Below are 144,179 nucleotides of genomic sequence, written 5' to 3'. Positions count from 1 at the left end.
TTGCAATCTGTCTGCTCAAGCAGATGATGTCTTCATTCATTTAGCACCATGCAAGGACACACTGCTGCTGTTGCCGCTGGCATTTTCAAGATTTTATCTACATTGCTTTTAGTTCATTAAGACAGGTGATCTCTTTCATATGGCAGGCAAAATCAGCTTAAGCTTGTTGGTAGTAAATCATAACCTTCTGCTTTATTGAGAAAAAAATGAAGCAATCTAATGTTTTATTGTTCTGAAGTAGCAATAGAAACATTTCTGTGTCTATTTATGCAAGTCAATACATTTTCAGTGTAATGCAGTGTTATTTCAAGTGATGGAGTTAAACTTCAAATTCTCTGTGTAAGTAACTCTCCTGTTTACACTGGTTCTTCCTCATTACTTTTTCTTTCTCTAAATCCACATGCTTTTGCCTGTTTGACATTCTTTCACTCTCTGTGATGACACGTGGAAGATCACTGGAAGATCACTGGACACTTATAAAACCTCTTTTATGAGCACAAGCCTGCTGAGGAGTGGCTTAGGGAGCTGGGGGTATTTAGTCTGGAGAAAAGGAAGCTCAGGGGAGGCCTCATCACTCTCTACAACTACCTGAAACAAGGCTGTAGCCAGGTAGAGGTTGGTCTCCCAGGCAACAAGAGAGAGAACAAGAAACAGCCTCAAGGTGAACCAAGAGAGATATCAGATCTTTGGAAAAATTTCTTTACTGAAAGGGTGGGCAAGCATTAGGAGAGGCTTTCCAGGTAAGTGGTGGAATCACCATCCCTGGAAATGTTTGGAGGGCATGTGGATGTGGCACTTGGGGACATGGTTTAGTGGTCAACACAGAGGAGCTGGGTTAAGAGTTGGATTCAGTGATCTCAGAGGTCTTTCCCAAAATTAATTATTCTATGATTATGAGACAGTGGTTATGACAGCTGCTGAGGAGCTTTGGAGGAACATCTTGCAGAGAGACTTGGAACACACTGCTCTTCTCTCTTATCCTTTTGTTTTCTAAAATCTCTGGTTTGTAAAAGTCAGTTTGATTCCCTGACTGCTATTGTCACAGCACCTAAACCCACAGATGCTGAAGGCAAGTCAGGCTGCTGAGACAGTCACACGAAGTGAGAAAGGGGTACAAGCTGCGCCTTACACCGCCTCAAGGAAGCAGCTGCAGGTTAAGCTCTGAGCAGATGCAGCTGGAAGGACAAGAGCTGCAGCTAGCCCAGGAGCTACCACCAAGGCTTTCTTAATCATAGCCTCAAGTTACTGGCTGAACGGCTCCTGGTAGGAGCTGCTGTGCCTCGTGTGAGGAAATGGTTTTGTTAAAAATGGTGGGTTTGAAGGGTAGCCAGAAACTCCATAACACAATTTCCAAAAGAGCTGATCCAAGAGCAAGAGAGAGAAGGGTTCATTATCAAGATTGTTGTGTGTGGTTTCCATTCCTCTTTTTTCAGTATCTGTCATCATTTATTGGTTAAGACTTAATAACTAAAAGAGAGTATAACTTGGCAGTCATTGCCAGAACTCCAAAAGCAAACATTACTGCTGTTTTTTTAACCACAGGCAGCAAATCTTTTCAAACAGCAGCCTGACCCCAACTCTCCTCTCCCCAGCATCTCTTCTGCAGTGGGGCAACTGAAGTAGCCCATGACTAGCCAGGCCAGGGGCAACAATGCTTTAGCCCATGAACCCTTAAAACAGAAGGTATGACTGACTTTAAAAATATGCCTTTAAAGATTGGTGTTTGTGTCCTTCACAGAGGTTTTAATGTATTTTAATCAGACAGTTACACAGACACTTTAGCTAGCCCAATAAAATTTTGAATGGCAGGGTAGGGCTGTAGGCAATCAGAACTTTATTTCTAGGTCTGTGCAACCAATGGCAAGGAACTTACTGCAGCTTGATTTTAAACAGACCCCAGTCCTCTCTGACTGCAAAATGAGCTAAACACAAGTCCACTCAGTTTCTGCTATCCTGCAAGTTCAAACCATGTGGTCAGGAGCTCTGGAGTCTCATTTGGGTTTTAGTACTCTTGTGAGTTCCCTCCAGAAACTAATACAGAAATTCTTAGAACCCAAAACTGCTAATATGAGGCCAAAAAAGCATCAAACCACCCCAGAGGCAACCTGAATCAATGGCTGCTTTCCCAACTATAGCCCTTTTTTTCTCAGCAGCATAAGTTCCTCATAGCAATATGGAAAAAAATTGTCACTCTGCCTTCTGGGTTGTTGAATGGCAAGTCATTTGTTGCAAGACTCTGTAGTGACAAATGCAATAATTGCCAAAGCTTCTTAATGTTACTATTGTGCTGCATCTCATTTTGGTTCCAGAAATTCTGACTCTTTATCTTAATTTGGACTGGTCTTTGTTTGCCAATTCACTACTCTTATTTACACCACGGGGATGCTATGCTGTATCCCTGCAATTTTGTCAATTAGTACAGTGGTATATATTTTGCATTTAATTGAATTTCATATACCTCTAACAAGGCTGCTGATCTCATCCCAATGCAGTAACTGCCTTGATATGAAATTTCATTGGAAGAATGTTTTCTGCCTGAGAGCCGTTCATATATAAATGAGCTTCTGCAACCAATTAAAACATTAAGGAACCTACAGTTGAATAAATATCAGTGAAAATTTAAGAACGGAGTGGTAGTTTTCAGCCAGTTTTATGGAAAGTCAATAGGTATCCGGAGGTCCAATTACAGGAAATGTTTTTGCAGTATGAAATAAAATTATAAGAAATAGAGAGGTAAATGAGAATGTTACAGGCACCTAGCATGCTTCTGGTCTTGGCATAATGAATTAATTAAGAAGAATCAGTACTAAATCGTAAAGATGAAATTCCTGCTGTGCATTGCACCTCTTTAATTCTGGCATAATTTTGTAGACTTCAGAGAAATCACATTGGATATAAAAGTGAGAAACACGGAAAACTCACACCCTGTCAAGCCAAAATGTACTGTCCCTTTTTGGCTAAATGTCCTCTTTCTCCTGCCTATTTAGTGCAGTTCAGAGGCTGGTTTGGAAGCCGATGCCCCTGTTAATAAGGAGCAGCAAGATAAAGGGACACATTTTATTCCCACTAAGCTACTTTGGGGTGTCTGAGCAATGAGGCACCTTCTTTATTTGGCTGTGTGTTTCAAATCAACCAAGGAGATCAGTTCAGTTGGTAAGAGCATGGCAAGGTCATGGGTTCAATGCCAGTATGGAATATTTACTAAAAAATTGGACTAGATGACCCTTGTGGGTCCCTTCCAACTCAGAATATTCTGTGGTTCTGTGAGGAAGTCCGCTGTTCCTCTTCTAGATTCATTTTGGGCCATTTAGTCTCTCTGACTTTCTGCTTCTGTGATTTCCCCTGTTTCCTTGCAGACAACCTGCCAGCCAGCCCTGCCTGCAGCACACATGGGACAGCATTGTCACTCTCCCCCATCTACCTGCTGTTTGCCTCAACAGCACCTGCAAGCCCTGTTTGCTGTTTAGACACCAAGCAGTGCACCTCTAGGTCTGCCAAGTGTGCTTGGTAAAACCTACTCAGCCGTTCATTTAAATACTTGTTAAACAGGAAGCTGCTGCTGGAAAGTTGAGTGCTGGTTTATATTTAAACAAATAGTGGGAACAGGCATGAGTGTCATTTTGTGATGTAGTGGAAAATTTGAATGACTTGCATTATCCCACAAGTAACCCCTTGAAAACAAACCTGAGAGGCTGCTAAGAACCCTGCTCAAACCTGCAAGCTTTTGCATTGGCAGCAGCAGTGAAAGGGTTAACTTGCACAGTTCTTTCACTGCACACGTAGGCGTTAAAGGAAAAGTGATGCACACGGTGTAGCATTGGTGTTTCCCTTGTGATTGAAGGAAAGTAGTTATTAAGGTCAGCCATGCTTATTTTTGGCAGATGTGGAGCCCCTTTCAGCCTGAACACTCCTAAGGAGTGTAGATAAGGTCAAGAAAGTTGCATATTTTGTGAGTGAAGTAAACAGGGGCAGCAAATGTTGGTGCGTTGAGCACCTCCTTTTAGTATCTGTGGACTATCAAGACTTATGATTTTGATCTAGCCTCTGTCTCCTGCAGTTTGACATCAGTATTGTCAGGGATGGCAGATGAGGTCAGATGCAGCTTTGGGGGTCTCCTGAAAGTTTGTGCCATCCAGGTTGATGCCAGGATGCACAGGTGTGGGAAGCCCAGAGAATCCAAAGTGCAAAAAGGGTCAGAGCGCCTGGGTCTTTTAATGTTCTGTGAAGGCATAGCTTTGTATTTGTGGGGTTTTGCCATCTCCTTCTGTTCTGCAGGAGATTTTTGGCTCCTCTGGTCTCCCTGCATACATTCAATAGGGCATCCATCAACAGAAAGTGCATGAACTCTCAAAAGGCAGACCTCTCCATGGCTGTCACCCAGTGACGAGAGGTGTGATACTCCTTGACAGTGACAGCCACAGTTGTTTATACAGCTGATGGCTCCTGCCAAACTTCACAGCACAGCCAGGAGAGTTTTCCTGAGAGTGCATTTGAAGACGTGCATGGGGCTGTCACAGAGACACGTGGTAAGGAGAAAGCGGTAGAGAGCCTTACAGTTTTCCTGGGTGACCAAAATGGTTAGCAGCTCTAGTCAGCTTCCCAGATGTATCATCATGTTTTTCTAGTCATCATCAGACTTCATTCTTCAAGCTTTCCTATTTGCCTCTCTCACTTCATGGTGACAAGTGCCACATAAACAATCCTATTACTAATAGACATAATGTATTATATTTATATATCTTTATGATTCATATGTTGTATAATTTAAATAATTACCATTTGAATTCCTTTTTCTAGTTCACGCTCCACAAATGAAGGTGGTTATTGATGATCCAATGCCAAGAAAATACTTTCAGTTCTAATCATTTTCTCATGACTTTTTCTAATAATGTTTCTTATGCTTGGACATGCACAAGTATTACAATATTTTAAAAGGATGCACGTTTTCTTCAGTGTTAAAAGTCCTCTCCATTTAACATTTAATATGTTCTTGTCTGCTGGCATGTTAGAGCACAAAAATGCATTGCAAACTACAGACCAAGTCATTTCTCCTGTGAATACTTTAAAGCACCAAAATAATTTTCTGGTCTTAGAAATGTGTCCTGAAGAGAATGCAAAGTGACTCTCCATACAAGGGGTAAGATGCTACTGAAACTCCTCCACAGCCAGCCAGCATCTGTGCCTGCACATGATGTGCTTCCTCCCAGCATCCTGAGCAAGCACTGATCCCTTTTCTCTCCAGAGCCCACCCTGATCCCAAGATAGGTGAGTGAGGTAATGCAGCTGCCTTTCATGACTGTGACCCAAGAGGGTGGTGGTGGGTTTGGGCTTTTTTGTAAGATTTTGCCAAAACAGAAAGTCAGAATTAGCGTGTGCAAAACACATCTAAACAATGGAACAAATACAAATTAGAGTACCCACCCACAGCGCCTAATACATAACCTGTGAGTCATGCCCAGGGCCCAGTGTGAGAAATCTGTGTAGGTGGGTTTTATTTGGCTTTCTTTTTGATTGCAGTTGTGCTTCTCTCTAGCTAATAATTATTGCACTCTGAACTAATAAACATAAGGATCTGAGCTTTCCAAGATGTTCTAGTAGTACAACATGTCATTTGCTAGACTTAAAAGTTTGACCCCTGTGGAAATGCAAAAGAGTTGTATCTCAGGACCCTAAATTCTTTGGTGCTCATTTGAGTCCAGAAATTAAAACTGAGATACTAAAGCAGTGGGATGAACCGAGTTCAAGGTGTAGTGACCAAAACAGTCACCATTAGGAAGTTACGCAATCACCTAAGGAAAACGTGAGAAGAAATGGACTGTGACAGTCTCCTGGGGATACAAGGACACATCACAGACATCACCAACAGTAATGGCTGCTTTCTCATGAGGCTCAGCACAGATGCCAAAGGTTTCAAAGGTGTGGAGCCTGAGCCGCCTTCTCACGCCCAGTGATGGTCCCTCCAGGTCAGGGCTGGGGCTTGCTGGCAGGGCAGCGCCGGGAAGCGCACAGCGCCGCTCCCTCCTCTCTGATCAACCCCTGATAAACAGGGAGAAGCCCAGTCCACAGAGACATAAACTTGGCACTTTTCCTAAGCGCTACACTTCAGAAACATGAATAATGAAAAGGCGCATAGAAGCCTAAGCAGTTTGTAAATGCAATACGACTTTCAGGGGTTTCATTTTAATTACCCTGAGAAACAGATTTTTCTGCGCTCCACAATAAGGAATATTTTTACATTATTTAAAGTGAGTTTTCCAACCAGCCTCTGAGGGCCTCAAGAAGTTCCTGTGTGTTAATTGCTGCTGGGTGTCTCAATGCCACAGACATCTGAGATTTCCCAGAATATCTAAGAGGACATTAGCTGTAATTTAGTAGCCATGAGTATTGCTTGATGCCATTGTTGCAGGCAGACGTTGTAAGAAGGCAATGAAGTTCTAAGCTGAGGTTTTTTTAAAGTGCTCATTGCTAGCCTGACATTGCCACCATTATTCATTTTTCTTGCAAGCATCAGTGGGAAAATAATTACAACTTTTTAGGGACAGTGAGGCACTTTTGAAAATCCTTAGTTTACTGCTTCTGCAGTGCTTCCATTTAATTTTCCCCCTTTCTTCTTTATTTCTAATGTTTCCACACTCCTCCATCTCCATTTTGCTATCATGCCAGCCTTTGATTTTAATGTCCTCTCTTTTTTTCTTACTGTCTCTTGGGGTATTCTCCTAGGGTTGTTTTCCTATTACACTCATAATTGTCCATAGATGAGGCGACTATGAGCCATCCTCACATTGTGACAAGCCACAAAAATCAATAGTTCCCCCACCTCAGCTGGAGCCTCCTTTTCACATCCTCACTTAACCGTACTTTATTTTAATCTTATTTAATTGTTCATCTGACCATTAACTCATCTGTAAACAGCAATGCATAACAAAGAAGATTTATTTCTAAAGTAATTCTAAAAAGGCAGTTGTGTTCTCAACCAGCATTTATTCCAGGAAACTTCAGTGAATGGATAGACTTGCTCACATCTACTGTTGCACCAATTCAGTATTCAATGAGATCAGGCTAAGTTTGGTGGTTTCTGACCTATGGAAATGCTATGCAAGACACACAAACACATTTAGGACTCCTGCAGTTCATGTTTAAGATTATGGTGAGAACAGCCCAGCTTTTCTAGTGGCATGGCAAATGCTAAATGGTATGAGTCACTCAGACCCCTGACACACTGCAAAAATGCACATTAGAGGGAAGCCGCTATTCAATCTCTTGGGCTTGTGCAGCTTTCCTTTCTTCCATCCTGAATAGGAACAGAGCCAGCAGTGACTAGTGTTTCCACAAAGTCTCAAGTCATGGTCTAGACTCAGCAGTTTTGGAATGGACTGTAAATTATCCTCTGCTACCCAACCCAGCAGATACCACAACAAGGAACTTGCTGGGTCTTCTAGTTCCTAATGAGATTTTGGTGTTCCAGATGAATTAAAATTCTTCTGAAGCCATAGCTCTGTACATCCTCAAACATTTATTCACAGCCTGTAAGTTCAATGAAAATCTGATAATTTATTACAAGCTATGGAAGCTCCTTTTCCTTTGAACATGTTTCACACCCATGCATTTTCTTTCCGCATTCCACTCAAAGTGTTGTATGCTTATTAGTTTTTTCTTGGAAAGAAGAGTCACTTGAAGGAAGATAAGTACTTGGCAGTTTTCTCTCAGGCCATGATAGACAGCTCTTCTGTGCACATGCAGCTTGTTTACTCATGACCTCCTATACTTCACATATTCAGAGCTCTGTCTATTGTAAAAACAGAAAACTGAGATCTCTGTTGAACTGAAAACTTTAATTTTTTTTTTCTTTTTAACTACTATTTGCTTGGAAAGGAGAAAACTCTAGTGCTGCCTGAAAATCAGAAAGGCATAGGAAAAAAGGTCACATGTGTAGTCACCTCTGCCAGATGCAGTCCACAAGTAGCTCCATTATTCTTAGCTCCATTATTCTTAGCTCCATTATTCTTAGTTGTCCTCTCAGTAACCTCTACCTCTTGTGCATAGAAGCACCTGCTTCTCTGACAATTTAGCCTCCAGGGGAGTTATAAGAACCTCCTCAGCCACTGTGTGGGGACTGCAAGTCCCAAGAGCCATTTTCATTTGGAGCACAGTTCTCCTTATTTTAATAAGGTGATAAGTTTAATGCAATGGTGTATTAGACAGAAGAAAAGGAAAAACTACCTTTTTCTCTACATTTGAGGTGTTCCAACTGACCACAGGAGCAAATGCAGGGAATAGGGCTCAATGGAATTATGGAGTGCTACCAAACTATTCCAGTGAAGTGTTTTCCAGATGTGCTGAGTAAGACTTTCATTGCCATGAACTGATTACTCAGAGTTCAGCAGATTGTAGAGGTTCAGATACTACAAATACAAAAGTTTAGGGCAGTTTTGACAGTGATGTACAAGGAAAGTGAGCAGGTCTCATATTTGCAAATCGCATTCTGCTTTTACTCTAGACAGCAACATTATCAGGGTTTGGAAGTGGTGTGTCACCTGAAAAATGTTTGGTCTGAGTTTAATTTCACACATGTGAACTCCAGCAAGGCCCAGAGCACCCAGCCTAGCAGGGTGGGTCTCTCTGATGTGGCATAGCTCCCCAAAACAGCAGCCAGCTAAAAGGATTTAAGCAGCGCCACATGCCTGTCTGGGCTGTGGTGTCTGAAAACGAGGTGTGCAGAAAAGGGCCTGTGGTTTTAGTAATGTCACTGGGGATGTGTGATTGAACGCCTCACTGTGGACAAATACATCTGGACCATCCATTTACAGCTGCAGACTATCTTCTCCCAAACCACCTCCAAACTTCTTGGCCTTTCTTGTACCCTGCTATTCATTCCTGTTGTTACCTGCTTTTTCACCTTCCCTGAGCCTACTTGGAGCCAGTTGTTACCACTTTGATGACTGCTGGAAGGGATCAGCACAGCTTTCTTGACATCTGTTTACTGATGCCCATTTTAGTCCCTCCCAGCTGGCAGGCTTGGCAACATGCATTGCTGAAGTGTGGAACCAAATATTTTCCACTGGTTCACTGGCAGCAGAATAGATGTCACTCAGGTGTTTCAGCCACTTTACATTGGAAATCCTGTATTCTGCCACTGTAGTCTGTCACTATCTGAAACAGCTGGATATCCCTTGTATTTTGATTGTTCTTTAAATCTCATGAGCTTTCCCAACCAAAAAATTATTATTCAACTGAAGTAGATTTGAAAAAGGCAGGGACAGAAAGTCTGAAGTCAAGTAATGTTACTTTGAGTCCATCACAGTTTAGACATCATGGCTTCTTGGTAGTACACTAAGTACAACCTAGTCCAGTAGGGTTATTCAGTTTGTGTTTCTCTGGGTTTTTTTTCAGAAGGAGCAGAGCCAAAGCCCTGATCATAGGATCAGGGCAGCAATATGTCGCTCCTGACGTTCAAGGTCAACATCTGAGCTGGATAACTGGCATCATCAGCTACAAGAATACTTCTGTAAACCAAGATGATGCTGTTACTCTGGTAAGGAGAGAATGTGTTTTGCCACTTCCCGTCATCCTACAGAAGCCTTTCACCCTACCAGTGCCAAGCCACTGTCTCAGCTCCAAAACACTAGCAAAGGTTAGTGAACAGAGGTTCACCACAATGCTAAGCACACTATTTCAGGAAGGTCACACCTTTGGAACCTCCAAACCTTTTGCATCTCCTGAAGAGAAAACCTGACAGAAATTCTGAGATAAATGTCTTTGATTTTTCAGTCTGCTACTCCTGCCTGAGAGCAACGGCTCTCTCTTACCTACCTTGATGGAAGAAAACTGGAGTTAGGCCTCAGGGCTTAGTATGCCACCTGTGAAAGTCTACCAAAAAACTGAGTGCCTCTTAAAATGTTTCTCCAGCTGTAGACCCTCAGGCTCAGATTTGGCTAGTCCTGCACAGAGGAACCTCCTACTTCCCTGATTTTCTTCCTTCCTGGGTCCAGACAGAAGATATTTATTAGGAGATATTTACTATGATTCTCTTGTTTCACATCTATATGAAGAGTTAGACAGCTAATCTCATAGAAGGGAAGGATTTACAGTTCCCATCTTCAGGACAAAAATAGAACTAAATAAGGAAAAGGCTCAAACTGAAGTAGGACTGTTCAGTAAAAGGGTTTCTTCTCCATTGTCAGTCAAGTGCAGACTAAGATAATACCCCTGTCATCTGCATGCTCACAAATCAACATTGAGCTGCCTCAGTCAGCTACAATTACCCCTATCACCATGGCATGAGGTATCTACCCTTGGTTTGTTTCTTATCTCTTATGACACATCAGAATTTTCAGAAATATAGTATCTTTTGGGTTCTTTACTTTTCTCTTGTTGCAAATTAATTAAACTTCCTGCTACCTCTCCTGCAACCCAAGTTAAAATATGAAACAAATCTTAGACACTTCCTGGAAATTCTTAGCTCATCATTTCTTCTGAGTTGCACTTTGCTTTCCACTGGCTACTTCAAAGTTATTTCTTACAGACCATGGCTCTCAGGTGGTAGTGAAACATCTTGGATAAAGCACCATGACAGTTGTATTCTTCTCTATTTTAATTGTTTGTTTGTTTGTTTGCTTCTTTTCATGGCTGCTGCTTTCCAAAATGAATATTCTTCTAAAATGATGGGGAGAAATTACACTTTGGGTAACCACTGAGGACAGGAAGCTTCCTATTTGGACAGAGCTCCCATTCAGTGAAATTTTATTTAATAATGAAATACAGTCTCAGATGAGCAAAGAAGTGTAAATACCAGCATGATTCTTCAATTAGGGCATAACTCACATTGACCTGAGATTAATTTTTTACTTTCAAAGAAGCTGTAGGGTTTTAGATTGTCTGTAAAACACATATGGCAGGCCTTTCTTCTTCCCATTTAATTAAAGCTAACACAGTGGTCTGAATTCCTTTTATCTGCCTGTTTCTTCACTTGAATCCCGAATTTTATACATTTTTCAATGGAAATGCTTTAGACTACCCTACACAGACCTCTAATATTTTACCATTCCTATAAAAAATATCTATCTCAGAGATGTTTTGGTTTTTAGAACTATGATCAGATAAAGCAGCATTGTTCAGAAACTGTTGCTAAATAAAAAAGAATGGGCGGTGCCCTGTTTGGCATCTATGCAGCAAGTGATGTGTGATTTATTATTAGCGAGCCAAGTATAAGAGAAGATTATCATATAAAGCAGTACCAGACTACGGGCTCTGTCATGAGTTTTATTTGCTGCTGCTCCCACATTCTGGAGGGATGTGCAATCCAAGTCCTGGAGGAATTTTTCATACGCTATGATGAAGTAATTAGAGTGCCCCAGGAATGTGGAGCAGAGAACTGCTTCCTGACACAGCCCTGCTCAGGCTGTTTTTCTCTCAGAAATGGGTAACCAGCCCTCCATGTTGTGCAAGTGCATGCCACAAGGAGCGTGGAAGTGACCTCAGCTTATTTCCGTCTGTGCACCATACAGCAGAACTCAGTCGATCCCCATATTAGCTAAAGTGAGCTTATTAAAATTCCTGTTGACAGTTATGGTAAACTTCCTACTGACTTTAATGGGATGTGGATCAAGCACAGAGGCCACCAGGATCCAGAACCAGCAGTAATGCAATGATCCATTTTTCCTTGGAGTTTGAGTGCATGCGGGTTAACACGAGCCAGCAGAGAGGGCTGCAAGCACCACAAGATTAACGCAAGCTTTACCGACGGATGAAATATGGAAGTAGTGTCCCGTGGTGATGAGTGTTATGGAAAACTCTAAGACAGGCAGAATGAAAGAAAACACAAATGTAGAAAAACAAAGTCTCGGTCTGTGCGATTACTGAATACGTGTTAAGAACAACCACAGAGTGCTGGAGACCGGGGCTGACCCAAAGCCAAGGAGGAAAACACAGAGGCATGGATAAGTGCCATAAATCACTCTGACAGGCCTATCATTAGATCTGAGGGAAAGACCACCTAGAAGGCCAGAGAGAGGGACTCACCACGGCTGTCTTCTGCTGGAAAGCATTACTGCTGGAGATACGCTCCTTGCTGTAGAACTGCAGCTTTTGTGAACAGTTAATAATAGTGCTTCTTTCCAGTTAGTATAAAGCAGGAATTGTTTCCCATGTGATAGTAGAACTATTTAACTTTGTTGACTGGCCTGTCATAACCCAAGAGTGAAGAGTTATGAGATCATTTAATTATCACTTCAGTATTTAACTATCCTGATGAGCTACTAAAAAATTACTAGATGTGTTTTCTCACAGCTTGGAAACATAGTGCCTATTTTCCTTTCAAGGAGTGGTTATGACCTCCAGAACAGATAAGTTTTCCCTGATGGGGATAAAACAACTTTTTTGTATCGTGTATCTCAACAGCATTTAAACAAGGCATTTTGTGAGGGAGTGAGTGAAAGACAGAGATTCTGCCTTTTGTCCCTGTGGCAAAAAGTGTATCTGACAAAAATATAATTCTCTTTTACTGTCTGTGTTTCTAAAAGACATCTATTGTAACCTCAGTTTGTTTATTTACTTTTTCATTGGGAGGAAGAAACATTTATTAAAGAGTTCACTTGGGAAAATTGAAACTATAGTAACTTGTTTACAGATGGTCCATTGACAACTGACCAGGCTTAAATTTCATGATTCATCCTAATATGCCATAAATGACACACTAGAGTGTGCAAAGAGATTATCAAACCTTGGCTACTCTTGGTCTTTCTTCTTGAGGTGGTTGAAAAACCTGGTGTTGGTTTCTCATGATTCTTGAAGGTGAACTATGCTCACTTATGAGCATCTTTCCTCCTCTCAAGAAGAAAACAAACTGCAAAATGCAGCCAAGAAGTATCAAAATGCATGTTAGCCTGATGTTTGAAAAGTTTAATCATATTCCTTGTGCGTGGGCCATTCCTGATGCCAGGCAATAAAGTGCTCCAGGCTAGGCTCTATGTGGTTAAGCTGAGTGACACTTAACTTGCATGCACAGCAAATGGTGAGGCAGAGCTGAATATTTCCAACTTCCTCATGTGCACATTACCCAGCAATGGTTTGTTCTGGATCTCTTGTACTAATTATGACCTGAAAGGAATGGTAAGGTGGTGTTTGCTGACTTTCTGAAGCATCAGACCCCTACTTCCTTGGCCAGTTTTTCACTGTACTAAATTCTCCATTTCCAGACTCAAAAAAGAAGTGCACGTGACATGCATCCAGTTTTATCTAGCCGTACTAAGTATAACAAGATCTTAAGGACTGTGTTTTATAAAACAGAGATATTAATTGCATGTTCCTTTCACTCCAAGTATTGAGGGCTCCACTCTTTACCAAACATAAGCTTCCCAGCCAGTGCTGAGCTCTGTGCTGCTGCAGTGCATGTGCTAATGCTGTCACACTCAGCTAATTTAAAGCTAGTTCAGGTGTTGCTGTGCTACACCAGACACCCACAGAGAGATTAAGTATCTGGCAGTTTTTCATACAGGAGTAGAACTGCACCCTGTAGTCTGTAACACTCCATTTAACACTGGTATTGCTTTTGCCACTGGTTTCTGCTAAAACTGAGACACTGGATTAGTTGAAAAATCCTGCCAATAGGCAAAAAAAGACCCAAACAATAGACACTCTTCAGAGTTGACTCAACAACTTCCAGCTTAAAGAGACAAATCAGCATGTGAAGTAACTTCAGGTTTTGTCCCTCAACGCTTAGTATAATGTTGGAGAAAATGAGCAAAATGCACTAACTAGGGGGCTATAAGATCACAAAAAATTGAATAGGAAAGGTGGTTTAGGCCGCCTAAGCGAACTGGGATGTTGTTTCTACTGTCTATCTTTGCCAGTAATCTGTTGTGTGACCTTAAAAGAGTCACACCTCTGAGTTACCAGGTTGAAAAAAAATTGATAAAGCCTCCTTTCAGAGATACAGAAAGACATTTAAAGGACCTCTGTAGCCAACAAGGATAATGTGCTTGAAGTATTTTAAAACTGTGTCCAGTTTTCTGCTGTGCAAGCCTAGTTGTGTCTGTCTCAAGCACTGAAAAGCACCATTTCTATTTGATCAAAGGTGAAAATATTTCCTCATTATGACAGTCCTTGAATTTCATCAGGAGTTACTTTCCCCATTTCATATTAGTATTCCTTTAAAGTAGATGGCAGGGCTTGTTCAAATTGTTTGTTCCAACAATTTGAGCTAAAGATGGACTGCTCTGTCTTGGACAAGCTATAATGCTTTTCCATAGCACGTGATGCCTTGAATCAGATGAAATCCTCCTGCTGTTCCATGAAAGTTGTACCTTAAATCTGTGCATGACAAATCTCCTGTCATATGGATGATTGTTCTGTTTTCCGTATGAGTTCCCAGATGCTGGGAAAATAGGATTTATCTATTTGGAGTGTTTGAGGGCAACAGGATCTCCATGTCTGCCTGACCATCTGCAGTGGTCCTCACAGCTGAGCACACCTGATCTGTTCAGCAATAGTATCACTCCACTGACAGTGGGTCTGTATCTGTCTGGAAAGGAGATCTTTGGACACCAAGTCAAACCACTCCTCAATGTAATAGCTACTTCCCTTAATCCCTTTAGTACATTAATAATTCCAAAATTATCTTTGTCAGTTACAAAATGGTAGTGTCTGGGCTGTAACTCTGGAGCAAAGTGATGGAGGGTGCTGAGTGCCCATCAGTTTTAACAGCAGGGAAGCAGTTAAAACAGCAGACTTTTACTTCAGGTGGCAGTTGTTGTAGGGGTTTTATACCCCAGAGAATATCTGTTGCCAGTCACCACTTCTCATATGTAGAAAGTTAAGCTGAAACTGTCCACAGTTGTGAAATTGTGTGTTAGTGTCAACAGGTAAAACAACATTAAAAGAAACAAACTAAAAACATCAAAGACCAAAAAAAGAAATGAAAACCAGCTGGCCCAGAAATTCTGGTTCTGGCTGCAGGGCCCATCTGAGCTGCCAGCTCTGGGCACACTGAATTCGGCATGTGCTCCTCAACATGTCACATGCACTAAGCCCATCACATTCCTCTTCTGCTGAACCATCCAGACTTCAAAACAGCAGCAAACAGCAACCTCTTTTTTCCTCCAATCAATCTGCTGCAAGACATGTTGTTCTTTTAATCGGATTCAAAATCTTCCTTTTCAAAATAATAGCAACTTGAGATTTGGGCGGAACAGTATTGACACTGGGAGAAGAATGACAAAGCTAAGACCTGCCATCTAGAAGTGGATAGTAAACAATGAAAAATATCTTTAGCAAGTACAAAGCAAAGCTCCTCCTTCCCTATAAACATGAAGTGTTTCATTCTATTTGTAGATTACAATATCATAGAGAGAAGAAAAAAATCTTTTTTTCCTCTTTTGCCCTCAGAGGGTCAGTTTTATGGCATTTGTGCCACTTTTCCTTCCTAGACGTTTGACACACCACATTAATCCTAAAGCTTGATTTTCAACTCCAAGAAGGCAAAGGGACTGACAGTGATGTGGCGTTTGGGCACAGTCAGCTCTTGTGCATAGGCTGTTTGTGGTTCCAGCATTCTTGAACCACGTGGGCTTTCCCAAGCTTCTGCCAGGAGCCTTTGCACCATCCCTTCCAGGGTCTGCACACGCCACTTTTGTTCCCTTCCCTCACACATGCCCCTCTGTCATTTATATATGTTGTAGGGCTGGCAGCTGCAAGTGTTTATTGCTGATGTTTATCTTTGTGTACTGATTGTTGCTCTCTCCTCATGTAATTTTATTGTTTTTCTATCCTTAATGCCTGTTATTTGTTGGCAAAGGAAAGCTACTGAAAGAACAACAAAAAGCGCTCCAGAGCAGAGAAGCGTGCAGTGAAAAGAGAGATTGGATGGAGCCTCTTGTTTCCACTCCACGGACAACGGCTTGCAGTCATTTGAAGTGGGGCATTTTTCCCATAGCTCTTTTTCAAAAGCACATCTTGTCAAGGAGCCAGGCATGGTGCAGTAGCCACTCCAGGCTGGGGGGTGAGTGGGGACCCTGGTGGCAGTGACACTTGGTGGGAGAGAGTGGCTGGTGGCAGCAACATCCCCCCCAGCACACCAAATGCATGTTATTTTCTTATTGCTTGAACATGTGGGCTTGCTCTCTGAATGACCTGGATTTAAAAATCAACTCACAACAATTTTTTGTGATGTCTCACCTCTAGAAAGTCATCAACGCCAAAAAGGAGAGCAATTGAGAGCAAAGAATAGTGCATCACTGACAGAATGGGAAAATGTACTGCCACACAGCTGAGACTGGTGCTTCTGATAAGGAGTGACAGACACAACACCTCACTGCAGGTTTTGTTTTGAACAGCCCTAGGTTACAATGCTTGACCTCAAACCTGGTCTTTTCTGACATTTAGAGGCAATGTGCTCAAGACCATCTTTGACATCTAAAGCCTCATTGATATATTCATCAATGATGTGTTCAAAACCTTTGATTTAATCTCATCACTGCTGATCACCCCAGCCATAACCAGTAAATCCTGTCCTTGCATGTGTGTCTAAGTGCAAATTAATACACCAACCCACATCTTGCAGAAAGAGCATCTGATCACATTGCAGGTTTGATATGTTGGTAGGTCAGAGTTCCTTGCAGAAGTGGTGGAAGACAGGAAAAGAAAGTTAGAAAAGGGTACTGGAAATGAATATGCAGCAACAGACAGTGTTATTCTACTTTATTTCCTGTTCATACCATGAGATTTAGCTTGCCTCTAATGGAAACATCTTTAGGTGAGGGACACAAAGGGATGGAAATCAGACAGTGTATACCAAAGAAGATGATAAACTTCCAATAAAATTTCCAGTGTTGCTTTCTGTTCAATGGAAAGCAAATTTCAGAATGAGTGGTAACACCGCAGCAGAGAGTACTAAACTTTGAAGTTGTCATTAGCAGTGTAGTTGTCTAGAAAATTCCTGCCCTGGTTCATTCCACAATTTCCTGCTCTGGTTAGGCTTTACATTTTCTCACATTTTTACTCACTGTCTTTATTCTGAATCCCTCATTCAGCCAGAGGTTCTTTCAGAGGTTGAACAAGAAGCTCTGAAAAAGTCTATTCCCCTTTAACAATGCTTTTAAGTACAGGGTTGATATTGAGCATATTAGTAATTTCACAGGTAACAGTACATCAACTTAAAAAGTCTTGGCCGTGATTCAGCAACATATCTCTATTCAGCAAAACACTTAAGCACTTTAAATTCTATGGACTTCAATAAGATTTAAGCCTGTACTTAGGAACCTAAACATTTACATAGGGGTTTTTTTCCTTCTTTTCACAGCAGGAATGACTTACTTAGCCTTTTAGTAATTTAAGATGGGAAAGACTGTAATGTTCATCATAGTCCATCCCCATGCAGGCATGCAACATTAAATGAGTAGGCAACACAGAGCTGGAATCTAAGTACACTCACCTTTATTTCACTGTGCTCCAGGGGCAGGAGTCTGAAGTGTCTCTTCCTGAGTCTTCAAGTCATCTCTTCATCATCCTAACACCCCATTTGTCACAAAGCTTCATGTGTCTCCCAAGACCTTGGTATAAGCAGAATTTTATTGTCAAAGCCATTTGAAGTTGAGGAGAAGCCATTTCTCACTTTTTTAATAAATAGAGATACTGTTTATATGAATAAAAGGGAAAAGTACTTTCCCTGGATACTTTTGAAGCTTCCAAAAATAGTCCTAACTGTCAGCCAAAGTTACTGCTGCTGAGCTTCCCCAGGAGAGCATCAGTACATGGTACTGCTGTGTGAAATATTCTTGCTGCCAGTTAAATTGGTGAGAAATCACGTTTTGGTGGTTTTGTAATAAAACAGCATATTTTGTGGCCTGGCCCCTAATTCTTGGCTTATTTTTAAAGAAACAAAAGCTTGTTTCCATAGCTACTAAAATAGGGAAACATCTCTGTAAAAAAATTAGGCCGCAGTCTAGAAATGAGAAATTTCACAATTTTGTCCATAGTGGCATAGTAATTCCATCTTGTAAATAGAGAACCTCATTCTGTTTGCAGTAAAACACTGGAGTTTGACAGATGTGTTTTCCTCTTGATCAGGTTTGAGATGTGTAGGTGGGGGGTTCTCACACAAGTTCCTCTTACTGCAGAAGCACTCTCTATCACAGGACCTAATCCTGCAAGGTGCAGAGTGCTCTCAGTTCCCAGCACTCACATGGAACACTTTTTTAAAACATTTTTTGTTCTTTTGTATCAGAAAAAGCTAGGGTTTTGGACTTGCTGCTGCATTCCTTACCTACTTGAATAATCCCATAGGGCAACCAGATAAAGCAGTAAAAGCTGTGGTAATGTTTCTTTTACTTTTGACATAGTGATAACTGTGAATAGGAATGCCACTCGGACAAGCACTAAGGACCAGGGGATGCAGTCACAGATTCCTGCTTATTATTTTCTGCAATGGAGAGGCTATTTGCACACAATCTTCAAGTCTGGATATGTATAATGTGGAAAAAATATTAAGGAGATCAATATAGCAAAGCAGAAGGAGATCTGCCAGGCACCAGTATCACTGCCACCAATTTGTTTAGAATGACATAACTTCCAATAGTAGATTGAAAAAATCACCTCTGTGTGGCTTTATTTTCAAATGTTTTCAAATATCATACTTATCCACTCACTCTAAAAAATACAGCTTAATGAATGCACACTCATGTGGGAATACATAACTACTTATAGAGCAATAATTTTAAAAATTATTGCTACATTCCAGTGTTCTAAATTTTGTCTTAAACATACCAATATGTGCTTCTATGAATGGGTAAGAGGCACAGAAACTATCAAATAATAGCACCTTCATGAAGCCCCAGAGCACTGCAAAGAACAGCAGTGAGTGCCCTGTAGAGAGAACCCACAATTACTTCTTCACAGCCGTGATGGTCGCTTAGGGCAGAACAGGACCTGCATACTTCTTGAGCCTTCACAAAAGACAGCCTGAGATGATGGGAACCATCTCCTCCAAACGATCCAAAGATCTTATGAAATAATTTCACAGTTCAATTCAGCTTCATTACAAATGGGATTTTTGTTACAGCTGCATCATCATAAGTCAGTCCTTGTGAGATCTTTGGCACGCTACTGCCACTGCACTTCACTTGTCACTTAAGAAAAGCCCCTTTCAGGGAGCAGAAGCCTCCATTATTGCTATCACTTCCTGCTTTGTACAATGGCCTGAGGATTGGTTCTAACTCTATGGCTACTTCATATTCAGAACTCTCTTTCAGTAATATGCATCAGTGCATTTTCTATTAGAAAATCAGTGCATTTTCTATTAGATGTGGATGGTAAAATCGGGTGTTATAGCCAGGGTCACTTACACAATTCATTTACTGCCAACATAAGACACTTGAATGTTCAGCTATTTCTAGCACCCAAGAGAAAACATGGTGCTATAACTGGACTTTACGTTAACTTGCTTAGGTGCTGTTTTTCCACAGGCCAGGTTTGGAACCAGCACTCAACATCTGTCTCTTGTGTCCCATTGACTGATACAGACATTTCTCATTGAAGCACAGTAATTTCATTTGCTCTTTAGTACTTTGTAAGGTAAAACAGAGGTTCCACTTAGATGGGTATGTCAAGCCTGAATGTACAGTAGGCCTGCAGCTCAGGTGCTAACTGTAAGTGCATTTTAATCTGTTTCAGGATTATTTATAAGGTACACCCATAACACCCTTTGGAATCATCTCATAAGAGAGAAAAGACAGTCCATGCCTTAGATGATCTTCTTCTAAATTCTTAAAATTAAAAAAAAAAAGAGCTCAAGCAGCATGTGTGGCTGTTCAGTGCAGTTGAAGACCCAAGGTGGCTTTGGCAAACATTGCCCTGCTGGCAGTCCTTGCTATCAAGCAGAGCTGCCTCCCAAATGCCTCCACTGATGGCTGTTTAGTAGTGTGCTTTGAGGAGAGAGCCTGCATCCAGAGTTTTAAAGGTCAGCACCAATACTTTGAATCCTGTTGGCAGCCAAGGCAGCTCAGAGAGTGCTGGTGTGACATGCTGCAAATTTAAGATCTGATTAATATACAACTGCTGCACTCCTGACTTCCTTCAGGCTCTGAATGATCTCAAGCAATAGCCAAAAGGAAAGCACATTACAGGAGGCTAATCTTGAGGTGAAAAGACTGTGGACAAGCATAGCAAGCTCCATTTAGAGGAATTTTTGTTATTCCAGGTAGATCAAAAACTGTGGAATGGAAATTAAAATGCTTATTCTGAACGTGTGAGCACGTGTGAGCTATGGCTGCTAAGCCCATTGAAGTGATGTGATGTTAAGTATTATGGGGATGGAATGAGTAGCATTTCATTTTTCTACAGCTACTAGGAGTTGGCTCTGACTGCCCTTATGTACCTTCACACTGTCCAAGGGATTCTGATTTCTGCCCTGGACTGGAAATGAATGTTCTGTTTCATTTTTCCTGTTTGCAAGATGGATGCAGAGAGATTTGGTTGGGTCTCGATTGCAGATTGTTGCTATTGCTCCAGCCAGATAGAACAGACACTCAGAAAATAATGTTTTATGCTAACAGACATACATGTTGCCCATAGCAGTAGATAAGTTGTGTATAGAAAGGGGCACCTTAGGTGACATGCAGCTTTTTTGGAATATAATGTCCCACTAATGCTGCCTCAATTCACATATTCATCAAAGTCCCTGAATGTTGCAAGATAAATGAGGGTTTAAATCCTAGGAAGTAATTTGCTGTGTTGCATGAAAATTAATGAAAATCTTGCTGCTCCAATAGTGGCAGACAGAATGGTGGAAAAAATATGTAGGTCTGGGACTAATTAATAAACCAAGGGATTTTAATGCATTGGATAGAACTGAGCCAGAGATTAATTTGGTCCACATTGCACATACTTTGTGCAACAAAGGATATTAAGCTCTCTTATAATGCAGTGTTGTAGGATTCCTACACATTCAATACTAGTTGCACCAGTTTCCACTTCCCCAAAACAGACTTTGGCAGAGACAGTAGCAGAGCTATGGTGCATCATTTTTGCTTTGTATTGAATCTTGCCTGTGGTTTTATTTTCCTCTATAACGTAACAAATTATGGCTACATCTTATCCTTCCTAACAATGAGCAGTATCTTTCCTTATTGCTTTCAACAGATGGTTGCACACAGTTGCTGCTTCAAGACTGTCCAGGTGACAGAATCCAGTCCTTACATAGGAACTCCATTTGATCATAACTTAAATATTGGTAGAAACATCTGCAAAATGCCAAATGTTGCTAAGGCTCTCTGCCCTGTTAGAGGTAAGCCTGTAGGAAAGAAGCATGCTTGTTTGCTCTGGAGACCTGCCCCCCAGTGGCAACACACCCTAGCCAGGCTGGAAGAGGAGGAGAGAAACAGAGGCAGAAGGAAAAGTCAGATTTCACAGACACAAAAGATGATGCCAAAATTAAGTACAGCAATATGGCTGTTGCATGGCACTAGGTAAAATCCTTTGGTTAGGTCTGTACTCACAAACCATGGGCCAGAGCACACTGGAAAATTATCCATAGCACATTTTGACCTGAGCAAATCTCTTCTAGACTTGCAGGCATGTTTTTCAGCCCCAAACACAGACGAGGCAATTTGAAAGTGGCCAGACTGATTTGACTGAAGTATTTCACTATCATATACACACGAAATACATTGCATCAATCATGTTGGCGTCAGGGAATTTGAAATAGCCCATTTTATTATAATTTTATATTAATATAGAGTTATTGTATACTAATTATTCTATGTCTGTACTAATAGGATGATTAGTACAGACATGTCCTCTGAGACCTCTCTGCCTCACTGCATTCATTCTGTAATACAAGGATAATAATATTTGTCTCCCCCACTGCCTAACAAGGATGCTGTAAAAAAATTATGTTCTGTACATGGTAAAGCCTTGAGGATTTGGGGAAAGGATGAGGGGATGCACATTAAACAGCACTTATAATTTTAATCTAACTTTTTCATTCCTTCTAAGTATGCTAGCAGCTGCTTTTCCTACCTAGTACCCAGTAATTTATGTTTCTGATATGGAGTGAAGGGGAAGAGTCCTGGTTAAACTTATTACATTGTCTAAGTGAGAAATAATTCATATAAGAATTAGTCTTTTTATTCTGCTGGACAGCTGCTGCAGAATTGACTGTCTTCAAAGGATGGACGTGGTGTACCATTTGCCTTTATGAAGGACTTAACATGCAGACCATGGGCAGAGGGAGAGGCACACACATGTAATATATATATATATATATATATATATATATACACACAATAAGACCTGCCTATGTAAAGGTCACATAAAAACTATCAGCTATACAAAATAACAAGTTGGCTATCAACTCTCCCTAGGGTCAACATTCTCCAAGACCTAATGAAATCAAGTTGGCAGGATATGAAAGTTATGTTGTTGCTCCCACACGTCTCATGCAAAACTTCAGGAAATTGCATTCATGTTTCTTACACCAACACTCGCAAATGAGATTCACTTTTTCAGTGCAAGGACACTCAGAAAGACATTAAAGAACTGCTATCCTCATCCACTCTGCAATTTCACTATATTAAGTACTGTCTGGAATGGCAAAATCAAGTATATTGGAAAAACACCAGGAAGACAAAGAAGAGGACCGAGCAATTTGTTTGCTGATGTTGAGAAAAATAGGAGAGAGGCAGCAGGTCAATCTGTGCAGACAGGCCCAGGAGAAAAGCCCTGGTGTTGCCCTGTGTCAGAGAACAGGGCTTCTCCAGGAAAAAGAAGGCAGGAGGAGTGCCAACAGGAGTGTGGTCTATGCCCATTCTGTGTGTAGAAGCTGTGGGGAGGAAATATGAGATGATAACATTCTAAACAGGCATCTACATTTCCTAGCATTGTTGGAGTGCTTAAATGTGCTGTGGGCTTTGCTTTCTTTTTATTTTTTTTTCTCTACAAAATCTCTTATCTAGCTGTACTAGGACTTAAAGGAAGAGCAAGCTGAACATTTCCCCTTCCCAGACTCCACAGATACCTCAGAGCAAGAGTACCTTGTGCAGAGATTATGTAGAGTAGAAGAGTCAGGATTTTTTTGTTGCTGTGTGTCCCTTCATTCATCAATTCAGGAAGTTAATGATTTCATTAATTCCACAATCACAATTTAACAAATCTCCCTAACGCTGATACTGCCCTTCTTATGTTTTGATTTTATTCTTTTAATCTAATCTCTTCAGGTTCCTTTGATGGTGAGTTATGTCACTGGAAAGCACTGTCTGGAAATTATTAGTGATATTATGATCCTGTTCAGCCTTGGTGGTTTTCTCGTTTGCACTGAAGCAGACACAGAGTCCTCATATTGTCAGTGATGATACTCAGATAAGGAGCAGTAACAAACGAGTGAACCTGAGAGGAGAGATTAACTTAAACTGCACCAGCTTTGTTGGTGATGCACACCCAGTTCCACTGCATGGAGGAGGGGTCCTTGCCTTGTGAAGCTAGCTTAGCACATGGCTAGCACATGGCTAGCACATGGTCGGGATACACCCCACTGAAATCGCTCTCCCAATCCAAGGGCTACTTATAAATGAGAGAAGTTTAAGTCTGGAACTTTAATGTTTAAGATCATGACAGCACAGAGGCAGCAGCTGAGTGCTCCTGCCTCCTCTGCAGATGCCTGTAGTCTTAAAGTGCTACAAAGTCCTAGCAGTTTGAAGAAACACTCAAGTTCAGCTTCAGTTGCAAGGACCAACACAGAATATAGGTGAAAACTGTGGCTTAGAAGCCACATGAGATGATGATACTTTTTCCATTTACCCTTCAAAAATTTATTAACTGTAAAATGTTTGTGACCCTAGAAATGCTTCAGGAGACTGTCTTGTCATGAAGACTCTGCCTAATGCATGTGAAGTAATCTGCACCTCTTGTTGCTGCCATACCTTGATAGCTCAGCTCATGCCTCTGTCCTAATGGGGCACATGAGGTGGGACAGCCAGGCTCAGAAACTTTTTGTTCTGTGGCCAAGGATTTGGAGCTTGGGGTTTTTTAGGGATGCTAACTTAGAAAAAAAAAAAAATCTTACTTATTCAAATACTAGGTTTCCAGTCTTGAGCAAGCACCTAAAGAACAAGCTGAAAAAGCTGGTTTATAATTGTCATTTATTTCTGGCAAAGCTACGAAACAAAGTGACACTGCTGAGTGTTCAGCCAACTGCTAACTACAGCCATGCTGGAAAGAGGCTGAACCACTGAACCACAAGAGCCACGCTTAATTTGCACACCGAAGGAGGCCACTGAAAATGGACTGGGGAAACCTCGAGAAAACAAAACACTATAATTTTATTTCACAGCTTCATTGTAAAAGAAGCCTAAAAAGTCACTGCTGAAAGTCAGCTTTGCCTGGTGATTTTTCTCTTGTTGAACTGAGGGTTATGTAGCACAGGGCCTAAGTGACAGGAAGAGGAAGGTTTGGAAGGTGACTCACTACCTTTTTCACAAGCAGAGGCGAACACTTGGTAATTATGGGGAATATGAAATTAATACCTAGACAGACTCATAGCTGCCTTTTAATAATAAGTAAGAGTACTTCCTCTGGTGGGATAACACTGTACACTTGAAAGAGCTGTCCTATAAGGAGACTGCATTTTCCCCAGCACTGGAAAGATGCTGAATAGTCATCACATAGCAATACACGTTCTGAGTTTCTGTGCTTCTTTCTCATAACAGACATGAAAAGGAACAATCAAGGCTAATAACAAGTTAGTAAAGAAGGGGTTCCTGCCTTAAGGCATCTGAGAGCTTAGCTCAAATATAATTAAAAACAAGAGTTTAAAGGAAAAAAAAAAATCCTTGTCCAGTAAGCAGAACAATCATAAATTTATCATTTCTGGGAAGATAGAACCTTTCAGAGTATCTGAATATACTTAAAGTAAGCACCTAGCAACCCTGCACACACTTAAATATGCTTGGCCACTAGCCCCAAGCAGTTAATATGTCAGGAGAAAGCAGTCTGGTCTGCTTGCACATGGATGTGGAAAATTTTCACATGTATGTGGAAACAGTTAAAAATCACTGGAAGACAACTCTGATCTTCTCAGGGTGATACCATGCCAGTGCTGACTCTTCTTTCAACTCATCTGACCTTAGTCACCACAGTAACAGGTAGGTCAACAGGCAACACCACAGATTTGCCTGATACTTTTTCAGTTTTGCAAGCTACAATGGTTCTGTGTTTGCAGTCAGCCCTGTCAGAGGCAAGTAGTGAGCACAGCTTTCCAAGCAGTGTGGCACTGCTGATTCCCAGCCAGAGTGCTGCACACTGTCCTCTTGCCATGCTAGGCACAACCTGCACTCCGCATGGCAGCCCCATGTGCAGGGCCCTACAGCAGTCTGCTGGTTGCCTGGAGAAGTTGTGGATGCCCCATCCTTGGAAGTGTTCAAGCCAGGTTGGATGGGGCCCTGAGCAACCAGATCTAGTGGGTGCATCCCTGATTATGGCAGGGGGTCGGAACTAAATGATGTTTAAGGACCCTTCCAACCCAAAGCATTCTATGATTCCATGATTCTATGATTTACATTAATACTAGATGTGAACCCCTGTAATGAGATGTGAAGACCATATCTTCCTACATTTTCAAGATGAAAGAAGTAGTTTCTGACCATACATTAAATTTGTTCCCATATTCAATCGATTAATAAGGGAAGGAAGACAACGACAACTTTTTGAAACCCTGGAAACCCCCTTGCCTCAAACCAGTTGCAACAGGATGGATGCCATCATACAGGTGAAAGGCTTTAGAAATGTTTTAGCTATTCCTCAGATTCTTCTGATTACTTCAACTGTTTGATGCCCACTGCTGGGTGCCAAGGAAGTGACAGAACACTATAGAGAGGAACTGATCCTGCACAGCCTGGCTAATTGATGCAGTCAGGTCATCAATATCTCATACTCATCAAAAGCTATGTAACACAAATGGGGTCTCAAAGTTATGCCAGTCATTAGTTTTTCTCTGCTAGACTCTGATCTGGTTACAAAGAAGCCCACAAGACATACTCTTTTTTGTTCACACACGTATGGGAAATTCATTGAATCATGGAATGGTTTAGGCTTGAAAAGACCTTTAAGACACCTGAATCCAAATACTAACACAGCACTGCCAGGTATCCCACTAAACCATGTCCCTAAGTAGCACACCTCCACATTTTTTGAACAGTTCTAGGGACAGTGATTCCACCACTTGCCTGGGAAGCCTGTTCTAATGCTTGACAACCCATTCTGTGAAGAAGTTTTTCCTCATTTCCAGTCTAAACCTCTACTGGCACAATTTGAGGTCATTTTCTTTTGTCCTATTGCTTGTTAACTGGAGAAGAAACCAACCCCCACCTGGCTACAGCCTCCTTTCAGGTAAATGTAGAGAGCCATAAGGTCCCTCCTGAGTCTCCTTTTCTCCAGGCTAAATAATCCCAGCTCCCTCCGCGACTCCTTATCAGACTTGTGCTCCAGGCCCTTCCCTGTCTCCATAGTTCTTCCCTGGACATGCTCCAACAGCATATATGCCTTCTGCTTCCTGATTGAAAAAGCAATCCAGAGTTACCACCTGTGAACCTGGTCCTGATTTGTACAGTAAAAAGTGTCATAGTTTAGATAATCTGACCTCCTGTCTTATCTGGAGGAAACATGGCTTGACGGAATTCATCCACCCACCGGAAGATGTATTTAAATTTACAAAATGAACACTAGAGATTTTGTAAAGGTGTGTAAAGTGATCTCTAATGAGTGTGTCTGCTCTGTCAGAACCTTTGTGTACTATCGCCAACATCTTGAGGTCCTTCCAATATTATGGAGGGTTTGGTACAGTACCGTGAATGCATTTGGTAGGAAAAAATAGTTTTTCTGGTTGCTCTTTTCAAGGGTCTGCCAAAAATTCTTGAGAATAACACATGGTGATATAGAAAGATCATGAAATATTGTAATCTATGTTGTATCTACCTATACTAGGCACAAACTAAATCTAAGTCTTCAGAGCTGTCAGCTTGAATCATTAGAAGATTATTTATAGAAAACTGATGTACAAGGAGAAAACATTTGGAAGAAAGGCCTATGTTTCTTGCAGCTAATCAATTAATTTGCTGGTGTTGTTGTATGTGTGTATCTCCATTTCCTGTGATAACTGTGCACATTAATCAATTCAAACACACCTAAATGCTCATCTGCATGGCTGATCTCCTTGCTTGCAATACACTTTCAGACCTATTTTTCCTGCATATAAAAATGTTTCCTTCAGAATGTACTTTCCCAAATCACTTTAGATACCTCCATAGACAACCCATGGCATAGATGTCATTTTTGTTACTCTTCATAAAATTTAAACAGTACTCATGATGATAAGGGGTTTCTATGGCTGGTGTGCTTATTAGATCTTCCCTTTTAAAATTAAAAAAATTTAATAAAAATGGTGTTGAAAAACCACCAGGGACTTTCCTTGTATGAGTATTGTAGCTTTTCTTACAAAGATGTTTCAGCAACCACATAAAAACTATTTATGGAAAAAAAAGGAAACAGCACGTTTAAAGCAAGATTAAAATAAGAGTGTGATTGAACTGAACTTCTCTCTTTTTTTTTTTTTTTTAATTCAAAGTTTGTTCTTCCCATATTGTTCAGGAAAATGTGCCCATGTGCAAAAGTATATGATGCTTAATTGGTTCTGAAAGTAGAGTTCATATGTAAATATGTGGTGTGAGAAGACAATGACAAATCTCCCCCATTACTCATCAGGACAGAGCTCTTGCTGATTATCAGTGCAGTTTCCTGAGCTATCACAATTCTGTTGCTCGAAGCCATATTTCCAGAGTACCATGTATCTGTATCTGTACCATGTTTCTATACTTAATTTAGAACAGAATATTTAGAGCTAGCAGCTGAGTTAAGTCTGAGAATGCATTTTCTCCTGCTGGCATTTAGGCTAGACCAGAAGAGGTGGGGGGAGGAAAGCATAAAAAAGAAACCTTAACCTTTTAATATTTAATTCTATATTTTAAAAGCAAAACTAGGGAAACACAGCTAACAGAAATAACCAGAGGAATATAACATTTAAAATTAACTAAGAAAGTGGATTTAGTAATATCTTTCAAAGACACTGTAAAGTCAATGGAGTTGCAGTATGTATCTCAGTATTGCATTTTTTTAAAATATTTTAATAGGTTTTCTTATGGCTCAGTCTCTCTCATTTCCCCCCAAATTCAGCATATGGGGAAGAGTCAGGGAAGTATAAGAGTGCTGACAGATAAAGATTAAACCCAAAATGTATTAAGTTCAACTCAATAAAAAAATTTAGTTTGATCCAAACTCTTGTCTGTCTAAAAATAGTTCTTGCACTCAAACACTTTCTCCCAAATCTCTCCTTAGTGGCATAACTTGGGCATGATATAGCTACCAATCTTTACTTTTGGAAATGTTCTGTTTCATATAAATTATCAGCTACCATTGGTCTAGAAATCGAAGTAGAGCGAAGATAGCAGGGAGAGAAAAGACACCTTGACTCTCTATCCCCCTAGTCAGGAGACACAGCAAAGTTCAGAGTCCAAAGACCTTCTCAGATAAGTATTTAATTACTGATATTAAGTGGAGCCCTCAGAAGTGAGGATGAGAGATTTCTCCCATATTCACCAGTAAACTAGTCACTCAGGCAGTCACCTAGAATACAAGAGACTAAGTATAAGTCCTAAGATAGGGCTAAATTAGAAAAACCTAGGTTAGAAGGTACCCTTGAGAAGTTAATCTGTTGGCTTATATTAAGATGGATCTTGGTGTTTTTCTAAACACTTGTCAACTAGGAAAATGTTACTTAGACAAATTGTGCAGTTCTAGAAACCCACTTTTTAAAATACATATTTCATTAAATATATGCAACATTAAAAATGTTTAAATAAATAGAAATTCTCTAGTCTGAAAAAAAATAAAGATTCAATGGGTCAGACAATTTTCCTGCAACTGACACTTATTAATGCTGTTCTGGGTATTTCCCTGGAATGAGGAAGTAACTGTCATCTTGCCACTAAGGATGTACCCATCATACTCACTGACCACAAGGAATGCATGCAAGATGCCGTTTGGGTACCCATATGAGGAATCTTTATCTGGAACTACAGCTTGAGATACATATATGCATCTATATAGATATATATATATAGATATAGATATAGATATATACATCCACTAAGAATTAGCAACTCACTGAACTACTTCCATGACATCATACTTAGCATATGCAGTAGGTGTAGATATTAATTCAGCCTACAACATGCAGATTTGAACCTGTGAATATTTATCAGGAAGGTCTCCTCGCTGGTTAATTGTGTCCTGCCAAATGCTTTTAAAACATTTTCTATAATGTACGTAAAGCACAAAAGTGGGGGATGTAGTGAAGTTATGTTTAGATCCCAATACTGAAACAAATGACAGGTACAGAAGCCTTCTACTTTTCTCCTCAATGTGTTTCAAATTTAAGGTTAATGTAAAGAATCAAATTGCTATTGGAAGGAGACAAGAAATATACATGTTTCAGTTGATCTACACTTCCACATAAGAAGAAAGATGAGCCAATGATAGGGAAGGGAATGAAGCTGTTAGTGGATTGTCAAAGAAAAGGAAGTGCTGGAGAAGAGGTTTTGGAATTAGGACATTGATAAATATAAGTTCTGGTCAGAAAATCTGGAGGACAGATTTCCCACTGGAAAACTGACATCTTTCAACAGAGGAGCAATAGCTTCAAAACTGTGATCTATAAATGTGACTTCAGTATCTCATTTTGGGCCAGAAGTCCGATCTGCCTGAGGAAGTCTCCCCATCAGTCCTCACCTCCTATGGCACAGTACAGCTGTGCCCAGCATGAACATGGCTCCTCCAGCACTGTGGGAACTGAAGCCAAGATGAGAAACTTGCTCATAGAACAGGGAAACCAAGTCACTGCACTACATTTTCTAAGAGGTACCACTGTGCCACATTCAAATGATTTTGTCTGGAATATACTGGCTGAAATATTGCATTCCCTTATGTTTTCAGGTATATTTCCTTTTTTTTTTCCGGCATTCATTACAGTCATTATTTTCCATAGTAATAAACAGATATTCTTCTCAGGTCTACACTGCACATGCACAAAACAAAAAAAAAAAAAAAACTTCTGTCTTCCACTGCAAACAGATTTTTAAAAAACTCAAGCAACAACCACATTTAAAAACTATACTCAATGGTAAATAATTAAGCACTTCAATTTTTGAAATAATTTCTAGAATTTTGTTTAAGGAGGTAGCAGGCTTCCTGGGCAGTTGAATCAATGACATTTCTTGACTTTGTAAAAAGCTGCTATCTCCACGATGGATCCTTAAGGGTAATCAGTGAAACCAACTTTCTCCTTGATTATCTATCTACCTGCCTGGCACTGACAGAGGGAAGACAAGCCAGAATGTGGCGTCTGAATGTCTTCAGTAAATCATGTGCTTAACCCTTAGGAATCATTCCAGCCACTTTGGAACAATCTTGAAAAAACAGTACAGAAAAGGCAAACCCACTTGTTCCATTGACTCAAGCATTTGCACATATGCTACCTCAACACTGAATATTGTGAATTTGTCATTAGATCACTTCATCTGATACTTGTTTTTCATTGGTTGGAGCTGAAAGTCTCAGTAAGAAAAAGCTTTCTTTCAGAAGTGAGCCTTGCCATTGGATCAGCACATGCTGCATGGTATGTTTTGCAAATGTGTGGCTAATGTGCAGGTGACAGGAAGGGGAAGCAAAGCTAATATTTGTTTCTTTCATTTCTTACTCAGTTCCATCAGAGAAGCCATCTTGCTCAAAGGTTTCCCCCAGTGTTAATCTCCTAATAGCTTGGTTTTCCTCCACCCCATTGATTCATTGGTCCAATCTTCTTCAAATTTCAACAAAGAGAAAAAAAAGGGGAAAAAAAGCATTTTCCCATTCCCAATAGAAATCCCTGTGCTAGTTCTCTGCCTTTTCCTGTCAGAGGCCTATGGGTTAATACCTGATAAAAGGAAAGAGGTAGGTATTTGTCTCCTGCCTGGAAAGAAATTCTTTGCTTCTTTGCCAGGGAAAACATCTGATCCTGTTGCAATGATTTTTCTTCTAATTGGAATGCAAAGATCTTATCTTTTTATTACTCTTTTATTGTTGATAACCACTCCACTTGCTCACTCCCCACAAATGTCCAACTTATATATACAACCAGGGAAGCAGTTCATTTTTCCTCCATTTTAGCTTTAATCATTTGCCTAACAACTGAACTGTGCCAGAGTGGTTCATACATCCCTTCCCTCACCAGCGTCTCTTTCTGAGATGCCTCGTCTGTGTCTGTGTCTCTCTAATTTTCAGGCACAGATTGGGCCAGTGACTGCCTCCTGCTCTATCAACTGCCTGAGGTGTGGGAGACCACTTTATGGGAATTCAGTCACACGGGCCGATGCAAAAATAACAGTAAACGAGAAATTTGCAGTGAAAGGGAAACATTGCATGCAAGTCATACGCCTACTGCTCTCCTAATTTAGTTTCTTTGTGGCTTTGCATCGCCATACGTTCTGTAATGTCAGATTAGTGCGTGGGGAAGCGGCGGCCTCATGGATGGAGCTGAGGCGCAGGAAATCTGGGGTTTATTCTCAACTCTGCCCAGCTCCTGCAGAAGCACAGCTTGACCTGTCTGCTTGCCAGCACACAGGGAGAGCCCTGCTGCTGGCTGCACACTTGCCCTGCTGCTGGGCTGAAGGCTCCCCTCAGAGACATGTCCTGGGAGAGCAACTGTGGGCACCTCCATAGCCTCAGGGTTTCCAGAGCAGCTCCACTGCATCCGGAGCAGGAGGCATTTGGGGACTTCTCATTACCAGGACAGCCACAGATGCCTAAACACTGCCTTTTTCTGTGTAAGAGAGTCCCCCTCTTCCTAATACCAATTTTCTGTCAATTCTGACATATGTGCGAGCATGTGTTTGTGTACAAACAATACCACTTCATCTGTTGCTCTCTTATTACTGTTGTTCTTAAGAACCTCTCCCACCATTGTAGGTTCTCAGCTGCTACCTTAAGTAAGTCTCTTAATGCCCTCTGTGTTTCCTGCCCTCCTCCCTTTTTCTTCCTCCTTCCCATACTCCTCTTCCCTTGGCACATTTTCAGTTCTGGTTTTGACCATCTCTTCCCCTCCCTTCTCCAGCCCCAAAAATGCCCCTGCCACAGGACTGCATTCAGAGTGTGGCACTGGGAAGTGCATGCATATGGATGAACACACCAGTAAAGGATCTGTGCTCCTGATAACTGTGCTGCAGCTGGGCTACTGGTCAGATCTCGACATATTGCAAACCCTCCTGAAGAAAAAATGGCTGCTCTTACATGGTCTTGTAGGACAACAAGCCTACAGGGACTCCATCCTAGCAGCGATTACAGAGATGCTGTCCCCTTCCCCTTCTGCCCCTAATTCCCCTGCCACACAGCACGTCACACTAGCCCATAGCTCATACCAAGGCTGCAGGTGACCCAACCACTGCCTGCAATGGGAATAGAGATCATCACCATCCCTGTGCCTCAAGGGTGTGGCAAAGTTTAATTCCTTAACTAAGGAATGTGTGTGTATGACATGCTCAGGGTCTGTGCAGTTGTGAACTTGCATTATCTCTGGTTTGGGATACTACATCAGGAAACATGAGAATATCAATTGAATATTAGCTGCAAGGTTTGTTCTTGAAGGTGTTCTTGTTCTGCAGTTTGTTACTGCAGTTGGACAGGCACATTTAATATGTATTACTGTTTCTATCTGTGCAAGAAGAAAACCCAGGTTATACATCTGGAAAAGATGAAAGAACTTTTGTATAGTTCTGAGTGAAAAGGTAAATGTTTTTTCTCCGTTCAACTTAGACAATGTAGCTACATCTCATTCTAAATAGATGTTTCTGTCCACTTTCCAGTTATCACTAGAACTGACAGAGAGAGACAATTAAAAAAGAAAAATAATCTTCTCTTCAGATCAAATGGATATTTTCCTAAAGTTACACTGCAAAGAAAACTACCAGGTTTCAGAAATGTTACAGATACAGGCTGAAGCCTAACACTCAGTAAGAGTAACAGTTCTCTCAGATATGGCTAAGAGTGCTAGGTGCTAACTATAGAAAATGCATGTTTCCTCCATTAAGTCTTCCAGTGCAGAAGATCTGTATCAGATCATATTAGTCATCCCAGAAACCTTCTGAAACATAAAACTGCCCTTTATTGGGAAGGGGAGAAAACAGAACTGCTGCTCTGGAGCTTTTATCACACCTCCAGCAGCACTGCTGAACTCTTCTCTTTGTTTATCTGTCAGTGGACTACTGGGACTACTAAACACATGTACATAAGCTTTAAAAAAGTGGCATCACTAACTGATAGATACTACTTGAAGAACCCGTTAGCTTTTGTTTATCAAACTGTCTCCAGCAAGAGCTACACTCTTTGTACAGATTTAGCCATGCAGTCAGTGCAATGCCCTAGCACGGAAATTATAAGTATCAGTAAGATATTGAGAGTCTCTGTGTGTGTGTGTGTGTGTGTGTGTGTGTGTGTGTGTGTGTGTGTGTGTGTGTGAGCAGCAGTTCAAAGCAGGATGTGTTGTCGAAAACTTGAATTGTATGCGGCAATGATATAGACCTGATAAGATTTTACTGTATTGCATCCTGACAAAAATGTCACGGAGCAAGAAACACCATCAGCATCTCACTGTGAAGACCAAACCAGAAAATAGCACCAGTGATGCCCAACCAGTTGAATCAACAACCAGCAGAATGCAGGCTTAAGAGCTTTCTTCAACTCTACCATCACTTTTCTTCAACTCTGCCATCATCTTGGGCATGAGGTGCAGCCAGAATGATGATCCCAGGCTCCCTGCTGCCTCCTCTTGCCCATGCTGGCACACAACCTGCAGGCCAGATAGGGGACCTAATTAACAACTGTGTGGTTTTGTCAGGTATATTTTCAGATGAAACTAATTTCCTGATTTTACCTGAAAAAAAAAAAAATGGGAAGGTGAAACTGGAGAGAGAGAAGGAAGGAAGGAAGGCTGAACTGACCTATATCATTTGCCGCTCTGCTGGTAGGACGTGCTCTGGGACCACACCAGCAGGGACTGTGCCTTAGCACACAGGCCAAAGATGCAATGTCAGGACAAAAACTCTGTAAAGTAAATTCAAAAGCCACTTAGAGTACATCATGTAAACAACCTTTGCAATACAGGTTTTACACTGTGGGAGGAGGTGTGAAATAATTAAATGCAGAGTCAGCATACAAAGAAAGCTGAGGTACATTTCTGAAATATGGCAGCACCTCATGTGCAGCAGCAGCATCGTTTTCTTATTGGTTCTGTGTTTTCACAATCCACTCTATTTCAAAGGAAACCAGTATATCTTTGTTTTTAAAATGGAAAAAAGCAGTACTGGTTTTAATTTTCAGTCTAACTATGCTGTCACACGCACAAGGAACATACACAGACAATTGAAACAGACTGACAATTAAAATCTTGCACTGCCATCCTGTGGTGAATGCCAGTAAAACATGAGGTTGTCCTGCTCATAGAAACACGGATGGTCCTCTCGGAAACACGGACGCTACACAGCAGAACCAGCAACAGCTCAAGCACCAAGAGCTCCATGTTACCCCGGAAAGCAGAGTAGAATCTCCAATGACATTATTTCTCATTATTCCTTCAGCAATGCAGAATCTTCTAGAGACCTTTCAGAAGACACACAACCCATCCCCAAGAATACAGGTTCTTTTAAGGGAAAGTATTCTGGATTAGCAGTGAATAGCACCTATGACACAGCAGGCCAGGTGAGGTAAGCACAGATGGGCTGGAGGGGAAACATCAGAAGTCACTGAGAACTTGACAGGGCTTTAACTGGCAGTCTGGGGAGTACTTTGGGCTTGACTTTGACCTATGAAAAGTATAGTGAAGTTCACTTGTAAATAGGTCAGAAATTCCTGTTCACTAGCTAAATGAATTTTTTTCCAGTGAATCACTACTAGGCTTAAGAAGACAAAAAAAAGGGGGGACAAGCCAAAAGGGCACAAAGTCAGCCAACAAGGGAAAGAGAGAAAAGGAGATGTCATACAAATAGCGTGCAAAGTATGCAGTTGAAAAGTAAAATGTTTACCAGATCTTGACCACAATTGAATTCTGTGCGAGGATAGTTCTGACTTGTGCTATTGCACCTGATGCTAGTTTTTCTATTAGACTATGATTTTGCTCCTATAAAAATGTGCATTTAGTATACTGAATGTTGCCCCAGATGCATACCCTGTTCACTTACTTTTCTAAGACAGGAGAATTTTTGTCAAATCAAGAAGAATAGAGCACATATATTTCTGCAAGAACCAGTGATGGAGCGGTTCATCAGTACAGTGTGACTTCATAGCTGACTTTATCTCCATCAGGGGACTAACCTCATAAACATTTTCATAGTCTAAGACTGTGCACAACAAGAGCTGGCCTCTCCACCTGTGTGATGCACCAAAAGCTATAAAAAGCTGGCACCTGGAGCAGAGAAGATCCTGAATGAGGATCATTGCTAAAGGTTTCTCTCCTCTTTTTTAAAAGTGCCCATCAGAAAGATCAGGGGAAGTCCAAACTTTGTGGTCCTGGGAGCAGATTATAAAAAAAAAAAAAAAAAAAAAAAAAAAAAAAAAAAAAAAAAACCTCAGTACCATCCATACAGCAAGTTTTCAGATGAAGTAAAAGTAGTAAAAATGAAGATTTACCTCTCAGCTTGTGCAGACACCCACATGGCTTCTACCTGTTTGAATATATGATTATGGGTTTATTAGTAATGTGTATGGAACCCCACTTTTCCCAGCTCAGAGGCTCACAACTAATGCTACTGCCATAATTTATGGTTTTTTAAGATCAGCTTATGAAGCTTCCATGCTTCTCTTACATAGCATATGCTATGTCTTCTTTGATCATTTATTGTCCTGTCTTCCTCCTTCTTCTTCAGATGTTCTTCTTTTCATCCCTGCTTTGAATAAAAGAAAATGGTGCTTACCTCACTCTCCTCACCTGGTAATGACTTCTGTATCCAGCATATTCTTCCCCAGCAAACAACCAGACCAAATGACTTTTTTGTTGTCCCTTCAATCAGCAGCTCCCTGAAGGATCACTTTTGATTCTGTTTATCTTCTTTGCCGTGCTATGAGTGTTTTCTTTGCTTAAAAATCACAATTGACAGGTTCCTTCTTTCCCCCTCCATAACTGCTTAGTTTTCTGAACTTTTCCTGATACACAATAAGGGGGGAAGTATTACCTTCAATCCCATTCTGAACTTTGAATTTATCTGTCTCATTCTTCCTGTGTAGAAGAAACAATATGATTTTTTTTCCCAGTTTAGTAGATCTTTTTTCTCCATTGCTCTAAATAAACATTTTTTTCTTGTTTAAGTAAGAGTTATCTTACTCAGTATTTTCAATATTTTATTTTTCTTAAGAACCACCCTAGGGCACTCTGCTAGAAAAAGACAGAGGAGAAAGACAAGTCCTTCTGGGCTGGGGGAGCACTTCAGCCCCACTACCTGCCAGGGACAGTGCAAAAATTAGGATCTGATAAAAACTTAACACTTTTTTTCCCCTCTTTTTCTATTTTGATTTTTCTTTTTTTCTTTTTCTTTTTCTTTTTTTTTCTTTTTCTTTTCTCTTTTTCTTTTTTTCTTTCTCTTTTTTTTTCCCCAATTTTGGCCTGCCATAAAGGGAGGGGCAGGGTGAAAGTTGAAAAATTTGGACTCAATAAACCTTTCACACAACTCTGATAAGAAGAGCAGATGTTCCATTATGGCAGGGCTTTTTGGCTGGTTTTCATCTCTATACATTTTCCAGTGGACGTGAGGGGAAAAGAAATTTTCCCAGCTGCAGACTACTAGACAGCAAAGTGTCTTTCTTAATCACCATCCATGGACTCACCAGTCCCAAAAGCCTGCACAGCACAGGCTGGAAATCACTGCTCTAACATTTTGCAGTCACAAACAGCCTAGGTTATAAAAATTCCCCATCCTGTCTGGTCGATGGCCCAGTCTAGCACTTGAATGAACTTCTGTTGTGATGGCACAGGAAACTCTGTCATCAGCTTCTCTTCTGAAATGAAAATGTTTAGACATGTGTCTCTTCTGCAGAGGAGGAAGGGATGTTAAGTTGTATGCATCCCTGCTGAGGAAAGGGAGAAGTGTTCACTCACGCTTCCGAGTCATGCACTTCAAAATTATGTGGGCTTCAAGATGTGAAGCGTGACTGTGAAGGCATCATGGGAGTAGCCCTAACCTAAGTAAATAATGGTTTACTTTATGACTAAAGACAGCAACCTGTAGGGTTTTCAAGGGCAGGACCAAAAGGATGTGTCTGTGCTGGTGTGTGTATGTGTAGACAGCCACATACCTGATGATGTTCATGCAGTAATCTCCTGTGCAGCTGATCTGGCATGAGCCAGTCTTGATGCTGCTATACAGAAAAACTTCCATGCACAAGTATTTGCACTGCTGAACATACACCTGTTGCAGATCCATCAGTGCAATACTAACCCCACTCACAGAAAAGGAACTGCAGGGAAAATGTAACACTAACAATCACAAATGGTTCGTTTTTTATATCTTTTTCTTTCAGGTTGCCCAAGAAAAACAAAAATTGAAAAGCTAAATTAGTCTCAGCTATATTTCCACTGAGGAGCACAGAGCTTTGCCAAAGATATTTTCTGGAAAAAAAAGAAAAGATCCTCTGTTAACATAGTATGAAGATCACATTTTCAGATAGTAAGAGACAGCTGATGGAAAAGCTGGTGACAGTGCAATTTAAATTGCCTGCTAATTGATTGTTGCAATGCTAATGAAAACTAAGAATTTGCATTATCTCCTTTTGAAGGCGATAGACAACACTTCTGATAGTTCAGTGGGAGTGGGATCAAGCTTCAGATATGCATTTTATTGTATTCTGTGTGTTAAAGTCATTCCTTCGGTTGCCTCTGTAAAAGCCAGGAGAAACCCTGGCAGAAGGTCCTTGGCTAAGAATTCAAGAATCTAGAGTCAGGAAAGGATTGCCACAATGGAAACTTTCCAAACCACTTTCACATGAGGTGCTCACATACAGCACAAGCTGCCTTAGCTTCTGATAGTAAGCCCTGCCAGCTTTTGAGGAGGGTAAAGCTTCCCTTCCTACTGGAATTGCTCAAAATACAGGATGAGGTTATTTAGCTTCCCCAACTGGAATCTGTCACTGGTTATCACAGTGGATACAATAAGGTGTCAAGACCCAGAAGAGCTGTGAGACCTTTTGAATGCCTCCATATTTTTTCATAACATTTAAAAGTGATACCACCTTGCAGACTTCTTGTACTCAGGAATTATATATAAACAGCTATAAACTCCCTGCCATAGGGAATGGCCAATCTGTGACTCCTGAACAACTTCTGCATCACTTCTGAGTAGTTCAGCAACAGCTCCCATAATAACATTACATCATGTAATTGGCAATGGGGCTGTCTAGTACCAGGGCAGCTGGTCCATTCAAATCCCCAGCCACAGGGGAAGCCGAGAGTGACTCTGCCCAGACAGCCTGTGCTGTAGCTGCACACCCGGGCTTCAGGCTGGAGCAGGGTCCATGGGCCACTGGTAAGCTGCTGTCACACCCTGTATGCAAACCATCCCACAGCTCTCCCGGGAGCACAGAGGTGTGGTGCGAGAGCCTCAGGGCTCTCCTCCATCTGCAGATCTCTGTAAGCCACTTGGAGATTTTGGGAGGTTGACCACCTTGTACTCTACACACTCCCAAGAATTACTATGGAACAGGTATTAGAGAGGATTAAGTATGCTGTGACAGGCTTACAGCATCAGTCATCAGTCTGAATAGGAAAACACTCAGCCAAGTCATCTTTAAGAGGCATTATGTAATACATTTTGAATTTTCATTAAAGCTACAACACATAAAGCAGGGTAATGTGTCTTTTATTTTAAAAGAAGTCTTAGCTAAGCATGTTTCAATCTTAAGTAACTACACAGCAGATTATCTTGTTTATCTTCTTAGAAGTCAGCTGTATTTTTACAATGTATGTATTTTATAAAATCAATCATTTTCAAGAAGTGCTTTGCCACAGGGCTCTATCTACCACCCCAGTGCTTTCTCCCAACAGTTCTGTGAAGCTGATATCTACACCATATGCTTTTGTTCATGCTAGGTATTCAAATACAAAAGCATGGTTAAATTCTGATGTCCTTTTTGAGGGGAAGACTGCGAAAAACATCTGCCTCTTGATGGAAGCCATCTGGTATAACCAGACATGAAGTCAAGCATCCTAACACAGTGTGCTCCTTCGGATTCTACTAGCTTCATAGAATTACAGATTCTCCCCCTAATGCCCTCATCACACACCACCTCAGGGATTTTCCCTTGCACCTACCTAGGATTAATTGGTGCAAATATTTTGTAAACCTTTGTCTCAGGGCAATCAATATAACAAGAAACAATAATAATTATTATGTAGATTTCTGTTCTTATTCTCCCATCTAAGCTGTTCATCTGCACAATTACAGAGAAAATCACAAAATAGTTACTGTGGAAGGAGGGGCTGCAGAGGTTTCCTGAGGTGAGCAGTACTGCAGAAGCTGCAGCACACCTTTAGTTTGTTCCAGAGATAAGAGTTAACATATCAAAATTGCTAAGGGGAGATGTGCTCTTCTCACATCATCTCTGACTTGAAGTGTCAGAATTCAGTCACTCCATCAAACCTACCAGTGAGGGATCAAATATTGTCTATCCTTACCCCTCCAAGGAGGTCTGGTAAGACAGATATGACATTGGAACATATAGAAGCTGTGTGGTAGGCCAGCTTTCAAGAAAATGACAGGTTTTAAAGCTGCACGACCTTAAATGTGTGTCTTTGAGTGAGGGGGATTAGCAGGCAAAAGGAAAACAGAGCAACCATCAGTTTGAGATACGTGTAGGGCAAACAAAGCCAGAGCATTTTTGTGCCATGGTTCTGCTCTGCTGCCAAGACTATTTTCTCCACATACAATAATGGGACATTCAGTACCAACAAAGTTTGTTTACCTGAGCTAATCTTCAAACTCAAGGCAAGATTATATTTAGGGAATCTGGACAAAATTGACAGTCTTTCCTGGTTTTCTTAAAGAGGTTATTCTCTAGGGTAGAAATGGGAAAAAAAAACCCCAACAAAAACAAAAAACAAAGATGCCTATGAATATGAATATTAATATGAAGCTTGTTCCTGGTGCTTCATGCTGTGCTAGGAGTGTCCTGTCACTAGTTTCCCACTCACTGGTGCTTTGCCCAGGGGACAATATCGGGAACAATACTGTTTAATATCTTCATTAATGACTTTGACCATGGTGCAGAGTGCACATTCAGCAAGTCTGCAGGTCACACCAAGCTGGGAGGAGAGGGTGACAGGCTGTACTGCCATCCAGAAGGACTTTGACACCCTGGAGAAATGGGCAGAGAGGAACCTCATGAAATTCAAGAAAAGGAAATCCCATGTCCTGCCTGTGGGGAGGAACAACCCCAGGCACCTGGACAGGCTGGAGGCCAAGTGTCTGGAAAGCAGCTCTGCAATGAAGGCCCTGAGGACCATGATGGACACCAAGCTCCCCGTGAACAAGCAAAGGTAAACTTTGCAGCAAAGAAGACAACAGCATTCCATGCTGCACTAGGAAGAGTACTGCCAATAGGTTTAAAGGAGGTGATCCTTCCCCTACACTCAGCACTGGTGACCCCACACTGGGTGTGCTGGGTCCAGTGCAAGAGAGGCATGGACATACTGGAATAACAGGAGCAAAGGGGCACAATGCTACTAAAAAGCTTGAAGCATCTGTCATTTGAGAAGAGGCTGAGAGAGCTGGGACAGTTCAGCCTGGAGAACAGAAGGCTCCAGAGGGATCTTACCAACGTATACAAACTTTTGATAGAGATGGGGGAGGGCTGATAAAGAAGACAAAGACACACTTTTGTCAGTGGTGCCCTGTAAAAGGACAAAGGTCAACTGGCTTGAACTGAAGCATACAAAATTCCACTTAAACACAAGAAAAAGCTTTTTTCACTGTAAGGTTGGCTGTACGCTGGCACAGGTTGCTCAGAGAGGCTGTAGAGTCTCCATCCTTGGAGACAGTCAAAACCCAACTGGACATGACCCTGAGCAACCTGCTAGCTGTCCCTACTTTGAGATGGGGAGCTAGGACTAGATGATCTCCAAAGGTCCCTTCCCACCTCAGCTATTATTTCATCCTTTCCTTGACTATTATGACTACCAGTCTTGATGGAACCAGATTTTGCTAGATTAGGAAGTCTAAAAACTTTTAATAGTGGAATTCCTGATGAAGTCTCCTGATCCTTGAGACTATCTTTTTTTCTTTGCACTCTCGAGGCAGTCATCAGCCTGCTGTCCCTGAGCAAAACAGTATCAATCCACTCTACAAAAGAAAGAAGGCTGGGTGTGAGCTAAAAACACTGAGGTGAGAGTTGAGGAGAAATGCTCCAAGTCAGTGCTTCCTGATAGAGTTTGAAGGTGGCCTCATCAGACCTCAATGGGGGTTCAAAGTTCAGTTTTCATCTGCAAGAGGACAAGGGCATATTGCTTCAGTTCTGATTATTTTTATTTTCATTTCAGATTTTCAGATTTTATTTATTTCAGATCACAAAACAGCAAATAATGCAACATAAGTAGTAGAGAGATGGAATACTATGCAAGAAGTACTCACCTTTTATGAAGTAGCTTTACCACATGTGCAGGAAGGACAACATGAAAAGAACATTAAGAATAATACACAATACAATACGCCATTGTGCCTGTGTACTAGGAGCTGATAATAGAGGCACAGCAACTTTTACTCCAAAATTTCCCAGTTTCTGGTTGTTGGTGATGGTGGCTGCCTCACAACCCAAGCTCATAATGATGTTCATAGCAATGTCTTGCAGGTCCAGTTCCCAACCAGTCCACACTGGTCTTGTTTTAAGGTCTCAATTAATGTTAAGAGGGACAAATTTAGGAGTACCTACTGTTTGGAGACTGTCTGTAGACTGTATGCTGACAGGCTTCTCCCTGTTAAGGAAACTTCCCTGTCCGACCATCCAGGAGCCACTCTGGCATCACCTAATCTGGGACCAAGGCCCCTTTGGCAGCTACATCCCCCATACTCCCAGTCAGACCAGGTTTCCTTTAGCAGAATCTCAGACATTCTGATCCTTAAAACCATGGTGCAATATCAAAATAACAGCTTGAAGTGGGTGCCTCCAAGGAGCGACAAAGGAAACCCTGGGCTTTAATACTCTCTAAGTTCAAGTATGGAAAAGTCTGGAGTCACCAGCTTCTCCTGTATCTCTGGGTTGCCCAGGTCCCCTGGGTGTGGCACAGGTCCCCAGGCCATTTGTTATGCAAAGGGTTGGCAGGTCATGGCCTCTCGACTTGGGCTCAGGTTCAGGTTCCTGCCCCTCCAGTGCTCCACCTGCAGCTCACACTGCACCTGCATGCTGAGCTATGGGCACTACATGTATTCCTCAACATCCCTATCAAAATCCTATCTACTAGCAAGCCAGTCACTCTCTGGAAAAGACTTCTAGTGGAAGACTCTGGTATCTGCTGCTCTGAGCTCTTAGGTCAAGCCGTTAATTCAGGAAACACCAATGAGGTAAAAAGATTTGCTGCACTTGCTACACAAGCACTAGAGATGCTGAGGTAGTTGAGCATTCTCATGGAAGCTCAGAGCATCTCATTGCTCCATAGCAGGCTGCACAGGGTTTGGCACATGGCACATCACCACGGTGAGGTGGCTGCTCTGCCAGGCAAGGGCGCTCTCCTCTTCCACCTGCCCTCCTACTCAGGGGAGACCTGGAGAGTACTGCAGAGTTTCCACAGGCTCCTCAGGGTCCAGGCCTCGGGCAGCACCAGCACGGAGCAGAGTGAGGTGACTGTCCAAATGGGTTCAGCAAAGGTGCAGCCTCACCTCGTGTGCTGTGTGCAGTTTTGGGCACCACAATATAAAAAATATATATAAAGCTCTTAGACAGTGTCCAAAGTTTTGCACAAGGATGATGAAGGGTCTTGAGGGGAAGCTGTATGAGGAGCAGCTGAGGTCACTTGGTCTTCTGTTCAGCCTAGAGGAGACTGAGGGGGGGCTCAGACCATAGCTTCTTCAACACAAAAAGGAGAGGCAGGCATTAATCTCTTCTCTGTGGGGACCAGTGACAGGACCCAAGGGAACAGCCTGAAGCTGTGTCAGGGGAGGTTTAGATTGATGCTCTGGATTTTGCTAGGGTAGAGTCAACTTCATTCACAGTGGCTGGAATGCAACTGTGTTTTAGATTTGTGCTGAACACAGGGTTGATAATTTAGAGATATTTTTGTTATTGCTGAGCAGGACTTGCACAGAGCCAAGGCCTTTTCTGCTTTCCATACTGCCACGCTGGCAATGAATGCGGGGGTGCTTGGGAGGAGACACAGCCAGGACAGCTGAGGTGACCCCAGCTGACCAGAGGGATATTCCAGAACACATGCCATCATGGTCAGTAAATAAAGTGGAGGCAGGAAGGAGGAAGGGGGACATTTGAAGTGATGGTGTTTGTATTCCCAGCTTGTTACATGTGATGGGGCCCGGCTGAACACCTGCCCACGTGAAGCAGTGAATAAATTCCTGGTTTCGCTTTGTTTGTGTGCATGGCTCTTGGTTTTCCCGTTAAACTGTCTTCACTTTAACTCATGAGTTTTCCAGCTTTTACTCTTCCAAGTCTGTTCCCAGTTCTGCTGGTAGGACAGTGAGAAAGCGGCTGCGTAGGGCGTGGCTGCTGGCTGGGGCTAAACCAAGACAGACGGGTAATAGCAAAATAAAAGGATCTTCATCCAGAGGATGGCTGAGCACTGCAACAGGCTCCCCAGGGAAGTGGTCACAGCACCAAGCTTGACAGAGTAGCCTGACCCGCGCGTCCGAACTCGGGATATTCCCTAATTCCGCTTCTGTGACGCCACTCGGGGCCGGCGGGCGGGCGGGCTCGCGGGGGCTGCCGGGAGCCGTAGTTCCTCCCCGCGCCGCCCCGCGGGCCGGGCCGCCCGCGCCTGTGCCTTTAAGCGCGGCCGGACGCGCAGCGCGGCGCCTGCGCGGAGCCGCCGTGACCCTGCCGCCGTCGGCGCCACCGGTGACTATCGGGGCGCCCCGAAACCCCCCCGGCGGCGGCAGCGACAGGTCCGGCCCCCCTGCCGGGCACCCCCGACCCACCCTCCGCCTCCGGCAGGGGCGATGGAGGAGCGGCCGGAGCGGGGCGGCGGACCCGGCGCGGAGGGCCCGGCGTCGGTGGCGGAGATCCGCGCTCCCGGCCCGCGGCCGCTGCGTCTCCTGGAGTGGAAGGTGTCGGTGGGGGCGGCGGTGCAGATCGGGTCGGTGCTGGCGCTCTGCGCCCCGCTGCCGCCGCCGCCCGCCCCGCGCCCCGCCGGCCCCGCCACCGCCCCGCTGCCGCCCGCCGCCAGCGGCGCCTCCGCCCGCCCGCAGCGCGGCGGCCCCGAGCGCAGGCTGCGCGCGGAGCGGCCCGGCGTGGTGCGCGAGCTCTGCGCGCGGCCCGGCCAGGTCATCGCGCCCGGGTGAGTGCGGGCCGGGGGCGGCGCGGGCGGCCTTGGCGGGACGCGGCTTTCGCGCTTCTTCCGAGGGGGCCGGGCCCGGCCCCGCTCACAAAGGCCCTTCCTCCGGGGCTATGCGTCCTCCGGCACTGCCTATGCTGCTGTGCGAGGAGGAGGAGGAAGCGGCCGGGGAGGTGCCGAAGGATCGTGCTCCAGTCCCGTGTTTCAGAGCTGAGCCCTTGCTGTGAGCTCTGTCTCATACAGCTGCGCATCCCTCCTGCTGTGTCGGGATTCTCTAAACACTGCGCTTACTGGTGGCACTGCTTGGAAATCACAAAATCCAGAATGAGTTAGGTTGAAAGCGACCACAGAGGGTAATCTGGTCCAACCTCTCGCTGCTCGTTCAGGGTCGCTCTACGGCATGTTGAACGGGATTGCATCCAGATGGTTCTGGGATATCTGCAGTGAGGGAGGCTCCACAGTCTGGGTAACCTCTTCTAGTGTACAGTCACCAGCACAATAAAGAAGTTGTTCCCCGTGTTCTGATGGAACTTCCTGTGCATCAGTTTCTGCTTACTGCCCCTTCTCTTAATATACTCTTCTTAGTTTGGCGGTTAGGTGGGTGCAAAACTCGGGGAGCAAACAGATCATTTTATGCCCCATGGAAGGAATTTTAATAAGAAACAAGGGTGCGGCAAGGCATTTTAAAATTATTAAGTACCTTATATGTAATATTGGCAGTCTAAATGTTTTTAATACTGTCTATGTTTTAATGTATAAGACTTCACAAATGCAATCAAGATTTTATCTTTCAGAAGAGCAAGGGACTAAAAAGGACTCTTTTTTCCTATAGTTTAGCGATGGGTTTGTCTTGATAAGGCTGAATGTTTGTTGACTTTTAAATTCTTAAATGCCTGATAGTGGGGCGCTCAGATTTCTAGGTGGAGTTGGGCGAATAGCCTGTACCATGTACTTTAAACAGATTTATTCTTTCTCAGCAGGAAACTAGTTAAACAATCTACTTCTTCAGTTTTATGATAGCAAGCTACTTACTTTGATTGCAGCTCTCTTGATTTTTGGGTGGAAGCAGCCAGGCCTAAACTTTCTTGATTGAAATTCACTAGTATATGCAAAACGTCTATGTATGGGGGTGCTCTGAAAGGTTCAAGAAAAAACCGGTCTGATGCATTTTTATATCAGTCAGTCATATAATGTGCTACTGTGGAGGTGCAAGCTGTGTGTTTCTTGCTATAGAGATATCTTTTTCTGAGATAAGACAGTGGCTTTTCTTTTGTGCTGCATCAGCATTCTGCTATCGCATCTGGTGCAGCATGGGCAATCTTTAATACCTGATATAGAACAAAGGTACTGTAAATGCTAGGTCAGACTAAAAAATTTCTTAAAAGTACAGACTGAAATTTTAACATGCCACAGGCATGATGAAATCTATGTTGCTAGCACTGAATAAAAGGGGAGATAACTTTATCTGTTTTTTTCATTGCGTTAGCTAAGCACTTGGAAGGAAAACCAAACTAAAAATATTATAAATGAAAAGTATAATCAATTTGAAGTAGGCTGGGTCTGCTGCTGGTTTAGCGGCGTTTTAGTTTTAGCTTTGCTCAATGTTGACTTCATGGACTGGAATGCTCCAATTTTTATACATTGTTCTTACTGGATTTGTTTAGTCATGAGTCACTTGATTATAATTAGCAAGTCCTTGCTTTGAGACAATTAGAAAATAAACGGTGTTCTTTATTACCGTTGTTCTTGGCTTCTGGAATATCAGTATATTACACAACTGAAAGATTGTAGTTGATACGGACCATTGCTAGGCGTTACGCTTCTGGAATTCTGACTTTTCAGTCAGGTTCCTCTGTTGCTTGTTCCTGTGGTATTTACTGGGTGAGTGCAAGGGAAAAGGTCAAGTGAAGAGGTAAAATAAGCGTGACCTAAGGGTAGTAGAACTGTTCAGCAATTGAAGACATAACTGCATTTCTTTGGTCACTTAAAAGTTTGCTTGGCAAACATTTAATCTCTTGCCTGTGGCTTCCCATTTTGTGGCATTGAAATAATAACATTTCACTAAAAATATTTCAATATGTGTTAAGATTTTGCATTATTGAAACACAGGTGTGATTAAAATAAATAACAGCTGAAATTTATTCATCATCTGCAGAAGATGCCCTTTTTGTAATCCAAACTATCCAGAATGGTAGGTGCCATGCTGCCTTTAGAAAAATGAATTTGGCTGATTTAGCACTGAATTCTCTTTGAACCAAAGATACTTACAAGTATTTGTCAGACCCTAAAACACTGTAGGAGTACTGTTTCTACTCAAAATATTTTTCCTTTTCATTAGAACATGAGAACATAAGTTGATCAAACCTTTTTATTTGAGGATAAACAATATTAGTGGCTGAATTTTCTTCTTTGTCAGATCATAATATTTCTGGAAATAAAGATATCGTTTAGCAGAAGTCTCTCCCAATTAAGAAGACACATTTCTAACTTTGGATTATTTTTCTTTCATATTAAGCAGGAGATGAAATCTTTTGCTGGATGAAAGTAATTTTGCACATTTACAGCACTTAATATTTTTGTAGTGTCATTACCCACTTTTTAGCATTGACGGGGTGCCAACTTTTCCCAGGGAAGAGCCCAAGGCATGCAGGCAGTAGGTAACTTTTGCTTATTCTTGCAGAGGTAGGCTTGCACCACATGTCAGACTGGAACTTGGGAGAGAAAGGTGTCTAACCTTTTATGGCTGTAAATATCAGGGAGTACAGGAAGCAGTCAATGAAAGGCCTTTGATGTTAATGAAGTGTAATTTTGATGGGTAGCAGTAGCAACAAATAAAATGCCAAAAATCCTGCACTGCTCTGTGTATTGTTAGTGCCAGTTAGTCATCAGGGTTAATCACTCTGAAGGTCCTACAGGTATGGCAGGATTCTGGGTTGGGTCAGTATTAATGCTTTGTGCACTTATTTACATAAGCATTTCTAATATAAAATGATTACCCTGCTGATGGGACAGACTATTGCACGGGTCTTGTTTGGTTCGCATTATTAGAGTCTTCTGAAATATTTGTTAACTGTATATTTAATCTGGGTATCTTTGTGTCTTACCATATACCTTTAGTTGTGAAAATTCACATTCTTCTACAGAGTATATTTGTGTTGTAATAAAAAATCTTGTTTAAACTGTCTGGATCCTGGTGAAGCAAAACTTGTTGTTTTTTTATTTTGGAGAAGATAGCAGGAAAGAGGTGGGAATTTATTCTCTAAAACTGTAGATTTTTGTGTCACTGCTTGGTATTTTTTTTGTGCCAGAAACTTGATTATATATTTTTAAAATAATATCTTCTTTTGGTTATCTAATGTCATATAGGTTCAGGGCCTGGTTTACTGTCCACTTAAGGCCAGACCCCAGTACCATGTATCTTACAGTCTTCCAAGGGGGAAAAATGCCAATGAATTGCAATTTATTTTAAAGTGGTGGCACTTTTAACAAACTACAGGAAAAAGCACCTTGCTGTTTGTTAGACACAAATGTTTTCATAATATCTTGGCAAATATTTAATGAAGCTATGAGTCTAAAAAACCCCTCAGTGCCAAACATTGAGAATTGTTGAATAATACTTAACAATCTTAACTTACTGTATCTCTTGTCTAATTCCTTTTTGTGCCTGAATTCATCCCATTATTTTTATACTAAGTTTCAGTATGCATCTTTCTGACTTCCATCTCTTTTTTAAATTTTCCCCTTCTCCTTTCTGCCATGTACTGTGATACCAAGAAACATTATAAGAAGCCTATCTCTCTGGTGTTTGGTTGAACTGGATAGTGAAAAAGATGCAAGCTCTAAATGATGGCTTTTGTCTTTCATTGCCTTCTCTTTTGCCTATTCCTAGGTACCTAGCAGGTTGGAAGCTCCCAGGATAGTTCATTGTACTGAATGGTAGAGGACAAAGTTTCTTTTCTTTACATGGCCTTGTTTTGCAAAACTTGTAGGAGCTCCTCTATCTAAGAGGATCAAGCTGCTCAGTCAGGTTTGGTTGGAAACAGGCGTCAGGCTTTGAATTTACCAGTAGTGTGGTTGTAGCAGCCTTATGTATGCAGTTTTTCTCAGTGTGGCTTTCTTAGATCATGGTTTCCTGGTTGCTTCATGCTAGTATGAGAGTTGGCTGGAAGGGATGCTCAAACTTGAGTGCCTTCAGCTTGCATTGAGTAGGATATTGGAAAACATGTAGTTAAATACAGCTTGGTTTCTCATCCTTCCTACCCAGTCTCCTGTAAAGTGGTCCATAGTCATCAATTCCTTCATTTTGTTCAGTTGCTTCAACAGGAGTATGGTGTAGGGAAAGGGGGAGTAATTTATCCTTTCAGCAGTAGCCCATAGATGGGTCAGATCAAAGTGATTGTGTAAATGCCAGTAGAGTCATGAAGGGCATGTCAGCACTGGGGAATGACATCTTTGAGGTCATGTATGTTCCATTCGGCGTTTTGTATGATAGTCTTTAGTAATGTTCTTTAAGAGGGAATTCCCAAGTGAGGGAATTTTCTGCTCTCTTAGTTTGTACTATGAGTTGCTCTTATTACTTGAGCTCAAGGACTTTTTGCTGTGTGTGAGTGTATGGGCCAGCAGACAGAATGAGACAGCTCATGGTAGTGTTTTATATGTCCCATTGTAGAACTACAAGTGGGTTGTAGCAGTTTTTAAAAAATGTTGGTTTGTAGATGTCTGTGCTGGAAATAGATTGTATTTTTACCCAAATGGTAATGGATTTTCTTTGTTAGTTATTGCAGTCTAGTTTCTTTAGGGTGTTTTTGAGCTTTACTTTAGTACTAGAGTTGTTTAGAAAACCAGTCTTTTTCAAAGGCAAGTGTGCATGTTGTTTCTTCTCAGCAGCTGTGACATGGTTTTCTATAGTTTTTCTCTTCTGAAGAGAAAATGTATGGATAAAAACTCTCACAGGGGGACTACAGTGAGACCTTTAATTTTTATGTTGCACAATACATAGATGTTTGTCCTGGGAAGGGTTGGAAAAGTTTGAGGAAGGAAGAGAGCGACAAGACTTTAGCTTTGAATTGTTTTGAAAGTTTGTCTTGACATACTAGCCTCAAGGTTCAGTAAAGGGCTGCCAGCCATTAATTTTTGGGACCTCTTTTGGAAAATGATAATAGACAATTCATTGTAAGTTGTCACTTATAAAATAGTCTTATGGTATCTGTTTTGTGTAGTTAAAAAATCAAAGGTTAACTTAAGGTCTTCTGCTGTATATGGATAGCTGAATTGGCAGTAGTTGCCTTTTAAAGCAAATAGGGGAGCATGAAATGACTTCCTGGAGAGCAGGTAATGCATTACAGGTTACAGTTTAAGGATCTTGATTATACATTTTGTCTAATTTTGGTTATGCTGAAGTTAGACGGATGGAATTGGAAATAAGGGAAGGATGGAACTGTCACCAGCAGGAGAGACTGCTGGTCTTATAAAGGCTTTGGAAGATGGAAAGGCACCCCTGGTTTTCTTTAACACCATGTTGATGTGTTAAAGGAAATGCTTCATTTTTTAAGACAAGAGTTGGGATATTGCCAGGTCACTATTGCACTAATATCTTAAAAAAAAAACCTCAAATGGCTTTTCTACAACTGTTCTAAGAAATAGTGTAGCATGAGGCAGTGATTTTGATAGAGTAGAATTGAATAATGCCTATTTGTTTGCTTTCTAGTGTTTTCTAGTTTGAAAATGGCATCTAAGACTTCGCAGCCTTTGAAAAGGTGTGAAAGGCAAATGTTCTTGGTCTAAGCTTAGTGGAGTGAATGCTGTGGATTCTCATTCACAGAAGGGCCAATGAGGGGCAAGTGGCCCTAACTAAGGAAAGCATTGCTCAAGAAGAGAACTTCATCAGCTTTACAGCTATTTATCACACTTACCTTTTATAAGCTGAGCAGCTTTCTAAGCTGTTGTCCTCTGCTTTGAGAGTGTGTTGGGTTTCTGGGCTCACATGATGCTGTTATCATATGGTTGTTGTCAAATGTGGAGCTGCTGCTCCTCGTTTGAACACTGTGGTGTAACTTAGGACAGTTTGGTTCATAACTGCTGTTTAGGGTGTTAAAAGTTGTTAATTTTTCCTATGTAATTGTGTTCATCTGGTTTAATAGCAAGTCTCAGAGGAGAGCATGCAGGGTGTAGTGTCCAGCTCAGTTTGCTACAGTATCTATTAAAGGAAAGGATGGGAGGAAGCTGTTGGACTTGGGGATTGTGCATCCTGCAGTAAGCCTCTTCCCATTTTATTTGCTCTTTGGAAGTAACAGACAAAGTGACTGTGATTGCCTAAGTGCGTGGTTTTATTGGGAAAAGTGATAAAATGTTTGGAGAAGGTGTAATAGTTAATAGATGCAGCTTTCCAAGGCAGAGGGGGAGAGATCATAGGATCCTCCCAGATTTCTTTGCACAGGAAGAAGCCCATGTTTATGGCTTTGGTGTCAGCTCTGTGTGTGTTTGTATTTGAAACTCTCAGTCACCTTTCTCTGCTTTGGTGTCCACTCTGTGTTGGTGTTCATCTGTTGCTGTTGGTCTAGATGTGAACCTACAGGTGCAGGAGGCAAACCAGATTTGTTCTGGTAATTATTTACATGAGACCCTGACTTGGGTGTAGGAGGAATGCAGTGGTAAGTTGGTCTGAGATAAGGAGAAATTATGGGCCTTTATCTGAGAGAGAGGTGTATGCCTGAAAAAAAACAAAAATTAATCAGCAGTGGAATTAGTCCAAGACTGTTGTCTGGATTTGCAGCAGTTCATCTGTGAGTACCATTCTTTAGTAACTGATCTCAAAGTTCAAGTGTGGTTTGAGAAAACTGCTGGTTTAGGTTAATTGTTGTTTTGCCAATTAGAAGGCTATACAGTCGCTACTCAGTCAGTTCAAATTTTTGAATAAGTGCCACTTAGGTTGCCAGGGTTCATCGCATAGATTAGGATTGATCCTGCTGTCAGATGGATGTTCAACTCCCAGGTGGAGTTTTGCAGCAGGTATTTGAGAACTGCTGCCTGACTAATACTGCAGTCAGAGAGAAGTGGCAATAGAAAAGCATATTCTCAAAGGTAATGTCAGCATTTGACAACAATAATGGGGGGAGTGGGCTGCAGAACTGTTTATTGCTTAAATGAATTACTGAGATATGACAACCTGTTTTCTTCTGTGATTATTTGAAGTACTTATTGCTAGAGATACAAGTTATAGAGTTACAGGCTTGCATCTTTCTACTTCTGAATTTATTATGTGTGAGCTTCATTATTTTGAAGGGATTCTATGTAAGAGCATTGAGAACTGTATTTTTACCTTCTCCCTTAAAAAAAAAAAATCAGTCTTGAATTCTCATAAGTAATAATACTTCTGGGTTTAAAATATTCCAAATAAAAACACATTGTAAATAATATTTGAAAGATTTACTAGATCTTATGTAAAAGGCACTGCAAGCCCGTTTGTTTGGGGTTTTTGGGACTTTTCTATTATACATTGTTAACTCTTAGAAGTGGCTTTTTGAAACGTGCAAGAAGCTGTTCGCAGATGTCTGCATAGAAGGTGAAGGAGGCTTACCTCCTTACTTGTAATGAAAACTCTTCTCCAGAAGTAAATGGGAAGATTTAAACCCTTGCAAATCATGGAAGTGGACTTAGTTCAAGCTTAAGATGTTTTTTGGATTATAGATAAAACCCAGAAACTCCGGGCCTGTGTTTCTCTTGGCATTTATGACCTTAGTCTCAACCTGAATAGGTATTTTGCCTGAAAAGTGGAAGAAAAAAATTAACAACACGTTAACTCCTAGTTGTGAATAGTCTGTATTTAACAGAGCAAAAATCATCTAAAGACCAGTAATTTCCCCATTAGCTTTGGAGAACTGAGATGATGTCTTCAAGTGTGAACTGTGCTTTCTGTGAGCTACTGCTCACAGCAGTTGTTACCTAGTTGTCTAGGCTAGGGTGTGGGGGTTTTGTTTAGGCTTTGGGGGATTTTATCGAAAGGCCTGACTTTTTTGGGTGGGGCGTTTGGGGTTCATGCATATTTGAAATGCAGCTCTGTGTGTTTGCTGTCCTTAAATATAAGTGGCTGCTGTAGTGGACATTTCCTCCAGCAGCTTGAAGATGCTGTAGGCCATGTTTTGTCTGAAGCAACAAGGGCCATATGTCTTTGTGAATCCTTGGTGTTTTTAATCAATTATTCCAGGACTCTCTCTGCTTCCTCACAGATATTAATGAGAGTTGAATATATAAATCCAGTTGTTAAATACTCTTATATGTTGAGACTAAGGTGATTCAGGCTTTGGAAATATCCTTGCTACAAAACTGGAGTCCTATGTAACAAAGACTGTGGTTTGATGTGAATTGGTCATAAGGGCCTTTAGTAGGGGTTCTAAATGCTGCAGACACACCACAAAATACTGTTCTGGTATAAGCAAACAAAAATGTCAGTGTTTCAGAAATCTGACTAATGAATCTCTAGAAGCAGGCTTTAGGTTGATTCTAACTTCATCTGACAACTAAAGGATTTTGTGCTCATATTTGTTCTAGTTGGTTGATTCAGTAATGGTTGGTATTAATAATCATTGATCTGAAGATGTGTTCATTTGGTATTTTTACCCCTTGACAGTTTGCCAGTAAGACCCCCTTGAGCTTTCTGCCAAACCAGGGCAGTGACTTCTGTTCACTTGCACACTAGCATCTCCTTTTGCTGCCCTAGTACTCTTGGACATCTTCTAATGTGAATTGGAAGGGCATATGGCATCAGATTGAGAGCAGCAGCTTTGAGGGATCACAGTGACAGCTTGGTTTGTGTGTTTCTTGTGGTATTTTATGTCTCTCTTTATACAGACAGGCCTGAGGAAACACAGCAATTACTTGGCTGCCATCACTCTCATGAGATACAAGTCAGTGCAGGGCAGTACCTTCATCTTGTAAATTTGCCCTGTATTTTCAATGCCAATGCATGGTATCTTGAAGCAGACTTTAAGACAATACATGAAACTTATGTTTCCATGACTTGGAGTTGTCCAAGCTAGTCTTTACAGATAGGCAAAATAAATGCTAACAAAGTGGCCTGGTTGCTGTGGAGAGAAAATGTGAGTTGCTTGAACTGTGTCTTGTCTTAGCCCTGTTTGTGAAACATTTGCAGCTTTGATTGGTTACCCTTGCTGGACTGGTCTTACCAGCTGCTTGACTCTAAAACCAGCAGAAAACTTGCTTAGGACTGGTGAGTTCTACCTTGCAGGGTACTGAAATCATCTTTTCTGTTAATGCCAGAGGAGGGGGTGGGCTTTCAGAGGAAACACAAGAGTGGGGAGTAAAGAAAGTTTCTCTGGCAGCATGACAGTGGAGCTGTTGCCTCTGGAAGTGAAGCCAAACTTTAATTAAGGCCATGGTTAATGTACAGTCAGGTTAGACTTGTTCTGAGTAACAGAGGGAACCTCTCTATTCCTGTATTATGCTGAGTATCCAAGATACAGAGCTTTACTGAAGATAATTTTGAAGACATCTTGTGGCCATTGTACTCGTGTGCTGCAGCTGGCCAACCCCTCCTGATGCAGGTAGTAAACTTATTATGGAAAAAAAATCTCAAGAAGTTATTGCTTCTGTTCTTCTGTAACTCTTGCACTCACTGTGGAAGTGTTATATCATGCTGAAAAAAAAGACCAACCAACAAAAACATATTCAAGCAATAATAAAATGTTTAGGGGAATGCTTTTTATTTGCAGTGGGTTCCCTTGATCCAGTAAACTGGTGGCTAAAACTGAGGTGTAGCACAAATAGAAGAACTCTGTTTTGGCTTTCCAGTGTAATTCAGTTACCAGGAGCCAGTGCCATGGTTATGCTTGATACAAAGTTCTTCTGTTTGGAGTCAACAGTAATGACCAGGCCTTAGGACTAGCTCAGGCATTGACTTCCTTTGGTAATAAAAGCAAAACATTCATGTTGGATTTCATGAAAGCTTTCCCCCTTGGTTTTTTTCTTTACCATGCTGCTTACTTAAAGCAGATATTATTAAAAGACTTGGTTTAGAAATAGTGTGTGTGTAAGTACTGGGAGAACAGTGATGAGCTTATGATCAGCTGTCTCCAGAGGCTGTTGGTAAATATCTGTTTTATCATGTTCCTATTCATGATTGTGGCCACAAAAAGTAAAATTTTACGTTAGTGGCACACCTAATTTATGTGTTATTTACAAGTACATCTGGAAGGAATGTGAGTAAGGGCCCAGAGTGGGTTTCCTTATTTACTAGCTCAAGTTTCTTTCGTTGTGCTAAAGAAACCACGTGGGTAGGTCGTGGTTCTGTAGCAGTCATTTAGCTATCAGACTGGGTATTGGAGTGATCTACCACCTCCATGGTTGCTCAGAAAAAGGAGTTTGCTTGTCACAGCTCAGTGGTTCTTATCCAGTTGCTTCACCCAGCTCATCTGCACAGTTGGGACTGTTTGTAAAACTAGAAAAAGATTTTGCATCTTTTGTGGTGGTTTCCTTGGAATGCTGTTGTTGAAGTAGCTAATTAGCTCTGCTTATCACCATGTGGATCCTGAAGAAGATGAAGATGCTGTTAATGTTGCCAGCAGAAAAGTGTGCCCTAGTTCCTCTTATTTGGAGGGGGTGGAAGCAGAAATCTGTTTTTTCTTTTTAGAAATGGAATAGGGAAAGGCTCTGTTCTTCTAAGTGGGTTTCTCTTACAACCAGGAGAAGAGAACAGGCAGAAACCTGAACCTGTGTTTGGTGTATGCAGCCATTTAAAACCAGACATATGCACTTTGATTCAGCTCACTTTTGTCTGATAATTTGCTTCAGTCTTGGCCAATACCTTTTGAAAATCCTTCACTTCAACAGTAAAAGAAGAGCTTCCAGGTGTGAAATTAAAAATGTGAGGTCGTGTTTGTTCCTTTTTAGTAATTAAAACACATGTGCAAAAATTTATTATGCCTGGGCCTTAGCAGAGTTCCAGCTTTCCTTCTGCAGCGCTAAGTAGTGTTGGACTTTTTCCCTGAGAGAAGTCTGCCTAAGATCCTGACAGTTGTAATTCAAACTTGACCATTTGGTTGTATGTTGCTCAGAAGTTTATCAGGGCTCTGGAGTTCTTCCTCTCTCCTTTGGGTTAAGCATCACAGAGAACAATATGACAGAGGACTTTGTATCATGTGCTTTTTGTTTTGTCTCCAGCACATGTAAGTGTGGCCAGGAGTTCTGGTTATGTTTAGATTTTACAGGGGCAAAACTGCTATTTAGTGCTCATGCTTGGTATGAGTTAAGGTACAGAGATGCTGTTTAGGAACAGTATCAATGAGTAATTTAGAACTCTAATTTTCTTATAAAAATCATCACTCTTGAGTGTCCAAATTTGAATCACATCTCAGCCCAGGAGTAAGCCAGCTTCTCCTGTTGCATACCTGGAGTGTGAGGTTACCTTGACTGCAAAGTAGAGAATGTCTAGAAATATTGTGGCTTCTAAGCTGGCACTGAAAGGCTTTTTTTCTTCTGGACTATTGAAAACCAATTTGTTTGGGGTATAAACTCAGGCACTATAATCTCTTAAGCATGTTTCTGTACCATGTACTTTGGGGCACGTTTTTTGGCCTTTTAGGTGTGTCTGTAATTTCTGATTCATACATGGAACACATGGTGAGAATGAAAAATTCTGACATGGTCGTTAGTGTGTATTGGTAGCCTAAAAAGGAGCTTAGCAGTGAATCAAGGTAAAAGACAGAAAGATAGAGAGATTGTCAAAGGGAATGGGGAGAAGAGTCAAATGAAATAATGCAAATGTAGGGGGATGAGGAGACCAAAATTCTGTGAAATAATCCCACAGTGAATTGCTGCTAGTGAAGGGCCACTAAAATACTTTGTCTTGTGCAGTTCTTTTAAAAAGCCAAGAGTCTTGGCTTTTTCTGTTTTTCTTTGTTTTCTGGCAATTTGTTTTGTGTGAAATACATACCAGGTTTTAAAAAAAAGGAGATCTAAGATGCCTGCCCAGGAAGAGCAGGTGTAATTTCCAAGCAGAAAATGACTGCCTATGAGAACGGCATAGATCTGCACATTTGTAAATGGGAATACAGGTAGTACAATGGCTTGTGAAGACTTCATTTGAAATAAACCTGACCTGAATCTAGTTTTTGCTCTCAAAGAGGAAAATAATCCTCACTGGGGGCATGAACTGCAGTTTTGTTGGTAGAGTCATCATTCTTCTGGTTGTTGAAGAACAAGGGACACGCTGTAAGTAAGCAGTTCCAGGTATTATTTACAAACTGATTTTCTGCTTAGAATTCCCAAATGCTTAGTAGTCATATATATGAATGAGAGATTTGGGCTTGCAAAACGGTTTTCTTCATGTTGCAGTCTGCTTATTGCAGTACAGGTTTTAAGCCACACTTCGAACACTACAATCAGTTTATGAAAGAGCTCGGATTTTGTTGGGGATTTTTGCTTTTTGGTTTGGTTTGTTTTTTTTTTAGCTGCTTGACCATTAAACTTTTTTTAAATACTAGGGAGATGCTGTAGCTCATTATCACAGAGTTTATGAAATTTTCAGCAGTAGCTGAACTACTGCTATCAACTTCTTAGAATTTTTTTAAGATAGGAAGTCTGAAAGGTCAGTTTCTTTGTCTGTAATGAAGGAAACAAGTAACTGTTAAGTGTTTGAGAGGAAATAAATAATGATATTTTCAAGACTGGGAATTTTGATGGCTGGATGAGGAATACTTTAGTTGGACTATTCAACTGAAAAGTAGAGTTTGTCTTCTAAAGAGTTTGGAATAGTGAATGTCACACTTCTCTGTTTCCAGCTCTAATTTCTGGTTTGATTTAACCATTGTTTAAAAGAAAAAATAAAATATCAGTTCCTATGTCTTTATTTTAAGATGTGGTGAGTCAAGGCTTAAGGGTCAGAAATTAAAATATTTTTATGAGAAGATTGAAGCAATATATGTCTGCCATAAAAATAATAAGATTGGTATAGAACTTGTTTGCCCCTGTGTTCAGCACTGGTGAGGCTACACCTCAAATCCTGGGTTAAATTTTGGACTTCTCAGTACAGAATGGACATGCTCCAGTACTTCAATGTCCTGAGAAGGACAGTGAAGAATGTAGAGCACATGTCTGATGAGGAGCAGCTGAGGGAGCTGGGGATGTTTAGTCGGGAGAAAAGTAGCTTCAAGGGAGGACCTTATCACTGTCTGCAACTGCCTGAAAGGAGACTGTAGCCAGATGGGAGTTGCTTCTTCCAAGTATCAAGCAATAGGAAGAGAGGAAATTACCTCAAGTTGTGCTAGGGGTGGTTTATACTGGATATGAGGAGAAATTTCTTCACAGGAAGGGTTGTGAAGCAATGGAATGGGCTACCCAGGGAGGGGGTCTAGACACCATCCCTGGAGGAATTTAGGACATGCAGATGTGGTGCTTAGGGACATGGTTTAGTGATGGACTCGGCAGTGTTAGGTTAGTGGTTGGACTCAGTGATTTTAAAAGAGAACCTGAGCTGTTCTGTGTTGTTGAAGTTACATTACTGTGTAGCTCAGTAGGGTATTAATGGGGAGTTGTATGTAGGTGAATGTAAACTGTTTCTGGACAAACAATACTTGTTCTCATTGAACTTCCTTGCTAAACCATGCTTAGAAACTGGCCTTAGTATATGATTCAGTGACTTCTAAAGTTGTGAAAATTAATAATTTGAAAATATAGATGATTGTCTTTTTCGCCGTATTGTGGCAAAAGCCTATATCTTAAGGGGCTGACACTCAAGTCATAACCAGAATTTATTCCTTGAATTAATTCAATCTGTGGGTTACTAATCTACATGTCTGTAATCTGCCTTCTGTAAAATGGAATGCCTATGTCTTTTTCAGGACTGTGTTGGTGAGACTGGAAGGATGCAGCCATCCTGTTGTTATGAAAGGCTTGTGTGCGGAATGTGGCCAGGATTTAACTCAGTAAGTATTGTCGGCTTTTTTTTCCAACTTCTCCTTGCTTCTGATTAGGAATTCAAGCTCTTGATGATCACCTAAAATATCCTGGGCTGGAAGGGACTTGGAGGTCATCTAGTTCCAGCCCTCTTGCCTTGAGGAGGGATAACTTCCACTCAACAAATTTGCTCAGGGTCCCATCCAGTCTGGCCTTAAACAGGGATGGGACATCCGCAGCTTCTCTGAGCAAGCTGTTCCTGTGCCTTATCACCCTCGCAGAGGACAATTTCATTCTTACAGCTAATGAAACATACCCTTTTTTGTTTAAAGCCATTCCCCCTTGTCCTGTCTCTACACATCCTTGTAAATAGTTCCTCTCCAGGTTTCTTTTAGGCCCTTCAGGTTGCTAAAGGTTGTAAAGAGAAGGCTGCTCTGAGGTCTCCACTCATTTGGGATTTAAGAACTGTGCATGCTCTTTTTTCATTGAGGTAATGTAGGGTAACTTAGGTAGAGAATATAAGGAGCATGTGTAGATAGGTAAATTCTCAGCACACTGTTTTTCCATGTACTCGCCAGACTGAGAGTTGTATGGTGTGTCAACAGTGGCTTGCTCAGTAAAACCTGAGAGCTTTATCTGTGCAGGTGCAAATAGCTGAGATGTAATAGCAGTCTCATTCATATTGCCTTGCTTTATTTGTTCTGTGTCTGAATGGGAGCTAGCTTGTCTCCAGTGCTTTCAATTTAAGGCTTCTTAACTGTTTTCAATTTTTTGTGAAATATTCTGCCATGGAACTAAAGGAATTTAAGCCTTGGGCTAAAAAACAAAACCTATTCAAAAGATGATTCTATTTCTCATTTGTTGTGTCTCATTGCTTGGTAAAGAGTATGTTTCTTATGCATAGCAAGTTACTAATTCAACAACTGTTCCAAAACAAGCTGTATGGTTGCCTGGATTTTATAAATTAATATTGCATACTCATTTCGTTTGGCTGGAAATACTTTGGTTTCGTTTTAATTCATGCTCATTGTTAAGAATTATTTTGTGAACATTATCCCACAAATCAGTGCAAATGAACTGAATGTTGAGAGTGGAAGAAGTATCCTGGTTAATGCTTGGATATAACTTTAAATAAAAAGTTAAATATTAGTGTTTTGTAAACAAGTATTATTTGGCAAACCTAGCAAAGTTAGGATAGTCATGAAAAGGGCTTTGTCTGTCCTGAATGAATACTTGATTTGAGGTTTGAATACAGTCACATCTAAATACTGCTCTACTGTTATGGTTTTGTATAGTTAATCCAGACAAATTCAAGGTATCCAGCAAATTAAGTTTTATTCACTTAATACTTCTTACTATATCTTAGGTCTGTGTCTTCGTTGTACACAAAATGGCTTTTGCATCTGAAATACCATGTTATGACTGCTGAGCCTACGTCAGAAGACAATTCAAAAGCATTGATGCTTTTCTTGCTTGGAGAAAAGCAAGTAGTGTTCTTAGTAGTCATACAACCAATGGTCTGAAAACGGTCAATAATTTTTAAGGGCACACTTAAAATGCCATTTAGGGTTAAAGATTAATTTTTCTGAACTCTGAAGCAAAGGATGTAAGATGGTAAAATGTACGGACTTCAGACCAAATAAATGCTTCTGTACCTGGACATCAATGCTGCCATACACTATGATGTGGGGGAAGATACCTCTCTGTCGTTATGTCTGCCTCAACTCAGCTCAGTACAGTTGATCCTCAGCAGTTTGCTTGTCACTAAGTGAAATCTGGTTTAACTCTTGTTGTAGATCTGACATCAAATCTTGTCCTGGATGGGACTAGTACATGGGAGAGTTAAAAGATGTGCATGTGTCACCTAGGTCAAAATTTGTATGGCAGGATTTTTTAATATTGTTGGTCAATTAGATGTCAGAATTCCCAATAAATTGATTGATGTAAGCTAGTGAAAGGGATCCTAGACAGGGTTATTTGCTCCGTTTTCAAGCAATTTTGTACTTGTGTGTGCAGTCACACACACTCTGTCTCACATACATATATGCACACAAGGGTGACGCCTGTTCCATGTTGATATCTGTATATGCACACATCATTTTTTTTCAATGGTGTTTTTGAAGCAGCAGTCAACCATAAGTCACTCTGTGTGCAGAGAGTAACTTTACCTGTCCTTTGCTTGTATTTTTCATACTCCGGCTTGGAAAACAAGTAGATAATTGCATGCTGAGTGATTGCAAAAAAAAATAAATGGAGTAGTTTTAAATTTGAATGGTTTGGTGGTTTGGTAGTTTTCCCAAGTTTTCCCAAAACAAGTTTATAGCATGTTTTTTGATGCAAATCAATACATAGATGTATTTCATCTTAGTGAAAACATGTGTTACGAAACAATTGTATGGAAATGTAACTTACTACAGTGACTTTTTGCACACTTTTTTCTGGTGAGCTTATTTGATCGCAATCTGTTTTGTCTAGTAACTTGCATTAACAAGAATTTGATAGTGTGTTAGTTAAAATAGCTCTTTTTAATCTTTTTTTGGTGGTGATTAGTTTGAGGCTACAGATTTTAGTCTGTTTAACATTTCACTAAACTATTACTCTCTCATGTGATGTTTCTTTTCTCTATGTGATTAGGATACGAAGCAAGAATGGAAAACAGAGCATGCCATTATCCACAGCAACTGTATCAATGGTTCACAGTGTCCCAGAACTGAAAGTTAGCTCTGAGGTAAGTACCATCATGCTTTCTTTGTTCACACCTTTCACAGTAGCTCCACAGTTGACAAACTTAATTACAGTAGTTTTGTAAATGTTGTATGTACTTGATACAGGAAGTTTGGCATTGCTTTGAAGAGGAATTTGGGGTTGAACATTAGTGGCCCCAGGGTTTTGTGAGCTTATCTTAGTGTAGATTGATTTTTCTCATGGTTTATACTGGTGTTTTTTAGAGCTGTATACTGCAAAGATGTCCATTCGACAGCAGCCTGTAAACTTAACAGGTGAAGATTTTTGTCACCAAGAGTGAACAGTTAGTGAAAAGTTCCATTAGCTGACATCTGTTCAAAGCTTACAATGTCTCTGAAACCTAGCTTTAAACTTCACTGTGAAATTGCCCCACTAGATATCGTGAAGCAAGTTTGCTGCAACTTACCTGGATGGTAAAATTATTTCGTTATTTTTCAAATACTCCAAGTGTTCTGAATCCATTAATAGTAAAAACATTCATCTGAGTTATCAAAATATGCTTGTTTATCACTCAGTTTGTGTAGGAGGAAGGAGCATTTTTATTTTGAAATAAGCATTCAGTTTCTCTTCTTTATCAACCTGGTCTCTTTTTAATTTTTTATGTTAGTACTTGATTTTTTTTTTCTTGTAATTCATCAAAGAACACCAATGAGGGGAACTGTGAAGATGTAAGCAGCTACAGGAGTCCCCATCACAGAGGAGTGTTTCAAAGGGCAATTTGCACTTGATCCTTGCTGCTTTGTAGTGCTCTAACTTTAAAGTTCAGCTGTCTTGAGGGTAATGCTGCAACTTGCTATCAGAAGTCAATCAGGTGAACACAGAGCTTCACATGGTATTTGGAAAGTTTGTAAATATGTGCAGAAGGAGTAAATATTTACTGGATTATGAGATCTTAATGTTAGTGCCTGTGTGGCACTGCATAATCTTAGCTTTTTATGTCTGAAGGCATACATTCTGTTATTTGGAGTTCACGGTTGTTGTTTTGATCACCAGGAGCATCAGCTTTATACTTAGTGTGGGGTCTTCAGACATATTGTACTTAATAATGCAAAATTGCTGGACATAGCAGTGAAAAGTTCTCACACCTACTGATTTCCTTTGTGTTAGAAGCTACTGCTATTTCCTGTCAGGACACTGGGCCTTAATTTAAGTCAGTGGTTACTTACTTGTTAGATTTGAAAGATTTGCGTTGAGTTTTTGAATTTTAGGAGTTAATAGTGTCACAAATATCTGAGCGTAGACTTTGAGAGCATTTTCTTTCTGTAAAAAAATTGTTCCACAGCTACCATTGCTGCGGTTTTGTTTGAGGCATCATTTCTTGTGCCATTAGTTTGTAGCAGAAAGGCTTCTCAGGTATACGCAAAAGGTGATAAACCTAACGTATTTCTATGAAGCTAAGCTTAGCAGTGAATATTTCTGTTACAGCAAGCTGAGCAGCTGGGAAGGGAAGATCAACAGCGACTACATCGAAATAGAAAACTGGTGCTCATGGTAGATTTGGACCAGACATTGATCCATACTACAGAGCAGCACTGCCAGCAAATGTCCAATAAGGTATTTGGGGTTACCTTTCAATCCAGTATAACAACAGAAGTGTTTCTAACAATATTTAAATGATGGTTCTTTGACAGAACATTCTGTGGTTAGGTAAAATTGTAGTTGAAGGATAAAAGAAAATGAGAAACAAGTCTTCTGTAATATGTTCCTTTTTCTCTACATTTAAATGGACATTTTTCTTTCTTCCATTCATGCTTTCCTGCACTTTTCCTTTATAATCATTTTGAGAGATGTTTCAGGTAGCTAATTTTAATCTCTGCTTTCCTTCCTCTGCAATTCACAAGCTGAGTACTCAGTAATGTGATTACCAAGTCTGAGACAGATACAGTGATTACTGTTTAAAGTCCCTTTTTGAGCAATCCTGTGTGTTCCTATGTCTGTCATTCCATGAGTATGTGTAGGGATTTTTTAAAATCTTTTTTGGGGGAGTGAGGAGGGGAGAGGTTGTGTGTTGTGGTTTAATTTCTTCATGAAACACTTGTTATTGAACTGACAAGGGATATTAGCTTGTAACATTTCTTATTTGGAAGCTCTAAAACAAGAAACATGTTGAAATGTGTGCAGTGTCTGGAAGAGGGTGCAAACTCAAACATCAGTATCGTGCAAACTGATTGCTTAGTTCTTTTCTTTCCTCTTGCCATTCTTGCATGTCCAGTAGGCTAAAAATATGTTCACAATTGCTAGGAAAAAGCAAGCTAGAAATGTACATTGCAATTAAGAGGAAAGGGAACCCTGAATATTCAACTTAAAGGTTAAAAAATCTTGCGTGTCTGAAAGGCTATGCCTCTACCAGTATAAATTCATGGTTTGAAGAAAAGTATTTTTTTAATATTGTGAGGTTTTTAACTGGGATCTTTATCTGTAAGCTTCCTTCCTGGTTTGCTCACTGTTAGTGTGTTTCCACAGGCAGACTTTGTTGGAGGAAGAAAATACTTTCTCTGAGCTCAATGCATATTGAAATGAGTCTGTCAGAAGTTCACTGTCATGTATTGATTGTAGCAAAATCCTGAACTTCTCTGAAACGACCACATTGAGAAGTTTCTCAGATTGATTTGCCACAAGTAAAGATTTGAATGATACAGCTTCCTGCATTTGAAAGCATTACTGTTGGACTGCCTGGCACAGAGCAAAAATGTGCTTTGGATTTTATTCATCCACATAATCTTAGTAGGACCAAATAAAGTTGAAGTGAGGGAAGAGGGTAGCTCTGGAATGCTGACATTTTTGTTTGCTATTTTGATAATATTCAACATGGTTTTTCTTCTAGGGAATATTTCATTTCCAGTTAGGTCGAGGTGAGCCTATGTTGCACACACGTTTGCGTCCTCATTGTAAGGAATTCCTGGAAAAAATTGCCAAGCTCTATGAATTACATGTTTTTACTTTTGGCAGCAGACTGTATGCACATACAATTGCAGGTGAGTAGTATGTTATATTTAACAATATTTGCCTACCCTACCTTCTTACTCATATAACTGATTTTCCTTATACAGTTGTTTTCAAGTATTTGTTCTCTGTTTTGTGCAAAACCACCTCCTAAATAGTCCTGTGGGTAGAATTCTTGGCTTGTTTACAAGGCAGTGCCTGTATGCCCTGTAATTTTAGAAATAATCCATTTTTTCCCCATCAGATCTGCTTTGTTTGACTGATGGTCAGAGAGTCAGATTGTTAATTAGTGCCTTCTTATTAAATAAGAAATAATGTTGATGAACCCTAACAATGATCTGCAATTTCACTTGTATTACAAATCTTATGTAACAGTTCTGTTAAATTCAGCAATGTGACATCATCTCATCCTGTGAGGAACGCTGCCCCTGTATGATTTCCTTTCACTAAAGGAAGTTCTGCTGCAAGAAATCTGTTTACAGCAGTTCTGTTTGTGTCCTGGAGCTGAGATACACTTCATGAAAAACAGAAATCTAGCAATATTTTTGCATCTTTTTCTCAAGAACTTAAAATATTTTCTCCAAGTGAAAACTTGTATTTGAATTATAACAGTAGTGGTCTATTGTGTGGGTCACTGGCTGAAATGTTTTTTCTGAGAAGCATAAAAGAAACCTGCCCTGGTTATGTGAGTGTATGGGTCTGAATAATGTTATGAGGGACACCATGAGTTTAAACTGTCAAGATGAGGTAAAACCTGATTTTAGTCTTTTCTGTCAGAAGAGCATTTTCTCCTCAAACTTCCCTTTATCAAGTCTGTTGGTCTAAGATAGTATAATTAATGATATTTTAGGTTGTGACTGTGTCAAACTATCCATACTGGTGTTCCGTGTCTCCTAGCTTTTTTTTGAGTTGTCTTTCACATTTGCCCTTTTTTTTGTGTCATATTGCCAGGAGTGTTTTGAACAACAATCTCCCAGTAATCCCACTTCTTGGCAAGAGTGAATGATTCCAAAATAGTTAGACAGCTAGCTATCCTAGTTAGCTCTAAAACACTTCAGAGAAAAATATAATCAAACAATTCTTTATGCATGTTAAATGCCATAGAAGGGGCTTGTAATGACAATTATAAGAGACTTCTGAATGACAACATACAATATTTCTGTAATCAAAATGTGATGTTTATTTGTGGTCTCCAGCTAATACTCGTTGAAAGGTTTAAGGCATGTCCTGTCCTGCCAGTGCATGTGAATGTTTCTATGTTGCTCAGTCTTTGACTGTAGTTTAAAGAATCTTCCTAAAGCTTTGTCAGTCTTGCTGTTGGATTAAGTGTTGTGTACTGCTAATGCATGAACAATTCTGTTCTTTTCTGTCCTTGTTAGAATGCATTTTTATTTTCTGTGGCAAAAGAGGAATAGTTTTCTTATCACTAAGTTTAAATACAAGTGAGGGGACAGTCATCCTCGCTGATCTGTGTGCCATGATCTAGCCTAAGGTCAGAAGCTGAATAGCAAATGGCCTTCAGAGCCAGGGAGGAGTTGCAGAGATAGTTAACTCAGGATGTCTGAGTGTCTTCTCTCAATGTGTGATTTGGTCCTCTGCCCATTTTAGTCTCTGAGCCCCAGTGTGGATTACCATGCAGTGCCTGTGCTCCCGCGGGCTTACACTTACTGAGGTCATCATGCTCAAGCTACCTCATTTATTCTGTAGAGGGAATAGCCACCAAATGAGGGTACTGCTGCTTCCTGTCACCAACAGACTTCTGGATTTCTGCCTGAAGCTGTTTAACCTCATCAAAAGCATTCAAACTGCAAGTGGGTTGTTTGTGCAGTGCTGGTGATGGTTTCAGCTGAAGTCTGTGGGCAAGCACTGGATGCAGCCTTTGGTCCACCTGTGCAGCCAAGATGCAGTACTAGAGGAATACATAGCTGATACATTGAGAGAACACTTGATGGCAGTGTTGGTTAAATGGTTTCTCACAGAGCTGTCCATTTGATACTTTGTTATCCCTCTGTTACATAAAGAAAGAACTTGTAATGAAATGCTGGGGATCTTTTTCGTAAGAAAAAGATTGTTTGCTTAAATCCTCTGTCGACATCCTATATATCCTTGTGAATTCTGAACTTCTCCTTTCATGTCCTGAAAGGCTTTTGAAAAGAGATGACATCTTGTCAGTCCTTTTCTCTCATCTCAGCTGAGATGAGCTTCCTGCTAGCTGTTGAGTGGGATTAGCTGTTATTTGTAAACACCATTTATATCGGCTGAAATAATTTATATTAAACCCTTTTTTAGTTTGACATGTTTACAAAGTGATATCTGGTAGTATGTTTATGAAGATGAGCTTTGGATTTTATTATCTAGAGCTCCCTGGAGTATTTCTCTACTAAATAATTTTTTTGAGCAATTGTTACTTAATTTCTTTTTCTGCTCTCTATAAGAGAAGTTTGGTATGTTTAAAACAGATGTCAGCTTAAAAGTTAGTTGTAAAATGCCACAGAGTTTTAAGTTCAGAAGCTATTAAGCAGCAATAAAGCAATGTGAAATCACTCCAAATTTATGGTGAGATTTAGAAAGTGGGACCAAGTTGAAAGCATTCATATGTATGATTTGTTACAGCAAGTATATTACAGAATGTATGCAGTGTGTATGTATGATCACCAGAAATTGTCCCAGCTTTTGAAGAGTCAACAGCTCTTTCCAGGTTGTAAAGCAGAATCTCAAGTAGAATGGAAGGTAACCTGATTCTTCAGAAATTCAATTTTAGTTTTATTTATAAAAGGTCTTATTCAAATTCATGTTGGTTCCAACTGTTATGTAACTTCTCCTGGGAACTGCTATTTAACTCAATCTTTCTCTAAGATTTGAGACATCCTCAATATAAGTTAGTTTTCAACATTGTATCTTCTGATGGTTTTAACTTAGTTTTTACTTATTTACAAATTTTATTTTTTAAGAGAGTCTATATAAGAGCAGGCAATACAATTTGGTAAGTCTGTGTGCAAAGAGCCAGTCTGAGATGGGAAACAACTGGGGCAATAGTCTCTGCTAGGTGAGTTTACTGGATAGTCCTTCCTAATGTGGCGAACAATAATTATAGTGTCTTCAGTTTGTTCAAGAAACTTGGGGGCATACCTCGCACAGTGTCTAATTTATGAGACTAAATGGAAGCTCAGTTTGTCCCAGTCTCTCTTGGTCCCTATCTCAACCCATGAACCCTTCATTATATTTTCTGTCCCTGGTCCAGCTGCAGAGGAGATTAAGAGAGTGGCTTTGGTGGGTGCCTGGTGTGTTGAAGAAAACAAATTATGAAATTAGTGAAATGTTACCTGCCCTTTCCCTGAGATGTGAAAACATCAAATTGTTTATGTTGATTTAGTTGACTAGGGAACATCTAAAAGAAACCAATTTGACTTGGGAAGAACTTTTTAAAAAGAGACCAGTGCTGTTTTCTGTGTTGTTACTCAGTTAGCTTAACCTTGGACTCCCCTAAGGTGGGCTTGTATCTTTGCAGATGGATCTTTGATGAGCTCTATCCTCAGTGTATTTTTAGTTTAGTGGTAAAGTATTACTGTGAAGCTTAAGGAATGCTACCTTATCTCTGATCTCTGGCAGCCAGGCTTTCTGCATTTGGACTTCTTTAGTTCAGCTTCATTTTTCTTACAGTTTTAGCTTGGCATCATTGCAGCTGAGTGCCTCACTGAAGTTTTGCCATGTAATCAGTGCACTTCTGTCTAATTCAATGTAGAGAGTTCCTGTGTATTCAGACAATTAGCAGAAGAGAATTTTGTTGGGGAGAGCAGCAACTCGTGTGACAGCTTTTGCAGTTTGTCAAAGTATATATGTGTACAGCAATAAATCTTTGTAGCTAATTCTCTCAATTCATTATGCCTAGGTACTGCAAGGGTCTCACTACAGGGGATGATTCTACGAGTTTGCAGCAATTCTTAAGCATAGTCGGGTGAGTTAAGGTTGAACCTCTGTCCTTAACTCAGAATTTTCTTGCTTTTATGGGTTTTAAGTTATTCCAATTACACGTCAATATTAATTACATACAGGATCAACTTTCAGAAGTGATGACGGATTTTTAGGGTTTTTTTAAACTTTGTTTCTGAAGTCCCAACTTCAGGTACTCTTGGGAGCTGGACTGTTAAAAGGAGTTGAGCATATGTTCTGTGCAAATCTGAGCTCCTTGAAAGAAAATTAAATTGGTCCATAGAGCAAGTACGTAGTCATTTTGATTTTTGTTTCTGGTTATAATATGGCCATCATTTAAAGTAAAAGACAGTAAAACTTAGAAAGATGGTTCCCAAGTTAAGTATTGACTACTTTGTATTATTCGTAAAAATAATGAGAAGTTGATACTAGTTTCAGTATTAACTCAGTAAAACAAAAAATACAGGTTAGCATGTAATATGCCAGTTTCTTTCTAAGCAATTATGTGGCTGTGATCTGCTCATGAAGATGAACTTCATTACTGGAGACTAGCTTCAGAAGCATGTGCATGTGTGTTTGTACACCCAAGTCATCATTTTCCTAAATAATAGCTCTTTATCTTGCTTGAAGATCAGCTAGCACAGCTTCTGTTTTGGGTTTTTTTTATTTGTTCATTTGTTTTTTTTTAAAGAGTGCAGTCAGAAAAGTTACTACAATTGGGCCTAGATATTTCTAGAAGTCCCAGAATATATTCATTATCTGTAAATGTATTGAAGTAGTTGTTAGAGGTACGACTTAAAACCTACAAATGCAAGAGCTCCGGCTGGAACTGTCTCTTAAATTCCTACTGTGCTTAAATATGGCAGCACATTGCCGACTCTTGTGAGACTTCTCTGCAGTCCCTAGGCATAATGAGCTAAGGAGAGCATTTAGCTTTAAAGAACCAACTATAGAGAGATAAATGTAAGTTGCAAAAATCATGTGTCTATCACCTGCTGTAAGTCTTCCAGCCTTATTTATTTGGCTGTCACAAATTCAGTTTTGTTGACATCTTTAAAGAAAATTAAGTGGAATTTTAAAAATTAAACTCACTGAATTAGCTACAAATACTTGATCCACGTACTTTCTCCCATCTGATCTCATGCCTTAAAATTAACTGTTAAACTGTTGTTGCACAAATTAAAATAGCAGAAGTATATAAAATATAAACAAGGAACAAACATCTTGAACATTAACTTTTTAATTTCTTTTTCCAAAAGGATTTTTGGACCCTGAAAAGAAGCTTTTTTCCCATCGGATATTGTCAAGGGATGAATGTATCGATCCATTTTCTAAAACTGGAAACCTTAGGTATGTATATGGGTCTTAATCATTATACAAAACATGACAAAAACCAGAGAAAATATGCTAAATAAAAGAAAAATTACTCCCTCTGCATTTAATGTATTCATATCCTTCTTTGTCTGCCTCGTAAATATCGACACCATCTCAGTAAAACTGAGGTGTTGGGCATTGCAGCATTTCCTCTACTTAATGGGTTCTGTGGTAGCAGAACAGTAAGACTGTGATGCCATGGCATCATGTTTTCGCTTACACTTCTTATTTTTGTAATAACAACCATATTTCCACTTTGTATTGTGATCTTTTATAATGACTTTTATGATGTGGGTTTTTTAATTAAACCAAAATTCTCAGTTTGAGTTAAATTCATAATTAAATACCTAGTATTCTGGCTTTCAAATGTGCTAAAAGCACCTTCTGTTCCTAGTGTTTCTTGAAATTAGGTCATCTAGAGCCTTGAATTTATATTTTAGCTAAATTCACATTCTGATCTTTTTCAGAGTATTCTTTCTTTTCTCAGGGTATAAAGCCAAGATGTTTTTTCTAAGACAGATCTCTTTAATGCAGCTTTATGAAATATTAAAAGTTATTGCCCGTCCACACCTGAATGTAGCAAATGAGAAGCTTTTTTTCTTTCCTTGATGTTTTTTTTAAATGCATCTTAAGTACTCTACCTCTTCTTCCTCCTAGGTGATGGCTGATATTAGTAATTCTGTTTCCTTTATCTTGCATTGAATGAATCTGCTCTTTAAAAACTCTTCTTGTGTCTTTTACCTATCTCTGTATAGGTAGTGTATTGACCTTGTGAAAGTTGACTTTGGACTATTGGTTGACAAAACCAAAAAAAAAAAAACCACACTGAAATATTTAATGGTTTGTTCTTACAGATGCTTCTTGTTTTTTGCTTTTCGCCTTTGGAACACAGATTTTAAAAGACCTGTTTCCTTTTTATCCACTAACTTTAATTTGTTCAAAGCTTGTATTTTGAATACCATAATTTTAATATTGCTGGCTTTTTGTAAGTTTCTTTTGTAAGTTCCATCTTCTGCAGACATGCTCATAATAAACCATGTCATCAATAGAGATTGATTTCATTGCTGTATAAATTTCTAAAATGCACTTAATTTATCAACTATTTTGTCTCTTAGAGATCTCTTTCCTTGTGGAGATTCCATGGTTTGCATCATTGATGATAGAGAGGATGTTTGGAAGTTTGCACCCAATTTGATAACTGTGAAGAAATATGTATACTTTCAGGGGATAGGAGATATTAATGCACCTCCTGGATCAAGAGAAATGCAAATGAAGAAGAAAGGTAATTAGATTGTTTTTAAACCATGTTTATAACTTTGTCCACTTTTCAAGCATGATATAGATGTAAGTCATTGAGATGGTCTTAGCAATACTTCAGTTGTGCTCAGATGGGCAATCCCAGACTATTGAAGTTGACAGTACAAATAGAAGTAGCTTGGTAAAACTGGACTGTTCTTACTGAGAGCATTCCTTCTGGCATCAACCAGAGCAGAAGTGAAGCAGTAATAAGTGTTGTGGCTGAGAGCTGACGTGGAAATACACCAAACTCTTCAAGAATGTGTGTGTAGAGGGGGACGCTTTCTCACTTGCACCGCCATGTAAAACCTGCTGACTTTTTCTTCTCTATAGGTTTCACCTCTTCAGTCCCCTTCCTTGCCTTTGGGACTTGGAGGAATAGGTAATAAACTCTGGCCTCAACACACTGCTGAAAACGAATGTTGAAATCTGCTTGCCTCGCAGTCTAAATTGTGCTAATAAAATTAGTGTGAATTTTTTAGCACTTACTGAACATGGTGTTCTAGCATTTGACACAAGAACCCTATGTTCAACAGGCCCAGCAGTGTAATACACATAATGGGTTTATAAAGTACACATTACTAGATTGGTAATTATTTGGGAGCAAAATGTATTTGAAACACAATGTCATAAGAAAGAATTGTCAGGCTTTTTCCAGTTCAAGCAAGGGTTTGGTTTTGTTTTTGTTTTTTTTTTTAATTTAATACTTGTGACATTGTTCTCTTTCCCATGTCGACAGAAGTGTCCAATACAACAATAGAAATAGTATGATCAACCTGAATCGGGTCGCTGTGATTTGGGACGTCTACACTTGACTCCTGTCCTTACTGGCAAGGCAGGAACATGCACACAAAAGGGAGACAAAGTAGCATGATTTCACACAGTGTTCCCAGTGAACGTTTGTGTGCAACAGTTTGGAAGTCTGCACTTTCTGCAATTGTCTCTCTACTTCTGCGGACATCTGTGGACACATCCTAAAACTATTTGTCTGCTTTTGACTCTATTACCCTTTTACTTGCATTCCATCAGTCTTAAATTGAGCTTGAATGGCATCTTTGTGTTGCTAAAATGTGTATGTCTTTTCAAGGACAAAAGTTCAGTTACTTTGTTATGAAAATTAGGTAATATGAAAGGACATGGCTGTTTATAAATTAAGTTTTTGTACTGTAGTTCTGGATTAGGACTTTACAAAGCAAATTCTGCCCATCTGCCCCCAATTTATTTATTTTCATTGCTCTAAGTTGTAATCGTAAAACTTACACTACAAGCACTACAAGATAAATCCTTTAATGCTTGCAGAGTTAACAAATAATTAGTTATGACCTGTGATTTAAAGAAAAAAAAGCCACTTATGTAACTTCTTTACAAAAGTAATGTTTGTTACGTTTGAGAGTCCTTTCTAGTAATTATTGATACCTAGAGAATTTTAACAACTTTGAAAAGCCTAGTGATCACTTCCAAGCATAATGAAATCTAAGTCCATATGTAAACTATGTGTTTAAGGTCAATGAAAATTAAATTTTTGTAAATCTGAAAAGAAGAAAAAAGGGAAAATATGTTTTCTTTCTTGCCCATATCTTAGCAAACCACTCTACAAAACCTGAGGCTCTGGATTCAGCAGTGATTTCAGCAAAAGATGTTGAAGAAATAAAGAATGTTTTATGTGTAGAAGAGCACAGTAATGGTCTCAAGAAAACTGCAAAGGACACTTGCACTGCAAATGGGAGTACTTCTGTAAGCAGTGAAACATCTGATGGGGATGTGAACTCTCTTAATAAAGTTAATGCCCAGGACTCCTTAAATGATAGCACTGGTCAGAAAATGGACAGTGAGGTCACTGATGACTTGGCAAATGAAAAAGAATCTCAGATTTTTTCTGAACTAGTTGATACAACAGTTACAGAGAAGCAGCAAACCCAAGAGAAGATAACAAATGACTTGGACTTTGAACTGTCTAGTGACAGTGAAAGTGACGACGGATTGGATACCAAAAAGTCATCCACTTCTGTATCAGATAGTGAGAATGAGGAAAAGAGAAGTTGGAAGAAGTCCAAACAACCTCTGCAGGATGAAAATTTGCAGCAAGAGAGTTGCACTGATGTGAGTGAGAAAAAGGATGTTCTGGTGAACCATTCTGGGGACTCACAGTCTTTACCTAGTGAAAATATCCAGGACAAAATTGATCATGAAGCACAAGAGGAAAGTGAACAGGAAAGCCTTTGTGATTTAGGAAATGGGTCTGGAGACAAGAAAGAAGCTGAAACAGAATCTCAGATTAGTGAACAGTCTGGTATTACAATGGGTGAGTCCTTAGACCAGAGCATGGAGGAGGAAGAGGAAGAAGACGATACAGATGATGATGACCATTTAATATACCTCGAAGAGATCCTTGTGCGAGTTCACACTGATTATTACACAAAGTATGATAAATATCTGAAAAAAGAGATTGAGGAAATTCCAGACATCAGAAAAATAGTACCAGAACTAAAAAGTAAAGTCTTGGCAGACGTTACCATAATATTTAGCGGACTTTACCCGACAAACTTCCCTATTGAAAAGACACGGGAACACTATCATGCCACAGCGCTTGGAGCTAAAATTGTGAAGAATCTTGTACTTAGTGCTGATGATCCTGATAAAGCAACACATCTCATTGCAGCAAGGACAGGTAGGTATTTGAGCAGCTTTTAGTCTGTTGGATTACATGCTTTGAGCTCTTTTGTATGGCCTACAGACTTTAATGTAACTGAGATTAGAATCAAAATCAAAGGAAAGATTCTTCCTAAAACAATTTAGCAGCTTTTTAAAAAGTATCTTTCTCTTCTTTTTGCTTAAACGTGACTTTTAATTGTTAAAAGTAGGACCTTCTAAATACCCTATGATGCAATGTGTCATGTCTCAGTTTTTTGTTAAGAATTGGTGATACTAATAGTCAAAGACTCAGAGTTGTTGAATAGAAACCCTTAATATTTGTGTCAAAGAAATGTTTATGATTGTCTTGCTACAAAGGTATAGCAGTGCTCTCTCAGTTTCTCAAATTCACCTCTCATGGTTCAATTTCACTTGGTATGGAATTCAAACAAATTATTTTAAGAGACTGCTAATACACTGTCACTGTACTGTGCTTAACCTGCATTGTTTTGTCACAGGGATTGTAAAAGTTTAGCATAACTTCTAGGTTGTCTTTGACAAAGCTGCCTGTTTTTTTAATAGCTGTAATGGATAGTAATGTACCATTGGTAGCTGCCACAGAGGAGCTACCAGTCAGCAGCTCTAGCTTCTAGCACACCAGTTTTCATGGGTGTGCCCTGAGACTTGGTTCCCTCATTGCTGGCCTTTTGAAATTACATGGAATCTAAATATCTGATAGTCAAATCCATGAAATCCAAAAGCAAAACTGCATGTTTTAAGTAATCTAAAATTTACAGGTACTTTTAGGACACACTTAGACATCATAAGTAAAGAAATATATTATCTGCCCCCTATTGGATTTTTTTTTTTTAACTGCTATTCATGTAGGGTTTTAGTACATCAGAAGCAGGTTGGTTTCATTGGCTTGTATTTTAAAAGTCTGTATGTCAAGAGGCATTTAAGTAGTAAATGCATATGATAAATGGAGATAGACCCTTTAGTAGTAAAAACAACCTAAAACTCAGGAGATGGAATTAGATGCATGGAGATTAGCTGACATTCTGGGTTGTGAAGATGTGATAATTGCAACAGTGAATGTGAGGTTTTGAAATCAGTGGATGCATCAGTTTGAGAGTCCATTGTTTTACTAGTGTTGCTGAACAGCTGTTTTTAAACTTCATAAATAGGAGTAATTATTTCAGCAAGGAATTATGCAAGTTCGTCATACTTCATTGGAGACATAATAGCCATCAGTATAAGAGATGATTTTCCAATTTCAAATCTTAAAATGTTGAATTTAAAAAATTGCTTTGTTTATTCTTAACTAGATGACTTCTGAATGTAGTTATACATCAGATGCATCTCTTGTGTGATGGGATAAAATTGATAGGATACATGTAAATTAGACATTCCCAAACATACACATTTCTGTAGAGTGAAAAGTGTTGAAAAACACATTAAGGTACACATCATGTCATAATGAGAAGCAGTTGACTTTTTGGGTTTTTTTTTTAATGCACTGTTTGAGGGATGTGTGTTTATGTAGATGCATTTATGCATTCTTGTGTTCTATTTTTATAAATAAATTATTTGCCACCTGCATATTCGTAGTGAATCATACTAAAGTACATCTGAATATGAAAAACTACTTTAGCTTTGTTTTTTTTTTAATTAAATTGCATATTGCACTAATTCTAGTTGAGGTAAATTGGCAGTCATTTCTGCCTAATTGGCAATACTGTTGTCATCTTTCATCATGACTTAATAATTATTTCTCTAACAATGGCAATGAAGTAGAGGGATTTAGAGTGAATGAAACAGCATTATCCAATAACCCTTTGTGGATTAACCGGTTCTGGTTTTGTGATGGGATTTTGGGTTTTTTTTCAACTGGAGACTATTATTCTCTCCTCTGGAAGGTGGAAGTAGTTACGCTGCATCATTCTAATTTCATGAAGGAAACTTCTTAGAGATTTTAAGGATATAAATTTTGTCCTGTCACAGCTGGGTTTGTGATAATTCATCTGTCAATGTGATTTTCATAGTGATTCTTTCATGGTTAGAGAGCAAATTATTACAAGCCTCTTGCTGACAGTAAGTCATACAAGTATTGCATCTTTGGCTCCTGCGGCAACCATCTGAAGCACTGCTTGATGTGAAATTGCTGGTGAAAAGGGGAAACAAAAGCATGTCCCTTCTTGAGTGTTTTTCAGAAGTCAATGATGTGAGACCAGGCAACATTGTTATCTATACTTTTATCTTTTTTTCTTCTTTTGACATGTTTGTGAAAAGTGATTCTAAAATACCTTTTAGTTCAGTCTTCTGGGGCAGACTTGGGCAAGCAGCTGAATGTGTATGTTTATTTTTTACTAGCTGAGATGTAAAGAAAGCACATGCTTAATCTGCAGCAGTGTTTGGGGGTAAATACTATTTTTTATTATACAGCTTTCTGATATTGAAGGCAAAGGAAGAAGTTGGCAAAGGAACAGAGTTACCCTTTAGGTCTTGAAGTGATGGGGTTTCCCCTGTTAAGTGACCTCATGATAGCTTGGTGCATTGAAATGAACAGCTACTGGAAAATGTTTTAGGTTGTTTTTTACAGCATTCTTCCCAGCCTATTAGGGTAAATAATTTAAATTTTTTATTCTTTATATGTACTTGTCTCTTTCTCTGCAGACAGGCCATTTGTGTCCCTGTAGACACAGGTACTCTGAATTCTGAAATTAAATAAATCCTTGTTCCTGAAAAAAAATAGGGCTTCTTTCATTACATAGGGCAGAAATTGCTGCCTGAATTACTGTAAAATACAGGATCATTGCATCATCTAATCAGCTTTCATAAATCTGAGTGACTGAAAAAAGGCTATCCTATAGTCCTTTCCACTTATCTGTGGGCTGCATAAATCTTGCTTCAGTTTTTGAAACATCTGCTGTTTGCTTTAAGCATCAGTAAACTGCACTGTAGGATGAGTTTTTATAGCTGTGTACACACTTGACTAAGCAGTTATCACACTATTTCATAAACCTTGTTATGTTCCTTCCTGAACAGATAAAGGACACTGTATTTGATTCTTGTATTGAGTTTTTGCTGGCGGAGCAGATAGAGCTGTTCAGATCTCTCCAAATTTATTGTAGTGTGGTAGGAATGGAAATGCATCAGTTTGGGTGCCAAATTTTTCTTTTATTTTTCAAAATATATTTGAGTCCATGGTATTTCCTATTCCTGTGATATGTCAACAGCAATTTTTCCTGAAAAATATGTTCAGGGGCTGTGTCTTTTAAAAAAAAAAATTGGGCTAAGCATTGCTCTAAACTTGGCCACTGACCAGGTAAGCCTGTTGGTTTTACAGTGCAGCGTTAAACCTGAACTTTAGGCATAGCTTCAGAACAGGACATCTGTCACTTGTGTTAGGTCAGTGTTCTTGCAGAAGAGCTTGCAGAAGAGGATTTGATTATAAAGCAAGATCTATATATAAAAATTATCTGAAGAGAAATAAACTTTTAGTGATCAGATTTTCCAAGCAGTGTCTGGCAGCCTGGTTGCAAGCTGCCATAAGGATATGTTGATTTTGGTGTGTTGGAATCAGGAGAAAGTTCTGCAAGTGCAGCTGGTGATCTCTCCCCATCGTGTGCTTTGGTTAGTCCTGACACAGCCTTGAGCACTCACACTGAGTTCTGCATGGGTGAGATTGAATCAGAGGCCACAGTTGGCTGAGCACTGTTTTCCACAAGTTCAGAAGTAGAATTGATGAGCACCTTCCCCAGCTTTGAAAATAACATTTTCCAATACTATCTGCTTCAGACTGTATCCATCAGAGAATAGATGTGATAAATTTGGCCCCCAGTTGCTTCATGTGGAAAACCTTCTGTGCCTTTTTAACTTTTTGGAACAATTTTAGAATTCGAAGTAGGAGAAGGTGATTAGGTGACAATAATGCAGAAAACGTAGTCTGGAAGATCAGTTTTTCTCTAAGTGATTTTAATCTTAGCTGAGTAACTCAGATGTTTTTAGCTGCATCAGAAATACTATTCCTTGGATGGATTAAAATATTTTTGTTTTTTTGTCTTAATAAGTGTAATTCAAAAAAGGAGAAGTTACACTGGGGAAAGGGAGAGGAGACAGCAAACATATTATCACAGTGCTATTTCTTCTCCCAGTTAAATTTGGTGTTTCACCAAATGTTGCTTTAAGTAGATTATACATGTGAAATCTTGATTTGTGAAGGTGTCAGCTAGAAATAGGAAGCCCTCCCCAAGAGGATGCACTTGTGTTCCCTCATGCAGTTTTCAGTATGCTGGAGTGTGCAATAGGCCACTGCACTTTAGAAATGGGGAGGAGGCAGAAAGCCTTGATGTTGTGGAGGTGAGAAGGGTAAGACTTGACTCTTGGGAGGCAGGTTTGGTTACACACAAGTCTGTGTCACCAGCTTTCAGAACCCTAGAACATTTAGGTTGTTAGGGACCTTAAAAACCATCTAGTTCCAGTAGCAACTTCATACAAAATTGCGCTGTTTTGGCTTTCATGTTTGAGTTTTCTGTCACAATCCTGTCAACTAGAAGAATTTGCACAGCTCCTCAGCATACATCCAGTATGAAACAATCATATATGTCTGAATGCAGAATGTGGGGGTGGGGAGGAAGTGGCAGCAAGATTAAACACCTGATATCAGTGCAGAAACATGACTTTGAAAAACAGTTGGAGAAAGCCATCTCCTCATGTAACTTCACAGATTTAACATGAGGTGAAGGTGCAAAATTACAGTTTTGTCCATATTTCTGCCTGATGAAGTCCAAAAGGAGCAGCATAATCCCATCTATCCAACAGCATCACCAGCTCTGGTTAACTGTTGTGAGTGCTTACTAGTGAAACCACTGCTACTGCATGTGATATTCAGTCAGCTCCAGAGCTGTTATGTGCAGGACAGTATTGCCAGCTGTGTCTGATATTTGATTCAGTATTTAATAACAGGCACAGATACCTAAACTTCTACCAGATTTCTTGCTCTTGTTGATTTTTCTGCTCTGAAACTCTTATGCTTATGAACCTGATTTTAGCATCCTGTTTATAGCAGCTGTCTTCTTGCTGATTTATTTTTCTGATGTTTTCATTCCTTTTCTCCTTTATTCTCAAAAGAAAGCAATGTCCAAGCTAAGCCTTAAACTTCAATCCTTTTTCTCCTAGATCTCCTAGACTGATTCTCTTTCAGAACCTTTGCTTTATTTCTTCTAAAATATATCCTGTGTATAAATTAAATACAGGTTTACACATAACTATTTCTAACTGCAGGTATTTCTACAATTCCTATTGAGGTTAATTAAATATTAATGTCTCCAGTCAAAGCTCCTTCTGGCACTGTAAACTGGCTCATTTCCAGCAACTGTTGCGTGAAATTCCTCTCAGTTGCTTTTGTAACTGATAATTAATTGGAAAACAGATTTCTTAAATCAGGGCATGTATGATTTCAGGGAGTACATTGACCTCCCTTATTAGGGTTTTATGTTTTAGCCAGTTAAAGCCTCTTGAACTGCAGAGGTGTGCTGGGTTTAACACAGTTGTAGTTCTAAAATTGTTTCCACTGAATCTTTGTTGGACAGTGGTTTTATTTTTATTACGTGGCAAAAATTAAAATATGACGTCCAAATCATTAGAGGTTTGGACAGGACTGTGTCTTGACAGACTTTTTTTTGTGTTTGTGTTTATCTTGGGTTCTTAAGTTAACTTTTTTTTTCAATTATACTGGTGTGGAATAAAGCTTTATGTGTACAGTTCTTACATCCTGAACTGTGCAACTGGTTGCATTTACACCTGAAAAAAGAAGAAATATATTTGTGCATACAACATTGTTTTCTGCTAATCTAAATCCAAGACAAAAAGTATGTGTATCTAGAGAAAAATGTAGCCCTACTCGTGTATTCCATTGTGTTTGGGATACAAAAGGTAGGGAAACAGAGGCTTTCAGGAGTTTCATAAAGGACAATTACCTCCTGTCCTTTCTGTTTATTTAGTCATATAATCTTACAGATGTCTTAAACTGAGCTGTCTAACCAACTAGTTAGGTCAATCCTCAAGTGCATTTCAGTTCATCTGTCTATCCCAGATTGTACAAAGGGTATTAAATATTTCAGGTTGTACAAAGGGTATTAAATATTTGACATTAGCTGCCTTATCTCATCTTCAAATTGTGTGAAGAAGCATGGGTACTTCAAGATTTTCATCTAAATTGAAACAAGTAAAATCATATTATTAAATGACAATCATGAAGATGAAACTCCAGGGAACTGTGATGAAAACATCAAATTAATTTACTGTTCTTGCTTGCTTGTCAGAATTGTTCTGAAACTTGATTTTTTTTTTTTTCTGGAGGCTTCATTGCTTCATTGTTCATTTTTTCATGTGTGTGAAAAGAGACAAGGGCTCATATTATTATTATTATATTTTACTTTGTTTCATCAGCTGTTGTTAACTCACTAGTGTTAATGTTTTTTTCCCTGATTCTCCTCCTCATCCCACTGGCATGGTTGCGGGAGTCCAAAAGTGGCTGTGATTAAACCACAGTGCTGATTTTGGTGCTTTTTGGAAGATTTATAGCAACTTTACTGAGTTTCTCTCTTGTTTTGGCATCCCCAGAGAGTAGAATTTGAGATCACCTGTTACTTGCAAGCTGCGCTGTTGATAGTTTCACCTAGACTGCATGCTAGCCTGCCATGTTTAAATTCACATTCTTTGTTCCTGTTTCAGCACAAAGGAATTTTTATCTGCTTTGCCGCCTCTCTGGTAGATGGAGGTTGGGTGGGTGAAAGCCTGTTAAAAGGTAGCACGCTGTATGAACAGAGGGCTGTGTGTAAAAAAGGTGGTATGATTAAGTTAGTCAGGCTTCAACAGCATTGAAAAGCTGCTTCTTCTTGGACTACAAACAAATACAAGTGAAGGAGATGTTATGCAAAAGTGCACTCGTGTTGTTTGTTGGGCTGATATGCAGAGATGATGCAGAGATTTTCTGTATAAATCTTAGTGGGCTACTTCCGTGGTGCCAGTTCTTCAGAAAGGTACCTTTATCCAGCTTGAGTCTGAGGTACTGCATCTTATTCAGATTCTCACTTTTGTTAGCTGTGATTGTTTTGTTGGACTGGGGAGGCGTGGTGCTTTTTCTTTTCTGTACAATTGATGACAAAATGTTCTTAGTTTTAACTATACACTGGTTTATCTTCTGTGTTTCTGGGAACACTTATGTTGTGTTTGACTCTGTAATAGGCACAGAGAAAGTACGGCAAGCTCAGGATTGCAAGGATCTCCATGTTGTAAACCCTGATTGGCTGTGGAGCTGCCTGGAGCGCTGGGACAAGGTTGAGGAACAGCTCTTTCCCTTAAAGGATGACTACATCAAAACACACAGGTAAGTGCTATTCCTTGAGGGAATAGGGGCCATGAAAGCAGGTTATTCTGATTTGTTAATAAATTGGTTTCTGGTAAGTTCAGATGCATACGGATTCTATGGAAGAACTCCCTGGTTTTGTCCATTTCTCTTTTGCTTAAACTGAACACTGTAAAGGGATCACGAGACAGTTCAGTAACTAGCAGAGTCAGGAGAAAACTTGTGGTAACATTACTTTATCAGTTAGTGTTGTTAGCCCTTTTAATTTGGAGAAGTTGTCCTTTTCAGTTCATCCATAAGCCACCAAATGGAGGGAATGCCACCGAAGCACAGGATCATTCATGCTGCCAAAAAATGTACATATTTTGACTACATGAAGAACTAGTAAAGTATGGCATTTTTTGGTGAAATTTGGTAGTGAAATACCTACCTTTTTTGGAAAGAGGGAAACAGAAAAATGTCATAGAAAATTCTAAGAAGAAATGGAAGAATTCTAATGAAGACAGGAGCAAAAACTGGAAGAAAGGAACTGGTGAGAGGTGGTTTTGGGATGATAAGAAAGTGCTGAAAGAGAAAAGGTAAAAAATAATTAGTGCACTATAAGGTGACAGTAAATAGAAGAGGCAGCCAAAAACATTATTAGTAAAGAGGAAGCTGGACAGTAATAGTCCCCTGCAGGATAGTGGCATGGCTACAGTAACTCATGACAAGGTACTGTCAAGCCAGCTTCTGCTTCTTGACTTACCTGTTTGGATAGACCTACATCTTGCAAGCATAACGGAGGATCTTCCCTTCCATGTTTAGACGGGAAGGAGCACAGCATAATGGGATTTCTGTATTAAACTGATACTGGTTTGATTGGCTATGCTAGAGATTTACTTTCTACTTACAAGATGCCCTGATGAGGGCAGAACAGGGGTGTGTTAGGCTTTGAAGACACCAAAAGAAGAAACATGTGGAAGTGGGGGCATTTATCAAATGCAACACTAGGTTGAGACACAGGATCCTTCTAAGTTGGGAAAAGACATGTAGGCTGCTTATGGCTTGATTAGGATACTTAGTATTTAAAATGTACCATCTGATGGTTTTAAATCAAAATTTGAAATATTTGCATGGGATGCTTAATTTGACACTGCTAAGTTTGCAGTAGAAACCTGGACAGTAGCTTGTGAACTTTATTTTGATGTCTAGATGAATGTTAGTCTTCCTGCCTCTATTAATTTACTCTTCCATTTTACTGAAACATGATAATTTTTCATACTTCTGCCTTTCAAATACAATACCTCTTAACTTCATACTTCCTCCCCACACACACACACACACACACACAAGCTTCAGTCAGGAACATATCTATCTTAATGCAAATACCTTTACTTTAGCCCAATATGTGCAGCTACTTTGGAAAAGATTTTCTCTTGAATGAAGCTGCTTGAAATAGTGATTACCAGTCCAAAGCACATACAAACCAGGGGAGGGGAGAAGCCTGAGAAAACATTTGCATGTAAAATGAACTTAAGATAGCAAGAAGAGATAAATAAGATAGCAAGAATAGGTAAACTTGGAGTTGGTTTACCATGTTACTGCTACAAGACTACTTCAGAAACGTCCATAAAAGCATCTGGTAAAAACTCCAGTTTTGTCACTTCTAGTATTTGTTACAAATTAATTGAATCTTTTTTTAACATAGCATTGCTTTCATGGAGCATAGCATGCTTTTTTAGTTGATGATTTTTTAAAATTATTCCATTTGCTTGCTTTATTTTTTTGTGGTACTTCATCACAATTGAATAGTATGCCATAATGGTGATTCCTGCAGACTGATCTCTGAATATTTCTGCTGACACTTCTAAAGTTATGTTTTTAAAATGCAGCAGGGTGATCATAGGCAGTTTAGTATTTTAAAAAAATAGTTAAGATGACTTGCAAGTTAATACTACATGTTTATTTTCTCTCGGAGCAAAATTGGAGAGCAAATAGAATAATACAATTGCTTGCTTTTCTCTTTGTTGCATATATGCATATTATCATGCTTTGCTAATTGTGCTATTGTTACTACCTGGAAATAATTTCAGTAATTTCTTGTGTTTAGACAATTTCTAAGGCACACTTATTAATATTTTAGTAACTTAAACATGACATTATCTTGTATTTGCAGTTTTCTGTTTTAAATTCAGTGAGACTTTAATGAGGTGGAGGAGAAGGAGTGTTTCTTTAGAGATTTTCCAAACCATTTCCCTCTTCTGCTTTAGAAGAAAAGGGAATGCTCATTTTTTATGTTCTGGTTACATAGCTCATTTAAATTTCTAATGCAGTTTTTTTTTCTGAACTCCATCTAACAGAGAAAATAGCCCTGCCACGTTTCCTGATACACCCAGCACATTTCAGACTGCTCTGTTTCACCCAACACCCATCCATCCGAAGTCTCAACCTGGTCCTGAAGTTCGAATTTATGATCCTAACACTGGAAAGCTGATCAGGAAAGGCACACAGACATCTGGGCAGTCAATGTACATCCAATCGCCAGCTCCTCCCATCACTTTGCCAGTCCACGGGGAACATTCATCCTTCAGGTACCTAAAGCATGGCTAAGAGTCACATTGTCTACATTTTTAGATTCTGTAGTAAATCTTACTCTCATTAGCCTTTCATTTGATTAAATTGGTATTTTTGCTTTACTTTGTTTGCTTTCTAAAAAGCTGAGAAAATAAGCAAAAGTGAATAATCAGCTGAAGTGAAGTCAGGATGCTACAATTCCAGATGCTTTTTGTGCCTCACTGAAGTGGAACTGGAAACCTCAAACAAAATTCTGTGTGTAGTTTGTGTAGTCTAAAGAATGTTACAGTAACTGATTGCTGAAGTGAGGCAGCTTAATGTTTCTTAATGGGTCTTAGAATACTGGATTGTTTTTTGTTAATAAAATATATCTGATAGCATTTAGTTCTTGTTTATAAAATTTTCCTTTTCACCCAATTCCTTCAAATGGGTCATTAACTTTGTTTTTGTGGAATATCAGAAGTGATGGAAGAGATGTGTAGCTGGCTGAGCACTGTGAAATAAGGCCATATGGCTGAATGCTCCTTACTAATCTTGAGACCACTACGTCAAGACAGTAATTGTGGAGGAGGAAGAAGCAGTCTGCTTTTTGAAGTACAGATGCTAGTATCTATCTGAATTTTTCAAAATTTTGTGTTAAGCTGCAAAAACACTCCTTGTCTCTTAAGGATGTGTGAAATATCTAGAATTAATCCCCAGTTACCTAAATAAAAGATCTGACTTTCTGGAATTTTAACGAGCTCAGCAAGGCTTGTTCATTCCGCTGGTAAAGAAATATCCAGTTAAAGGCAAAGCTTCTCTTTGTAAAGTGTTATCTGTTTGTAGCCTTTTTCTTACTTCAGCTTTCCTCTTGTTGACAACACAGGTTTTTTGAGTCTCTCTTGTTTGTGAAGATGTCCTGTTTTCAGTTCCTTTTTAACTGTGTCTTTCAAAGTCTGTTTTAGTTTACTGTGACATGGTAAATGAGCATTAGAATCTTTAAATAATCGACACAGCATGTATCCAGAGAGGAGCTGAAAAAAGTTTCTGGGTTTTTTGGTCAGTGATTGTGGAAAGGGATTCTTCTAGAAATAAAGCTGGGAAGGCTTTACCTGTATGTATTAGTCATGACACTTGTAAGGTGCTTCAGTATGATGGGTTATGTTGATATTAATACATCCTGGAATGCTTTCAAAAGAATAGGTTTTAATGGTTTCCCTACCTTTTGTCAACAACTTGATGAAGAGTTTGTCCACACTTAGCCTATTTTCCATAATGCTGAGGTGCTTCTTCACTTGAGTATCTTATTGAAAAGGAAGAAATGTACTCGAGGTGTCCTCTTAGTTGAGTTTCATAGAGCTTCTGGCAGGTTTTGAGGGCAGAGAGAGGCTGTGTGTCCTTTCTACACGCATCTTTTATTTCAGTTCAGTGGGGGCTTTTTGTCACTCAGTGCTCAGAATTGAGATGTTTTCATCTGACTGTGAATCCAGTTGCTCTGTGCTGCAACTTTACCCCACAACTAAGCCGCTGTAAGAAAAGAGATGAACATAAGGTCTATGCTGAGAAAAATTATTTTCATTTACATTTCCTGTTGATTTTATTCTAGTGGTGAAGTTGGTGACCTGTAAACGCTAATCTCTTAATTGGGACACATCTCTATTCCTTAGGGCAGTTCCACCTTCTTAAGATCCTGAGGAGTGTTTTGGCAAAGTGTAGGAGAAAAGCGAGGCCATTTAAATACCACAGTGCAGACAGAGCAGGAAGGCTGTGAAGAAGTAACAAAAAGCTGAATAGAAGCAGCTCTCCTGTGTCTTGACTGAGAAACAGCTCACAGTACTGCCTCAGCTCTATCTTAATGCAAATGTCAATCATAGCTTTTTAGAAAAGCTTCACCTCTGCTTTAGAAGTTGATACAATTTGATAAAACTTGTTTTAAGAAAAAACTACATTAGTGCAGCAATTTATTGGTAGAGGACTATATTTTTTTTGTCCTGACAGACTTAATGTGCTACCTCATTCACATTCTATAGAAAGAGGTGAATATTTGTAACTAAACCATTGATTTTGAAAAGAGTTGAAGTTATTGGCACTCACAACTGCTCCTCTTGTGGGTAGGTGTAGTCAAAGCCTCCAATAATTGTCTTCGATAGTTTCTCAAATCTTCATCTGATTTTGAATTTCAGATAGTGGGAAATAGAATTGCACTGCTATGAGGGGAAGCCCTTGGGGATGTGGTAGCTGTGCATGGCATAGCAATGGTTCTTGGTGTCTTAGTCTAAGAACAGGCCCCCTTGTGCTTAGGAGAGAACCTCTTCCTTGCTAGGCTGGGTGTTGCAAAGGGCTTCAAGTTATCTGAATACCATTTCATAAGAACAGTTTCAGTTCTCACTGTCTTGGGTTTCAGCATTTTTTGTTTCTTTCTGGGATTCAACTTGAAATGTAATTTAAAATTTTATATAATTAGTTTGAATTTATACATGCAATTTGCAGTGAAACTGTCACCAGTGAGTGGTTCAGTTAATGTAGTCAACATTTCAAGCAACAGGTCTTGCCATTGTGCTCAGCTCTGAGACATGAGCACCTGCTTTTTTATTGCGGCTGCAGCCTGTGTGGAAGAGTGAAAAAAGTTTGCAGCTGTAGTATAAGGAAGGGAAGTGCAATGCTGCTCAGGGGATGCTGGTGGCCACTAGCTCTTCTTTGTCTGAGAACAGGAAGGATTCCTCTCTTAAAATAACCTACATGTCAGAACTTTGACATGCCTTATTTGTCTCAACGATTTGCATTTTCATACAGAAACAGTATTCTACAAACACTGAAATAAGCACTAAAGCTGTAACAGATCATGAGACATGTAATGCAGTGTTGTTAAAAGTAATGTAAAAGCTAATGGCAGCTTGGACTAGAATAAAGAAAAGGTTATACTGCAAGTTACATTTTAGTGAACACTAGTAATATGCTAACAGATGAGGCAAGGCTTAAAATATGGTTGTCATTCACATGTGAGAAGTTAAAAGTGGCACCCTGGTTTAAAATAATGCTAAGATGCACTGAATGCTTGGTTTGAAGAGGTGTGTCAAGCAGATGTTGGTGACTTAAGCCATAGTTGAAGATTTGTATAAATTAATTTCACTTACAGCATTTTTGTCTGAATTTATATGTTCATAATTACTATTTTTCCTACTTAATCTTATGAATGTTATTATGACATCAAAAATATGAAATGCCAAAGTGAACGTGTGACTGGAATTTAAATATTTTTAACACTTCTGTGATGAGAATGTTGTTTTAGCTTTTACCCTGATGTATCAAAGAAGGTGCTTGTTGCTTCCACAAATGTTGGTCCCACCCTGCATATATGTCCTTGTGCATGAAAGACTGCCAAGCACCAACAAACCTCTGCAGGGTTGAAGTTTGTGTTATTTTTTTTTAAGTATTTATGAGTCGCAGCTGAAAATGTAAAAGCCTAAGAAATGTTTTTGACAAAATAGAAATGTCTTACAAATCTTAAAGACTTTATTTCACATAGCTTTTGGAATGCTTTCATGAGAAGGCCCAGTGTTTCTTATCTAGTAGCAATGGGAAAATTCTGGAAAAAAACATCTGACAGAAGACTTAAGAAGCTATTAATACAATTATTCTACAGTTAATATTTTTGTCCAATGTAGTCAAGTATCATCAACCATATGACAATGTGTTCTTAAAAAATATGCTGGATTTATTTAGATTTATTTCTAGTCTAAGAAAATCTGCTTGGCTGTCATGCTACATATAACTTCTCTGCAATTCTTGGAATGATCAAGCTTGTCATATTTTTATTAGAGTTGTTTAAGATGCCTATAGCTTTTGTTTGCCATTCTCTGTTTTGCTAAGAATGTGAATGGCATCTCCACCTTTCCTGCCTATGTTATATATTAAAAAAGCAAGGAGAAATCATACTTTAAAAGAACCTTATGGAAGATATAGTAGAATGCCATATTATTTTGTCATCTACCTATGAAAATTGCTGTCTGAGAGCAATTAATTAGCAAAAGAAAACAATGTGATGTTTAAAATAGAAAACATAGTAGAGGGGAGAACAAAACACCCAACCCAAAAACTGTTAGCAGTGGTGAGAAACTCTAGCAAAAAAACAGTTTGCTTAGTTCACTTTCACAGCATCCAAATCATTTAAGCTTCACAAGGAATTCCATTGTACAGGAATTAGAGACTATGAAGGGGCACATGTCTACTGTGCTGCTGAGTTGTGCTTTGCTGCAGGGGGTCTTCTGCAGCAGATAGTGCAGGTCTGGGTAGCATGGCAGTGACTCAGCTCTTTTCCCTCACAACCTCCCATTCAAAACAAGATTTCAAGTTTCCTGCACCCATCCATGGGATCTGAGAAGAGAGATGTGTGTTTCCTAAATATGAGCTGTCAAAAGGAGCAAAATTGTGACAGCTTTGTATGGCTCTCAGATTTCATACATTCTGGAATTTAGGTACTGAGGTGAAAAACCCTTGATATTTAGATAACCTTAAGAAGTTGTCAAGTTCACCAAAGGAGAAATAATTTTGTAGGACCTTACCTGCAGCTGACTGGATTTGCGTAAGTTAATAATGGCTTTTTTTATGGGGGACTGTTGGTCTAAAGCTGATTCTTTTAAATCCTGGCTTGATCAGAATTAGCCATTCTGCATAAAAACTCTTGTCTGCAGAGACTACACTGTACCTTTTTTCAGTCACAGTCATTGTCAAAAACAAGTTGATGGTCTCTGACCTGGTAGTTGCATCTTAAAACTGTGATTTTAAATACAGTCACTTTTATACCTCCTTTTGGTAGTCATTCTCCAAATACACAATCTTATGGCTAACATAAATATTTTGTGACCCATGAGCTTTATGACCTTTGAATTGGATTCTGGGTGGTGCTGAGCTGCTGTAATTTGTTCCCAGAGGCTAATATGACAGACCAGTACTGGTAGTTAATCTGTATTGTATAGTAATTTTAGCTTCTAGAAGTCTTTAGTACTAAAAGTGGTAGTCACAGAAACATTTACCCAAGGAAGATAGAAGTCTCTGCTGTTGTTGTACATGTAGTCTATCTTGTTATTACCATCATAAAGCAATTTCCATTAAGATATGATTATTTTATCTATTTTAATGAAGATTTTTATATTCCTTTTTGTTTGAATTAAGTACAGTAATTAATAATGTAATCAATTACAGACTCAGAGAAAAAGCTACCATATTTCAATACACTAGCCAAAGAGAAATATTGGCTGTTTTGCATCTTATCCAGGCTTAGCGTGTGGGAAATGTCTGACAACTGACACTGCAGAAGTGCTTTCTACATGCAGAATGCTTGTCTGTAAGGTTGAGAAATAGAAAGGTGTACTTAGAGACTCAAAATAAAAAGCCTGGCATAGATCAGGGAAAATGCATCAGAATGTCAGCATTGCTTTTGTAATGATAAATTTGTCAAGTGATGGAAAAACTCCACTTGTGCAGAAATATTAATGTATTTTAAGGGTAACGCATCTGCAACTACTGGAGCTCTTGGCAACAAGAAAGGTTTGGTGGTTATGTAAAAGAACAATGAGAAGGCAAGAGAGTGAGTGCCTTGTCAAAGGTAAAATAAAAGCTTTAGCTGTCAGACTGAAAATAAAAGCATTTATCAGGAGACTTGACTGACCTGTTGATGAATGCAAAGCTTTATTTAAGTGAAATTGTAGATACGTGGCAGTCATAAATTGTTTATAGGATTTTATTTGTAGCTCTGAACCAAGTAAATCTATCTTATGTGAGACCCCTAAATCTTTTCAGAGTTGTTCAGCCACATCAACAGCAGATGTTTGAAGAAGACGACCTACCAGCAACTGAAAATGAAGAGCAGCCTGGTCCATCTAAGAGGAAACGCCAGCCAAGTATGTCTGAAACAATGCCCCTGTACACTCTGTGTAAAGAGGATTTAGAGAGTATGGATAAAGAGGTGAGCTTAACTAATTCTGACCAATTTTTAACATGACATAAGTTCTAACTTTTATTAAATTATGCATGTGTGTGACCTTGTATGCCACTACAGTAACTTTTAAGTAAAAGCCACAGCAGACAAAAATATGGCTCAGGCTAAAATGCGGTTGTGTTCTGGAAAGGAGAACAGAATACTGTGGTGTGTAAGTAGACCTTTAAAGTAGAACTTCATTTAAGAACAGCTTTTTCACATTAAACATGTTATTGAATTTGCTCTGTGGATAGCTTTGCCATGTGTCACTTTAGAGTTGTTTTGCTTTGTTTTTGCAGTAAATTTCAAAATAATGTGGACAAAAATCGGTGGGTTGGGAAAAGAGGGGTCTGCAGATGTAAATCGCACAGACTGTATGGAAGACTGGGGAGACAAATGAGAGCATGGAGCCTTGTTATCTACAGACATGTAGTTGCAGAGTTGTTAAGTCATAGCTATAATGGTTTTGCAGGTGAAGGGAGCTTTCTGTTGCAGAGTGAGCTGCATGTCTTTCATACAAAAGCACATTATTTGAAATTCATTGTGAACTTCTAGCTGCTCACTTTTCACTTAACATTCTATGCACTTTTTTCAAATGAGCCACGGTCTTCCATAATATTAAATGATACATAGAAGAAAAATTACCTATCACTGTGCACCATGTTTTCATGAATTTATCCTCTATGTGACTTTAGGACAAAATCTAGTGACCCTGAATTCATCTTCAGGCTTAGATGGTTCATTGGGGTGGGGACAAGAACATATAACTTGCCATGTTCTTGGCAGTAAGTTCATTCCAAGGTTCTAGCTATAAAAGGCTTTGAGCTATCTTCAGAAAATTTAATTAAAATATGAGAAGGGAACTGCATATTTCACCAACAAAAGAAAGAGGCTTTATATATACGGTACAGGGTAAATTCGAGATGGACTTTCAGAAGAACTTAAAGCTTGTATTCTGGGGAAATGTCCCATAACTTTCAACTACTGTGATGATCTCCTTTGAATTTCAGGTGACTTCAGGTTTTTAACTTTACCTGGTAAACTTTACCTTGGAGTTGACAACTTTTGATTTCTATTGCTTTTTGTTCTGAAGTGTTTTGCCCATTTTATCTCAGACTTTGCCAGAAACAGTATTTCTCCTTGTCATGATACCAGTCCCTCAATCCATCTGTGCCTTCTACCTGTATTGTCAGTAATACTTAAAGACAATTGATATTATGGGTCACCTTTATGATTTTATGTACTAACTTTTCTTAATCATGTGGCTTTTGAAAAATATTAATGAATTACTGATGCAGTGTGTGCACTGAGTCAAAAGCAAGTGTGTGTTTTTCAGACTCACTGCATAAAGTATTTATTGTTCTGTTTTTAAAGATACTATTTAGGAACCTTGTAAAAAGTCTGAATCTTTTGGCACTGTTGGTTTTGTGATTGATTGCTCTCTGCTGCTACATTTATGACTAAAGAAATTAAAGTTTTTCTACTTCTCCTACAACTATAAACATCTTAAATTACAATGATTGGTTCTTAAATTATGCTTTTGCTTAAGCAGCATATTGTGTTTGGAGACTAGACTACATGAACTTTAGAAAAAATGAAGCCCAAATTCCAGTGACTCTTTTTTTCCTAGTTGGATTAGCTTTGGTTCCAGGAGTATGATTTGAGGTAAAAGTTGCTGCCAAAAGTTTTCCCTTGCGCCAAGTCTCTGTTTGTTGGGCAGCTGAACCAGTAGGGGGGGTATGTTTGGGATTTGTTTGGTGCAGAAGCAGGGTGGGATTCTTCTGGTGTTTTAGCTTCCCAGTATGATTTTGTCAAGGATCAAATATTGGCACTGAGACACGGAGGAAGGGTGCAGACAGAACATGTATTAGGGAGGTTGAACTGTACATGGTAGTGCCAGCAGATAATTGTCTCCTGGAAGCTGACTATAAAAGGCAAGGAAAAATTGAGACTCCTGGCATCACCTTAGTAAAGGTGTTGTATTCACATAGAAGAAATGTAACACAAGTAATTAAGCAGGATTTTATGGCATTGTGTAGGAGTCCACTTAAGAAACAGATTACGTGTGGTAATGTAGTCTATAAAATATAAAAGTTTAGTGGAGTATACACAGTAGATTCTGCTGTCAGGAACATTATCAAATAAAGTGAAAATAAGCTCAATAAGCCTTGCTAGGGGGGACCCAGTTCTCTTTGGTCACACTGTGACTTCTTTAGCTTCCAGAGAAAGGTGTTTGTCCCCACCTCATTCTTTATCAAAGCATGTTAAAAGGTAAGAACTTTTCTGGAATAAGATTGTCACTAAGTGATGTGAAATTTCTGCTTTTGCCTCAGAAATGCTTTTGCTTCATTTGTGTGCATTCAAGTGGCTATGGCAGCCACAAGAGCTGCAGCTGACTGCACACTACCTGGCAGAGCGAGGGAGTCTGTTCCAGTCACAGCAGTGATTTCTTGCTCCACTTCTCGGGTGCTCATGCTGAGGCTGTTTGGGTTAGGAGTATGTGGTCCAAGGAGAGGGAAAGCAAGTTCCAGTGGAACTTTGCTGCAGTGTAAGCCACTCCAGGCTCAACTGCTGTGTCTCTGCCCTTAGCCACTGTTGGTAATCATGGGACCCTATGGCAAGCCAGCTCAGGGAGCTGGTTGGGACAAAAAAGACCATTTCCAGATTAATCTTCATCATTTCCAGCTTCCAGAAATAACCCACTGTTGCTGCTGCATGAGTGCTAGTGCCAGGAGCAGGCAGAAGATGGGAAGACCTGGGAATAAGAGTAAAGGCAGAACTGCATTTAAAGCTTTAAAACTGCATCCTCAGTATTTTGACTGAATTCCCTCACAAATTCAGATAAGATCAAAAGGAGTCTTTTACCTTTAGGGACTGGGATTTTTTAAAATTAAATAGGAAATGCAGGCATTCATATATTCTGTTTCTATGGGTATAACTAGCAATAAATAACTCCTTTGCAGTTAAAAGCTAAAGAAAATCTTGCTTTTTCTCTGCAAAAATCTGTGAAAGGCCCCACAGCCCCAGGTAGTTTATATGTGGGAGAGTTTTGTTGAAAGTATCAAAATGGAAGCTGATAAAGAGAATTTAATTATGATATATTCCCCAATTAAATCCCTTTCCTTCCTTAACCTATTTGAAAGTGTGTTTGTTGCTATTCCTAGTAAAAAAGCTGTAGCTCTTCTCCTGTTCCATCGGGAAGAACCACTATGGATAAGCATCTCTAAAAATTTGATCTTATGTAGATTTTTTATCTTCTCCTATTTTTTCCATTGTAGTTGTGCTATGCATACCAAGTACAGCAAAGGAAATTAATAGCATTTCATCTGTGGGGTTGCAGTTCAAGGTCACTTAGCCTTTTGTATCTTTTTCAGTGCCAAAGATCTGGGAGATCGGATCCAATGGTAGCTTCCTTTCCCTCTGACATGAAGGACTGTTAGAATTTTAGAAAAATGGAAGCATAAGTGTTCAGTGTAATAGAATTGCCGGTCAAAGAGCAATTGCCAAATCAGAGTTAGTGCATAAGGAATGTATCCCTACTTGGGAAATGTGCAGCCTCCTGGTACTTCTGCCTCAAAGTTGAGAGGATGTTTTCCCCTTTTTCTACTAGCCTAACAGAGGTGTTTTCCATCTGATGGCTGCTGTTTGCATTATGGGACAGTAAAGGCAGCAGAATTAAGTGCTGCCAGTCAAATTAGCTTGTTTATAGTCACTTTTACAAGACTGGGTAATTTTTTACTTCTAAATAAATGGCTATCTCCTACATAACCTGCAAAAGGTCATTCCATAAAAATGCTATTTGTATAGAATTGTATCTAGTATGCTGTAGTCTTCACCAAAGAAAAATCTTTAAAGAAATTGTTTCCAATCAATTAAATGCAGTCGATAACTAACTAGAAGCCTCTTGTCCCTAATAGCTGTTCCAGGATGACTTCTGTTTTCTCAGGATCAATTCTATCACTTTACGGGGAAGTTATCTACATTTGCTTTCAGTGTTCTGTAGCAGAAGCCTGTCCTGTAGGGAGAAGAAACTGGGCTGTCTTCAGCTCTTCTTTTTCCCCATTTCAGCAGGAATGGACTTGCTCACCTGCAGGAGTCTTTGTTACTTGCTTGGGGTGGGACTGTGTGGCATTGTCATCCTTTGCCAGGGATAGCTCCTGACCTACCAGTCATTACAAAATGTTGCGTGGATCTGCTGTAGTTTACTGAGAAAAAAACAGAAAGTGGAATCCAGGCTTCAAATTATTCTTATTTGTTTCCAGAAGTAAGATCTATTAGCTGACATGCAAACCACGTGAAGACGTACACATCTTTGCTTTCGTAACTGATTGTCTCCATACAGGATGCTATGTAGCTCTCATTCCCAGAGGTTACTGATGGATCATCTTGTGAGCCTATTTCTTCAGAACTGATTGCTAGTTCCTTTTTATTAGGGATCATTTTCTTCTAAATTTATATTCCTAAATTATATTTGGAGAGAACCTTACGAGTGGGATAGCATGATGCACGGTTACTTAGTTAATCCTAACAGTGTTGTGTCCTATCTGTTATAAATAAGCTGTTTGTTTTTATGTACTGTTGCTTCCTGATGGACATTGACTTTGCTTTTCTGTAAAATGCATTTCTGTAAAATGTAAAATGCATTCTTTCTTCATGAGTATTTGTTGCACACACAAAAGGTGATTTTTAGCCTTGTGCATCATGCTAGCTTCTTTTAAAAACCGAGTCAGCTTTATAAAGTCTTAAAGATTTTCCCTTTTTTAATAAATGTCCCTTTCATAATTACGTTGACATTCTTGTGTATGATAAATGACTTGACCATGAAATAAGTAAACAAGGTCAAGAGTTTTCATTCCTCTCTTCTTTTTGGCTACAAATTATTCTCATCTGTTCCTTCTAGAGCAATGGCTGTCAGTACAGTTCCCTTATGTTATTTTTCAGGTCCTTTCTAATTCACCAGTCCATGTAAATGGTAGAAATGCATAGCAAGAATCTAAGATGCTCCATTTATAAAATGTCAGTGATAAAGAAAAAAGAAAATACCCTGAGCTGAGCTCAAGATCCTGTTCTCAATTGCTCATATCTCAGCTGCTGCTACAACTATGGTAACAGTAGAAGGCAGACAGCCATAGGTCCTCATATCTGTCAGTACTTTCAGGACCAGTCCTATACAGATGCCAGTAGGGGTTTCACCAGTGGGAAGGAAGTTGAAAAGGAATTTCCAGTAAGGCAGTAAGATTAACAAGTTCAGTAAGGCAGAAAGCCTTCTGTTTGTTTTGCAGTACCTTCTCATCCAGGATGGCCCAGGATTACTAACGTCCTGGAACAGCTGTGCACACATAGTTTACTAGCTGTACGATGCTTAGGCTTTTGTGTTTGTTGCTGTGGTTTGATTGTGGTGTTTGAGAGTAGCATCTGTGTCTTGTCAAGTGTCATCATCTCTGCCATCTAAGGTAAAATACTTTGCTGGTTTAAATTCCTCTCAGTTTGGGACTTGGGACAGGGGAAGAGAGGGGGTGAACCTGATACCAGTCCGACCTCTAGCTTTCCCATCTCTCACTTCAGTTAGTGGAGCTGCAGAGATTCCTACCATCTGGTTGGGACATGTGGTCAGCAGCTGCAAAGTGACCACATTGCAAAGGTATGTTCTGTGCACGAGTGCATTTAAGAATAAAGATGGGAATGAGTGAGAATTGCCAAATGAACTACTTTCGCATTAACATGGTTCTGTTGATTTGGGACGTATTCTGCACATTCTTTTCCTTTAACTGACTTGTAATTTATATGTCGTATACAAAGACTGAAATTGCAACATTCTGCTCTTACATAAGGCCACTAATGCTCCTACATTTTGTCACTCTGCATTTTGCTTTTACCTAAGCAAATTTATCCCTTGATTTCTGTTTTTTTTTTTTTTCACGTTAGTGACTGTACCATGCAGTGAATTAGGAGGGAGTGTTTTTCTCCTTCAAATTGTTGAAAACTATTATCTCAGTAAGTGGTTAGCCTCTTGGTTAGTTAAAAAGTACTAATTTAATGTGGAGGATGTGGTTTCTAGAGCAAATAATAGCTGCCTAGGCTCCCTTGGACAATTATCTTCCACATTAATGGTTCTTTGAATTTCCACAACTGTGTTTCTCATACAGATTTTCTTGTTTGACACCTTAGCATGTACTGTGTCATAAATTGTACAGATGCTAAATTTGGTTAGCTTCTTATAAATTGTACCTTTTTTTGAAGGAAAAATAATAAGCCTGCGTGTATGCTTGCTGATTGTCATCCAAGTTCCTTGACCCTTGGAAGTGATGAGGTCTTGCTTTGCAGTTGTCAGACAGCTTTCACTCTAACTGGACTTGTAAAAACAATTAAAAACTATTGATGAAAATAAATGTGCTGTTCTTCATCAAGACAGTAAGAGACTGTTGTGAAAAGGATGTGCTAAAGCATCTTCTGGTATAAGCGGATCTGAGGAGATTCAAATTGGCTGGTGTCAGTCCATTGGTGCTTCCTTGTGTTGTTTCCTTACTGACAGCCCTATTGTCACCTTCTTTCACATGCTGACTCTCACATCCGCACTGGCCTCGATGCTCTCGACAGATTTTTGTTTTATCTGTGGAGTACTTATTACCAAATGGCTTAACCAGCAAGACTACGTGTGCTGCTTGCTTTCTTTTACTGGGAGATGAATTTTCTGGAAGGAAATGGTGAGGGTGCAATGCTAGGAATTAGGTTGCTGGTTTGTCTTCTTGAACAAGTGGTGGCTGGCTGATGCACCAAGAAGTGTGATGTGGTTTTTTAAAGAACATAGCTTAAAGCAGTTGTATAAGAAGGAAAGTATATTTACTGCTGCTCCTCTGTTTTACAATTTTGACATTCTCCGTTCTCTAATATGGTTCAATAATACAGAAGTAATTGAGCATTAATATTAAAGCAATTATTTCACCCACATATCTCATCTGATTAGTAGAGAAAACTGAGTAAAGTTTTCCAGTACTATTTTTGATAATTTGACAGTGAGAATCAGCAGGATAGAGTTAAGATACCAGTACAGTGCATTGGAGAGAAAGAAGATGAGCACTTAAAAGAAGCTGGCCATCAGTAGTTTGTTTCTGCCTTTGTATTGCTTCAAAGAATTCATTTTCTATCAGAAATTGGAAACTACTCTGAAAAGCAGCTATGCTTTTTTCTTTTGTTTTCTAGTTTCAGGAGACATAAACTTTTTTCTTTTTGTTTTTTTTTTTTTTTAATTGATATTGATCATGCTTAAATTGTAGATCATCCTGGCCAGAAATATTGGCACTCTGATTGTTACTCACCTAATAGAAAGAACACTGAAATATGTGTAGTGTAGATAAGGCTAGTGAGATTCAAATGGATTATCAAAATGTGAAACATACGGTTGCCTATTTTTTTCGGTCTGATATTTCTCTACAGACGATTAGCTTATGCACTAATTGAATAGAGCTGATTGGCTGCTAGTTTTAAGAGGGTATCATAGTTCAAGCTTGCTTAGCACATTTTAGAAGTGTTTGGAAAGAGGCTTTTTTATGTAATCCCATATTTTACAGGAGACAACTCATTACCAAAATAGGAAAAGGATTGTTATCAAGGTTGATATTATCTCAAGTAGGCAATCAATTGTGGATCACTTCTGTTTTTCTGCACAGGTTGCTTAGAAAATACTATTTAAACACAGGGTTTTTATGTACTTGGACGTCTTATTTTCATTTTAGAGGTGTTTTTTTTTTAATTTCATGAGGAAATATGGGAAACATACTGTAACCTTTTGGCATTCAGATGACACATGGTATAAATATCTGCATTTTGTAGATAAAAATGGAGACCACCTATATGTGTAAGAATTAGTTTAATGGCAGTCATGACAAGTTGTTAATTAAAATAGGATATAAGACTTTTCAATCAAGTTCTTGGCTGGTCAGGCTGTTAAGGGGAAAATAAAAGAAAACATATCACTGAATAAGCTGAGTGGGAAAGGTCTCACAAGGATCATCAAGTCCAGCTCCTGGCCCTGCACAGCACCATCCCCAAGAGTGACACTATGTACTCAAGAGTGTTGTCCAAACACTCCTTGAACTCTTTCAAGCTTGGTGCTGTGACCACTTCCCTGGAGAGACTGTTCCAGTGCTCAACCACCCTCTGGGGTGAAAAAGCCTTTTCTGCTGTCCAACCCAGACCTCTGCTGACATGACTTTGGGCCATTCCCTCTTTTTTATTGAGACTTCACTTCTATTATGCCTACTTTATTCATAAGCTAAGTAAAAATATTTGTGCTACAATAGGTATTAGTAATGGACTGCACCAAGTGGACATCAACTAAAGAAGTAGCCATGCTTGCTTCAGCACTAACTTCTTTTTGAGGAATCTGATAAAGCTCAAAGTAATCAGATTGATGGATTGTCCATAGAAAAACAGGGAAATCCAGGCAAAACTTAATTAATGCAAGATTGGTCTAATTTACTTGCCAGCAAGGATGCTTCTGCCATCTTACATAGTCTTCATACTTTCCCAATTCAATCAACAATTGATTCAGATCCTCTACCGTTCTCCCTAAGGTGTTCACAACATTGTTTCGTTGTAAGCTTGGGTTTTTAGGAGAGTTGCTTCTTTTTCCATGTTGCTATCATTCGGTTAAGCATAAAGTAAAAATTATTATGCAAATAAGGATAAATCCTGAGCTCCGTCATACTGCAGATATGAACAATTTCTGGTTTTTAAACTATGCCTGATTTATAGCAAATATGTTATTCTCATGTTACTCCACATGAAATGGAAAGTAGTTCTATAAAGCTTCCACCTCTAGAATGTATATACAAGGTGTTGGTTTATTCTATAGGGAAGAAGGCTTTTCCATACATTCTGTGAAGGTTTTTCAACTGACTCTGGTCATGCATAATGTCTCTGCCTGGCCTTAGTAAGGGGAAGCTGAAAGCCTTTTTCAGCTGTTTGTTTACTCAACAAAATGGGGCAAAACCTCTTTAAATAGAGTTCAATAACCTTATTTTAACATATACGTCTATCTCCATATGCTAAATGAAATGCAGCTAGGCTGTCAACACTAATTGGCCACAGTTAAAAATGAGTAGCGTGAGCCATGTTAAACAATTTGCAAGCTGATCCCTCACATAATTCTGAGCAGCTGCGTAGAGGGCCTGATTGAGCCTCATCACGAGTCTAACATGTTTCTACATTTAAATTTGAGCTGTTACTCTCCATGAGGGATATTTAAAGGTGTCTGCTCAAGTCCCAGTCTTAAGTCTGAACTGTTTTTTTCATAACTATTTTTTTTGTTTTATCAAGGTCTTCTGATACTTGTATTTCAACATACAAAGAAATATAGATATGCAGTATAGCATAATGTATGTTAAATGCTGTGAGGAATCTTTGCAAACATTTGTATAATGCTAGTCTGCTAGCAATCTTAATTTGTGGTTGAAATTCTGGGATGATAGAAATGCGAGTCCATTCTGGTAGCACAAAGGCGGGGTTATTTCTACATACAGCAGTGAAGGACAGTTCAGTTTGTACCATTGCTTTTTGATCAGCTGATCTTGATCAGCTATCATAAGGTGACTTACTGTTAAATTTAACTTATGCATAATTGCATTTGCTTGCTTCAGAGACATTTTCAAGGGTAAGCATCTCTGCTTTGGTAGTCTTTTTTCTTTGAGGTGCCAGCTTCAGGCACTCTGAATACAGCTACTCTGTGTGATAGTCCTTCAGCTCCAAGTGTTCTAGCTCCTGTGTCAGCACCACTATTTCCCTTCCATGTGCAACTTTAAGAGAGGTTAGGGAAAGCTGCAAAACTAGAGTCCCCTGCTGATGTACAAAACTCTCTGCAGCAATGAGTTGTGAAACAAATAATTACCCGAATGGCTGTGCTGCAGTAACTTTTTCATGTCTACAGCAGTGGCATTAATTTGAAATCTTGAGAGAGCAGTATTGTTACTCTGTATTGTTATAGGGTTTGTATATGAGCTTGCACTTTCTAATTGTCACGGGTCACAGTCAGCTCTGGACAATATTCCCTGTCACTCCTTGTAGTAAGTATGATGATACTGCTTTCTCAGAGATGAACACAGACAGCTGCCTGTCCCAGATATTTCAATGCTCCAACATCAAACTTGCTTTATCCCAGAGGTATTGAGGACTGTATATAGCTATCATACCATGATATAGAGACCATATCAGAACCTGCATGGTATTCAGTCACCTTAATATTGAGCTTGTTGTAGAAACAGACCACTCTTCAGCTGCTGGGCTTATCTTTCACTGTATTATGGCTTGCTTCTTTCCTTTTTCCTTGACTTACTCCATGCCTTATTCTTGCTATTGAGTAGGCTTGCTATGCAGGATGCTTCCACATAGGCAATGCTCATATTTCAGCATTACTTCACTTAAAAGCCACATGCTTGTCTGTACAGAGTCAAGCAGTCCAATTGCCCAGTTCAATAGAAACTGTTTCAAAACTGCTCTGTCTTCACTGTCATCCTTAAATTTCTCATAAAACCAGAAATGGTTTTCTCCAATGCTTATTATTTGAGGTGGTTTTGTTAGCTTGAGCACATTGATAACTATCTCTTGGTTCTTGTAATAATAAAACCAAGCTAATCAGGCTTATTGAAGAGGGAAATTCACTGACAAATAATGCTTCATGAAGCCAGCTGATGTCTGCCAATGCTAAGTTAAAATTAGCAAGGCAGATCCAAGCTGGCTTACCCATCTTAGGGGTGGGTTTGTTCGTAGTATGTGTGACTAAATCTATACTGAACACAGCATATCAGTGTTTTTATAGTAGTGGTTTTGAGCTAGTAAGCCCTACTGTATCCCTGTTGCTCTACTAATCAATAGTTTGAGTTCCTTTGTAGCTGTGATAACTGCAGAAAGCTTGTGCATGCAGGTAAATAAAAACAGTTTTTTGTCTGTCTTTTGTTCTCACCATGATGTTTTCAATTTCACTTAGACTGTGACTTCTGAACAGCTTTATATCCTGCTGAAAAATAAGTAAAGGAGTTCAACCTCTGAAAACGGAATAAACCCTTATTTTTCTGTGAAATATGTATGTAGTGATGAATATTTAGTCTCTCTAAGCAAAAGGTATGGTTTCAGTTCACCTTGGGATGGTGAAACAGCACTGTGCTAAGAGAGAATATTGTTAAAACATGTGTTAATGAGGATTCATTGAGAGAATGCTTTGAAAGTTGAGGAGATGCAAAAAATGGGAGGGTGGTGTATGCATTGTATCAGCAACTCTTTTTATGCTTTTATGTATCATCTTTTTAGGATGATGATTTCTTGGGTTCTTATATCTTCTGGAGTAAAGTCCATATTTATGGCTGTTGTTATTCAACATTTTCTGATCATGCCTGTGCAACAAGAGTGCATTTCTGGTTGCATTTCAGGAGTTTAGCATTTGTCTCTGAACTGAAGCACATTAGCACCTCAAAGGTAGTTTAAATAATCTGTAATTCAGGTTGAAGTGTTTGGAAATTAGTTCAAATCAAGTTTCCTCCCACTCTTGTTTTCTCATTGTAATGGAATAACCAAATAGGTTAAGCCCTAAATGCTTCACAGCAGTTTTCAAGGATAATGTGCTAAGTGTATTTGCAGGTTGGCTACACTATTAACTAATGCCTTTGAGGATGACTTGAAAGAGAATATGTAGATTAGTGTCCTAGTACTTCTTTCATAAAAGCTGAGATTTTCTGTTTGGAAATGCAGGCTACAAAAACCTGGATCATGTCTCATATTTGGAAAAAGTTACCATTTTAAACTCCATCCACCAGTTTTTCCAGATGAAATAGTGAGTATATGTTGAGAACTGTCCCGTTCTCTTTCAAAGATGATTTGGGCAGTCGAGTTGCATTGATGGAGGAAATCTGTCCATACCTATTCAGAGCTGCCTCTCTGCATCAGAAAGAAACTTATTAGCTGGGCCAGAGTGCAAGTGAGTTTTAGCAGTAGGTGACACTTCATCCTAGCTAGGTGCCTAGGAACCCTGTTGCTTACTAGGTTTGTGCCATCAGTATGCTGTCCTCTACAAAATGCTCATGGAGGGAATCACTGCAGTAGATGTGTTTAGCATCCATAGACTCTTTTGTGTTTTTAAGTGAAACTACATGAGAGCAGATACTGTCAAGAGGTCTCTTGATGATATTTTGGTGTTCAAAAAATAGTTGTAAAACGAAGTTTATGTCCAAAAAAGGCTTGCTCTGAGGGACTGATTAGAAGCAGTAAAAGCAGACTAAGTATTTTTGTGCTAAATTAATTTTACTCAAATTTCTGTGTCTTTATATAACCTAAATAATATAAAACCAGGTTAGGAGCTCAGAAATTGTATAATTCCTTAATAGTAACATACTGCTATCATGTTGCCCTCAGCATTTCATTAGCAGCTTCCTACTGATGTTTCCTCTTGGCAGTAAAGTGTCAGAAAAGATCACTCGGAGTCTAGGCTCTGTGCCCTCTTAAATTGCCATGTGTCATTTTTAATAGAATGTTAGGATTTCTAACCTAATATGTCAGTGGTATTTTGTGACTGTATTTAAAAAACTTGTGCAAGTGTTCTTTCATTAGCAAACTAGATTAATTAATTTTTAAAGAAATCTAGGTTGTACATGTCTCTTGCTAAATCTCTAGGAATAAGAAGGAAGTTATGACAACTTCCGGCAAAACTGTTCTTTAGTTAATAGCCAGACTGACAGTTCTTAGAGTCTTGCAAAATTATAAGACAAAGCTGTTCTTTGCTGTGTATCAGCAAAGCATACTTTCTACTTCAAAGAAAGGGTAGCTTTGAGAACAAAAAGTGTGATACTGTCTTGTTTTAAAACAGGTGAGCAGTACAGCTGTAGGCTGTTACAACTTTTTAACCTCTTGCTATAAAGTTTTGCAAGATAAGAGCCGTAGGGACACATGCATGCAGTGAGCTGAAATCCCTGAAATGTCCCCCTGTGTTACACAAGAAGGGAACAGGTATGGATACTTCTAGTCTTTATCAGGCCTTTTTTGTTGGTTGGGAAAATACTACAGTGATGTTAGTCTTTGTTCATCTTGCGCACTTGATAGTTTCTGTGAATTAAAGTATAGCAAAGATGCTTTTTTATAAGAATTTTCTCCTTGTTCCTTTCTCTTCCCTCTAGGAGTTTCTGTACATTAGCATTCTGTTTGTATAGTACCAACAGACTCTCTAGGTATTCCATTCTCTGGATATTTAGATAGTGCTTATTTCTACAAAAAGACTCAAACAGAATTTGAGTGCAACAGACTATCACCTGGGGACTCACTCACTGCCTCATTTCTTTAAGGTGAAAGTTTGCCTAAAGTGAAATCAGGACACTTAGTAATATGTGGCCCTTGAACTTGAGCATGCAGCTTGAATTTCTGTTCTGTTGCAGGTTTGTTTTGTTTTGTTTTTAAAGACTTGCAGGTAGAGGTAAACTTGAAAGATGGCCCAGTGAGACAAATTTTACTCTTCTGGAGAAAATTTGCTGATAGTACCAATAGGCTGCAGTAGTAGTGCATGGTTCAGTTCATCAGATTATGAAATTCTGTATTAGTCACAAAAGAGCGTATGGTAATACTTTAACATAACTTCTCCAGGCCATTGGTCTGTTGCAGTCTCCTGCTACTCAGGTTGTGGTTACACATTTAATAGAGATCCTTCTCCAAAATCTCTTTGCAGCTGCTTTTTTCTGCTGTAATGTATTGTTACTGCTTGTGTGTTAGTGTAGACATGAAATGAAGTGGAACAGGGAAGTGGTGTAGCTGAGCAGTAACCCACCTTGAAAGAGCAGTTGAAGGTCACTAAGCTGCTGCTGTCTCTGAGAAGTAACACAACGAGCAAGGAGATAAATGTACAGCTTTTTCTGACCAGCTTTGGTTTCAGCAGGATGCATTTTAATTTACATGTAGTCATCCAGGACATACAAGTCAATCTCTAAATGAATTATGTGGGAAAGAAATCTCATAAAAGAAAAACCTTTTTTCTAAGGTTTGGTAGTATTCCTTAAACTGTTTAGAGCAATTGTTTCTCAGTCTACCAAAGTAGATATAAGAACACTGCCAGCTATGATATTCTAACCTGAAGTATGCCTTTATCAAAACCAAGAGTAGGACAAAGGTAGTTCTCAGTGTATGGAGATTTAAATAGGGGAAGAGTGCTTCTTCTTTTTAATCATGAACAAGACTAGTCACTTCTGATATTTCTGATTCATCACCTGCTCCAATGAGCCGGTGGTAATTGTGGTAGTGAACAGTAAAATCTGCCTTGGAAGTGTTTGAGACAAAGGAGTATTGGACACTTGCATAAATGCATTGTGTGATTCTAAAAATTGAGTCAAATTTGAAAGGAGAAAAAGTGCTCTAATGCTGAAGAAAAAAAAAAAGCAGATGAGACAGAATGTGAAAAACAAGTTCTTCTGAGGTTACTCAGAAGAAATGGGACTAAGTTACATCACACATTCTCCCTTAAATTTTATGTACTGAGGGACAACTTAACCTAATTCAGACAGCTTGTCCTTCCAGTGACATCTTAGTAATAGGAAATTTTTTAGTTTCAAAGTGACTTAAATTCAGCCCAGATCTCTTAATACAGACTGTGTCTATTGTAGGAAAGTTTAATTGTTCACATGTATTATGCCCTAATATCACCTCTCAAAAGCATGCTGAAATACTTGCTAGCTTTTTTGAAGACATGGGTGGTAATATCTTGCTCCTCAGTTAACTGTACCTAAATATTTGGCTGGTAGGAATAAACTTAAAAAAAGCTTTTCAGTTCATTGAGGAAAAAAGTTAAATGAAAAGTTTTCATATACAGAAGAAAAAATTAAGATCAAAACTAAGTTAAAAATTATTAGACTTTTCCAAATTTGGAAAAAAATTCTGTGGTGTCAAACTAAGTGGATTCTTTTCTGTGCAGTAAAGTCATGGTGCAAGGCTCAGCTGCTTATAGCTATGAGAGTGACCTGAAAAGTCATTTGCTGCTGAGGAGGCAGTGTTCTGTTCCCCATGTCAGCAGAGGATTGCTTCCCTGCAACGAACCCCAGGACAAACCTCTTCCAACTGCTTGCTTTTTTGCCTTACCTAAGGCCAGAACTTTTCATAAATAATGGTCAGTAACAGACTAAAAACACATTCTTTCTGTGAAGAGTAGCTGTAGATCATGCTCTTACTCACTGGCCCTTAACTTACGTTGTTGGAGCCTTTTCTGGAATTTTGGCATGGATATTTTCAGCAGTCTTAATTGAAGAATCATTGCATTTAGCAGCCACAGAGCTCTTATGTATGCTAGGGTGTCACTGTTTTAGAAATGCTGCAACCAAAGGAACAGAGGGCTCCATACTTGCTGCCTCCAGTGGGCTCAGGCTGTCTCCTTTCCATCCCAGCCATAAGCTGATGGGCAGGGACGGTGGAGTTGAAATGCTGTTCTTGTTTTCAAGTGGTTCTCATTGAGTCTGTCCTCCTGGATAGGTGAGTAACTGTATTCTGGCCACACAGGTACTATTAATTTTTTTATCTTAGACTTCACCCTTTAAAAAAATTACAATGAAAATTTACAGGCCTATTGCTATTTAACAATCTTTTGGCAAAGGATTTCTTTTGAAAACAGAATAAAGGAAAGGAAGATTAGAGTTATGGATGGCTTTTTAATCAGAAAAAGCCTTAGCTTCCAGGCTCCAGTGTTGTCCCTGACTCAGAAAGGCTTTGGATAAATGATTGTATTATCTGCCTTGAGACATTTTCTCTTTAGAGTCATTGAATTAAAAAATTGTTAATATTAAAATCAGTAACTTCTAGTCCATGTGAATTTAATTTAAATTTCACTAATTAGTAATTAGGAATGAGCTTTTTCCTCTTTCCAGCACCAGTGAAGTATTACCAATTTAATGAAAGAAAGCAGTTTTCATTATACTAATAATCAGAGAATCATATAATGGTTTGGACTGGAAGGGACTTAGATCATCTTGTTCCAACTTCCCTGCCATGGCCAGGATCACCTTCCACTAGATCAGGTTGTGCTGAGCCCCATCCAGCCTGGCCTTGAACACTTCCAGGGATGTGGCATCCACAGCTTCTCTGAGCTGTTCCAGTGATTCACCATCCTCACAGGGAAGAATTCCTCCTGATATCTAATCTAAATCTGTCCTCTTGCAGCTGTAAGACATTCCCCTTGTTTCAGAATAAAATTTATGTTTTAGAAAGACTTTGGAATCCTTAAGTCAGCACCCTAATTATCAAGGAAGGATTTCACCTTGTGCTTCTTTTAGCAGTTTCATAAATTTGTTCCAGGCATCTTAAGAATGTTTACGAGGTTCCTACTCAAATCTAGACATTGCTCTCCAGGTGGGAAATTCAAAGTTTTAAATGGCATTATTTGAAGAATCTATCCCATTCAATCATAAGCAAGGATACAGGATTGTTATTAGTGCTTTGTAGTAACAATATTGGTATGTAATCTCTAAGTGACACTTTATTTTGTTCTAGTCAAAGTATTAATTGCAGTAATAAAGCCCAAATATAGTGAATTGTGCCCCTGTAGTTGCAGTTACCTTGCCTTTTCATTTGCAGAGGTTAAGTGGTCACATTATCAGAGGCAGTGGGTTTTGGTTTTTTCCTTTCAGATCTGCCTTTTAGGAGGACAGACTAATAATGCCCAAGGCTGCAGTTAAAACTTGTGATGGCATTGTAGCCAGTGCTGTCAGAAGCATTGGAAACTCCAGCTGCATGGCCATTTCATTTCCCATCAGGGTCCCTGTGCAGCCTCCAGGGATTGCGGTGGGGCTCCGTGTAAGTAAATTCCACATGGTGTTATTAAATTGCTGGTTTTCAAGTTTGAGCATAGCAACTATGCTCAGCATTGAGCCAAGGCTTTTTCTTCTCACATAATTGCTTTTCATCCTGAAACTGGAAGGTTATTACCAGGAGTGGCTAATATTTCTATGTGCAGTTTGATAACAATAGGTGAAAATAATTCCAGACCACAAGTGCCAGGAAGCACAAGTTACAGGTTTGGTTTTGCTCTCATTCTAAAGGCCTGACTGAATATGACTGAAAATTCTGTTTACTGCCTAAACTAAAAAAAGCTACCCATGGTTAGTGCCCCTTCATAGAGGAAAAAGGCAATCACCTCCCACTCAAAATATACCATAAAGTATTTAGAAAAGCAAAATGTATTTTAAATTATACTTTTTGACCATGAAATCTCTTATTCTGGAACTCCAGCTGCTGAGGAACAAAGCAGTAATGTCTTTAATTAATACTTTTCTATTACAAAAAGACAGTAAAATGTTGTAGTATTTCTTTAATTGCAAATGAAGAAGCTACTGGTAAATATCATTGGGAGTGTCTTTTTGTTGGAAGGTAGCTACAAAAATGATTATGAATATAAATACAGTTAAGTGATAAAAATTACGAAGAAAAATACATTCCCTTATTTTGAAACTATTTGGATATTCTGAAAGCTTGTCAGAAAACCATTTTACACCATTAAAACCAGATTCTTTGTTGAATTTATTCACAGTAAATAACTGCTGATCTGTGATCATTAATACAGATTCACTTCAGGTATTTTTTCTTGTTCTAGGAAAGCTTAGTTCTGTTTTGGAATTTCAATTGAATTCTGTCTTTAAGTACTACTATTTCCTTTACACTTTGGTTTTGCTTTTTTGCTGTTTGACTTCACTAGAAATTAATATTTTATAGATATATTGTTGAACTCAGCTGTTTTTATTGAGGGTACAATGGGACGCATACAGGTAAAAACTAGATTAATGCCGTGTTCAGTAGATGATAGCATTCAAATAGGCAGCTATCACAGAAACTTTACTCTGACCTATAAAGTTGCATAATTAGCACCTGGTCTTGCTTAAGTTTGACATATGGGTAACATCTGTATTATACTGTTTAGCACAGAACCCAGTGGGATTTGAAATTAAGAGACTGCCTGTGAAAGTTAAGTGAACCAGCACTTCACTTTCTTCCTCCTGCTCGTGCAGGGGCTCTGGCAGTCCTGTCGTGGCCTTTCGCCTTTCCTTGCTATATTGCGCTGCTTTTGTGTCGAGCAGTTAAACTTTCCAAGTCAATTGCACAAGTATCAGTTCTTCCGTCCCTCTCTTGATAAAGCTTTCCTTGCTTTACCAGATGCCTAGTGTACACTTTGAGGAGCTTGAGGAAAGAGAGGGCAAGCATTTGTGCTTGTACCACAGTAATGATTTGTCAAGTGATTGTGTGCGCTGTCTAGAGTGCACTGTTGGGTGACCTCTTGCAAGCTGGGTTATGGGAATATAACTGCACCTGCTTTAGAGTTATCACTGCTGTATTCATGCCTGCAAATTACTTTATAGTGTGGAGTTAACAAACTTCTACAGTATTATTTACATTTATTTTGCTGCAGACTGAGCAGTTCTGTTTTCACACCTGTGCACTGGACAGTTTGCAAGTTCAGTGCGCAGCTCCAGAAAGATGGAGCCACCACTCTCTCTAGTTTGATTTACAATCTAATACCGCCATTCACTGTTAACTTCATGTGCTCAGAAGTGCTGCTTAGTTCGTATTTTTCAATGTCCCTTTTCCTACCTCTGTCTTCTCATTTTGCTGCTCTTTTAAAGTTTCTAAAGTAGTCAGCTAGTTTCTGTACTAAAAAGCAGTAGTTTGGCACAAAGCAGAAGGGAATGTTGGAAGGGGAGACAGGGGTAAAGATTATAGGATCATTTTAAAATTATTTTTTGACTTTATATACCACGGGGAGAATATAAGGTACATATTGAAGCCTTTTGACACATTCAAATGGCAGACTATATTATTTTTTGCCAGTTCTTCCTAAAATAAAATACATTCAACACAATCTCAAATAATTGCTCAGGGCACACAGTTTTTTTTGCTGAAATGGAGTTGGGTTTTAGCTATACTTACTGTCAATACTAATTGCTTGCATTGCTTACAATGAACAGACGTTTTTGTGGCAGTAGAAATAGACCTAAAAAACGCCTTGTAAATACTTGGTAGGTTTTTTTTTTCTATTTCTCCCTTAACGTACACAATCAGTTGGAGCAAAAATTACTTCCAAAAAATGTATCACGATAGTTCTCTGTCATATCCATAAAGCTGTATCAAAACATTGCCTATAACTTAAGGAAAAATTGAAGTTGCTCATAGTAGTTTATTTTTTGGTGTTTTTCTTGGAGTCTTAATTCATTTTGAATGTGTAAACTCAACTTCTGGAGTAAAAACACTTTCAGCAGATCGGGCTAGTTAGTACTAGGGAAGACTTTGACTTCCCTTTCAGCAAAGCTTCATTTGCTTTTCAGCTCTTAATTGGAGAATGAGACTGAAAATCTCATTGCCCTTTGGTCTTTATACTTCGCATGAGTGTATGCCCTGCTCCTCCTAAATGAGAAATAAAATAGCTTTGTCACATGAGGACTTTACTGGCTTTTATAATTGAGTGTTTAAGAGTTGCCAGGCTTTTGATTCTCTTGCTGAATCAACCTCATCATTTTCAAGGGATGAATCATTTTTCTTTTTCAATGTTAATCATTGTTGCTGGGTTATAAAAGTCTATTTCAAAGATAACTGCTATGAGTACTAAAGTAGTAAGCATCCCTTCACTGGATCTTACCAGTAGGATTTGGAATTAGCATGCATTTGCTTCTGAAGTGTTATGTTCCATTTATATTAATCATATAAAATCCAATCACATAAGCTGAAGCTATAGTTGGTTCTTTGTACATCTGTATCTGTCATGTTCTGAATCAGATTAAAAGTTTCCGCTCTTGTTTGAACTCTCTTATTTATTCAAAATTTAGGTATGTATGTGTGTGTATATATATGTTCAGGTATAGATAGATAGTTGGTGTTTAGATACTCATGAAGTTTTTTGCCTATTAACTTCCTCAAATGTCATGGGCTGAAATCTCACTGCCTCAATGAAAATATTGTTTGTTTTCCATTTCTTTTGAGAATTGTAGAAGATGATGATGTAACACTTACATTTTTCAGTGCATTTGCTGAAAATAATAAGCCAATAATTAAGCAGGAGTTCATGTTTTGGGTGCTTTCTAGTTAGAGATTTTTAGGGACTATCCCACATCATGTTCATATGCAATAATTTTTTTAATTTGATGTATTTCTGTGATTTATATGTGCATTTGATATGGCCTTTCAGAGAAATGGCATATATTTGTTACAACTAATTCTAGTAATTCTAATATTAAATGGCGTTTCAGACTTCAAACAAATAATGTTATCGTTGTACAGGATAAAAGAAAAACAGACATGGCAATAACTAGACTGCTAGTCTATCAAAACTGTTAACACAAAGTATATTTTAAAATACTATCAAACTTCACTTTGAGGGAGGCATCTGTAATACTGAATGTCTATCAGCCTAACTTTATCCTTTGAACCTTAACATATTTTGTAGTGAGAACATAGTTTTAAACATAAGACTTTCTGGAAAAGTATTGCTTTTGGAACGAAGTACTGTAATTTTAAATGTTAAAGACTTGAAGGAAAGGAGTGTTAGAGCTGTGGCTCTGTGCTGTCAATTACTGGCCATATCAGCTACCTGGAGTGTATTCTACCAAATCTATAAAGGCAGGGTCTTCCTGCCATCCCATCCCAAACTGTAACACTTAAAACACTTGAGACTTTCACTGTGTTCTGTAGTTCTGTACATACAGAAAAATCCCCATCCTGTGTACTTCACGTTCTTCTCCTTGGTTCACCGTTGGCTTATCTCTAGCAGTGCTTTCAGTATCCCTGACCCTTAATTGCATTCCGTGATTCTTATTTGCCATGCATACAACTTCTGCTCACAGGAAAAACGTTTTTGGACTAATATTATTGGATTTGACCTAGCAATTCCTACAGTTTATACCTGAAACTGCTGTCTAGATTTTAGACGTGTTGAATTGGTTTACAGTTGCTTTTAATGAGCTAAACAAAGAAATTAAATGTCCATTTATGAATGACCAAAAATAAATAACTTTCTTACAACTTTCCTTTAGCTTTTGGGATTATTTGTGTAAAAGCAACAAATAAACAGCGTGAAAACTTTCAGTCCATTTACATATGCAGATATTTTTCGTGATAAAGCAGATGTGGATTAGTGAGAACAAAGAGTAGTAAAGCATATTTTAATTTATGTTGAGATAAGCTGCTTCTAGGAAAAATTCTTAAAAATCAGTAGAGAAACGCTCACACATGGCTTATTTCCATGTCTTCTGCCAGTCACAAAAATTGAGAGACTGGGGGAATCTTCACCTATATTTTCTTTGTTTTCATCTCTTTCTGAAGGTTGAATGCTAACTCAAAGAGATTATAATCTTTTGAAGCTCATTAGGGTGGCTCATGAGTATGATTTGTTTTTAGTGATGGTTTAAACAGATCCAGACTTTTCACAGCAAATTCATAGGTTTATAGAGGATTATCAAATCCTGTGGTAACTTTTCAAAAGTAAAAGACAAATGATTATTTTACGAAATATGTAAGTCTTTTGATAGATTTGTCCTTATTAATTAGCACAATTGGGCAGTCGGGTTAAAATGGGGTTTGTAAGTTCTGTTTCATTCATACTGCATTATTTAGAAATTGACTTCTTTACTGTTATATATGTATCAAGGAATACCTGTAAATGTAAGAATTCTTACTAGAGATTTTAATATGCCTTGCCCTAGTGATTCTATATGTTATAATAATATAAAATGAATCTAGTAGAAAGTATGCATCAGTATGTTACAATAGTATAAATCATCTATCCCTTTAATTTCAGAAGACAACACTCTTTTTATAATAGTTTCTTGTGTGACTATCATGTATGTGAGTATATGTATATCTACCTTAAGCTAAACATAGAATAAATATACTTTATAATATACTTTATTGGAATAAAATGTTGCTAGAGTTGTTACAGAAGCTGTGTTGAAGACATTGAGGTTTAATTTAAATTTTGATAGAGAAGGCCAAGGAAACTTGAAGCATATTCTTAATGATGATTTAAGAGTGATCCAATGATTATGAAAGATCAATACAGAGTAGTCTGCTGGAAGATAAACTGACTCCTCCACTCTTTGGCAGGTGGACGACATCTTAGGAGAAGGCAGTGATGAAAGTGATACTGAAAAAAAAAAGCCAGAAGAGGAAGGTGAAAAACCTCAGACTAGTGCAACAGAGACTCTAGGGAGGAAGGCAGATCAGAGACCTGGATCATCATCATCATCATCAAGTGAAAGAAGTTTAACAGGCAGTGTGCCCAGGTATGAATTTTTCAAATGTAAGAAGTGTTCATGATGTTTCATTGTGTTTGTGCAACCCAGTGTGCTTTCTTAAAAACTGGTATCTGCCATCTGATGTGAAACTATATGTAGGTAACTTTTTCTTGTAGGTCTCTGAAGTTGTCATGCTTATCTCTGCAGTGTTTTGGGATTTATTTAAGGAAGTGGTCTTAGTAAATGTCTTTTTGGGAACTGGGGTATCACGTGTTCAGAAAGAACTGAAGGCAACTGAACTGCACTTCTTTTAAATTTGTCTCAATTCTGTGTCAGATATAGACCGATGTCCTCTGCAGTGTTACTTTAAGTAAAATAAACCATGGTTTGTAAAGCTATGTTTTTTTTGTCCTGAATTTTTGAGATAGTTTATTAAGTTCTAGTATACTAACAACTTGGTAGATAGTCATTATGCAACAGTCATGCTGAGACACTAAAATCATTTTTGAAGAAGAGACCAGCAAGTTTAAATTTCTAAGTAGAAAAGCATCCTAACAACCTCATTGTTATGAATGACCAACATAAAACTATTGTGCTTATGTTAAATAGGTTAATGAATGGTTCTCAATTTGCAGCCTGTTAACACTTTTTAAGCTTAACAATTTAGAGCAAGCAATATAAGATTTTAATTTGGAATTGTAGGGGTCATCATCTTGTACTGTAGGGTGCTGAAAGTGAAAACCTGACTCCGATGACTCAGATGTGTGTTGTAGTTTCTTGCTGGTCTCTAACCAAACTCAATTCCCAACCAGAAGACTTTAAACTCTAACACTTTTTCCTTAATGAGGATAATATAAGTAGTAGGTCTTAAGCAACTGATTTACATTATTTTAATTTTTTGAGCTTTGTTCTAGCACACAAAGAAGGTATGAGAGAAACTGCAAAAACTGCCACAGAATGTGATATATAAATGTTTATGGAGAGATTTTGATTGGGATAGTAATGTTGCTGTGTGTTGGCTTTATTGTAGAAAGAGCTACAGGAGAAACTTGTGTGGTCTTTTAGTTTATCATGGGTATTTCTAATCATTGAACTTCTTCAGAAAAAAGTCTGCAAGTTACGAGAATTTGATCTGTCTCAAATGGATAGAGGAAAAATTTTCTCCAAAATGAAGTTTGAAAGAGGAAAGACAAGCAAATGATGAATGTTTTAGAACACAGTTGGAAGCAGCAAGGCATGTCACTGTTCAGTCATCCTAATACTGTGATGTTTATTGTGTGGAAGACATATCAGTTTTTGGAAACCAAAAGGAAGAAAGAGTCACATTAAGGAATATTGCTAAGTAACTATTCCCCAAGTATGGTGTAAAAAGTTAAAGTGCATTTGTAATTAAGTTTTATTCTGTATACAGAAAGGTTTTTAAGTAAGCTTGGCAATACTTCTTCACTCAGAAACTATATAGACATAGTGGTGTTCTTGCTGGGATAAAGTCTTTGAGCAGCTTCTTAAGTAACTTTTCTATTCTCTCCGCCTCTTAACAGTTTTCTTGTCAGTTTGCTAAATTGTATTCAGTATTGAGCTTGATAGGCATGCTGGAAAACATACTCACAAAGTGCTGGTTCAGATGCTGACCCAGTGTCTACTAGGCAGGAAATTCTGCTTGATAAGAAAGGAACCCGTCATCCCAATTACATTTTAAGTTTGAAGTTTTAGATTGATGTTTTCATGTTCAGTAAGTATTTTATGTGCTTAAAAGGTACTGTATAAGAGGGGAAACACAAGAACAGTCTTTGCAAAACAGAAGATGAACAAGAAACAGTCCACATATGATCCAGTACTCCTATGATCTGGCTCAGCTCATTCCTCTTACAGATGAGGCCTACAGAGACTGTTGGTTTCTGCTGCTCCTCTACACTTTTCCAGTAGTTACTGACACTGGAGCCATAGCGCTTACATTTAATGTTAGTCTTCAGTCTTGAAACTTAGAGAATACCATGATCATTTCTCTGATTGGTGCCACTTCTGAAATTCTCAAGCATGGAGGAGAAAAATAATCTTTGAGAAAAATTATAGCTCCTACTGAAGGGGAAATGCAGCCTTTCTCCTAGATCCATTCTTAATTCATAATCAAGGAAAATTGAGCTCAGAGCCTCAGAAATCCTGCAACTATCTTTTCTGTGCCCATTTACTAGACTTTTAAAAGGAACAGTGATATTTTGATTCCAGAGTGTTTTCTTTCAAATATAATAGTACTTCCTTACAACAGCCACTCTTCTAGAAGACAGAAGTTATAGTTTTTCCTTTCTTTCTTTCTGGCAGAAAAGTGTGCTGCAAACTCCAGTGTGAAATTTTGTTAGTGACATCTTTTGTCCCAGTTGAACGAGTATATTCTTTGTCATTGTAACTTTATTCCAGTTCCCAGTCTTGAGACACTCTACTTTGGGAATCTCTGGACCTAAGTTTTTTTACAGCTCAGTGCTTCCCAAGCTGTCAGACTCAGATTTGTTATAGTCTGGGATATTTTTCATAAACAATTTCAGTGACAAACCATTCAAAACATCTTAAGGAACTATCTGGTATGTGGTCAAAGTCTTCTTGAAAGCACCCTTAATAGCCAGCAGCACATCTCAATATGGCTGACAGAGTAATTGTAGAAATTCAACCATTTTGCCAAAGAATGATGACTTACCCAGGCAGTTAATTGCATTGTTTCACTAGTAAAGTTGTAATGTTATTACTCTGAACACTTCTAAAATTCCTTTCTAGATTATGTGACTGTACTGTTGATTTGATTTTTACAGTATAGAAAAGCTGTAAGGTCTGAATTTAGAAATATTGGTGATTTGAAGTCATCATTTCCTGCCTCCTGGATCATTTGTTACATTAGCATAGCTCACTTAATCATCAAGCAATCTGTCTGTTAAAGAGCTTCTGTGTAAGGTCACCCTAGAAAAAATACATGTTGTGAAGTTAATTTTAAGAACTAAATCTTTCATTATCTCCTTTCCCTTAGAATAGATTTTATTTAAGGGGACACTTAGTGATGTCTAACTGCAAAAGGAAAGGGGATCAAAATTTCTGTATGTGGTCAGTGCTTGGATGTTCAAGAAAACATTTAACCTTAAGTCTGGAGTAAGTAAATCCTAAAGTAAACAATTGCTTGCATTTGCAGGTAATTGGAAAGTGTTGTTTGTCTGAAGAAAATTCAAATTCATTTTACTCCTATTGGTAGAGCTTCTCCCACATAACTGTTTCAAACTTGTAATCTGAATTCTGTGGTGTGTCATTATTCTAAACTACTTACATTTCTGGAGCCATTAGTGTTTTCCATGCATAATAGTGAGGTCCTTTTGAAAATCTCTTGTTCAGACTCCCTCAGTAAGATCCAGAGTTCATTACTGAACTAGAATTGCCCAGAACTAGAGGATCAGTTCATTTCTAAAACTGCACTGTGGTTTTGGCTGTGGGCCTGCACGGACTGTGTCCGTGGCCATGGGATTGCAGAGGAACATGTCTCATTTTAAAGACTGTTCCCTCAAAGCTTATTCCATCTATCTTTGTGTTGCAGAGGCAGTACTTCAGTTTAGTGTTGGTGAATGAGGTTGAATCTTACAGCTTGTTCAGGGGGGATTAAGATCTCTGCATAGAATTAAGATAGCTGGAAAACTACAGAAAGCAAATATGGCCCATTTATTGATTTTGGCAATGAGATAATGAATCCCAAATCAATCTACGTATGTTAGATAGGAGCAGCAGCTCATTGTTGTTCCTTGATGTAATTTGGTAAATAAATGCAGTTTTCCTACTTGAGTGTATTCAATGCATTTTAATGAGCATCTCACTCTATTTGAGAGAGATCCAATATGTCTCCTTAACAAAGCAGGAAACCCACTCGCTCTTGAAAGAGAATGTACAATCATTGAGTAGGGAAAAAAAAAAACCAGCCCTAAACTCTGCAAAATTAGAGATCCTTGGCAGGCAACCACCTCCTCTCCCAGTTATGGGAAAGACTGATTTGCTTTGAGAATTTGCAGTGATAGGTGGCATTTGTCAGTTGGAAGGTGCTTCCCTGAAAATGCTTCTCTTAAGGTGAAGCAAGTTAAGAAAGTTCAACATAGATGATATGATGGCTCCAATTTTATAGATTATTACACTTACAAAGTTTCAAATTTTGTTTGAGTCTGTTTCACAGAAAACAGCCAGAATTTGTCTCCCATGATTAATTTCCGGTAAGTTGAGCATTCTAAGTTATACATTTGGGAGAAGAAAGCATCCTTCAGGTAATAAGACAATGTGATGAATATTTCTATACATAACCAAATTCTGGCTGATTTTTGCAAGGTTGTTACAAGTACTTTTTTCTTGGGTTTAAAACTTAACTTATATGAGTAATACAGCACCTGGATTGGCCAGCGTGTTCCAAGTCTGTACAGTACTCTTGTGATTAAGTGGCTATTCAGAGGGATGTTTTGAGGTGTTAGGAGCTGAAACTTTCACCAACTTCTTTTTTCCCAAAACTACTGGTTGCATTCAACCTCCAAAGTATAAATTTTTCTTGATCCCTTTTGGTACATTTTTTTCCTTGGCATAACAGTTATTCTCATAGTTACTGCAAACTGAGAGTGTGTTTAAATGACCGAATTCCCTTATTTTTCTAACAGTTTGGAAGTAAACAGAGTCTTTTATGTAGTCCACATAAGCAATTAAAAATTACTGCAGTATCAGTAAGGTTTTGTTTTTTTTCCCAGAAGCAATGGTGAAACACTCCAGACTGAAATCCAGGATCAGCTTCTAAAGAGAAGTGCTTCTGTTGGCAGCACATCTTGCTGTTTTCACATTAGCCAGCTGTTCTACAAAATTTTAATGTCATTCCTGTTTGGAAGCGATTTTAATGAAGACTCTAAAATGGAAGAGCATTCTGGGCATGCAAAGCATAATTTGCTTCTGTACTTATATATTAAAAACAAGTTTTTGTATAGAAATGTTTTTATTTGAAAGATCTTTTGTTACCCAAAATTTCCACATGAGAAAATCAATACTTAGGTAATAACAGCTTTTTGAAGCTTTTTTAATTAACTTTTTTTTTTTCCTCCGAAGGTAGGGTGTTTTTTTCCAAGTATGTGTAGTCCCAAGTAGTCTACCCTCAGCTACATTGAACAACTTACTTTCAGTTTGCCAGATAGAAAATTGTACGTCCAGGTTCTAGAGGATTGAATAAATGGAAACAAGTGCTGAATGTCATTTGATAGTTTCTGTATCAAGGCTGTGCCTTTTTCAGGCCCTCTTGAAAATTGTCCAAATGTCCTGAAAAGCAGGAGTCCTTCAGCTGTAATCTTTATCTGATAGGGTTAAGATCTGATTAGTGGCCACCTCCAAAGCTTCATTAGGGTTGCTTTAGGCAACTGAGGTGCTTCCCATCCCCTTTTAACCGCATTCTTTGGGTTATTAAGACATTGTTTTTTTGACAGTTGGTACTTGTGTTTTCTATGTTCTGTTTAGGTTGATTGACAGCTTTTTTTTTTTTTTTGTCTTGGTCTCACATATTTGTGGTAAAATTGACCTTTCCTAATTTTTATTTCTGAACCAGTCATTCTATCCCCTCTTCTCCTCAGAGAAAAAGTAGTTTGGAAATAAGCGTTTTGCTGACTTGAACTTTTAAATCCCACCCTTTGGTTCTTATCTTTGTTACAAAGCACAAAAGATGGTTTTAAGAGCAAGCTGTGCCAAGGATGTTTGTGCTTGAAAAGTATAGTTACAGACGATGCTTTGTTTCATTTGAGTAGCTTTTCTTAATGAAAAGTAGATTTGATTGAAGTGAAATAGTGTCAAAGTTCATAAGTAATTCCTTCCCTATAGTAATCTTTTTCATAAACCTTCAGTAAATACTGGTGAGTTATTCTGAGTGTGTCTTTACTCATTGATCTGTGGAGCTTTAGCTGAAACCTGACAATTAAGGGATTTTTAAATCAGAAAAGTTCGACTGTATTAGAACATAATTGCAGATATCTAGAGAAGTCACTGACAAACTCAATATCATATTGGATAATCTTATAATTACCATTGGAAAATTTTAAAAATGCAGTAGGAGGAATTGGGAACTGGAAATTTTACTATTCAAACTGCGTGCCAACATGTTTTTGTTTATCATCCCAGTTATTATCTTTAGATCCCTTTTTTTTTTTTAAAGATGCAAGTCATATCACTTGGCTGTAAACACACTTCTAAAAATCATCATTCTTATACTATGGCCTCACAAATATATATAATGAGTAGTGCTTCATATGCAAGTGAAGTAACATAGATTGCTAGGACAGTCTTTCTTTAGAAGGAGTATTTGAAGGCTTTTACAATAGAGAACACAAGCATTCAGATGGCTGTGATAGTGAAAGAGTGCCACTAGAAGACAGATTTTTCTTTTCACTAATGAGGTTAAGCATCATTGGGTTTTCTTATAAAATGCTGAGTTACTCTGTAATTAATTTAAAACTATTACAGAATATAGTTTTTAAGCTCTCTGATAAGAGAAACTGCTTGGTGGTTTGTTTTTTTTTTCCTTCTTGTTAGAGCAGGATGAGGGATCCAGTATGACTTCTGCCCTGACGAAGCTGTCAGCTGCAGGCAGTGCTTGTCTGTGTGTTTTCTCAGACCGAAGGGCAGGGCAAAGAGTCAGGTTTTTTCCACCGTGTGAAATAATTTTTAAAGACTAAAACTACTTTTTATGTCTGCAGCAACCAAAAGAACTGTGAGGCCTGTTTGTTAATTGTGGCTCAAAAACTAAGTTTACTATGCTGGCCACTTGCTGGTCTTTAGTGTCTCCTCATATAAGAAGTTAACAGGCATCTTATATTCAAGAGCAGAATTGTTGTGGGCACCTCACTTTGTCAAGTGAGGGGAAAGGAGCGCGTCCTGTGGAGAGGGAATGCAGAATTCTTTCTTTTTCAGCTTAATATGACAGTGTTTATCCATTAGGGAGATACCTACCTTCTAAAACAGCTATGAAAAAGTTTATCTGCATCTTAACATTTGCTCTCCAGTGAGGTTTGCCAGGCTCACTGAACAGGGTTAAGAGTGTGAAGGTTCCCTAACTCCTTAGGTGCCTTCCAGCTGGTCAGACAGTATTCAGCCTTCAGCTATTTATAGAGTATTGTTCACTTCTGTTTAAAGTCTGCTTTTGTTCTGGAGGTTTTTTCCTTCTGGGAGCAGAAAGGAGTACAAGGAACACACAGATTTGGTCAAAGTCACAAGGGTTTCTCTCTTTAGGTCTATATTTCAGGTCATTTGAGGTTTTAAATACGTTCCATTCTGTTTCAAAGCTACTGCACTGATTGTCTTAACATTTCAAGGAATCTTTTTGAACTCAAGATTGAATCATCTGACTCTTTAATACACAATATTTGAAATAATGGCATTTGCAAAATGGCAGTAATATTCTACTCATATACTGTGTCTGAACTGGATAATGTCTTTGTGAGATGCATTGCAGGAGTTTGCTAAGATGCATGTTGTTGGATGCTTCTTAAATAGCTTTTCACAAAGGAGTCACAATTCCATTGCCATGAAAGGATTATACCAAATTTGCTCTCCTTCTAGGAAGTCTTTACTAATGGAAAGGTCGCTGTAGGTTTTTCTATGCCAAAAATGTGATTTTCTAGTTTTTTTCTCAATATTAAATTTAGTTAAATCCTCATTCTGCTATAATGAATGCCCTGTAAAATTAGGGCATGTGTTTTTTCCTCCTTCTCCAAAGCTATGAGGGGTATCTATGGCATGTTAAGCCTAGAAGACAAACTTTAAATCATATGGGAATAATTGGGTTGAAAACTGCATGTGTGAGAGTTATTTCATGGTTTTGTGGCATTGGTGTCAGGAAAAGGTGAAGATGTAGAGGGGTGTTCTACACCCTTGTAAATGCACCGTAGGGTAGAAAGATGCTGGAAGTTACTGGCAGGTAGGTGTGCTCTAAGGAAAATAAATGAGTGGTGCTATTTTCAATACACTGTTTGATAGTAGAGAGGACAAAAATGTCTGACACGCTTAACTAAATTGATAGTTTAGGGGAATATTACACTTTTAAAACAAAGAAAAAAATTAATTTCTACAAATAAAAGGGTATCTGGGGGATCTGTCGCAAGAGGAAACGCTGTTAGAAATGGAGGTTGGCACTACTTTTTCGAAAAATTGAGTGGAATTCTCAAACACAAGTAAAAAAACCCTCAGAGTTGGTGAAAAATATTTTTCTTCTTTATTTGATATTCTGTGCTATCTGATAGAGTGGACTGTTCCAATGGGGGGTTTTTGAGATAAAATCTATATAAATTTGTTGGGTTTTTGATGAGAAATTATCTTTCTGTTTATATCTTAAACTTCCACATCTGGTCTGTGTGTCCTTTACTTTTAGATTTTATGTTTAGTTTTCTTCTGTTGCTGTGGAAGAGGAGGAGCTTTTTATTCTAGTCTTCATTTAAATGAATTAAGCTTTATTATAATCTCATATAGAAAAATTCATGTGGACAAGTCTAAAAGCTTATTAATCATCAAGTATAGTTAGAGAACTGCTCTAGTTGTTCAGGAAACAATTAGCAAAAGCATGAAATAAAAGGATATATTATTTATTTCAGATTTCCTCAGAGGTTAATCAGAGAGGAAACTATAGGATATTTAGTTTGAAAGCAGTTGTGAGAAGTGGAGTTCTGTGTACAAAGTAAGTAGTATTCAGCCAAGAAGCAAATGGTAGGTAGCAGTGAGGGTGCCTTTGGTACTTGGAGGTTGTAGTACCTCCTGCAGTGTTTTAGCCCAGGCGAGGAGTGTGCCTTTGAAGCAATGCTTTGGTGTGGCTCCCAAAGGGATCTCGGGGTTCAACATTTCCTTTAGGTCAGTGTAATCTGGGGTTTCATTCCAAGAGCTTGCTGTGAGCCAGCCACTAAGGCACCTTCAATCCAGAGAATCAGCTGAGAGGTTGTCCAGAGTAAAACCCTAGTTTTACCTTAATCAGCTGTAAGGCCCACATGCGTGAATGCCAAATGTATTGTCTCAGTGCGTACAGTGTCAATAGGATGAAAGTTAAAAACTCACTGGAATAACTCTGTTTAAACTTTTATACGCTTACAGAGTTGGATTTGGTTTTTTATCTCTTTTGATATTCATATATCTAGACAGTGAACCCAATTTTGCAGTTATTTCTTGATCATTTAAATGTTGGGACATTGCAATATGCTCTTTTAAAATTTCAAGTGGTTAAATTACTTAAATTATAAGCATGACACTGATAAATGGTAAAAACAGCTGTATAAGCAAATGAATGCATGGCTCAGTTTCTTTATGAAAGCACTTAAGTAGATGAGTCATTCATATCTTAAAGCTTGTTAATGATTTTAATGGCCTGAAGTTTCAAACTGTTACTGAAAATATACCTACTTCAGCTTCAGTTAAGTTGCAGACTAAATTACAGCTGTGTTTCCAGCTGGTGATTAGTCTTGTTGGTAAACAGAGTGCATCCAGTTGTCAAGAAGACTAAGAAAAATACTTGAGAAAAAGAATCTGAATATTCAGTATGTAAGGGAAAGTTTGCCTCCTGTTTTTTTCAGAGAAGTCTTCTCTGCAATTTTTCAGTTAGCTTTATTCCTATAATGTTGTCTGTAACACTCTACTGTCATCCAGTTACACTGAAAAATTATAATTTATATTGGAAAGTCTTTTCTGGGCTACGTATATAAATTGCATTTGCAGCCTGCGAGACTTGGAAGTGACAAGTCCTTTCTTCTGCTGAGGAAGATTTACCTATGAAAGCAAGCAGTTCAACAGCTTAATTTTCTGTAATGTTTACAAACATTTTCTTACACACTTGGAGAAGAGCCTCATAGGCACTTGGTACCATCTTCAGCTTTAGATACATGAGCTGCTGCTGCATTGAGAAAATCAGAAAATTGTATGTGTTTCATGTATTCACTCTGTTCTTAGTAGAGTCTTAGTCATGAATTACCATAATCTCAGTGTTTTCAATAGTCATGTGGTGTGTTCTTGCTTGAAATTGTGTTTTATCCACATACAGAAAGCTAGGCACAAAACCAGATACATTCAGATGAACCGAGAGAAGTTGTAGAAAGCAAGCGTCTGGGATTCTGTAGAGTTTTTTTCCAGAAACCTTGAGTAGCCCCTGAGAAGTTACTCCTTTTGCAGAATTTTGCAAGGAACCCTCTTCCCAAATTCATAATGAGACAGATGACACTCTGGAAACTCTTCCAGCCACAGGAATCTGTTCCTATTTTCTGTTTTTTCCACTGTTCTCTGGTATCATGAGTTGTCCAGGGAGAAGGAATTCAAATTTTCAGCAGATTTGTAGAGATAGATCAACTAATATCTTGTCTTTATAATGTATAGCCTGGGTTTGTTCAGCTGTGGCCCTTTTTTCCCTGAGAGCTAGTGTATCAGTATGTAAAGCACCTGGGAAGCAACGGATTGGGTTTGAGGCAGTGGAGAACAATAGGAAAGTAGATCTCATTATAGCAAGTCTGCCCATCTCTGTGTTATAGTGCTGTGATGGTGGAGGCAGGACCAGCGTGCTGCTGGGTTTTTTTCTAAAAGTTTTGGAATATATTTGGGTGAAAGATGGGGAGAACAGGCAAGAGTAATGGAGTGCCAGATGTGTCTCCTCTAGTTCTTTTGGCCCTCAGATGGATGCCCAGGTGTTCAGTGCTGGAAGCAGCTGCCATAAGAGAGAAGATTAATAATTTCATGTTGCTGCAAGCCTAATCTAGCATTTGTTCTACATCAGATTCTTCATGTGATTGCAGAGTTTCTGGTGTTTGATGACTTCTCTGGTGTTGGAGAAGCATATGCTACTTGTGTAAGACAGGAGTTCTCAAAAGAGCTAGAGAGGCAGGGCAATAGTGCTGCAGGATTTAGTATCTCCAAGGATGAAGCCTCAACAATCTCTCTGGATAAGCTGTGCCAGTGCTTAATCACCATCACAGTGAGAACGTATTTCCTGATGTTTAGTGGGAACTTACATATTTCAGTTTGTGCCTGTTGCCTCTTGTCCTGTCACTGGACACCCCTGAGAAGAACCTGGCTCCATTTTCTTTACATAATCCATTCAGGATTTTGTACATGTTCATTAGGTCCACACTCCACTCCTATATCAAGAGTCTCTGAGGATCATAAGACACATTACCAAAGGCCTTAGTGAAGTACCCTCTGCTTTTCCCTCATTTACCAAGCCAGTCATTTCATTATAGAAGTGTATCAGGTTGGTCAGTCAGTTTTCCCTTGATAAACCTATGTTCAGCACTACTGATCACTTTTGTCCCTCATGTGGCTAGAAATGGTTTCTTGGATCACTTGCTCTTTCACCTTCCCAGGGACTAAGGTGAGCCTGACCTTCCCTCAGTCCAGCCCCTGTTCAAGGTAGGAGTGATATTTGCATTCCTCCAGTCATCAGGCACATTTCTCGACCACCTCTCTCTTAAAGACTGAGACTGGCCTCACAATGACATCACCCACCTCCCTTGGCACTCGTGGGTGCATCCCATCAGGGACCATGGAGTCAGGTATGACCCATTTGCTTAAGAGTCCTTCCCTGTGCTGTTCCTCTTCCACCAAGGGTACCTCTTCCTTGCTGGAGTCTTTCACCATCTTCTCTGGCCCCTGAAGTTTTATCTTGCTAGTAAAGAAAGACTGACGCAAAGGAGACACTATTACCTCAGCTTTTTCCATGTCTGTCTCACTGGCTCCCCTGCCCCATTCAGCAGCAGGCTCGTATTTTCCCATTTCCACATTTTTCTATTTCATACTTATGGTACAAGACCTTCCTGTTGTCTTTGACAACATCAGCATCTCATGATCATTGCAGCTAAGGCTGCCTTCAGCCTTCCCACCCCCAAGGCTCATTTATGCCTGACATCCAGCAGAGCAGCTGTCCTCACTGGCCTCTATGTTGCTTGGGATCAGCACTGTGCAGTGCTGTGACAGAAAGGCTGAGGCCATGCTGTGCACTGAAGGAGTGGACATATCTGGGCAACATAACTAAGAGCTGGATCCATACTAATGGACACTGAAATGCTGGAGTTGAGCTTGTACAAATTCAGGTCCAGTACCTCCAAGCAGCAAAACTTCCACACCAGCAGCTTCTTTTTAATAGCTTGAAAACCCTCCAGAGCCAAGGATGGGATGCTTCCAGTGTGCTATCTTTAAAGGGCTTGTTTTGAGTGTATTTTCCATTATTCCACTGCTTTTGCACCCATCTGGGAACATTATATGGAGTTGCAATACATAAATCTGAGTCTTGCAGTACCCTAGCTTCTATCAGTGGGTCTAAATTTTGCTTGCAGTCTCCTGCAATGTGCTCATGTTGCACCTGATAATACTCAAATAATGTGGGTTTTGTGTTGTCAAGAATAACTCAGCGTATCCTGTGATACTGACCTGATCTTTGTTCATCTTGCTGGGAAGAAAGGGAGGGAAATGATCCTCCCCACAGAGTCCTGTTGCCTTTGTTTTGTACAGGTGTGAAAGCTAAGGAGCATTTTTTGTCCAAATAGTTTTCTGTAAAAATATTTGATACAAAGCTAGCTATTAAAAGCTGTTCTTACTAAAAATAGCTTTCTGTAGATACTATTGACACATTGCATCAAAGTATGGAAGAAAGAAGGAAAAATACCGTGTTCTTAGTAGAAAGACTCATCTTCCAAAAGAGCTCAACAACAGTGACATAGACTCTAAGTTAAAGTCTCAAAAGTTTTCTTTCACTGTACCAATTAAAGCAGCTTTGATAATTGCTGTCACCTCCTGCAGAGTTTTAGCATTGCTAAATCTTTTTACATTGAAACATGTTCCAACTGTTCCTATTGCCTGTGTTTGTGAAGTTCTCCTTTCAGCTCTTCATGGATTTAATCTCCTTCACTGTTCATAAAGGAAAATATATGTGCTTTAAGGTGATGCTTTATAGCAGAAGCTTAGAGCAGAAATATAAGATGAATATTAAAGTGTAATAGATATGACATTTGTATTGCTTATCCAAGGAATGTCTTTTTTTCCAGCAAAAGACTTTGCAATTCTTTTGAGTGGAGGAATCCTTCTCCATTTCATCACTTTTCCATTTTTACATGGCCGGATGTCTTAGGAAAAAGGCAGGTTTTTCTCGTGAGGATGTGGGAGAATTTGAGTTAAGGAAGGTAGAAATTTTAGGGAAACTAATAGAAAAGGTGTTAATTGTCAGGGATGATACCTTGATGTAAGGAACTGGATAATTCTGGGGAAATCAGAGGAAAGACAACCCAGCTAAATCAAGTCCTACAGACAGTAAGGAGGAAAATATGCTCTTGTAAATCAAAATTAGCTGCTTTGGGTGTAAAGCATCACATACCTTGCATGGCAAAGTCATCACTGGAGTTTCTTGCTGCTGTGGTGCACCCTTTCTGTGAACAGTACAAAACTTTTAGGGATAATGGAATGGTTGTGTTTTCTTTTTGGTATGTCTTTCAGTGGCTCCCAGTCTGGAGGAAAAGAAGTTTCTGAATCACACTGTTTGAATGTCTTAAGAGTTTAGGTACAGGAGTGCCTGTCATAGACATTCTGTCATTTACTCTTGCTGGTAGCGTTTTATAGCTCTGTAATTGGTTGGTCTTCCCATTATCTGAAGCCACTCTTCTAAATGAATATGCCATAGTATCTTTCTACAAATAAAAATGTGAATGAATAATTCCTATGGGCTGGCTGAGGCTTTTATAGTCCCTTGAATGCTTATTCAACATCATCTCTCTTCTCTCATCACTCTCTTCAACATCATCTGTCTTCTTTTTTTCCTTAGGCTTCAGAAAGTTGTCATCGGTTTCCATTACATAAGAGCTTTTAAATAATCTTAAGATTTCTGAAAGGACAATTGATAAAACCCTATCTTGATTTTAAAAGGAGACTGTCAATTCTATTATGCCCTTCAGATGGCTTCCTGTTAGAAATCAAAATACTGCATAAGTGTATGTTTACCTCTATATCGACTGTCCTTCCTATCTGGGGATCATAAAATACCATAAGACGGATACTGAAACTCATCATTTCTTGGGCAGCAGGGACAAAAAGCTGTGTTCCACTAGCAAAAAAATTCAAATTACAATCTCTGTAAGAAGAAATTTTAAGTGATTGCTGTCTCATATGTTTTGAAGATAAAGCATTTTAAAAGCAATAGTTTTCATACTGGAAGTCACATATATTGATCTAAAGAGATCAGCTTTTAATGATATAAATATTCATAGCTTCTTTTTATCTTACACAGTTACTTATAAAAATTAAAAAAAGGATGGAAATGGCAACTCTCCCTAAAACCTAGGCATCAGTTCTGAGGGAGAAGCCTGTGTGTGATGGAAAGATCTCTGCAGTTCAACTGGGGTGGTTTTGCCCTGAAGACTCATCAGTGAATCTTACAGGAAAATGACTGTGTATTCTTATTAAAATATATTTCATTTGCTTCTCTGGAATAAAGTGTTGTATATTTTTTGTGCACCCATCTAATGCTTTAGAGAAATATTATGAATATTATTAAAATCAGGAGATGTAAGAAAGTTATGCTGTGTGATTAAACAAGCTTTATGCTTACAGCTCCATTTAGGAAGCTTGCACTGCTTTAGTTTTCTTTATTCTCATTCTTGATGGTGACATTTATGAGATTAAACAACAATGTTGACAGCCTGTAGCCTTAGGTTTCTTTAGAAATTTTATGATTCTGTGGGGGAAATTAAAGCTATAAGAAATTGCTTTAGGACAAATCACAGAAGGACATTGTTCACTTCATTGCTGCTTCTGACACATTCAGAAATACTTGGAGTTACTGTGAAGGTCTCATATAATATCTGTTAAAGAGGAGCAGGCATTTTGGAAAGCCTCAGATCATTAACTGGATAAGGAAAAAAAATCACAGGAGAGAACTGAGAGTGTGAACTTTCACACATCTAGACTATTAACTGCAGCTAAAATTAACCAAAGTGCTGGTTCACATTTCGATCATGAAACTTCAGTCTTGGTCTTGTATTTCTCTATATTTCCTACACGGAGCAAATGCACAGCTTGTGCATGTTTGCTCAAAGTGTCAAGCTGCTAAATTTCCATTGCAGGTTTTTTTCCCTTTTTTAAAATGGAGATTCTTATTCTCCTAAAGGCTTTTAGAAAGTGAACTGCAGAGTCTAGAAGTTCTCAGGTCCAACCAAGCAAATCTTGGCACAGAATCAATGTGCACTGTGAGAGCCTGGGTTGATCCCAAGGTGTCTCTTTAAGGTATAGCTGGGCCTTTACAAAAATGACCAGAGTTGCAGGTGTGCCTGTTATTGCTATGTCAGCTGTCCTAAGAGAGCTGGCTCTGCTCACAGCTGCAGCAGCAGAATAGAATACATCCAGTGTGCTGCTGACTTGTTGCCTGGTCAGTGCCTTGATACAATATTATCACAAATACCTGGGGTTTCTTCATACATCTTGCAAAGCAGATGCCATAGCTGAGCTATTTTTCTTGTACAGTGTTCCTAAGCAACTTGAATAAATTGTTTCTCAGTAACATTTATATCCACAAAACATGAGATTTTTTCACATCAAGTCTATCAAATATAAACAGCAGTTGAATTTGTTGACCTTTCCTTTTTATAAGAGATTTTTTCCAAAGCCTTTCTCTATGGATATATGTTGTTTCTTTTGGCAAGTTTCCTTAGCATTTCATGATGTGAGTGAGATGTTCACCCCTTAAACTGTCAGCTAAATCTATTAAGCTTTATGTTAAGAATAATGTAAGTTGTTACACTAGTTCTAAAAAGATTTTTTTCATTGTTCACGAGAAAGCTGAACCGTGGTGCTTTGAACTTGTGTAAGATACTTTAACATAATTCTGTTGTATCTTCATGTTTCCCTCCACAATATGTAAATTGCCAAAAGACATACAAACTGCACTTTTCTTACAAAGTGATGGGTTATAATGCTTGTTTTTGTGTTAGACCACATCAGGTAGCAAGCTTGAAAATGCTTTGAAATACAGCATGGTTAGAATGAATGTTTCCTTTAGCCTGTTTTACTGTATAACTGTGAAAATACCTAGAAGTTGTTCAGGTGCAATAATACAATATTATTCAGTCCATCTGTGTCTGTGTGTGCAGTTATTACTTGGCTTACACTATGGTTATACTATGTTAGTTAATATAGCAATTATGCAATTGAGATCAGGAAAAGTGTCTGTGGAAAAGTGAAAAATAGCATAAAGCTCTCTTTTACTGCTTTCAGTATTGGATTTGAAAGCTAGTTTATATTAGTATTTTTTTATCAAATTCTCTATAGACTAAGTCCTCAATACCATTTTTTGGTCTTGGGTTTTCCTATTTCAATACTATGTAGATTAACTGCAAGTCTACATGACGCTAAGTTCTAACAGTACTGGTACTTCAGGGGAAGGATACGCAAGCAATTAAAAGTCTCTGTGTTACTAGTGTGTTACTAGTATGATACAAGACTTAGGAAAGTGCTGTTAAAATATATCTTTATTTTTCTCAATTTACTTTAGAACTAAATAGGTTTCACTTGTGCTTTTCAATAGACGTGTGCTGGTATCTGTAAAATGAACCGGGGAATCTAAGTTGCCATTTTTTCTAGGGGCAAAAAATTGGAATCATAATATAGGTGATCAAGCAGGAGAGTATTTGCCTTGGTCTCCTCGTCTCCTTAAATTTGTTAATAAATGCTAAAGTATGTACAGGAATTGCTGTTGTTCTTACATTTCTCTGATCTAACTTTTGCTGTCTATAATGATTCAGTGACTCTGTCTATAACTTAAGAGTTCTGAGTGAATAATGAGATTGATTTCTCAGTAATGCCTCAAAGTATTTGAAGTAGAAGTCTTTCTGCAGTCATTGCCTTTTATCACTGCAGAGCCATTAACTAATAGCTTCCATCCTGGGACAATGGAGTGACTAGAGCCTGAGGGAAAATAATTTTCTATAATATATCTGCAAGAAGCATCAGTCTACAAGAGCTGGATTTTTGTAGAAGCAGACTTCAGAAATCATTTGTTACAATCATTTTGGGAAGAGTGAGGGCTGAAAAATGATGACAGGCATTCACATAATTAGAGAGAACAGAGAAAAGAGACATGCTTTCTAGCAGAGAATTCTTGTTTAACTGTGAGGCCAGCTGAAGAGGAAAGTACAAAGCAATGAAAAACAACACTTCAGCTTGGAGAAGAGGCCATATGTGGCAGGGGCAACCTTGGCACCCTTCCAGGACCTCAAATTTAGGCTTAAGCAGTAATCAAGACTAGTAAGAAGAAAATAGGTCAACATGTTTGTCTTTTCATCTAGCTGTTTTTCTTGTACTGGAGCAGTAGCAATGAGTTTGTCTCAGGATCAAGAACGAGTGTTACGTTAATTAGTGTATCACAGTTAAGAGATCTGTGAAATCACATTGCTGAGATCAAAGTTGAAAGACAGTGCATGGATTAAGTACCTGAGAGTCAGAATAGCCCTGAGCAAGTCCTGGGAGCCTACAGCAGAGTTAGGTGCTTGTGGTGAAGAAGGAAGAGAGCTTGTTTTGAGATTCCAATCTAACCCTAACCCAGGGTCCTGGGAGCTGTCTGACCCTGTATGAGAAGCTTCCAGACAAGGAGAACTCTTGATAATATAATGCTACCCCTTGACCTTCTAGGTTGTGGGAGTGAAGAGTTTTCAGAACAGCTCACAGTTGTTCACTAACTGCCCCATACGTAACAGGCCTGATGCTGGTTCCTTTAGCCCAGCCGGGAGGGATGGTATTGTGTGAAACATTTCATTTAGATATTCCTAGATCCAAAAAATGCCAAAAGTACAATTTATGCTTGAATAAATGAAGGCTGCAAGAAACTAGGATAATGGGAAAAGAATTTGGAAGTTACTGACTTGATCTGCTTAATGTTCTGCCACCTTGAAGAATGAGCAGTTTCAGCTTGGTTCATGTGATTGCCAGGGCAAGAGGGTGAGAACTTAGAACCCTGAGTGAATTTAAAAAGCTGAGCTCCTGGTGTTCACTCACAAAGGGAGGAGTAGGAAAACCATTTCATTCTGTCTTCAACTTCAGAGCATTTGTGACACACAGAGGGGACAGTTCCGTTCTCTGATGAAATCTGAGTTCCAGTAAGAAACTGGAGCATCAGATTGTTTTGGATGTATTTCTGTTCCTGCAGAGGAGTGATTAACTACACCAGGTTCCAGTATCCTGCCTCCACTCACATAACAGTTCCCCCAGCGCCACTAGCCCATTCCAGCAGTCTGTAGATATTAATGTTGTTCTGCATCTGTGGCTAATGGTGTGGGATAAGAAAGATGTAAAGCAGAAATTCAGGGTGAGGCAAGCCTGTAATGTACTGCTTTGGTTTGTGTGTTGGTGAAGGAGCTGCGCTGAGAACTGAAGAATAGCAGGGGGTTGCCCCTCAGGTAATTTAGGCAGCATTTTTTCCTTTAGTCAGGCCAAATTCTTACTGCAGTTTATGAGCTATTAAACAATATATGTTTTTCCTTAATAAGATATGTGGATATCTAAATATCTCTAGAGAATAAGGAAACGAAGAAGTACATTAAGATGTGTCAGTGAAAGTTTTTAATCCTCCATTCTGTTGAGACCTAGGACATTAGCAGGAAACTGTAAGGTAACGTTGTTCCGATCAAGAAAAATAGCTCTAGTTTCCCTAATGAATTCTAAAAGTACTTTAAATTCCACATAATAACTAATGTGCATTAATCTTGATCGCTGCAAGTCTTTAATGGCTGCTAAACAGCAGTGTGTTTCTTCAATTAAAATGCCAGCTTGAAGCGTGTGCTAAAAATGTTGGTAGCAGAGAAGCAGTACTGCTTTCTAATGGAAGGGGGGGAATCTAGGAATCAAAATGGCTAGATATTCCCATTTCCAAGTAGTTTATTAATCACTCCTAATAGGTTCTAGCGTTGGGAAGAGCAAAGTCAGGTATTTTAGAAACCTTGGACTTGCTTCAGAGGACTGTTGTATATGTATCAAGCCAGAACAACATGGCTGTGTTGTTGTCAGCCATGCATGTGAAAAGCAGAATAGGGATGTTTTGATTCCCCACACCACAGTAGATGTCAAAGCAGCAAAAGTGTCCTTTACTGTGTGACCCCAGCATATTGCCACTGCATTGCACAGAAGTGGTCCCTGTTTGCTGAGGGGAAAGTCTCCTGTTCAGAGCCTTCTTTTGCTGTTTCTCAGACTATGTTTCTCATTGTGGCTTGAGTGTGCCTTTAGCTATCCCAGTGAATATTTACTGGAACACACAATTGAATACATGACAGTATATGTTTTGCCAGTTGCAGTGAAATAACCCATCAGACAAACCACATCACATTAGATGTTCTTGCAAAGTGTGTTCCTGCTAGGTAGAGAATCTGTAAAGCTTGCATATTAACACAAAAAAAAGGTATGTCTCAGCTGATGTTGCTGTTTGCTTCAGACCACTGAATGGTAATACCAGAAAGTTTTTAGTGTCCCAAGTGTTAGCAAGGGTGGATAAACAGCATCTGAGCAGTGGGACCAGAACTGCCTGCAAGATCCTGGTGTGTGGCCAAGCTTCTCCTCTGCCAGGGCTGTGCACAGGCTCTTGCCCCTCAGCCCTGAGGGTCACCCGTGTAGGCTTAGGAGGAAACAGGGACATCTGAGTGAGGTCAGCTTGAGATGTGTTCTGGCAGTCTGCAAGAGGGCCTGTAGAGTGCTTTTATTCCTAAAGTCATACAGAGAAGTGTCTTGTCCTCTGCCTGGCATTTCAGTCCTTGCTCCTGTCCCTGCATCAATGTGTCTGTCTCATTCTCAGATAGCCATAAGAGGAAGAGCAACTTGTTGCAGTCTTTCTTTCTTACGTTTGAAGTGCTGTGTCTAGTTATTTGGCACCTGGAGAAACAGCTTTTCACATTTCCCTCTTGTGCACATCCATACATCCGGGTAAATTGCTAATTGTACTTTATCAGAGCCTGTGGCCAGTACCATTACATGGATAAGACCAGGCTGTTGTGGTTTAACTCCAGATACTAAGAACCATACAGCCACTCACTCACTTCCCCCTGCCCTGTGTGGTGGAGAACCAGGAAAAAAAGTAAACCTATGGCTTGAAATAAGAACAGTTTAATAATTGAAACAAAATAAAATATTATAATAGCATCATAATAATTTTAATGAGGAGGTAGGTTTAATTTCTCTGAGGGAAACAAGTGATGCATGATACAACTGCTCACCACCTTGCTGCTTCTCCCTCAGCAGCAATCAGCCCTTCCTGTCCAACGACCCCCAGTTTATGTGCTGGGCATGCTGTTCTGTGATCTGGAATATCCCTTTGGCCAGTTTGGGTCAGCTGTCCTGGCCACGCTCCCTCCCAGGTCCTTGTGCAGCTCCTCACTGGCAGTGCACAGGAACCTGAAAAGCCCCTGGCTCAGGGCAAGCACTGCTGAGCAACAGCTGAGCCATAGGTGTGTTATCAACATCAGTATCACACCAAATTCAAAACATCACACTGTACTGGCTAGTAGAAAGAAAATTAACTCTCCATGACACAGGCTCAGTAGCTGCCTTTTTTACTCTGGACTGATAAAATATAATGAGTTGCTTCTCTTTCAGGTGCCTTCTTCATTAGTGGTATGGGGGAGACTACAGATGAGTAATACCTTGAATGTAGGTTTTGGACAGCCCATCCTAAAAAAAATTGCAGCTTTGCACCAGAAAGTACAGATCAAGTATAAACTGCCTTTGCTAGTTCAGATTTATTCCATAAATATCGACTGAAAAAATTGTAGAGCAGACTGTAGAGGCGCCCAAGACTGTGAGCCAGGAGAGCTGCGATCTGCTGCACTGGGTCGTTTGTCACATCCTAGCTGGTGTGAAAACAACAGGTACGGGGAATTCTCAGCAGTGTGATCCCATTTCGCACATAGGCTGGGGGTTGACACATGCCTTTTGATCTGGATTGAATTGATGATGCTAACTGACCCAGTATTGTAGAGATCCAAATTTAATGAATGCAGACCCACTTTTTAGGGAGTTTGTTAGTATTGCACAATTGAAAAAAAAAACAACTGGCGTTCTGTTTCAAATGTATTGCATGTTTTTTTATGCTGTATATATCATTTATGCTAACCTTATAAAACTGATGTAAAAGTCATGTGACTCTGGCAGATAATTTTATAACCTCAATTCAGATTTTTCTTATTTGTAAACCAAGCCTTGGCACTACTTTGCTCTGTTTCTAATGGAAGCCTAGCAAATGTCTAACAAATTTTTGAAAATTTCTTTTACTGAGACTGAGAAGTGACTTCCTGCCTTGATGTCATTTCATTTTGTAACTTACTAGCTTTTCTAAAACATCCTGTAGCAAAATGGACTGTCTGAAGTCAAGTGTTGACCTTTTAATGCTGATAAATAATTTTCTAGGTTCTCTATAGCTTTATATTATAATTCAGTTATGTCTCTCAAACAGTCTTCCAAAACCTGTTTTAATGCATGAAAAGATATTTATTGTGTACAGTTCCAACAAATAAATAAATGAAAATCTAAGTTGTCAGGGCTAGGAATTTGGGGAAGGAAGAAGTGAGGAGTGCCAAGATAACATGTCTTGCCATTGGGATAAAGAAATAAGTAGTAGAGAAATGTAATATTGCAGGAAGATGCTGTATGATACAGAGAAGAAATCTTGCTGCCTGTTGCTAGATGGAGGAAGCTCAGTCCCAGGTACTATGGTGTAACCCACAGCCTCACAACAGCTCCAATTCCCCAGCTGTTGTGCAGTAAATACTCTTTGGGAGCTGACTGCAGAGATGGTGGACTGCTGGCTTACCAGACTGTGAGGCAGGCAGCAGAGTCATTAAACTGGGGGATTATCCAGTTAAATCTCATGGCAGTGCGAGGAGCATGAAGGTCTGACTGGTTTTGGCAGGAGTGACCTAGTGAATTTCGTGAAAGAATACAACTCTGTAGAAAGGGGGTGTGTATTTTGGGCCACAGAACACAATATTTTAAAGGAATTTGAAGTCTGTTTTTTATACCTCGGTGATGACAGTACTACCAGTATCCATATAGAGTCAGTGATGTGTTTTGTCTTATTTTCAATATTTTGTGATGAAGCAGAGGTGTTCTGAGTTAATATTCTTGTGAGCAAAGCAGTGAATGAACATCCTAGAAGGATGTTTGGTTTAGCTATTTGCAATTTAATCTCAATTATTTATTGAAAACAAGGACAAAGTAAGAGAAGAGTTTGTAAAAATCAGAGTTGAAGGCTTTGACAAAGCCTATCTCTCACTATAACTTGGTGTAGTCCATTACTGACAGGTTAAGATAATCTATGGATATCTTACTTAAAAAGCCACCATATACCAAATCCTACTTCCAACCTGCTTGATTAGCACAGTCAGTGTGTTGTCAGCTAAATTCCATATTAACAATTTAAGAAGCCAAATAATGCATTTTGAAGAGTATTCTCAGTGCTTGTAAGTGATGCTGGCAAATCCAATCAGGATGTCAAGTGTTGCTTTGCAGTGTTGGGGGTCTTCAAACTGGAATTGGTTCTCCCTTATATTGGCACATGGGTACCTCCACATACACATTGTACTTCTGTGAGAAAAATGAAGGCAGTTTTACTTTTCTCAGATGATGTGTCTTTTCCAACTTCTTGTTTTGTGTATGGTTTTGAATTTTATAAATTGCCCATACATCCTAGGTTTTTTGCCAGCTTTTCATATTAATTTTGTTTTTGCATACAGCTATTCTTTAAAATAATTACTCATTTAGATGTCTAAGGAGAACATTATTCTTCATCACCGTCTGAGACTATTGCCATCCTATACAGAAATTAGTTTGAGGAATTAGTCCATTTTCAAAAGACTTTTTCCAAACCAAATCCCAGTAGAGTTGTTGTACAATGCCCACCCAGGTGCTGGGAAGAAAGGCTTGAAACTTTCTTTGCTCACTTCTGACCCTTGGCATTACAGCCTCCCAGAGTTACCCAGAATCTCTACAGAGCTACAGAACTGTCTAACTTTTATTGTCAGAATAGGTAATATTTGTAAACTAGAAGAAGCTGGAAAGAGAATTGATGCAAACAACAAAGGCCTGGTTTAGCTTTCAAATAGGATTAAGAAGTGATATGCTAGAGTGCATCTGTGCATTTTCCCTTATGAAAGTGTCAGGTAACAGTCTGGCATTCCACATAGTGAAAAGTATATTTAATTTTCTGCTGTCTTCTATATGTCAATGACAAGATTATTTGTTGTCTGATATAGAACTGCCACTGTCACCTTCACCTTTTGAAGAAATGATTATATTGCATGTTGTATATATCTTATAAGTACATGGATTATTTTTAAACAACTTGAAGTTAATAACAAGTAATAGTTTAGGGACACAGTTTCTATTTCTGTGATTTAATTACAGAAGCAAAATTGTAGGTTCAAATTTTCAGTTTCCCATTATCCCGTTTAATTGTTATCTGTATCTAAATTAGTTCAGTGCAGATAAAAATCACACAGCATTTAATTTGAAAGTTTTATTGCTACACTGTTTGCTTTTGGAATATCCCAATGTTTAACTATTAAGAAATCACTGTTTTCTCCAAGAAAACATGATTATTGTTATGCAACCACTGTTGGACTGATTTTTTTGTTATTAAACTTTCTCCTTGATCTGAATATGAAGAAAACACAAGCTCATCAATGGGACAATTTTAGCAAAATTTACCAACTATCCTGGTTAAATCCAGAAATTACTACAGTGTGTTATTTTAAATTTTCTGTGACTGCCTGACTTAAAATACTCTAAATTTAGATACATTGAGTGAATAGTTCAGAGAATTACCTATAAAGCTGTTGTAGGATGTTTTCAGTTTCCAGGATAGTTCCTCACCATTGGAATTGTGCACAGGTGCACTAAATTTTAAAGCAGAAAGGCACTGAGACTGTACAGAATTTAATTAGCTCTCATTTTACTGTTGTGTTAGTTAAAATACTCTTTGGAGATGTCATTTGGAATTGGTGGGTGCCTGGAAGAGGTTTTTGTGAGGAGCGTTGAACACACAGTTCCTCCAACTGCAGGGGCTCTCTCTGCACCCCAAGGCTGTGCAAGGAACATTCTCAGTGCATAATTTTTTTACATATTAGATTTCTGGATCACCCTGTAATCCTGCAGACAGCATTGGATGAGTTCTTGAGGAAATGCATGAGGTGTCTGGCATTCGTTCCTGTGGCGCTAAATAGTATCCTGTTTGTCCCAGCAGGAGCAAAGAGTGAAAACACACACTGCAGCTTGCCAGTAGTGCTGGGGTGGTGCTGTTCATGGCTCCCACAGCTGTGTGCCTGGCAGTGGGCTGTGCTAGTGCCAGGGAGGAGCACCGGGACAGAAAATCCAGTGTCCCTGCACAGATGTTCGAGGGAAATTGCCAGAGGGTAGACACCTGAGTTACAGGCATTCTGTGGACTATTGCTCACTCTTGTATCAAGTGTACATGAAAGGGCATAGAATCAGAGTGGTTTGGCTTGGAATAGACCTTAAAGATATTGCCATGTATCCCATGTTAAAAAAACATTACCACAAGACTTGGAACATCTCTCTGGAAATTTAATCATCTTCTCTGTCTGTCCCATGTAACATAGTAATGCTCTCAACATTGATTTTCAGTTTGTGTGTTCCCAGAGCTCAAGGCACTGAAGCTGGTTAGCTGAGTACTGGGCTGGCATCTTCAGAATGGGTTGAAGAAGAGTTTTACTGGATAACCAGCCCTAATTCTTCATAACTGAAGAATATTGCCAGAGAACTAGTTTGTCTGAATACATTGTTCCCACAGTCAAATTCCTGTGGAAGGAAGTCAAATTCTAGTTGCATTACCAAATGCCACATCACCTTCTTTCCATTGTGAAAGGAGTTTACAGAAAGCTCTGGTCTAGGTATGGAATCCAGGACAAACCTTCCACATGGAGCTTTGGAGGCGTGCCAGGGTCAGTGTAGGTTGTGTTGCAGGCCTGTGATGATGTTAGAAGGCAGCACCCGGTTCCAAAATGCCCTTTACAAACTACTTACAGCTGCGGTGTGAGTGTTCTCATTAGAGAGAAACTTGGCTGTATTTGGTATCAAATTCAAGTCCTAATTTATAATGTCAATGCTGTAAGCTGATTGCTTGTAAAAGACTAAACACATTTAGTCTGCAGACTCTGCTTTGTTATTGTAGTGATTTTAGGAGGTATTGAAAAAAGTCAGGTCAACTTGCAAAAAATAAAGGGTTTATTCATTATAAGAACAGTGGTGGAGATTGTGGGTATTTGGAGTTTAAAGGATATGTGAACATGTATTTAAATACTTTCTGTAGTTTTCATTTACAAGTCTAAAATAAGGTTTGGAATTTAAGATTTAAGTCTGCTTTGTTTAAAGCAAGGGTTATGTTGCCCTTTGAGTTCCTTTGCTAATTAGATGTTTCTATTTTAATGTAGCACTGTATTTCTTAAAGGGGTACCATTGGGATGCAAAAAAACCAGAGACTATCTGCTTTTCAGTTACAAAAAGAAGAATGTTTTTCCAACATTATTTTCAGCCAATTATAAATTAAGCCTTAAGATAATAGAAGCAAGAAATACTGGACTTCTTTCACTTTGTTCTCTATGGCTCTCTTAGTGAACTAAATTTAAAGTGAATCCATGAGAATGGAGATTTCATTTGACCTGTACATTGTAATCAGATTTTAGTGTTCAATTTAACAGATCAAGAGGTAAATAAATTTTCATTTTCAGTAATTTTTTCTGTGCTATTTTTATAGGTATATACCTTGTGCTATTGCAACTCTGTAAACCTGTCTCTTCATTTGGAATATCACTATTTCTTATTAGCAGTCTGTGGATGAAATTTTCCTAAAAACTACTTTTGTATGTATATAATTACAAATAGTTTTTTTTCTTTTTATTTTTAATGTCATTGTGAATTACACTTAGTTTATTTAAATCTCTTGACAATTCATTTAAATACGTGAGATTTTATGAAATGTAGTTCTCTTTTGAAAGGATTTTTCCAGCACGTGAACTGGTGCGCCTCCTAGTACTGGGTATTACAAAAGAAAAATTCCTAATGCAAAAGAAAAGGAAATCTAAATTGGAGAAGTTTTTTCACAGGGTTGTCAGATATTTAAAGTTCTGCATTCAGTGTTTTGGCAGTTGTTCATATGTGAGGTTAAAGATACTCAGTTATTATCAACGTGTTTGGCTTTTAATAACAGTCAAGCAAAATTCTTTATAAAAATGCAAATCAGGCTAATAGAAGCCTGCAATGCTGCTGAATCATTTTCTCTAAATAGTAAGAAGGAATTCTGTGTGAGCTTAACTTTTCCACTCAAAAGTGCTACGCACTACGGCTCTGAAACTGGAAATGACAAAGAATGGGCACAAAACAGTCAGGAAAATATACATTTTAAATCATTTGTTATGTTAATAGATACAGCACCATGGGGATATACTGCTTTTTCTCTGAAGATAGAAATTATGAACACGGTGTTATATCTCTTTTCTGAATTTGCAAAGAAAAAATGATGCTCTGTCTTCCTGATGTCCTTCCTCTATACTTCTGCCAGGGTTAGCTTTTTATTTGATATCATAATACTCATTTACATGTTTTTTGAATACCTGTGAAGCTGCAGTTTACAGTACACAAATACTGAAAGATTTTTATATAATAATAAAAAAATGCTAACATTCAGGAGAGATTTTTTTTTTGTTTTTTTATACAGAGAACTAATACTTAGCTGTGTTTTCTTTTTTGGCTTTTTTCATGGATTTTTCCTCCCCATAAGCAACTAACATTTCATATTGAGATTGAACAGAGCTGTCATTCTAGCCTTGCTGAAATAACAAGAACTGACAAAACAGATGACGGTCAGGCTTTTGGATTTCCAAATATACTGTTCAATACAACTGAATGAGGGATGAAATATGGGAGAGGCATCCATTAAGGTTTCTGGAAAGTCTTTTAGTGGGCTGGAGCTCCATTCTTTAATTAATTAGTCACTCTGAGTATTTCAGATCTCTGTATTTAGTTGATTGTCCTCACTGAAATCTAGCTGCTGTGAAGTACATTGAAATTTTAAAAGTTACTTTCCTGCATAAATTAATAATTTTGCTAGTCTTTGCTGTAATTATTTAGTAGATTAACTGTTCTGCACTTTCAAGAAATAATGAACTGGCAATGAGGTATTATTTCAGTGAGCTGTTATTTCTTGTATTTCTTCAAAGACCCTTTTGTTTCTTTTCTATGAGATCTGTGCTGTTGATTTATGTCCCAGTAAATTACAGTATTTGAGCTCTAAAAGCCTGCTTGTCCTCACACATCCTTTAATACATTATCTGCAGTTGTGTGTACCTTTCATATGTCTAAATGACAGCTGTCAGATTGCTAATTTCATTTTTCAGTGGGCAAATGCCATCAGATTCCATAGATGCAGTTTTACAAACAGATGAATACAAATGTTTTCAGCTGTGAACGTTGTGGTATAGATTCCCTTCATGACTTGATATTTATTTCTCAGTTTCCCCTGCTCATGTACTTCTTATCCTCTACTTGTTAAAGGTGCATAAAGATGCGACTCATTTCTTCTTTTGCTGAGTAAGGCTCTTTCAGGTTTCTTTAATTCCCAATTAGCTTTTCTTTGCTAATAGTATCATTAATGCCTGAAATAGCACTGTAGTTCTGAAGACTGAAATCATCACTTAGCAAGTGTTGCTAAGGCTCCACACATTTGTATAACTTGTAATGAAAATGTGCTGAGATTTCTTCCAATTGGGCATTTTAAGCATGGGAGCTTCCTTGTCCAAACTGCGTGCTAATAGAGGCTGAGTGGAAATAATCTCTGTTATGCCTGAGAAACTGCTTTTTATTGTGAATTAGGCTACATTTAGTACCCTGAAACTGCTTCAGCACACCACATTTGAGTTTCAGTATCAAAGTATTCAGGTAACGCTTTTACTTCATCCCATTTTTCCTTGTTAGGGATTTAGAGCCCAGAGTGTATCCCAGGGTTTCAGCCTTGCCTCCCAGGAATATTACTTCTACCACCCTATGCTCAACAGCAAAACCCACGTGACATCAGTGAGAGGAAGCACTCTGTAAAGCAGCCAGTGGTGTCTCTTTTTGTCCCACAGCTGCAGCAGAAAGGGAAGATGGAACATAGTACTGCTCATTTCCCATTTTGATTTAGGCTTCCCTTCTGACTTCCCACCACACCTTTTCCATCTCCCTGAAAAGTGAAAGGGCAGGTCAGGTGTCAGTCAACCAGCCCACAAACCAAGCAGTTTGGGCTAATGAGCTTTTCTCTTTCTTGGAAAACAGCAATCAAAGTGTCTGTGTAAATAAAAGTTGCTTTGTATTTCAGCATTGTTTACAAGCTCACAAGTTTGACTCCTAATCTTTGCCTTTATTTCTTTTGGATATGTGTAATTTATGTCAGTATTTATCAAATGTCTTTCTTTCTTGCTATTTGCTATTTCCCTGTGCTCTCAAAAGTTACAGGATTATTGTTAAAATTACTGCTTTTAGCTAAAATAGATCATTTTATGAGTTTTTCATGACTGCAAGTGGGTGCATTCTCTTCTTAATGAAACCCCACCCAGCAAGGAAGGTTATTTGAGTGATGCCTGCCCCTCTGCATGTATTTTTCTGCTTGAAATTCGAACAAATTATCCAGAAGGATTTTGAAGGTGCTTCTACATCTCATTATGAATTCTGTGCAATGCAAAAATCTCAACTTTATTTTTGTCTTAGAAGTACACATCTGATATATAATTCCCTTTGGCAAGGAAAAGAGATTTTATGATTCCACAAATCCAAATTCTTTTGCTTATGGCTATGTCCCAGTTGAAGCGTTAGATTTTCCTTGGAGATCTTTCAGAACCAGGAACATGATTCTTTCAGCAGGGTATGGTGCACATCAGTTTCCTGTTTAAACTGGTTCATTCTCCAGAGATGCAAAGAAACGTGTTGTTCAGCCTGGCAGGACTAATCCAAAGAGACACAAAAGGGAAGGATGGGACCCCAAAGTTTGGAAGCATGAAAGTGTACATGCTGGTGCAGTGAGATTTGGTTCGTCAGTTATGGTTTTATTTTTATTTTAAAAAGCAGAAACTTGAATATTTTAAAATCATACAACAACATTTGTATTTTGGCAATACCTCTTTCACACAATGGCTTTCTTCTTTCTTTGGGGATGCAAGAGGAATGTAAATCTACTCATTATTTTCAGTCTCATACTTTCTTCAGACAAATGGAAGAAACAAATTACCAGTACTTTGTTCTTTGCACCTACTGCTGACACTACATAACAGCAATTAAAAAACTAATTGTGTGAACTGGCTACTGTTAGTTCATGTAAAAGCAAGTGCCGTACTTTTTGTCTAGGCCTGAAAAAAGATGAGTCCTTTAGCCTCACTTTTTCTCATGTTGAATATGAGTCTCTCAGTAAGCACTGAGACACTTCCATTCATGGGCCTTGTCTGTGTCTGTCCTTCCAGGGGTCACAAGCGCAAACTGGATGAAGATGATGCTGCCAGTGAATCCAGTAAAGAATCCAGCAATGAAGATGAGGAAGGAAGCAGTTCTGAAGCAGATGAAATGGCAGCAGCACTTGAAGCTGAACTGAATGACTTCATGTGATATTCATGCAGAAGACAGAATTTGTAATTATATTTACTTCTCATAAACAGATCGGACTTCAGATGAGTCCCTCATGTCAGTACTCAATGTTTTTCCAAAATGTCTGTGTATATTTTGCAAAGCATCTCAAGAGGTGATACATTATTTTACAAAATCAGAAATAGATGTTTTTAAGTTGTTTTACTAAATGAAATATACTTTTTTAAGCAAAAAAAAAAAAAAGTATTAAATGGGACATGGTGTGCTATGCCAAAGACATGTTAGGAGCTCTGCAGAACCTTCATGTACGAGACAGTGGTACAAAGACTTGTGATTAAACATACATCAAGTTTCTAAAAATATTGCAGGCTGTGGTTTATAGGTTACAATCTTCAAAAAAAGGAGGAGATAAAGGAGGTGGAATTGTCTGTGTAGTACAGCAGGAACCTGATGAACTGGTCATCCTTTTCCACAAATAAAGCTATCAAATATAAAAGCATTTTTGAAATAAAAAAGAACTATTTATATTTGTATAGAAACAGAGAACATGATATGCAAGCTTTGTGAACTCTGCACTTGACCCACCTGTCATTTGCTTGTAAGAGAATGCATAGTGGTCAACATTCAACATTTTTAGGTTACTTTGTTGAATAGTTGAGTTCTTCAGAGACATTGTTTAGATTTTTGACTTTTCTTCTTTGTAACCAGAAATTTAGCACAGCAGTCTATGTAGTCCTGTACTGCCACAAGATGCATATTCACCCATTGGTGTTGTCTTGGAAAGAACAAGTGCTACTCCAGTCTAGATAGAATTTCATTTCTTTGACAAGAGATCTGATGTAAAGTTTTTGTATATTCTATTTCATATTTGCCCCACAAAACAGATTTTCTTTCATTTAATAAAGGTTCATTTTGTATGCTTTGTTTCTCTTTCCTGTTCATTTCCTTCCATCAAACATAAGGCACTTTCCTGTATTATCTTTTCCTTTATTCTGCATGAAAATAATGAAAAATGTTGAAAGCGGGTGCAAATTTGTAGATTCAGGCAGGTAGCTGAAGGACAGAAGAGAAACACTGGCTCAGAAGATTCATCGACTCTAACATCTGACTTTTCTCGGGGGTCTTTGACTGGCCTCTGAAATTATCATAAGAGCTGTCACTCTGGTATTGAATTTCTGTGGCTAGGACCATGGTTTATACTCCATTGTTAGCAACTGGAGATTGAATCCTTCTAACAATATGTTTGTAAAAGAAGAATTGTTAGTTTGTATGTCATGGTTGAATGGAATACTGGTGCAGAAATATTTCATTTATCCACTTAGCAGTAAAACAGAACATTTCAGTAGAATCTCAGCTGCTTTACAAATAGCACTCTTAATTTTAAAGCTTCATAATGACAATAAAAGGAAGACAGAAAATACAAGAGCCTTTTCAGATTAATACTGTTTTTCCACTTAAAAATGCAAAGTCAGCATCCACAGACAAAAATAATGGATTTTGTGGGAAACTGCTGTTTCCTGGGCATTTACATAGGTACCACACAGCTGAATGCTACAGTGCCCTGCCTGCTGTAGCTCTCCATTTAAACAAGCAGGATGTCTCCAAGTGACTTTTCATCATATAACAAGAGAAAGACTAATGCTTGTAAAATGGGAAGTCAAAATATTTTCTTTTTTTTCAGCAGCCTGAATACAGCGTTCCCAGCTACCAGAGGATGACTCCTCAATTAAATACTCAAATGCCGGGGGTTGTGGGGCATGTTTTGTGTTTTCTTAAAACCCCACTTGAAATAATGTGAAATAACATCAGCTTTCTGGGTCACTGTGATGCTGCAAGTGACTTGACAGCGCAAATTTCAGCAGAGACTTGTTCTGGCTGATGGTCTTTGCCAGTCACGCAACTCTGAGGTAGCATTTAAGCTCTGAATGTCAACGCAGCCAGCGAGCAAAGCCAGGCTTTGCTGGGTGCTGAGTCCCCGTCCACAGCACTCAATGGGGGGATTCTCTGTGGACAAGCTGTCTGGTGAGAAAGTCTAGATCTGTCTCCCAGTGTTATTTTATGGATGGTTTAACTGGTGGGAGGGGGTGGTCTTGGCAGGAGTCCTAAAATCCATCAGCACTCCAGTATCTCTTAACAATCCCTGCCCTCCAGTCCTTGTAGTAGGGGGAACCTAAAACAGGGAAGGTTGAACAACTCCTTGCTCACTGCCAGAGCAATGCAGAAGGCATCAAGCCTGCTTTCTTCTGAAAAGTAGCCTCCTGCTCAGTCAGGTGGCTGTGCTGAGGGCACTGGTCTCTGCACAGGTTCAAGAGAGAAGTGGAAACTGAAGATTTAATAGATGGTAAGTTAAATGCCTAGTCTAACCTGGCAGCAGGAAGTCTGGATGTATGATTTTGTCACTCACTCCCACTAGCTTGCACTTTTTTGAAGGTGCAGGAGCATCCTAGGAAAGCAACAAATGTGCTTTGTGAAAGGAGTTTAAGTCTTCATTAAGTGACCTAGATATTTTTACTGGGCGTTTTATCCTGCCTTTTTGCCTACTTCTGTACATTTGGTAGCTAGCAAGGACCTGCTCCCAGCAAGGGCACTCTGACAGCTGAAGAGGAGGCCGGATTCCAGTGAGGCTGTTGAACTCACTGGGGAGAATTGGTTTCTGAAAGGGTACTAGGTGTGGAAATGAGCACAGAAAGGGCACCTTGCTTCATCAAGCTTTCTAAGCGTGTACTATCACTGCTGGCTAGGAAAGATGGCTCCTAAGGGCTCATGGTTAAGACCTGGGAAGAACCATCATTTTGATTTAAAGACCAATAGTTTTACTTTCTCCTTGACTTGCCCTCACCAGTTCTTAATGAGAAGACATCACAGCTCTGATAAGGATAATAGAATAGTTTGGGTTGGAAGGGACCTTTAAAGGTCACGTAGTCTATTCTCCTTACAATGAGCAGGGACTTAAGTAGACCAAGTTGCTCAGAGCTTAGTCCAACCTGGCCTCAAATGTTTGCAGGGATGGGGATGTAG

At 39.0% G+C, this 144,179-nt stretch overlaps 1 protein-coding gene across 2 annotated transcripts; it reads left to right on the top strand.

Annotated features, from left to right (window-relative positions):
* The first annotated feature begins 44,067 nt into the window (after positions 1-44,067).
* Positions 44,068-142,083, top strand: CTDP1 (CTD phosphatase subunit 1). 2 transcript variants are annotated; one of them, XM_038122706.1, is made up of 13 exons: positions 44,068-44,599; positions 58,450-58,533; positions 61,139-61,232; positions 62,675-62,803; positions 64,074-64,224; positions 69,382-69,472; positions 70,612-70,778; positions 72,375-73,460; positions 80,675-80,816; positions 83,135-83,365; positions 89,127-89,292; positions 111,397-111,575; positions 141,041-142,083. In XM_038122706.1, the coding sequence occupies exons 1-13, from the start codon at positions 44,262-44,264 to the stop codon at positions 141,180-141,182; spliced, it is 3,000 nt and encodes a 999-aa protein (XP_037978634.1). In that variant the 5' UTR covers positions 44,068-44,261; the 3' UTR covers positions 141,183-142,083. The 2 variants fall into 2 exon arrangements, with proteins under 2 accessions (XP_037978634.1, XP_037978642.1); XM_038122714.1 differs by lacking the exon at positions 72,375-73,460.
* Positions 142,084-144,179: the final 2,096 nt, after the last annotated feature.

This window comes from Motacilla alba, chromosome 2 (assembly GCF_015832195.1).
Source record: "Motacilla alba alba isolate MOTALB_02 chromosome 2, Motacilla_alba_V1.0_pri, whole genome shotgun sequence".
NCBI lineage: Eukaryota > Metazoa > Chordata > Aves > Passeriformes > Motacillidae > Motacilla > Motacilla alba.
Note: the sequence above shows the minus strand (reverse complement) of the source record. Positions and strands in the feature narration are given on the sequence as shown.

Bases quoted from the DNA above. Each gene is read 5' to 3' on its own strand.
- CTDP1 (XM_038122706.1), top strand. From the start codon at position 44,262: ATGGAGGAGCGGCCGGAGCGGGGCGGCGGACCCGGCGCGGAGGGCCCG. The intron at 64,225-69,381 runs GTGAGTAGTATG...TTTTTCCAAAAG, and splicing joins GTATGCACATACAATTGCAG to GATTTTTGGACCCTGAAAAG. The intron at 70,779-72,374 runs GTAATTAGATTG...CCCATATCTTAG, and splicing joins AATGCAAATGAAGAAGAAAG to CAAACCACTCTACAAAACCT.